The sequence below is a fragment of the Cannabis sativa genome, chromosome 5, assembly GCF_029168945.1.
Source record: "Cannabis sativa cultivar Pink pepper isolate KNU-18-1 chromosome 5, ASM2916894v1, whole genome shotgun sequence".
NCBI lineage: Eukaryota > Viridiplantae > Streptophyta > Magnoliopsida > Rosales > Cannabaceae > Cannabis > Cannabis sativa.
Window position 1 is genome coordinate 57,841,627 of NC_083605.1, and position 144,179 is coordinate 57,985,805.

General features: G+C 35.7%; 3 protein-coding genes and 1 non-coding gene across 6 annotated transcripts; 3 read left to right on the top strand and 1 right to left on the bottom strand.

The window, feature by feature from the left end:
- Positions 1-13,770: 13,770 nt before the first annotated feature.
- On the bottom strand, positions 13,771-13,878 carry LOC115724247 (small nucleolar RNA R71). The gene has a single exon (XR_004013047.2). It is a non-coding gene; the product is annotated as a small nucleolar RNA R71 (small nucleolar RNA).
- Positions 13,879-33,460: 19,582 nt separating this feature from the next.
- Positions 33,461-85,892, top strand: LOC115699950 (DNA (cytosine-5)-methyltransferase CMT2). Of its 3 annotated transcripts, XM_061115790.1 has the most exons (24): positions 34,072-34,204; positions 41,475-41,930; positions 44,534-44,568; positions 44,662-45,355; positions 46,162-46,196; positions 46,305-46,407; positions 57,920-58,024; positions 58,217-58,336; positions 66,271-66,364; positions 73,133-73,308; positions 73,519-73,584; positions 73,675-73,905; positions 74,642-74,700; positions 74,783-74,849; positions 74,944-75,273; positions 75,603-75,671; positions 75,760-75,846; positions 75,925-76,012; positions 76,514-76,632; positions 76,728-76,832; positions 84,579-84,622; positions 84,699-84,768; positions 84,850-84,953; positions 85,281-85,892. In XM_061115790.1, exons 2-24 carry the CDS (start codon positions 41,904-41,906, stop codon positions 85,450-85,452), a joined length of 3,000 nt encoding a protein of 999 aa, XP_060971773.1. In that variant the 5' UTR covers positions 34,072-34,204; positions 41,475-41,903; the 3' UTR covers positions 85,453-85,892. The 3 variants fall into 3 exon arrangements, with proteins under 3 accessions (XP_060971772.1, XP_060971774.1, XP_060971773.1); XM_061115789.1 differs by lacking the exon at positions 41,475-41,930 and having other exon boundaries at positions 33,461-34,204; XM_061115791.1 differs by lacking the exons at positions 41,475-41,930; positions 44,534-44,568 and having other exon boundaries at positions 34,069-34,204.
- On the top strand, positions 78,213-79,388 carry LOC133037958 (uncharacterized). Its single transcript, XM_061115792.1, has one exon. It carries the CDS (start codon positions 78,794-78,796, stop codon positions 79,382-79,384), a length of 591 nt encoding a protein of 196 aa, XP_060971775.1. The 5' UTR covers positions 78,213-78,793; the 3' UTR covers positions 79,385-79,388.
- A 30,168-nt stretch (positions 85,893-116,060) lies between the features above and the next one.
- LOC133038413 (uncharacterized) lies at positions 116,061-118,490 on the top strand. The gene is made up of 3 exons (XM_061116556.1): positions 116,061-116,302; positions 116,494-117,052; positions 117,381-118,490. Exons 1-3 carry the CDS (start codon positions 116,061-116,063, stop codon positions 118,488-118,490), a joined length of 1,911 nt encoding a protein of 636 aa, XP_060972539.1.
- Positions 118,491-144,179: the final 25,689 nt, after the last annotated feature.

Consider the following 144,179-nt stretch of genomic DNA (forward strand, 5'->3'; position numbering starts at 1 on the left):
TTATTTATGATGATTTATTTAAATTCAAAATGCATTTTATATGTCATATATAGAATTTCATAATTTTACATGTTTTGTGCCCGACAACATTGGAACGCGATGTTTGGCTATTAAAATCCTAGTATTTTTAGTATAGCAGGGCAATATAGTTAGACATTAGGAATGTCTGGAATAGTTGAGATTTTAGAATTTACCAAAATACCCCTGTGTGAGTTTATGACTCTTGGTTGTGGGAAGGGTAAAATGGTCATTTTGCCTAAATGACTTTTGTCCTTTAGTGAACTCTTAATTGGGTTTAATCTAATTTTATTAGTTACATTGGCTAAGTTTAATTTTAATAAAACAAGACTTTTATTTCATTTATTCAAAAATTCAAAAAAAAGAGGTTGTATACATATTTGGTACCCTGTGTTTTATTTAAATACAAGTTTGGTACCCTGTATTTTCAATAATATTAATTTGATACCCTGTATTTTAAAAACATACATATTGGTACCCTAAACTCAAAATTTTTTGATAAAATTTTATCAATATAATTAAATTATTTTCAATTTTACAAATTCTAGATTCAAATTTAATTATTTAATTACATATAATTGACAACTGTTTGGCCAAATTAATAAAATTATATTGATTAAATTTTACTTTAGGGTACCAAATATGTATTATTTCAAAATATAAGGTACTAAATAAGTTTTATTGAAAACACAAGGTACCAAATGTGTTTTAAGAGAAAAGATAGGGTACTAAATGAGTATATTCCCAAAAAAAGAAGAAAAAGTCTTTCTCTTTCGAACTCTCTCTCTCTCTCTCTCTCTCTCTCTCTCTCTCTCTCTCTCTCTCTCTCTCTCTCTCTCTCTCTCTCTCTCTCTCTCTCTCTCTCTCTCTCTCTCTCTCTCTCTCTCTCCCCCCCCCTCTCCCTCTCTCTCTCTCTCTTGAAATCCATAGAACCAGGTAGGGTTTGGGATTTTTCTTCAACAATTCAAGCTTTTCCAGCAAATTTTAGGTGATCTTAAGCTTAGGTAAGTTTCTAGTATACTTCTCTTTAGTTTCTTGAATTTTAAGAAAGTGGATTTTGCATGTTTTGTGAATTTAGTTGTTGTTGTTGTTGTTGTTGTTTGAAGTATGTTTCTAAAGTTTAAATATGTTTAGATATGTTGATTTAAGCATGTTTTGATGGCTAGTTTGTTGATTGAGTAAGCTTTGAATTTTAGAACTCAAGCTTGGCTCTTTAATGATGTTTTTTAATTCTGAGCTTGGGTAGTTTTTTTATTGCTTGGAATATGTCTATTGGGGTATAATATGCAAGTCTGGAAGGTTTGGTAAAGTTTGGAATCGATTTGGTTGAGTTTTGGATTTGTTTGGGATTCCTGGTATAAACCGGCTAACTGGTTTTATAGGACCTGTAAAACCAGTTACCCTGATTTGCTGCTGGGTTCTCTAAAAAATTTGTGTTGTTGATTCGTACTAGTTTCAGAGTTTTGGTTGGTTAATTCCCTGCTAGTTTAGGGTATTACCATGTTAAGTTACAGTAGGTAGGGTTTTGGATTAAAACCTAAGTCCCTGGTTGTGATTTAGCGTGTCGCTTATTCATGTTGTTATCGATGTGATTTAGGAGCCTATAATTCGTCGAGCAGTTGTCCCACTCAAGTTGGTCGGCACACCTAAATTCAGAATCAAGGTAAGATTAGTGTAATGTCATGCATATGTTATTACATGTTTAGCATACATGTTGTTTATGCCTGTTAGAATACATTGATAGCAGTAATAGTATACTTAGAGTTGTACTGATTACTTATAAATGTATGTTGGCTGAAATACTGATCGATGTTGTCACATCAATACGGCTAGAGTATGACTAGCATATTGAGTATAGGCTGACATTATGGTTGATAGTATTGTCAAATGAACGTTCTAGACTCAGCACCGTGTGGGACACAGAGATAGGGTTGTGGTCGGGTGTATGGGCGCCTGGTTATAACCCGGGATATTATTATGTTTTATGTTATGCTTTTCTTACTGAGTCTGTCGACTCACAGTGTTACTATCATGTATAGGTGTAAAGACCGCATATGGCTAATGCTTTGAAATGTTAATTAATTAAGGTTTTTGAATGAGATTAAATGAATAATTATGAAATTTACATTTTGGAAATATATTTAATATATCTTATATGTTTTTGTGCTATTATATGTAAATTACCTAATCTCTGTGATTGTGTTCGGAAGCTGTGGAAAGCGATGTTGGGCCTTTAGAGAGTCGTATTGTATATAATTTAGAATATTATCGGGGTATTATTGATAGGTATTAGAGGTGTTGTGAATTGGACGGGATTTGTAAATGTCTAGAATGCCCTTGGTATTGTTTAACCTTTGGCTTAAGTTAAAAGGGCAAATAAGTCATTTTTTTATGTTGACTTTTGGTTTTAGTGAGAAGTGGATGGCTGCATCTTTTGCAAAGGTTAATATTAATATTAATTCCTTATTTTAAAAAAAATAGAAAATAGAAAGAAGCTTAGAAAGGAAGAAAGGAAAAAAAAGAAAAGTTTAGTGAGAAACCTAGAAGTCTCTCTCTCCCTCTCTTTCGTGCTACCCATAAACCAGCAAGGGGAAGGAATTTCTTGCTGAAATTAGAGAGTTTCCAGCTTGTTTTGGAATCTAAATCAAGGTATATCTCTTTAGTAATTTTACTCAAGTTCTATATAAGTTTTGGAGTTATATTTTGGTGTTTTAAGTTTAATTAGGGGCTGTATGTATGAATTCAATTTGGATTCATTTGCTGAAGTTGAGTAGTGTTAATTCTTACTGTTTTAAGCTGGGATTGAGCTTTAGGTTGTGAATAATTCAAGTTAGAGCTTAGAAAACCTAAGTTAGGTCTTTAATGGTGTTTTTGGAATTTGAGTGAATTATTGTGATTTGCTGCTTGGGATTGGTTTAGAATAATGTATACAGGTATTCTGGAAGTTTTTAGAAGTTTTGGGCTTGATTTGCATTAAAGGGGATCAAATTTTTGTTCCCAGCTCAGAACCGGTCGACCGGTTCTGAGAAGCCCTTGCAACCGGTCGACCGGTTGGTACCCAGGAACTGGGGTTCCGGTTGGGAACCGGCCTGCCGGTTGGGACTTTTTCCCGAGCCCTGTTTTTTCCCGTTTTTAGGTAAATTAGGGTATTGGCATTCTATTTGTCGATAGGGTTAAGTTTAGTTTCTATTTTAATTCCCGATAAGTGTTTTAGCGAGTCTCTCATCAAAGTTTGAACATTATGGTTTAGGGCCCTGTAAAACGTCGAGCTGCATTTCCACTCAGGCTGACCGGCACACTTAAGCACGGAACGAGGTAAGATAGCGTAAGAATATATATAAGATTATATGTCTGTTTATTTGTTGCACTACTAACACTATTTTAAATATGATTTTTGGAGTGTTAGTATAGTGTTGTTATAATTGTGGTTACGGTGTTACCAACACGAGTACCAAGGGTACGTCGGGTTCGTGGTACAACACTTAGAAATTCCCGGGAGTGCAGTTAACACTCTACCGACACAAGTACAAGTTTTGGTACTTTAGTGCATTTGGTATAGTAGTCGTACTTCCTTTAAGAACGTTCTTAACCATTAGGTGAGCTTGGTTATTGAGCTCAGGGCGGCTTAATCATAAAGCCGGCATTGCAATACTTTTATATATTTCTTGCATATCTTACTGAGTATGTTGACTCATCAGTTTGCTACCTGGTGTAGGTAAAGGAAAAGCAAAGCTGGAGGAACAGTGAGGCAGAGCTCGGCAATGATTGTACATATCGCGGCAGTGCAACCCGGAGGGTTCCGGTCTTTTATTATTTGAGTCTGTATTTTGAAGATGCATGTCCGCAAATCTTTAAAAAAATATATATATGTAATAGTAAAGTACTTTTAACTTGAATTTTGATACTCGGGATCCCGATCCATATGGTTATTAATATATAAATTATTAAAGTTAATTTTCGAGTTTATTAATATAAAATACGGGCGTTACAGTTTGGTATAAGAGCAACCGGGTTGTCCACTGAAGACCGTCAAGATATGTACAATCAAGGCCAGTGTCGAGTTCAACTCACGGTTCCGTAAGCTTTATTTCTTTTTGCAAACTGTTTTAAGATATGTTGTGTTGTATATATGATTAATTGAGATGTTTTAAATCTTAATTGCGGTCTTGAAAATATTTTGACCACTGTCTGACCTACGTGCCTTGTGGGTTCGCAGGCTAAGTCCTAAATAATGGACGACCAGCGAAACGTTAGAAGGCAGGGTGAATTGGTTGAGACCGCAGGTGGTCAGGGTGGTAGAAATCCCCAAAACCCCCGTGGGCGCGGTAGAGGCCGCGGTCGTGTCCCTAGAGGTGGACAGGAGAATCCACCTCAGGCCCCGATTGATTGGGAACAAAGGTTTGCTGAGATGCAAACTAGAATTGAGCAACAAGAAGAAGAGATCCGACGACTCAGGCAACGGGATGCTCCTGTTGAGCCTCCCCCGCAACCGCCTGCTGCGGTTCCTGCAGCCCCTGCGGTGCCAGCTGAGCAACATGTTGCTGGTAACCGCATGGAGCCTTTATATGAGAGGTTCAGGAAGCAAGCACCTCCAGTATTTCTGGGAGGCCCTGATGTTTTAAAAGCAGAGCAGTGGTTGACTGTTATCGAAAGAATACTGAATTTCATGGGAGTGGTCAGAAATGATAGAGTGGCATGTGCCATGTTTCAATTTCAAGAAGATGCCCTGATATGGTGGGAGATGGTATCCCTTACCAGGGATGTGACCAGAATGACCTGGGAAGAGTTCCGGGAATTGTTCAATGCCAAGTATTATAATGAGGCGGTCCGCAGTGCAAAGCGGAAGGAATTTGTTGAGTTGGTACAAGGTGAGGGTATGTCGGTAACTGAATATACAGCCAAGTTCGATCGCTTGGCTAAGTTAGCCTCTGGGATCGTACCAACAGATTTCAGCAAGAAAGAAAAGTATTTGGCTGGGCTGAATGCCAAGATCAGGCATGACCTGGTTATTACAACAAATGATACCACAACATATGCAGAAATGGTTGATAAGGCTCTTTGAGCTGAAGGAGCAGTTAAATTTTTACAAGAAACCCGAGAGTCTTCTGGTGTTGGTGGAATCACTATTCTCCCTATGTCTGGTCCTGAAAAAGAGAGTGGGGGTTCTACCTTTGAACAGAAGAAAAGAACTTTTCCATCTTCGGGAAGTTCAGGGCAAGGTAAAAGGTTTCGAGGAAACCAGAACAAAGGAGGACGTCAGACTTATTCTTATCCTGAGTGCCCGCGCTGCAAGAAGCATCATCCCGGGACTTGTAACCGGAGAGCCTGCTTTCAGTGTGGTTCGGTGGGACATCTCAGGAAAGACTGTCCTCAATTGAAGAAAGAGGAACCGAAGCCTGAGGTCAAACCTGTGCCTGCACCTGCTCGTGTATTTGCTATAACTCAGGCAGATGCTGCTGCCAGCCCTTCAGTAGTTACAGGTCAGCTTCTAATCAATGGTTTTGCTTATACTGTTTTATTTGATTCGGGTGCTACTCGGTCCTATGTGTCATCAAGACTTCTTGATCAATTTGATAGACCTAGTGATATTCTCGAGACGGGGTTTGGAACCCTGCTGCCTAATGGAGAATTAATTATTTCAAGAAAGTGGATTAGATCTGTAATGATTAGAATTGAAGATAGAGAATTAAATGCTGATCTTGTGGAGTTACCATTGGCCGAATTCGATATCATACTTGGTATGGACTTTTTGTCCAAATACTCTGCTAGTATTGATTGTAAACGGAAAATGGTGACTTTTGAACCAGAGAATGAGGAACCTTTTGTTTTTGTTGGTTCGGTTCAAGGTTCTCGTGTTCCAAGAATTTCAGCGTTGAAAGCTAGGGATTTGTTACGAAATGGATGTGTTGGATTTCTAGCAGTGGTGGTAGATTCCAGTAAACCTGTGTTACTTGGACCTGAAGAAGTTAAAGTGGTTAAGGAATTTTTAGATGTGTTTCCTGAGGAATTACCTGGATTACCACCTCAGCGAGAAATAGATTTCATCATCGATTTAATTCCTGGAGCAGAACCTGTTTCAAAGGCACCCTACCGAATGGCACCTGCTGAATTAAAAGAACTGAAGATACAACTCCAAGGGATGTTGGATCTAGGATTCACTCGGCCTAGTGTGTCACCTTGGGGAGCCCCTGTGCTATTTGTGAAGAAGAAAGATGGAACTCTTCGGATGTGTATCGATTATCGGGAGCTAAACAAGTTAACCATTAAGAATAAATATCCTCTGCCCAGAATTGACGATTTGTTTGACCAACTTCAGGGCAAAGCAGTATTCTCTAAGATTGACTTGAGGTCTGGATATCATCAATTGAGAATTCGAGAAGAAGATATCCCGAAGACAGCTTTCCGAACCAGGTATGGTCATTATGAATTCCTGGTTATGTCTTTTGGATTAACAAATGCACCGGCAGCTTTTATGGATCTCATGAATAGGGTATTCAAGGATTTCCTCGATAATTTTGTAATTGTATTTATCGATGACATTCTTGTGTACTCTCGGTCAGAAGCAGAGCATGAGCAACATCTTCGAATGGTTCTGCAGCGACTTAGAGATCATAAACTCTACGCAAAGTTTAAAAAGTGTAAGTTCTGGCTGTCACAAGTGTCATTTCTGGGGCATATTGTTGGAAAAGACGGAATTATGGTTGATCCAGGGAAGATTGAAGCGGTGAAGAATTGGCCTAGACCTAAAACAGTCACTGAAATTCGAAGTTTTCTCGGTTTGGCGGGTTATTATCGGCGTTTTGTGGAAGGATTTTCCAAAATTGCGATGCCGTTATCCGAGTTAACTAGGAAAAATCAGCGATTTATATGGTCAGATAAGTGTGAAAAGAGTTTTCAAGAGCTGAAGCAACGATTGATTACAGCTCCTGTTCTAGCCTTGCCATCTGATCAAGAAAAGTTTGTGGTGTATTGTGACGCATCAAGGCAGGGTTTAGGCTGTGTGTTAATGCAAGCAGATAAAGTCATAGCTTATGCTTCTCGGCAATTGAAAGATTATGAACAACGTTACCCAACTCACGACCTAGAACTTGCAGCAGTGGTGTTCGCCTTGAAAATTTGGCGACATTACTTGTATGGTGAAAAGTGTGAGATATATACTGACCACAAGAGTCTCAAGTATTTCTTCACTCAGAAGGATTTGAACATGAGACAGAGAAGGTGGTTAGAATTGGTAAAAGACTATGACTGTGAAATCCTGTATCATCCTGGAAAGGCAAATGTTGTGGCTGATGCCTTAAGCAGAAAGGGACCTGATCAGATATCCAACATGGTCATGATTTCTTCTCAGTTAGCCTCGGAAATGACTAGGGCAAACATTGAGTTGGTGACTGAGAAATTATTTAATCTGACACTTCAGTCAGATTTGTTGGAAAGAATCAGAATGGCCCAGTTAGAAGATTCTGAATTGGTTAAGACTCGAGAAGATGTCTTAGCAGGCAAAGCTAAGGACTTCTCAATTTCTGACAATGGGATGTTGTTGTTTAAAGCACGGGTGTGTCCCTGATATCAGTGAACTTAAAAAGGAAATTCTAGAAGAAGCTCATACTACCCCTTACTCATTACATCCAGGAACCACCAAAATGTATCAAGAGTTGAAGCCCGATTTCTGGTGGTATGGGATGAAGAGGGATGTAGTGGACTACGTCACTAAATGCTTAACCTGTCAGCAAATCAAAGCTGAGCATCAACGACCGGCGGGGTTACTTCAGCCATTAACACTTCCAGAATGGAAGTGGGAAGACATTGCAATGGACTTTGTGGTTGGCTTGCCTAGAACCACAGGAATGTACGACTCAGTTTGGGTTGTGGTGGATCGTTTTACAAAGTCAGCACATTTCTTACCTGTTAAGGTAACCTATACAGTGGATCAGTATGTTGATTTGTATGTGAAAGAAATCGTTCGTCTTCATGGAGTACCAAAGTCAATCGTTTCAGATAGGGATCCTAAATTTACATCAAATTTTTGGGTGAGTTTGCAAAAGGCTATGGGAACTAATTTGAAATTCAGCACAGCCTTTCATCCTCAAACAGATGGGCAATCTGAACGAACTATTCAAATACTTGAAGATTTGTTACGGGCTTGTGTTATGGATTTTGGAGGGTCCTGGAGTAAGTATTTGCCTCTAATTGAATTCTCCTATAATAATAGCTATCAAAGTACCATAGGAATGGCTCCCTATGAGCTACTCTATGGCAGAAAGTGTCGTTCCCCAATTCATTGGGACGAAACAGGAGAACGGAAATACTTAGGCCACGAGCTGTCATCATGCTTACACATTACATAATATCATAAACATACAATCTTGGTACTTTATAAAGTACCCCTTTACCACTCGTTAACCACGAGCTGTATATGTCACTATCGTTGCCCGATGAAGCAAACGATAAGTAAGAAACCAAACCGCGGTTTCAAGAGTAATTACTCGTAACAGTATTAACCGTTTCCAACCCTAGGTCATAACCTAGGCTCAACAAATAACTAATCAAAGTCGTGATAATAATCAAGGCCATAACCATTCAACCATTAATATTTAACCACATACGGTGCTTACCACTTTTCTTACCTTAGTTCAAAACTCAAGCGTACGGGCCGACTTGAGTGGAAAACAAGCTAGGCGATCCCGGTCTTATGTCACAACAACCAAAACTCATTAAGAACCTTAATCAAATTTCTGATAATCGACTCTAATTCTCACAATCGAACACACCCTACTTTCCCCCGGATCAAACTAGCTTAACCATCTCTAAAACACCCTGAATTCCACTCCGAAAGACACCCCGAATCAAATCAGACTTGAGGAGAAAAACCCAAAATCCCCCCTTACTGGGAAAAACGGTCGGCTGTTTTTCTGGGTGCCTGAAAAACGGGGTACCTTTTTTTTTCAGGCAGCCATGGTGATTTCTGGTTTTTCACCCCAAAAACCAATCAAACCTCCACCAAACCTGCTCAAACCTTCCAAAACAGTATAATACAGTAAACATGACATAACCCAACAACCAATTCATTGCAATATATCAATTTGCTCAAAATCACACTTCAAAGTGAAGAAAAACTCAACTTTGGTCTCAACAAACCATATCCAATTTCAACCAGCCATGGAGACCACTTAAAACCATTCCCAACATGCTCAAAAACCTACCCCAAATACACCCCAAACCTAGTTTAAGTCCCACAGCAACAAAGAAGTAAAACCCTACTTGAAAACTAACTCAAAACTAGAATTTTCAATCCAAAAATAGTTGAGAACTTACCTAGATTGCTTCTAGGTTTGACTTAGGTTCTACAAGCTGCTTCAATTCAAGAGGAATGGTGAAATTTCGGTCCTCTTGCTGGCTGGTCTTGGTTCACACGAAGGGGAGAAGAGAAGAAACGTAGTTTCTTGCCTTGGAAGCTTTCTCTTTAAATAAGGTTTTCATGCATTTCATTTCTTTTCTTTTTCTTTTTTTTTTCTTTTTAATAATAATAGGCAGCCTAAAAAAAGTCAAAGGCACAATTGAATTTACCAAAAGACTAATCTACCCCCTTCCAATTTTTTTTCCTAAAAAAACCCTAAAGGCATTTTGATAATTTCACTAATTCCATTAAACCGACATTCTAAAATTTCTAACCTAGTTCGGAATATTCTCAAAATAATTCTTCCTTAAATGTTGTGACATTTCTAACCAAAATCGTCGAGTCCAATATTTTACTAAATAAGTTCTCAATAATTATCCCAAGTAAGATCATAATCTTACTTCGTTATCAAAATAATTATATATTTAATAAAATATGCCTATTTAAATATTATTTATTTTTCCGGGATATTACAACTATCCCCCCTTATAGGAATTTCGTCCTCGAAATTTACCTAAAAAGCTCGTGATACAACTCCCGCATTTGCGACTCTAACTCCCAAGTCGCTTCCTCAACCTTGCTGTTCCGCCACAACACTTAAACTAGCGGAATAATCTTGTTCCGCAGCACCTTTTCTTTCCTGTCCAAAATCTACACTGGTTGCTCTTCATATGACAGGTCGGTCTGAAGCTTAATGTCTTCATAACTTAGGACATGAGCTGCATCTGATACATATTTCCGAAGCATCAAGACATGGAAACGTTGTGAACCCCAGATAAAGTAGGAGGTAGAGTCAGCCGATAAGCTACGTGACCTACTTTATCAAGAATCTCAAACGGACCAATAAACCTGGGACTCAACTTTCCTTTCTTCCCGAACCTTCGAATTCCTTTCATTGGGGATACCCGAAGGAAAAAAAAATCCCCAATCTGGAATTCAACATCTATACGCTTTAGATTTCGTAGCTTTTCTGTCTACTTTGTAAAGCAAGCATGCGAGCTCGAATCATTTCAATAGCCTCACTCGTTCTTTGGACAGCCTTAGGTCCAAGATACCTACGTTCACCAGCTTCATCCCAGTGAATAGGTGATCGACATTTCCTTCCATAAAGCATCTCATACGGAGCCATGCCAATGGTACTCTGATAACTATTGTTATAAGAAAACTCAATCAGAGGTAGGTACTTGTTCCAAGAACCTTCAAAATCCATTACACATGCTCTCAGCATATCCTCAAGTATCTAGACAGTCCTTTCAGATTGACCATCGGTTTGAGGATGAAAAGCTGTACTAAATTTTAATTTAGTACCCATTGCTTGTTGTAAGCTTCCCCAGAATTTGAAGGTAAATTTTGGATCTCGATCCGAAACTATCGACTTTGGGGCACCGTGAAGCCGAACTATCTCCTTGATATACAAATCAGCATATTGATCCACTGTATACGTTGTCCTCACCGGGAGAAAGTGAGCAGACTTCATATATTGATCCATGATTAGTGGTCAAAAATATCATTAGTGGTCAAAAATATCATTTTATTGATGTTAAAGTTTAAATTAAATTAAGTTTTGATTAATATTTTCATGAAATTAATATGATATATTATATAATTGAAAATATTATTTTAAATTTAGTTTATGTTCATTTTGCAGGAAAGAAAATGATTTTTGGTAAAGTTGACAAAAGGAGAAGCCCAATAGCATAAACCCATGAGAAAATCTAAGATTGATTTTATTCTCTCTAGTTTGTACAACTCAATAGCAGTTGTAAAATTGGATCACATTCAAAGAGGATTAACAATTTTGATTGGTTCCATTTCCCTATGAGTACGACATGTGGCAAGGAAGTTGGGGATTGTAATTTAATGGCCACGTTCAAGATTATCTTCTTTCTGATTTGGCTTAATCAAATTGTATATTTTCAATTTGATTAGTTGTTGCTGACAAGGAACGTCTCAAGCATGCCTCAATTGTGCACTTTAAATTTCTAATCCCAAAATTTAAGCTATTTTCAATTTAAATTTATTCAGCTTTCCTTTTTAATTCTATGCATGGATTTTATTTCACATTTGTGTCTCCAAAAACACTATATAAAGGAGACCTCTTGTACACATTTGGTGTGTAATTTTTCATTGGCAAAAACTATAGTAAATTTTAGTTTTATTTTATCTATCTCTTCTCATATTTTCTTTTTAGATTATTGTGAGAATGACTAGCATTTTTGGCTAGTTTCCTAGATAAGGTAAAGGATGATCTTATATGTGAGGTAATATTTACTTGTGTTTTGATTCACCTAGTGCTTAAAGTTTATACATTTGAGTAGTATATTTTTCTTCTTTTTTTTTATCTCTATATTAATATATTTATCTATTTAGTATTATATAGAAATAGTCATGCTTTTTCTATGTGAATATGATTAGGATAAATATACATTAATATTATAATTTTATGATTAATCTCTTATTGCATTATTACCAAACAAAAGGTATATTGTCATTCTTAGATTTTTCATAAGATTATTTTCTACAATCTTAATGTGAGAATTCTATATTACTCAAATACATTTTTTTATTATATGTTCTTCAAGTTTTATCTTCCGATTAAATTATTGGGAAGTGAATAATTTAATTGTGTTATATGTGTGAATCAAAACCCAAATAAATGAGCCAAACATATAGGTGATTCTTGAAACCTTATCATTTTTTTTATTATAATTTTCTACCAATTTTATTTTCAAAATTTTCTCAAAAACCACCAACGATTTATTTACTTTTTGCGCTTAAAGTTCTACTAATCACTTTTTGATAAGATATCTCTCTGTGGACACGACCGCCCATGCTACACTACAACAACCGCTTTGTGAAGACAAGTTTGGGCGTAATCAAATTTTGGCGCCGTTGCCGGGGATGATTGAAATCAAAACTTAGTGGACTTTTCAGCCAAGAGGTAAGTCATTCTATAATGTGTATATATAACACTTGTATTTTTTTTTTTAATTATTAATTTTTCTCTTTGTGTCTAATAACTTAAAAAAAAATTTGTCATATTTATTATACGCTTATATATTTATATACATATATTTTTATTTTCTCTTTTCGTTCAATTATATATGTGGTATTAGTTATATATAATATATATATATTAGTCATTAATTTTTTTTTTACATATTTTTCTTTTCTTTTCTACATTTATTGTGTTCAAATTATCATTCATTGTTAATTTTGTAATTATTTGTCATTTATTATTTTTTTTTCTTTAGCTTTAAATTTATAAATTTCAAATTATTAGGTTTAGTCCCTTAATTTGTGTAACCTTAGGTTTTAGATTAGCTTTAATTTAGGTTCCACCTCTTTATTATTAAAAAAAAAAAAAAAATCATAAAATTCTAAAATAAAATTATTCATAAAACTTTATAGTATTAGGAACAAAGTGTAATGCAACAAGTGGTAAAAACTAAGAGTATTCTGTCTAGAAAGATTGGCTTTTAAGGCTTGTGATAGAGTACCCTCTACACTTTCCTGGGAACCTTGGTTCTGTCTAGGAAAGTGTGGGACGAAGCAGTACCTTGGCAACCTTCCCAATCGGCCTGGGAATATTTCTTGTGTATGCCCTTGTCTTATTACATTTTTGGACTTATTACTATTTAAAAAAAAAAAAGAACCAAGCTTGTTCCTTCAAAATAAGTAAATTATTTTACTTATTGGTTATTTGGTTAGAAATATTTGAATTGTGATTTTTCATACTCACTTAGTACCCCGGGGAGTCTGGTGAGGCATGTAAGATCATTTCAAATTGTCCAAATTTACCAAGAAACAAGTTTAACAAAAAAAAAAAAAATTAAAAAAAAAAAAATTAAGTGAATGAATCGTCATAGAGATGAACTAGGGAGATTTGTAAGGAGACCCAACACCCCTAGTGATAACTCTTCCGATACATCAAGCATTGCCTCTCCCACCTCAACAATTGCTCATAATCCATTCGCCATGGCCCATCATGATGAAATTCAGCAGAGAAGTCTTAATGACTATCTCCATCCTACTCGCACTCCTACCCCTTCTTGTATCCTCTTTCCACCTAATATGCCCAATTTTGAATTCAAACCTGGCATGATTCAACTCTTGCCAAATTTCCATGGTTTAGAAAATGAAAATCCTTATGTGCATATTAGGGAATTTGAGGATGTGGTAGCCACTTTTTATAACCAAGCTAATATCGCGGATACTGTGCGATTAAAGTTTTTTCCCTTCTCTTTGAAGGATAAAGCTAAAAGCTGGTTATACTCTCTGAGACCAAGGTCTATTGGAACATGGGAAGAAATGACATCATCATTCTTTCACAAATACTTCCCTAACCACAAGACCAATGGTTTAAAAAGGCAGATTTCTACCTTTTCCCAAAAAGACAATGAAACTCTTTATCAAGTCTGGGAAAGGTTTAAAGAACTGTTAACTCTTTGTCCCCACCATGGTTATGAAAAATGGCGCCTAGTTAGTTATTTCTATGAAGGCCTCACTAGTCGTGAACGCCAATTTATAGAAATGATGTGCAATGGTGAATTCCTCCAAAAAGATCCTGAAGAAGCCTTTGAATATCTCAATGAGCTTGCAGAAAAATCTCATACTTGGACTGGTCCAAGTGCTACTGAAAGCACTAACGAGAAATCGACCGGCGGGAATTTACCAACTAAGGGAGGAGGACCGTCTCAAAGCCCAAGTTGAGTCCTTAACAAAGCAACTTGAGGCCTTTAAAAAAAAAAGTGGGCAAGGACTGAATATGGTTGCCAAAGCAGAAATACATGAGCCATGTTTTGTGTGTGGAGAATCGGATCATTTAGCTAAGGATTGTTTAGCCTTTAGAGAAATGAAGGGGGTTTATGAAGAGCAATGCAATGCCTTAGGGACCTACAATAAGCCATTCTCTAATACGTACAACCCTGGTTGGAGAAACCACCCAAATTTCAGTTGGAAAGATCCCAACCAAGCACAATCTTCCGGAGGGCAATGGAGAAATGAGCACCAAAATCAACCATCAAAAGCTCAGCCTGCTCCTCAATACAATTCTCCACCTCAAGGGAGTTCTCTTGAGAACACCGTTCAATCATTCATGGAGGAGCAAACTAAAATAAATCGCCAAATGATGGAAGAAATCAAAGAAATGAAGAGTCAATTTTCAAAATTGACTGGGTCCTTGGCTATTTCTGAAAGAGGCAAACTTCCTTCTCAGCCTCAATTCAATGCACAAGGGCAACATATGGCTCAAACCTCCAGCTCTAACGATCAAATAGTTAAGGAGGCTAATGCCATCACAACTAGAAGTGGTAAAACTTTGGAAGATCAACCAATAACAGCTACCACTTCAAAATCTCCACATGTTGTCCATAAAAGTGTGCCATCCAATGCTTCTGCAAAAGTTCCATTTCCCCAGGCTTTGAGACCTGCTGGGAAAAATCTTGAAAATCGAGGAGAAATCCTTGAGCACTTGACACAAGTGAAGATTAATCTTCCTTCGCTTCACGTCATCAAACAAGTGCCAACCTATGCTAAAATCATCAAGGATCTTTGCATTGTAAAAAGGAAGCATCATGTCAAAAAGACTGCTTTCTTGACTGAGCAAGTTAGTGCGGTAATTGAACAAAAGACACCGCTGAAATACAAAGATCCTGGCTGTCCCACCATTTCTTGTCAAATCGGGACTCATGAATTTAGTCAAGCTTTGCTAGACTTAGGAGCGAGTGTTAATCTCATGCCTTATTCTGTCTACTCGCAACTTGGTCTTGGTGAAATCAAGCCTACTTCTGTTGTCTTACAGTTGGCTGATCGTTCTATCAAGAAGCCTCGGGGAATTGTTGAGGATGTTCTTGTTCAAGTTGACAAATTCTATTACCCCGTGGACTTTCTTATCCTGGATACTCAATCTGTGGTTAACATGGAATCCAAAATCCCTATCATACTTGGAAGACCTTTCCTCGCTACAGCTAATGCCCTTATTAACTGTAGGAATGGTCTAATGAAAATATCTTTTGGGAATATGACTCTTGAGGTCAATATTTTTCATGTTGCAAAGCAACCACATGACGATGATGAGTGTTATCAGACATTTTTGATTGACACGCTCATTTCTGAGGAGATTCAATTGCAAAAAAAATCTGATGATCTTGATGAACTCTTCTTAGTTTCTGAAAGTTCTGGTTTTAATGAGTCAATTAATGAAATTTCTTGTTATAAAGACTCACAAAACGGAAGAGCAAAGTTTTGGCAGCCTTGATTTGAAGAGCTACCTGGTGAAAGGGAAAAGCCAAAACCTTCTACTGAAGAGGTTCCCACTGTTAAGCTAGCCCAACTACCTGAGGGTTTAAAACATGTTTTCTTGGGAGATGGTGATACCTTTCCTGTTATCATCTCGTCCAAACTTGATCCTTCACAGGAAATGCAATTAGTCAAGCTACTAAAGAAGCATAAACCTGCAATAGGTTGGACGTTTGCTGATATTAAAGGTATTAGCCCTTTAATTTGCTCCCATAGAATCAAGTTGGAGGAGGGAGCAATCCCTCGAAGAGATCCTCAAAGAAGACTGAACCCCACCATGAAAGAAGTTGTGAAAACTGAAGTGTTGAAACTTTTGGATGCTAACATCGCTTATCCAGTGGCTGATAGCAAATGGGTCAGTCCAATTCAGGTAGTACCTAAGAAATCGGGTGTAACTGTTATTGAAAATGATAAAGGGGCCCTTGTTCCCACAAGGACTGTGACGGGTTGGCGCATGTGCATTGATTATCGAAAGTTGAATGCTGCCACCCGTAAGGATCATTTCCCACTTCCATTTATCGACCAAATCCTTGAACGTGTGGCTGGGCATCCTTTTTATTGCTTTCTTGATGGCTATTCAGGCTATTATCAAATCGAGATTGCATTGGAGGATCAAGATAAGACCACTTTTACATGTCCTTTCGGTACTTATGCTTTTCGGCGTATGCCATTTGGACTGTGTAATGCACCAGCCACCTTCCAAAGGTGCATGATGAGCATTTTCAGTGACATGGTTGAAAAATGTATGGAAGTATTTATGGATGATCTAACAGTCTTTGGAAGTTCTTTTGAAACATGCCTTCTTAATTTAGAAGCTGTTTTAACACGATGTATTGAGAAAGGTCTTGTACTCAATTGGGAGAAATGCCATTTCATGGTATCTTCAGGCATAGTCTTGGGACACATTGTCTCCGAAAGAGGGATTGAGGTAGATCAGTCTAAGATTGATCTCATTTCTAATTTGCCCACTCCAAAGACTGTCAAAGATGTTAGATCTTTTCTTGGGCATGCTGGTTTTTATAGGAGGTTCATCCAAAACTTTTCAATGATTTCTCGTCCACTGTGCAACCTCCTCGCCAAAGATGCTAATTTTGAGTGGACACAAAAGTGTGAGGATGCATTCCGAACACTTGTTGCAAAATTAACGTCCGCTCCCATCATACAGTCACCTGATTGGAATTTGCCTTTTGAAATCATGTGTGATGCAAGTAATTTTGCTGTTGGAGCTGTTTTGGGACAACGAAGGGAGGGGAAACCTTTTGTTGTCTATTATGCAAGTCGAACTCTTAATAGTGCTCAAATGAACTATTCCACTACTGAAAAAGAGTTGCTCGCTGTTGTCTTTGCTCTTGACAAATTTCGAGCTTACTTGATTGGTTCACCTATTACGATCTTCACAGATCATTCTGCCCTTAAGTACCTCCTTTCCAAAAAGGATACTAAGGCGCGCTTAATACGGTGGATCCTTCTATTGCAAGAATTTGACATCACAATCAAAGACAAGAAAGGTGTTGAGAATGTCGTCGCAGATCACTTGTCTCGACTTGAATTTAGTGATTCTGCTGATGATCCACCTATTCGTGATGATTTCCCCGATGAACAACTGCTTGCTGTTACTAAGTTACCGTGGTATGCACACATAGTTAACTACTTAGTAACAGGTGAACTTCCTTCTGAGTGGAGTTCACAAGATAGACGCAAGTTTCTGGTCGAGGTGCGCAATTTCTATTGGGATGATCCATACTTGTTCAAGTATTGCCCCGATCAGATCATACGAAGATGCATCCCTGATGATGAGGTGTCTAGTGTTTTGAACTTTTGTCACAATGATGCTTGTGGTGGTCACTTCTCTGTGAAGAAAACTACTGCAAAAATCTTACAGTGTGGCCTTTATTGGCCCACTTTGTTCAAAGACACCAACGAATTTTGTCGTTCATGTGTGAGGTGCCAAAAGTTAGGCTCTCTATCTCGTCGTCACATGATGCCCTTGAACCCTATTCTTGTGATTGAGATATTTGATTGTTGGGGTATAGATTTCATGGGACCATTTCCATCATCTTCTGGTTACCTTTACATTCTCCTTGCTGTGGATTATGTTTCTAAATGGGTTGAGGCTGTACCTTGTCGAACCAATGATAATGCAACAGTTACCAAGTTCTTGAAGGAAAACATTTTGTCAAGGTTCGGTACGCCTCGTGCTATCATTAGTGATCAAGGCACACACTTTTGCAACAAGTCTTTTGAGGCTCTCATGCGGAAGTACGGTGTGCTCCATAAGGTTGCTAATTCTTACCATCCGCAGACCAATGGGCAAGCGGAGTTAGCCAATAGGGAGATAAAACAAATTCTGGAAAAAACGGTAAATCCAGACAGAAAAGATTGGTCTTCTCGTCTTCTTGACGCTCTCTGGGCATACCGTACTGCTTTCAAATCCCCTCTTGGGATGTCTCCCTATCGGCTTGTTTATGGGAAAGCTTGTCATTTGCCTGTTGAACTTGAGCATAAGGCATATTGGGCTGTCAAAGCCTTTAATTTTGATCTTAATGCTGCAGGCATTAATCGCAAACTCCAGCTGTCTGAAATTGAGGAGTTGAGAAATGAGGCATATGATAATTCTAGGATCTACAAGGAAAAAATGAAAATTGCTCATGATAAACAGATCCTGCGAAAGAATTTTGAGGTGAATCAAAAGGTGCATCTTTATGATTCTCGGTTGCATTTCCACCCAGGTAAGTTGAGATCACGGTGGACTGGCCCATTTGTGGTGAAAAAGGTTTTTCCGAATGGTTCTGTTGAAGTTGAGGACCCAACTGATGGGAGAATTTTTAGAGTCAATGGCCAGAGATTGAAGCATTACATCGAGAGTGTGAGTCATGTTGAAGAGGTCCTTCTTAAGGACCCTATCTATACACTCTGAGTTGTTCATTTCTTTTACATGTTTTATTTTATTTTATATATATATATATATTTTTACTTTTCTATTAGTTTTGTGTGTTTTCGTTTTCGTTTTCGTTTGTTTTGGGTTTGTTTTGTGTTATCAGGTTGTTTCAATTACCGCCCCATGGATATTGTCATCTTCCAGGTGTTCTCTTTCCCCTATCTTTTTCATTGCATATTTATTTTGACATTGAGGACACTGTCTGATTTTCGGTTGGGGGTGGTAAGTTCTGGTGAGCTTTCATTTGGAGAATTACATTGTTGTGTTGAACTTTTAAGTCAAATTTTCTCAAAATTTTCTAAGCATGATTGAAATATTTTGTTTGAGTTGGATTTTGCTATGTTTAGCTATTAAGGAGTGATTTTCAGAGTTCTTTAATGCACTTTCCAAACATGTGGTAAGATGGTTGTTAACACAAATAGTTGAGAAAATTTTCAAGCTTAAAGTTTTCCATATTTTTTTTGTAAGTTGTGAGAGTTGAGAAAACGACTTTTTGAACTTTTATTGATCATTTGAGTTGGTCAATTTAGATTTTTAGAATTTAAACACATGACATATACTGGAGGGACAATTTCATTTGTTAAAAGAGCTTTTGTTGTAATGTTATTTTTCATATTTCTTTTTATTCATGTATTTTTATGTTGCCTCTTGTAAAAAAAAAAAACAAACAAAAAAATAAAAAAAAATATTAAGAAAAATAAGAAAAAAAAAATAGAACAAGAGCAATATTTCGTTATTGTGTTTTCTTTTTACAAAAAAAAAAAAAAAAAAAAAAAAAAAATTTGTTCCATATAAAAAATTGAATGAAAGAAACATCACTTCATGTGTTTCTTAAAAAAAAAAAGTGTTCTTTTCTAATATTTACAATTTTCTTTTAGTTGGCTCTTTATTCTTCAAGTCTCTTGTAAATCCCAAAGGTTGTTTGTCATTTAAATTCTAATTATTTGATTTTCCTATCTTATGATCAATATTTGTTCAAATTGTTTGTCCTAAAAAGTTTGTCTTCTCTCATTTGAGCGTTAATTGTTACAATTCCAACTCCAAGAGTGTCATCTCTCCCATAAAAAAAAAATACTTTCAATGCCTGTGAGGAAATTGGAGTTGAGACCTTTACGCTTTTGAGATTTTTCGATGCTATTTGTGTTATGGCTTGTGGTAAGAAATGGATATGGTTTGGTGCACACACCCACAACTCTGGGGTTACAACTAAGTAGTTTGCTTAGCAATTTCTGATTTCTTGATGATATTTTAAAATGCATGGCTGGTTTTGAATCCACTATCACCCAAATAGAATCATAATACCCTACTATTCTGGGCGATCCCACTACAAAATCCATGGTGATATCTTCCCATTTCCATTCAGGAATCTTTAGAGGTTGAAGCAAACCTACAGGCCTCTGGTGTTCTTCTTTAATTTGTCGAGAGGTTAAGCATCTTGACACATATTCAACAATATCCCTCTTCATCCCCAGCCACCAATATAAAGCTTTCACATCATGATACATCTTGGTTGTTCCTGAGTGTAAGGAGTACTGTGTAGTATGAGATTCATCAAGAATCTCCTGTCTGATTTCTTTGTCAACCGGTACACAAATCTGTTCTTGTATCGCAACAACCCATCAAATAAACACGAAAAGTCTTTTGCCAATCCGGCCTCTAACTTCTCCTTATGCCCCTGTAGCTCAAGATCACTTTGTTGAGCTACTCTAATTCTTTCAAATAAATCCGATTGCAGGGTAATATTGGCAAGTTTTCCAGTTACAAAATCAATTCCCGCTCTAGTCATATCGTCAGTGAGCTCTACTGTAATTTTCTTTAATTCACAAACTTGCCCTGGTCCTTTTCGACTTAGAGCATCCGCTACCACATTTGCTTTACTAGGGTGGTAGAGAATCTCGCAGGCATAATCTTTGACCAGTTCTAACCATCGCCGTTGCCTCATATTTAAATCTTTCTGAGTGAAAAAGTACTTGAGGCTTTTGTGATCAGTATAAATCTCACACTTCTCACCATACAGATAGTGATGCCAAACTTTCAATGCAAAAACAACTACTGCCAGTTCAATATCATGGGTAGGATACCGCTGTTCATACTCTTTCAATTGCCTGGATGCATAAGCAATCACTTTCCCTGATTGCATAAGAACACAACCTAACCCCTGTTTGGATGCATCACAGTATATCACAAACTTTTCATCACTTACCGGTAAGGTTAGTACAGGAACGGTAATCAACCTTTGTTTCAATTCCTGGAAACTACCTTCACACTTGTTAGTCCAAACAAACTTACAATTCTTTCGGGTCAATTCGGTTAAGGGCGTAGAAATCTTTGCAAAGCCCTCAACAAATCTCCGATAATACCTGCCAACCCTAGGAAACTTCTAACTTCAGTTGCTGACTTAGGTTGAGGCCAATCACTTACTGCTTCAATCTTTACTAGATCCAATAGAATACCATCTTTACTCACCACATGTCCCAAGAAACTCACCTGAGGTAACCAAAATTCACATTTCTTAAACTTGGCATACAATTTATGCTCCCTGAGACGTTGCAATACCATTCGAAGATGTCTTTCATGAGTTTCTTCTGAGTCTGAATACATTAGGATATCATCAATAAAGACAATAACAAAATCATCCAGAAAGTCTTTGAACACTCGGTTCATCAAGTCCATAAATGCTGCTGGGGCATTTGTTAATCCAAAGGACATTACCAGAAATTCATAGTGGCCATACCGAGTCCGGAAAGCTGTCTTGGGAATATCATCTTCCCGAATCCTCAGCTGGTGATAACCAGACAGAAGATCAATCTTGGAGAAGACGGTCTTTCCCTACAGCTGATCAAATAAATCATCTATCCTTGGCAAAGGGTACTTATTCTTCACTGTCAACTTGTTTAACTCCCGGTAATCAATGCACATTCGTAAAGTTCCATCCTTCTTTTTCACGAACAAAACTAGTGCACCCCAAGGTGAAGTACTCGGTCTTGTAAATTTTAAATCCATCATTCCCTATAATTGCACTTTTAATTCTTTCAGCTCTGCAGGTGCCATCCTGTAGGGAGCTTTTGATACAGGCTCTGCTCCTGGTATTAGATCAATCTCAAAATCAACGTCACGTTTCGGCGGTAACCCCGATAACTCTTCTGGAAAAACATCCAGAAATTCTCGAACCACTGGACATGCTCTGGTCCCGCTTGTGGTTCCCAGGTAGCATCCACTACATTTGCTAAGAAACCAATGCACCCCTCACACAACAAATCTCTTGCCTTAAGCACTGAAATTAAGGGAATTCGGGATCCCTGCATCTTCCCCACAAATACAAAGGGGTCCTCGCCCTCAGGCTGAAAAGTTACCATTTTTCTCTTGCAATCAATAGTGGCGTTGTATTTTGCAAGCCAATCCATACCCAAAATAACGTCAAAGTCCACCAATTTTAATTCTATCAGATCAACTAATAACTCCCTTCCTTCCACAAATACTGGAAGGGATCTCACCCACCTGCTGGAGATAACCAACTCCCTAGTAGGCAGCAAAGTCCCAAAACTTCTAGAAAGTACATCACTAGGTCTATTCAATTTCTCAATTATTCTACTTGAAATATAAGAATGCGTCGCACCAGAATCAACTAGAACAGTCAATAAAGTACCAGCAACAGAAAGCTGACCTGTCACAGTGAAAGGACCAGCATCAGCCTCAGCCTGAGTCAGGGCAAACACTCAAGCAGGAGCGGTTGTAACATCCTTCTTTTGCTCTAGTCGTAACAGCTGTGGCAAAATTTCTCTTCATGTGACCCACCACCCCACAGTGGAAACAGGTCTTGGCCTGACACTCGCCCTGGTGGCGCCTTTTACACCTCAGACATTCAAGAAAAGTTCGCCAGTTTTCGTTCCCACCAGGACGGAAACCTTGGTTACCCTGGAACCTTTTGTTTGGGCCTGTAGCTGATAATTCACTAGGTCTTTTCTTGTGGTCATCGGGATCAGTACCCCTACCAGAACCAGCACCTGATGTTTGCTTCCATGAATCTCTTCTGGCAATATTTTTCTTTCGTATCTGAGCTTCTACACCCTCAGAAACTAGGGCCAGTTCAACTATCTGAGCATAAGTTCAAGCAACCCCTGGTTGTTTAGAAGCAACAATCACATCTCGTGCGATATGTTCATCCAACCCTCAAATGAACTTTTCTTTCCTAGTAGCTTCAGTAGCCACCTCATCTGAAGCAAACTTTGCCAGTCGATCAAACTTAGTGGCATACTCTGTCACAATCATATTGCCTTGAGTCAATCATATAAACTCTTCTGCCTTTGCTGCCCAAATAGACTCATTATAATATTTCTCATAAAACAAGGCCCAGAAGGCTTCCCAGGTCATGTTATTCAGATCATGACCCTGAGATACAATCTCCCACCAAATACGGGCATCATCTCGCAACATATAGATAGCACACCTGACCCGATCATTATCTTCAACCCGCATAAAATAAAAAATAGATGTTATCATACTCATCCATTGCTCCGCCTTGAGTGGATCAGCACCACCCTCAAACACTGGCAGTTCTGCTTCCGGAACCGCTCATACAACGGTTCCAAACGGTTCCCTACATCCGGTGGCACTACCAGAGGTGCGGAGGATCAGGATTAGGGTTTAGAGCAGGCTGAGCTGACTGCTCTCTCAATTCTCTGATTTGCTCACCCTGCTGCCGAATAGTCTCTTGCATTGCAGCATATAACTCTTCCCAGTTTGGTGGTGGTGGAGGGTTCTCGCCCTCACCAGCAGCTCCGAGCCCAGCTAGCTTGCGGGTACCCATACTAGTCCGCCTCGGGTGCATAATCTATACACCTGCGGTCACATTCAAGGTAATAACAATACTGATAAGTATTTCCATATATTATAGTCCTGCCCACACCATTCCGATATCAACACAATTCAGATAATCAGGCAATCAGAAAATTAACAAACTATCTTTTAACTAAAAGCTTACTGAACCATGAGTCGATCAAGTGCTTACAGCCAATGTACATGTCAAGCCAGTCTTCAGGATTTAAAAACCTTGGCGCTCTGATACCATGTTGTAACGCCCTATCCAGCAGCGACGCCACGTGTGTGCAATTTAATAAAATTCTTATATAGATACTATATAATCATGCCAAAAGTGTGGTTAATTAAATTTTGATAATTAAAAATTTGACATATAAACTATATGATAAAAGATAAGTTGTATTAACCATGGGGTCCCCCTGTTTTCAAAATATTCACAAACTGGTTTAATAGTGTTTTTACAACATAAACTTTGTACTCCCAAAATACTTTCAAAATAGAGCATCCTGATTATTGGGCCGATACACTGCGGCTGATATGTACATTGCTGCTACGACCTCGAACTCATGGCTGCTCAACCTTTGCTTTCCCCTTACCTGCACCATAAAGCACCTGTGAGTCACAGAGACTCAGCAAGAAAAGTGAAATAGACAATAACTGAAAATGATCATCAATTTAATCCATGTCATCATGCTTACACATTACATAATATCATAAACATACAATCTTGGTACTTCATAAAGTACCCCTTTACCACTCGTTAATCACGAGCTGTATATGTCACTATCGTTGCCCGATGAAGCAAACGATAAGTAAGAAACCAAACCGCGGTTTCAAGAGTAATTACTCGTAACAGTATTAACCGTTTCCAACCCTAGGTCATAACCTAGGCTCAACAAATAACTAATCAAAGTCTTGATAATAATCAAGGCCATAACCATTCAACCATTAATATTTAACCACATACGGTGCTTACCACTTTTCTTACCTTAGTTCAAAACTCAAGCGTACGGGCCGACTTGAGTGGAAAACAAGCTAGGTGATCCCGGTCCTATGTCACAACAACCAAAACTCATTAAGAACCTTAATCAAATTTCTGATAATCGACTCTAATTCTCACAATCGAACACACCCTACTTTCCCCCGGATCAAACTAGCTTAACCATCTCTAAAACACCCTGAATTCCACTCTGAAAGACAACCCGAATCAGATCGGACTTGAGGAGAAAAACTTGAAATCCCCCCTTATTGGGAAAAACGGTCGGCTATTTTTCTGGGTGCCTGAAAAACGGCCTGGCTTTTTTTCCTGGCAGCCATGGTGATTTCTGGCTTTTCACCCTAAAAACCAATCAAACCTCCACCAAACCTGCTCAAACCTTCCAAAACAGTATAATATAGTAAACATGACATAACCCAGCAACCAATTCATTGCAATATATCAATTTGCTCAAAATCACACTTCAAAGTGAAGAAAAACTCAACTTTGGTCTCAACAAACCATATCCAATTTCAACCAACCATGGAGACCACTTAAAACCATTCCCAACATTCTCAAAAACCTACCCCAAACACACCCCAAACCTAGTTTAAGTCCCACAACAACAAAGAAGTAAAACCCTACTTCAAAACTAACTCAAAACTAGAATTTTCAATCCAAAAATGGTTGAGAACTTACCTTGATTGCTTCTAGATTGGACTTAGGTTCTACAAGCTGCTTCAATTCAAGAGGAATGGTGAAATTTTGGTCCTCTTGCTGGCTGGTCTTGGTTCACACGAAAGGGAGAAGAGAAGAAACTTAGTTTCTTGCCTTGGAAGCTTTCTCCTTAAATAAGGTTTTCATGCATTTCATTTCATTTCTTTTTCTTCTTTTTTTTTTTAATAATAATAGGCAACCTAAAAAATGTCAAAGGCACAATTAAATTTACCAAAAGACTAATCTACCCCCTTCCATAATTTTTTTAAAAAAAAAAACCTTAGGGGCATTTTGGTAATTTCACTAATTCCATTAAACCGGCTTTCTAAAATTTCTAACCTAGTTTGGAATATTCTCAAAATAATTCTTCCATAAATGTGGTGACATTTCTAACCAAAATCGCCAGGCCTAATATTTTACTCAATAAGTTCTCAATAATTATCCCAAGTAAGATCATAATATTACTTCGTTACCAAAATAATTACATATTTAATAAAATATGCCTATTTAAATATTATTTATTTTTCCAGGATATTACAGTTCCATGGCTCATCCGGATGGGAAAATTGAAGATGTGTTGGTACAAGTTGATAAGTTCAATTTTTCGGTCGATTTCATTATCCTTGATTATGAGGCTGATAGAGAAGTTCCCATTATTTTTGGGCGGCCATTCCTTGCTACTGAGAGAACCTTGATTGATGTGCAAAATGGAGAGCTCACTATGAGAGTGAATGATCAAAAAGTCACTTTTAATGTGTTCAATGCTATGAGATTTCCGGATGAGATTGAAGAATTCTCCCATTTGAGTGTAATTGATTCTATTGTGGCTGTAAGATTTCAAAAGGAAGTGGGGAAATATAAGAGGTTGATAAGTTCTCTTGAAGAGCTTAAAGCTTTGAGTGACAATGAAGAAACCCAAATTGCTTGGGTAGAGCCAATGCAGCCTTTCCCTAAATTCAAGAGACCTTTTGAGTCTTTAGAGTTGAAGGAAAGCAATTTCAAGCCTCCAAAACCTTCCATCCAAGAACCACCAAAGCTAGAGTTGAAACCCTTGCCAAGTCATCTAAAATATTCTTATTTGGGGGAGAATAAAATGCTGCCAGTAATTATATCAGCATGGTTAGAAGCTGAAGCTGAAGGTTTATTGCTAGAAGTGTTAAAGAAACATAAAACAATAATTGGGTGGACTATAGCAGACATAAAAGGCATTAGTTCAACAATTTGCACGCACAAGATACTCTTAGAAGCTGGCTTTAGTAACTCCATTGAGCATCAACGAAGATTGAATCCTGTTATGAAGGAAGTGGTGCGAAAAGAAGTGATAAAGTGGCTGGATTATGGTATTGTGTACCCAATTTTAGATAGTTCATGGGTGAGCCCTATTCAATGTGTGCCTAAGAAAGGAGGAGTCACGCTGGTGGCTAATAAGAATAATGAATTGATCCCTACTAGAACTGTGATTGGTTGGAGGGTGTGCATGGACTATCAAAAGTTGAATAATTCCACTCAGAAGGATCATTTCCTGCTGTCATTTATTGACCAAATGTTGGATCAGTTGGCGGGTAAGAAGTTCTATTGCTTTCTTGATGGTTATTCGGGCTACAATCAAATTTCTATAGTGCCAGAAGACCAAGAAAAAATAACCTTCACTTGTCCATATGGCACCTTTGCTTTTAGGAGGATGCCATTTGGACTATGCAATGCTCCCGCCACTTTCCAAAGGTGTATGATGGCAATTTTTCAAATATGGCAAAAAGCATTCTTGAGATCTTTATGGATGATTTTCCAGTATTTGGGGAATCTTTAGACATTTGTTTAGCTAACTTGGAGAAAGTGTTGAAGAGGTGTGAAGAAACAAACGTAATATTGAATTGGGAGAAAGGCCATTTTATGGTAAAAGAAGGCATAGTTTTGGGTCACAAGGTTTCTCACAACGGTATTGAGGTGGACAAGGCTAAGTTAGAAGTCATTGAAAAGCTACTGCCTCCTACCACAGTCAAGGGTATTAGAAGCTTTCTTGGACATGCAGGGTTCTATAGAAGATTCATCAAGGATTTTCAAAGATTTCAAAGCCTTTTTGTTCATTGTTGGAACAAAACTGACTATTTGAGTTCACCAAGGAATGTCATGATGCTTTTGTGACTTTGAAAAAGGCATTGGTGACAGCCCCAATCATTGTAGCTCTAGATTGGTCTTTATCATTTGAGTTGATGTGTGATGCTAGTGATTTTGCCATTGATGTGGTACTTGGGCAGCGAAGAGGAAAGATCTTTCATTCTATTTACTATGCAAGCAAGACTCTCATCGATGCTCAAATTCACTATTCAACCACCAAAAAGGAGTTGTTGGCTGTAGTATTTGCTTTTGACAAGTTCCGATCTTATCTTGTGGGAACGAAGGTGATTGTCTACACCGACCATTCAGCCATCAAATATCTAATTGCCAAGAAAGATGCAAAGCCAAGACTCATTCGTTGGGTGTTACTTCTTCAAGAGTTTGATTTAGAAATTCAAGATAGAAAAAGGATGAAGAACCAAGTGGCTGACCACTTATCTCGGTTGAAAACAGGTGGTGAAAGGCAAGCCGAAATGCAAATTCAAGAAACTTTTCCGGATGAGTAGCTGGTTGTTGTAGCTCAAGCAAACACTCCTTGGTATGCTAATTTTGTAAATTACTTAGTGAGTGGATTGCAGCCTCCTGATTTAAATAGGCAGCAACTAAAAAAAATTCTTTCATGATGTAAGATTCTACTATTGGGATGAGCCTTTCTTATACAGGTAGTGTGCAGATCGAATAATGCGGCGTTGTGTGCCGAAAGAGGAAGTCGCAAGCATCATAGAGCATTGTCATTCATCTCCTTATGGTGGACACTTTGGTGGACAAAGAACAACAACAAAAGTCTTCCAATTGAGGTACTATTGGCCTTCCATTTTCAAGGATGCTCACAATTTTGCAAGAAGTTGTGATCGTTGCCAAAGAGTTGGTAATATTTCAGTAAGGAATGAAATGCCATTGAATTGCATTCTTGAAGTGGAACTTTTTGATATTTGGGGAATCGACTTCATGGGTCCATTTCCACCATCTTATGGCAATCTCTACATTTTGTTGGTGGTGGATTATGTTTGTAAATGGGTTGAAGCAGTAGCAAGTCCCACTAATGACTCAAAGGTGGTGATAAAGTTTCTCCAAAAGCAAGTATTCACTCGCTTTGGAACACTACAGGCATTAATAAGTGATGAAGGTACTCATTTTGTGAATAAAATTCTTTACTGCCTTGTTAGCTAAATACAATGTCAAACACAAGATTGTGGCTGCTTATCATCCTCAAACCAACGGGCAAGCTGAACTTTCTAACTAGGAGATCAAGCGTGTACTTGAAAAAGTTGTTAATCCTCATCGCAAAGATTGGTCTCAAAGGCTAGATGTCTCTCTTTGGGCTTACTGGACAGCATATAAAATACCTTTGGGTATGTCCTTATATCGATTGGTGTATGGGAAGGCGTGTCATTTGCTGATAGAGCTGGAACACAAAGCCTTTTGGGCTATAAAGAATCTAAATTTTGATCTCCAAGCTACCGGAGAGGCCTAAATGCTGCAACTAAATTAGCTTGAAGAGATGAGGTTTTTCTCCTATGAAAATGTCAAGTTGTACAAGGAGAAAACCAAAAAGATGGCATGACAAGAGGATTCAACACAAAGTATTTGAAGGAGGACAGCAAGTTTTGTTATTCAATTCAAGGCTGAAGTTATTTCCTGGAAAGTTAAAATCTCGTTGGTCGGAACCATTCGTCATTGCCAAAGTGTATCCTTTCGACGCTGTGGATGTCAAGGATGAATAGTGTGGGAGGGTATTTAAAGTGAATGGGCAGCGACTAAAACACTATATCGGAGGGGAGGTCAATCGAGTAAAGACCTCCATCACATTGGAAGAGGCTTGTGGAAGAAGGACCTCAGGTTGTCATGGCTTTAGTGTATCACATTTGGGCAACCCGGGAATGGAGGAACAAGATTATATCTAGTTATATATATGTTATATAATAAGTTTGGGGGTGTGCCACCCCTTGAAAAAAAAAGGAAAAAAGAAAAAGAGTATTTAGAATTAAGTTTGGGGTGTGCCACCCCTTGTTAAAAAAAAAAAAGAGAGAAAAAAATAAATATATATACTCATATAATCACATATATATACATTTCAATTTCCTACAGTTACTAATTGTTTTGCTATGGTGTAGTGATCTTTATTGCAGGTGCAAGGCAGGGAATGGTAGAAAATAGAGTTGTTTTAATATGGTGAAAAGCAGAATTTATTTTCTGAAGCAGTAGGTCTCAGAAATTATAGCATTGCTTCAGCATTTTGAAACAAGGATACATAAGAAAATGAATTGTTAAAGCAATATTGTAACAACTGGGAGGATTGGGTTCTAAAAAAAATACTGAAAGTGGACATAAATCTCATTGATCAGAAGTTTTCCCCAAAAAAAAATCATATACATATACATATATATATACATACACATATAATAATATATATATCACAAAAAAATATTAATAGTATATAAATATCTTTAAATAGATAAATATATATAAATATAGATAAATATATATAATGATAAATAAATAATTTTTTTTTTATTTTTATTTACCTTAAAAATCTCATTAACCCAGTCGCCTCTTCTCCTGCATAAATCTAGCCGACCCACCATTCCCATCCCCACCAAATCACCATCTTCGTCCACCATTACCAGTCAACATCCGAAGTACCTCCACCAACGAGTTCCACGCACGCCAACTACCATCACTTTTCCCCAATCCACGCGACCTACCTCCGTTTCACCAGACCACCATCTCCGTCCACATCCGAACCACTACCCAGCTCCGCCCATCGTCACCACTTTCCTCTCTGCAGGAAGCACATCAGCATCCTTCTTCTACACATGAGATCAGCTGCCATTTTCGGAGGAGAATCAATGGTAGAAAAATGAAGTACAGAAGAGGAAGGAGAAAGAAGGGGGACCAAAGTACAAAAAGAGAAGGACACAAGCTCTATTTGTTTGCTTTTCTTTTACCTTTCTTTTACTTTCTTTTCTTTTCTTTAAATATTAGAAACTTGTTGAATTGTAAAAAATTGCAGCAGCCATGGATGAACAATTTCGATTTTGGATTTTATTTTCTGATTTGAACATGAGCTAAATTTCTTGAGGCTTTGAATGACTATCAACCCCTATGTTTGGTATGATTAATTTTTAAGCATATTTTAGCATATTTACCCTTGTTCATTCAAGTGAGCTTGTTATTTTCTTTGATTGTTATTTCTTGGCCATGAGTAACAATTTACTAAGCTAGATTTGGTTCTGGAAGGGCTAGATCTAGTAGTTTTAACTTGGATGAAGCAAATAAATTCCTAGATTTAAGTTTTTCTAGTAAATGGAGTAAGAATATTTTATTTACCTTGCACAACTTTAGAATTGATGTTTAAATGTTGTTCTGCAATTTGGTTTGGTATAAGAATATATTGATCTAGGTGGTAGAGCTGATATTGTGAGTTTTGGAAAATTCTCATAAATACAAGAAAATCCTATTATCTCTGTGCAAAAATGCTGAAGTAATGCTATAGCAACTGGAAAAAACCTGACTAGGGGGATTAGTTATTCAAGCCACTTTTTACCATATTACACTTCTTGCAAGTAATTTCCTAGTAACAGTAGCATTTATTTACAGTCCTTTTAAATTTGAATTATTGCTCAATCACTCTCATGTTTTTTTTTTCTTTTACTTTAAATTGTAATTAATTAGTTTTACATCATATTTTGTTTGTAATCCCTGTGGAGACGATCTTATTTACCACTTTATTACTTGTTTGACTTCGTATACATGCATATATTAATTTTCACAATAAGTTTTTATCGCTGTTGTTGGGGATCGAACCCAGGTCACCCGCGTAACAGGCGGGAATACTTACCACTATACTACAATGACCATTTCTGTAGCATTAATCCTCTACTGTGATTTTGGCATTGTTCGAGAACCTCTACTGTGTTCGAGATGCAAATCTTGCAGCATTAATCCTCGACCATTTCTGTCAATCAATGAAAATGTTAGCAATTAACCAATAATAAGTTCATCCTGATATCGGGAGAAGGAGAAAGGGGATCGAGGTTTTTTGGCTTGGAGGGAAAAAACTTGGAGTGCATTAGAGGTAGGTGTGTTGGACTTTATTTTACCAGGATCTTAGATCTACTCACAAGTATGTTGTTTAAACACCCTAAATATGAACTTTCTAAAACGATAAATTAAACACATATAAAGTTAAGAAAACCTTACATTGATGCAGCGGAATTAATGTCTCCTTCCGCTCAGATCTCTAACCCTCGTATCCTTTCTGTAGCAGAGTATAATCAAGATCTGAGCCCGAATGTCCTTCTTCTTCAAGTTTGATCCTTCACAGTCTTCCAATCTATGATTGAGTTACTACTTGCTGTGTGTGGGCACTCACTCTTTCACTAGGGTCGAAATTGATGAAGGGAAAAGAGAAGAGAGGGTTTCGGCCAGGTATAGAAAGTGGGGAAGGCTCAGTTTTTCTGAAGAGAGAAATTTCTGTCAGAAAAGGTTATTAGAAACTTATGATTTGACTGAGCCATCACTTTCTATTTATAGGCAACTACTAGGTTTAGTTTAGGAATTATTTGGCATTAAAATAATGAAAAAATCAATTTGAAACTCCACAATAAGTGGCCGACCAAGGTGTAGTAGTGGGCCCCACTTGATTTTGAAGTTTTATCAAATTTTATTTCTCTTTTCTCAAAAATGCCAATTTTTCCAATTCTAACCTTTTAAATGCCAAAACTAATTATTTAATAACTAAAATAGATTATTAAATAATATTGTCATTTAATTTAATTATTAATTAGACATATAAAGTCCATTAATAAATAAATAAACCTAGAAACTCTTTTCTTTACAATTTCACCCCTGCTTAGTGAAAATTCATAAAATTAGACATAGTCTAATTTTAGAATTATAATTGATCAATCACGAATCAATTAATGAGTCTTACAAGAAGAATATTCTCAACTAGAATGGGGACCATGGATCTATATGCTGAGCTTCCAATAAGTGAACCAAATTTACCAAGTAAATTCCTACTTATTAATTCTTCGTTGAATCCACTCTTAGAACTTAGAATTGCATTCTCAAACTTATATAGAGCATATTGTATGTTCCACGATATCAATATGCTATCTCATTTAACCATTGTTATAACCTTATTGTGATTTAAAGATCCTCTATATAGATGATCTACATCGAGATGAGATTTCTTTACCGTTCTCACCCCTCAATGTATTTTTCCCCTTAAAACACTTAGCTACCTGTAAATGGTGTTTAGTGATCTAATGATTAGTCAGTTAAACAAGAGCTCATCCATTTACTTCTATTTGCTAAGCTCGAAGGGAATCATCACTTGACTTCTATACACCAGTAGAAGCTATAGATTCCATATTTATGTTCATCACTCCCACTCAATCATACTATCATGTTCCTAAAATATATGTATCACCCTGACCTAAAAGTAGGCTTAACTAATAAATCAAAGAACATGAATAGCACTCCTGAGTTGAGCCCAAGCATATCAGGATTTAGATTCTTTTAATCTTAAGATCAACTACTGATATTGACTTGGAAAGATATATATAACGGTAAGTTTGTAATATCTTAACTTAGTTGCAATATCGGTCCAGTCCAATGTATACTCCATACATTCGAAACTAGTATACTTTACTAATGTCTTGGAAAGAACATAACACTTACTCCAAGTGTAAGTACACATCATCGCTGATTATCACATTAGTGTAAATCTAATAACACTGATGAAACAGGGACCAAAACTTTTGATTCATATGATCACAAACACATTCCACTGTGTTGACGATACTGTAATTGTGAATAAACATATGATCTAGATTTAACTGATTCTGTGTGTAATAGTAATAAACATATTAAACCACTAGCATGTAAAATTCATGCAAACATCAATCACTTCAAATTTCTTATCTTAATAACTAATCAGATTGTAAAGAGTTTTATTTAGGGCATAAAACCCAACAAGGTGTGGTCGGAGCACGATGCTTCCAGTCTAAACTCTGACACCACACAGGTGAAACCGAGAGAGAGAATGGGAAAGAAAGAGAAAGAGAATGAGATGGATTCTCAGTTTTAGAGGCTCTAGGCTTTGGGAAAACTTAAAATATACGATTTCCAACTTTTTTTTACAAAAACATAGCATAAAAAAACCCACCCGTAATCCCAAAACATTATTTATTTATACCATATAAAATTAACTCTTATAATTTTCCCTACTAATTTGTAGTTTTTTTATTTATGCCCATAATCCAATCACATGCGCACTATCATTGCAGCCTCCTTCCCCAACAAAAACGCTTTGTGATCATTGATCACTCTTGTTCTTTGAATTTTCTCGGAGAAAATCTCAAGGATGAGATCTCCGAGAAAATTGAAGTCTACCTCTAAATCCGATTCCAATTGTATGGAGTTGGTTCTCCATACGATTTCGGCGAATGTCGAGCACCCGGTTCCGTTGACCGTTTTCGACCCGAAATCCCATGGGCAGATAAGCTTGAGACTGTCCCCAAGTTTTAGTCCAAGTTCAGTAGAGACCGTGTTCAGAAAAGGGGCTCGTAATGTAGATAAGTTGTTCCATTTAGCGACTTCAACTAGCGTGAGACGATCTCCTAGGCTCTCTTCGGGCTCAAATGAGTTGAAATCGAGCAATGTGGCTCCAAGATTAGGTTCGCAACTACTGTTGGAGTCTTCAAATAGCCGGAGAAGGTCCCCAACGCTAGATCCGAGTCCGTCAGAGGTCAAAAAGCGCAATGTGGGTAAGCTACTGGGTAAGAGGGGATCTGCAAAGTGTGAGATGGAATTATTAGACGAAGTGGCTGTGAGAAGGTCTCCAAGGTTTTCACCACCTGCGGTGGCTGTGGCTGATAGTGACATTACTAAAAGTAAATCTAAATCTTCTAATGCCATGGTACGCTCTCTAAGTTTCTTTTCTTTCTTTTTTTTTCTTGCAAATTTTCACTATTCAGAATGCATGAAATAGTTTAGTGAAGTTTTTTTTTTTTTTTCAGCATAAATAGTAGCTTAATTATTTTCAAAATAAAGAAGAAAAAAAAAGTTCACTACATTAATGCTGGTTTGACAGCTTCAAACAAATTGTCTTTTTTGCTGAATCTTTAAACAAATTGTCATTAATGGAAGTAATTACTCCATAAAAGTTTTGAGAGAGTGGAAATGTATCATTTTTGAAGCGGTCCATTTAGCTGGGCTACATTTGACATTTATGTTGCTTTTTTGTGCAAGTGAAATTCAACTTTTTTGTATTATGTTGCCAGAGTGTTGAAATACAGAGCAACAGTAAATTTTGATTTTTCATTATAGAATTGGCTACTGGGTTTTCTTCTGCCATGGGCAGCTATTTTGATGTAGAATATGGTATAATATTTAACTTCTTTATTTTGTGGGAACTGGGAAGTCCTTTCTTTTTAACTTACTCCACATGTAAAAGAGAAAAGTAGAACAGTTTCTAGTTTCATTTCACATTTCTGGTCTGTGGTCGAGACTCTTACCAATCTAGAAACCGCTGAAGAAAAAAAGAACATATATATATGCATGGCATAATTCAATGGCAGGATTACACAGTGCATAAGACACTACAACGATTAAAGCTGACTTAGAAAATTCCATAAACACAGTCTCTCACTCATTTCTAATCCCAAAAAACCATATCCAATAGAAAATTTATGAGGTTGAGCAAGTGACTTCGTTTGAAACTAGGCTCCCGCCTCACCCGACAATATTTGGAGAAGTCCGATGTTGACTAGGATGGCTGCCCCAATAGCAGATGGTCACTTGTTGTGGGTATTTGTTGGAAAAAACAACAATGAAATTATAGTAATTACTATGTAGGTATCTAAAAGTGACTCGAATCTCCGACACTATGGGAGCAAACCTCATGCTTGACCATTTAAGCTACTTTTTTTTTTTGTAGGGTGAGCAGTGACTTTGAATCATAAAGATTTCATAATATTGTTCTTTCTTCTTTTTTTTTTTTTGCAAAGATGAGATTTCATAATAATTTAGTAGACACTTTATGGAGATTAAAAGAAGGTAGCTATCAAACACTACATTTCCAAGAGTTAATTGTCGTGGATGTGCTCTCTTTGGGTTGTAAAGTTTTAAGACAATAAAATGTAATTGTTGGAGTCCTCACTTCGCAGAAGATTAGGGAGGGCAGGGGCCATATATGGTGGAAGCGGGGTCATTTCTCGTCCTGCCATGCCCATGTGCATCCCTTGATTGCTCATCTCTAACATAACTTTTAACTGTTAACACATTTACACTAAAATGAGTGAATTATGCATACATGTTTGGGGTCTGAAACATATTTTTAAGAGAACTTTCTTTTTATGTAAAAAAGTAGGAAAGTTACTGCTATCAAAATTTATATAAGATTTTTAGTTGTCGATTTTCAAACACATTTTGATATAACAAATTACAAGGAAAACTTATGGCACACTTAGGCTAGATAATTAGGTATCCTGGATGGAAAAATTCCTCCACCTATTTGTAATTGTGTCCTATGCAATCTTATAATGGTAGTCTTTTTTGGAAGAAAACATATATAAATTTCATGGGATTTTTTTTTATTTTGGCATGTCAAATTGAGATTATTTTGTGGGTAATGTTAGCTTTTGAAGCTACTAGAGAAAACAAGTAACACTATGGAGGCATTGTGAAGAGATGCTGGATTGTGAAATAAGGGGTTCAAGGTTAGGACAGCTATATAAATACTCAAAGTGTGGCAGGTTGTGTTGGAGTTCGGATTGGGTCTATGATACACTCTTGTAGTGTATCTGCTCTCACAGCAGTAACAAATAGGAATCAAAAGAAATCGAAGACAGTTATAGAGGATATCAGGGTATGGAGCAAAGATACCTTTGCCAAAATCATTTGATGATTAAGAGTCCACTGGAGAAAAGATTGGCGAATCTTAGTAGGATTGAAGCAAGTAATAGGTGGAACATTTCTCTAGCTTAAGAGAGAAAGAATATTAAGAAAGAATGGCAGAAATTAGTTTTCGAAGAAGCAAGTAATAGGTGGAAACATTTCTCTATCTAAAGAGAGAAAGAATGGGAGATATTAATTTTTGAAGAAGAAAGAAGTGTGGCTGAAATCAAAGTGCAAATGGGCGAAGGAAGGAGATGCAAATTCAAGGTTTTTGCATAACCTTCTCAATTCAAGGAAGGCCTGAAATACAATTTTAAGAATCGAAAGAGAAGATGGCATGATCGTTGAGGAGGAAGAAATTGTCGAAGAGATTGTGTGATTCTTCTCCAATTTGTACACTTTTGAAAAACGAGATGGAACTTGTATTGAGGGAATCAAATGTCAAGTGATTCCAGCATCTTTAGCAAGACAAAGAGATGCCATTTGATGAAGAAGTTAAAAGAGTAGTATTTAGCTTTGAAGGCAATGAAGCCCCTGGCCCGATGGGCTCAACATGGTTGTGGTCCAAGCTTAGTGGGAAGTAATTAAGGGTGATTTAATGGAAGTCTTCAGTTCATTCGAGAGAGATGGTAGTGTCCCAGGTAGTATAAATGAGACATTCATCTGTTTAATCCCAAAAAAACTAAACAGTTGCAGAGTCAGATATTTTAGACCTATCAGTCTCATTACCACTGTGTGCATGATTATTGCTAAGGTTCCTACTGCAAGACTTAAAGGGATATTGGGGGATACTATTTTGGAAACTCAGTCGGCCTTTGTAGAAGGAAGGCAAATCTTGGACTCGGTGTTGATTGCAAATGAGATTGTTGAAATAAAGGCAAGAGTGGTTTGGTCTTTAAAATTGATTTTGAGAAAGCTTATGATCGTGTAGAATGAGATTTTTTTGATTTGGTTTTGAGGAAGAAAGGCTTTGGAGAGATATGGAGTTAACAGAAGACCAAGGGGAAAGTTTCAAGGATCCTGTGGGCTTAGACAAGGAGATCCACTATCTCCTTTCCTGTTCATGTTGGTAGCAAATGTTCTTGGTAGAATGATGAATAAAGCAGTATGCTCAAGTAACTTTTTTGGGTTCGTGACAGGAAAAGAGAAGGTTCAAGTTAGCCATTCACAATTTGCAGATGACACTCTTTTCTTTGAGAATGATGAGAACTCCCTACAAAAGTTGGTACGGATAGTGGAAGCATTCTGTGCCATTTTTGGATTAAAGTTAGTTTGAACGAAAGCCAATTGTTGGGGTTTTGTAGGATGAAGAGGTAGTGTCGAATTGCGCATCTCTAATTGGTTGTGAAGTAGGAAGTTGGCCGATGAAGTATCTTGGAATGCCTCTGGGCTCACCTAGAAAGTGGAGCTTTTGTGAATCAATTTTGGGAAAGTGTGCTAAGCGAATTGATGGGTGGAAAGGTTAACTCTCGTCCAATCGGTTCTCTCTTCCCTTCCTACTTATTTTTTGCCTCTATTCAAAGCCCCAAAGTAGTTATCAAAGCAATAGAGAAAATGATGAGACTTTTATTGGGAAGGTGGTGACTTAGGGGTGGTGATCATTTGGTGGCTTGGGAGGTGTGTCGACCATGAATTGAGGGTGGTTTACGTATACGACATTTGGAGTTGAGAAATAGAGGAATGTCAATGAAATGGTTGTAGTGATTTCTACTAGTAGCAAATTCGTTTTGGCACAAAGTGATTGTGAGTAGGCATGGTAAGGCTGACAATTTTTGGGACTCAAAGAAAGGTGCTCGCTTATCTCCGAAAGATCCTTGGAGAGATATTTCAAATTTGTACAACGATTGTCTAGAGCTGGTTTATTTTAAAGTGGGTAAAGGGGACAACATTCGTTTTTGGGAAGATGTTTGGATTGGGGATTCATCCTTGAAGAGTGCTTTTTTGGACCTAGTGTTGATTTTCAAAGCTAAGAATGAAAGCATTAGGGAGTTAGTGGTAGATGAAGGGCTGCCAGGTAGGTTTGTGATGAGCTGGAATTTCAAATTCAGGAAGAACCTTTTGGATTGGGAAGTCCTTAGCCTTATCAAATTGGTTTAGCAACTGGAACATGTTAAGTTGCTCAATGTGGATGTTGACATTAGAATTTGGAGGCCAGATTCAAAAGGAAATTTCTTTGTAAATTAGCTTTCAGCTGGTTTATGTCAGATCCAAATCATAGTGGTCTTTTCTGGACTTAGATACTGTGGAAAGTTCTACCGCTCCAAAAGTTAGTCTTTGGGTGGTTAGTGGCACTGGGCAAAGTCAATGTTCACGATAAGCTGCAGTCGAGAAGTCTTTACATTTATATCTCCCTCTGGTTGGTGTGTGTTGCAAGAGCAGTGGTTAAGATGTGGAACATCTAGTTTTAGATTGTTGTTGCGTTCATAGAATTTGGATGCTCCTAGTGAAGGAGATCGAGCCTAATTGGGTTTTGCGTGGTAATGTCCCGTTAATGATAGTAAGCAAATTATATGGCAGTAAATATAGAACCAAGCTGTGGAGAAAAACGATTTTGGCATTAATTTGGGCTGTTTGGTTGGAAAAAAACTAGAATTTTTGATGGTAGTGAAAGTTAAGGTGATTGGGAGAAAATAAAATTCTGAACAGCTACTTGTGTGTATAAAACTAAACATTTTGACGACCTTTCCTTTTTTGGATTTGAGCAAAGGGTAGAAAATAATAATGTAGGGATTATGTTGTGTGTTAGCTTTCCTTTTTATGTGCTTTGTTTTGGTTTCTTAGATTATTAGTTGTAAAAATTGTATTTAGTAGTTTTCCATGCTCCTAGCTATAAATATATACTATTCTATGAAATACAACACACAATTCTATTCACCACTCTCTACATGGTATTAGAGCCATACTTAAAATTGTGATTCGAAATTCGAAATTAAGGTTCTTAAAAAAAGAGATTAGGGTTCTTTTTCGGAAACCCTATTTGGAGTGCAAGTTTTGTCTCACCGCCTACTCAGGAGGATTGTCCAGCTGCCTATCTGCCAAACCTCAAAGTCTGGTTGTTGGATTCCTTGTGCGTGTGGCTCAAGCGCTGCCTCTTTCTTCTACGAACATCTCACGCGTCGGCGTGTGGAGATGCATGTGATGGTGTCTTCAACGGCAAATCTTCTTCAGTTCGTTTTCAGCTCCTCTTAAACCTACTCGCGTTTGTCTCAGGTTGTAGTTTTTTTTTTTTTATCCCTACTTTGTATTTGGGTGTTCTGTATTTGTTCTTTGTTGTTCAACTCTGTCTTGTCTCTTCCGATATTTGTTTTTGAAGTTATGGCAGAGACAAAATTAGATCAAAAACCACTAGTTGTTTCTAATGCGGTTCTCGTGGTGTCTAAAATTACAGACCATAAATTGGTTTGTTCGAATTATTTGGAATGGAGTAAGACGATTCAAGAAAAATATGGCTCTGTGAGGTTTCTCACTTGTGCCTTCAAATTCGAAACTCTATCGATAATGAGGTAATTAGTTTGATTTAATCATTGTAAATTGGTTAAAGAACTAATGGATTACTTGGAGTTTTTGTATTCTAACAGACAACATGTCTCGCATATATGATGTTTGCAAAGCCTTTTATCATACGGAGAAACAAGATCAGTCTCTTATGAGTTACTTTATGGCATTTAAAGAAACATATGAAAAACTTAATGTGTTACTGTCATTTAGTTCTGATGTGAAAGTTTAATAGTGCCAACGAGACCAAATGGCTATTATGAGTTTTCTTGGAGGATTCTTTGACTCTGCAAAGTCACAAGTTCTCTCTGGTTCTGATGTCTCCTCTTTATGAGATGTGTTTACTCGTGTTCTTCGTACGGAAACTAGCTCTTTAGTTCCTCTTAATAGCGTCTTGGTGAGTCGTAACAATTCTGTACCGGGAAAAAACTCTACTCCAAGTGGATTCAAAGGAAGAAATTAACAAGGCCTGATAATCAAACACCAGATTCTGGAGCATCATATGCAACTATTGTAAGAAACCAAGTCACACCAAGTTTGAGTGTCAAAAATTACAGTTCAAAAATCGACAACAATACTGTTAATATTGCAAACACTAGTGATGCATCTGACAAATTAATCATTATTATTACTGATGAATTTGTCAAGTTCTCGAGGTATCAGGAAACACTTAAGTCTTCATCTCCTTCTGTAACTGCAATTGTTGATTCAGGTAACTCTAATACATGCTTTCTTTCCAAATCTTCAAAATGGGTCATTGATTCTGGTGATACAGATCATGTGACAGGTAATTTCAGTCTCGTTTCTACTTTTCAGTCTCATAGTCTCACTTCTATTGTTACCTTTATTGATGGATCACCATCTTCTGTTCTCGATCTAGCACTGTTGTTCTTACACTTCTGCTCACTTTGTCATCAGTCTTACATTTACTTATTTTGTTCTTTCATTTGCTTTTAGTTAGTCAACTCATTCGCAATCTAAATTGTTTCATCTCATTCTTTCCCGATCATTGTTTGTTTCAAGATCTTACAACGAAGAAGATTATTGGTAAAGAACATGAATCTGGTGGCTTGTATGTTCTTAACCCACTTTCACCAACCTTTATTGCTTGTTCGAGTGTTGTTTTCGCTTTTGAGGCTCATTGCTATTTGGGTCATCTATCCCTTCCTTTGCTCAACAAACTTTGTCCCTAATATAGTAAGTTGTATTTATTAGATTGTGAGTCATGTCAGTTTGTCAAACATCATCGTGTTAGTTTGAGCCCTTGAGTGAATAAACATGCTAGTGTTCCTTTTGAGTTAAGTTTATTCTGATGTTTGGGGTCCTCCTATTTTGTCTCAACCCAGATACAAGTATTTTGTTACTTTTGTGGATGGATTTTCTTGTGTAACTTGGTTATATTTAATAAAATATCATTCTGAGTTGTTTTGTATATTCTACGCGCTGTGTTGAGATTCAAAATTAATTTGATGTGTTTGTTCGTACTTTGCGAAGTGATATTGCTAAAGAGTACACATGTTCAATTTCAATCTTACATAACTATTAATGACATGTTTCATGAAACTTTTTGTGTTGATACTGCACATTAAAATGGTGTTACAAAACGTAAAAACAGATATCTTTTTGAATCTGCACGTGCCCTCTTGTTTCAAATGAAAGTTCCTAAACCTTTCTGGGCTGATGCAGTTTCCACAAGCTATTTTCTTATTTATCGCATGCCATCCTTTGTACTTAATGTTGAGATCCCATTTAAAATTCTATTGCTTAGTAAGTCATTGTTTTCAATTGCTCCTCAGGTATTTGGCAGTGTTTGTTTTGCTCGCGATGTCCGTCCACATGTTACCAATTAGACCCTAAAGCATTAAAGTGTCTTTCTTTGTTATTCTCGTCTTCAGAAAGGGCATTGATATTATTGTCCTGATCTCAACAAATATCTTGTTTCTATTGATCCTACCTTTGTGAAAAGTACACCTTATTTTTCATCAACTACTCCTACTCGTTAGGGGCAGGATGATGATTTGTAAGTATAATCTGTCACATCTTCTGCGTTTGATACATGTTCTGAGGAATCTTTTATTCCTTCACCTGACTTGGTCATAACTCCCACAATGTCCACACCTTCACCACTCCCCGGCCTCCTATAATGTACACCAGGTGTCCCCCTCCTCCCCCTTCCGTTTTATGTCCTGCACCTGCATCTTCGTCATCAGATCCGAAACTCAAAGATGATCTTCCCATTGCACTACGTAAAGGTAAACGCCAGTGTACCTATCCTATTTCTTCTTTTGTTTCTTATAATCATTTCTCCTCTTATTTTTGCTCTTTTATTGCTTCTCTTGATTCTATCACTATTCCTAAATCTATTTGTGAATCAATGTCTCATCCTAGTTGGCTTGCAGCAATGATAGAAGAGATGAATGCTTTAGTTTTTTTTTTTTTTGAAAAAAGAGAATGAGGCCATTGTCTTTGGGGTGGCACATTTGTTTGTTGTAAGAAAACTAGTGAAGAAGTGGCACATTTGTTTTTGGGGTGCTGTATGGCCCAAAGACTTTGGATAACGTTGTTGAACGTCTTTGAGACCCAATGGGTACTGCCCGGATCAGTCCCTCTAATGATTGTGAGCAAGGGGGGGGGGGGGGGTAGATCATACCTATAGAGGACAGCTGTCCTAGCAATCATTTGGGTTATTTGGCTCGAAAGGAATAACAAAATTTTTGAAGGGATTGAAGCCTCAGTTGAAGATTTGTGGGAAAAAGTCAGATTTTGGACAGCTGTTTGGGTTTACAAGACTAAGAGATTTGAGCAGTTTTCGTTCTTAGATTTGAATAGAGATTGGAGATTGTTGTGTAATGTTGTTTAAGAGTACCTGATTTGTTTATGTCTTGTTAGATTGGTTTTGTTTTAAATTTTTGTGCTATAGTAATTGTAATCACGGTATTCCTCCGCCACAAGTGAGGTTATCTATATATAACGGGGAAGGGGTCAGTCTAAGACAAAGGCCTCTTTCTCTTTTTCAAAAAAAAAAAAGAATGAGGCCATTGTCTTAGACTAGCCCCAAACCCGATATGGATAAAAACCCTCACTTGTGGCGGAGAAAGACCATGGTTACATAAAAACCGAGGACCAATTACATGTAACCAAACAAAAACTAAATTCCTCGAAGGAGGGATGCCCATGAGGCAATAGCAAACAAGTTTACACCATAGCTTATAACAAAGCTCTCCATTCTCTAATTAAGTCTAAAAATGAAACATTTTCAAAAAGCTTTGTCTTGTACACCCATGAGGCAGTCCAAAATTTGGTTTTTTCCCATAGAGCCTCCACTGAGCATTCCGATCCTTCAAAGATTCTACTATTTCGTTCTAACCAAACAACCCAGAGAACTGCCAACACCACTGTTCTCCATAAGCAATTGCTCCGTTTACTGCCCCCCACCTTACTTACTATCATATGGGGAACTGAACACGGGATGGTCCCTTGGGTCTCAAATTCGTGTAGCAGCCTTAACCACAAGGACCACGCAAGGTGGCACCTTAAGCACAGATGTGCCATTAGTTAGTTTATGTCTTCTCTAACAATTCATCATTCGACAACATTACAACAAATTTAATATTATTGAAAGGAGCACCAGGACGAGGTATAGTTTACAAGAATCATGGATATACACAAATTGAGTATTTTTATGATGCAAATTGGATAGACTTTAAGGTAGATAGATGATCCACTTCACTTTAGGATATTGTGTATTTGTTGGGGGCACTCTGATCACTTGGAAGAGTAAAAAATAAAATGTTGTATCTAGATCCAGTGCTGAATCATAAATAGAGCTATGACACAGTCAGTGTGTGAGGTAATATAGATTTATTAGCTTTTGACTGAATTCGGCTTTAATGCTTCTATTCCAACAAAATTGTGGTGTGATAACCAAGTTGTTTTTTATATTGTCTCAAATCCCGTGTTCCACAAGCGAACTAAGCACATTGAGATTGATTATCATTTTGTTCGTGAGAAAATTCAACAAGATTTGATTTTTACAGAATATGTGAAGACTGGAGAACAATTAGGAAATATTTTTACAAAGATTTTGAATGGGGTGCGGGTTGATTATTTTTATAATAAACTGGGCATGATTAACATCTATGCTCCAGCTTGAGGGAGAGTATTAGAATATTAGTTGTAAAAATTAAAGTAAATTGTATTTAGTAGTTTTCCATTTAGTCTCCTACCTTTGTATATAAATATATACTATTCTATGGAATATAATACACAATTCTATTCACTGTTCTCTACAAGGTTGTTGTATGTTTAGTGTGTACAATGTTAAAACTATTGTAACCACAGTTTCCCTCCGCCTCGTGAGACTTTCCAACCTAAGACAAGTGGCCTCTTTCTCTTTTCAAAAAAAAAAAAAAAATGTAGACCAAAAGCAAAGCTGGAGACAATTTGCATCCAACCTGCACCACAAACCAAGAAAACAAAAATAGATAAATAAACTTTTACTAATAAAATATGAATTCTTTGGATTTAGGGTACCTAACCAAACATTTGGTTAGATCCAATATTGCATTCAGAATGAAAATAGATAAGAATTTATCTTTGCAGTTCTTGAAACTGAGGGTGTGAAAAGCATAAGACAAACCTATATTAAGACAAAACAAGTCTAAACAGGAACAAAAACAAGATTACACAGGCACACAAAGAAGTATATTAGCCTGAAATGTGCCCTAACTTTTCTTTTTTCATTTTGCATTCTAAATGTTGCCTAGTTTTCTCTTTTGCAATGTGTCATACTTTGTTATTGTAATAACCATTTTTCACCAAATTGAGCTCTTAATTTTGATTCTTTGTTATGTAGAGTGGGAGATCCAAGAGACAAAACTTGTCATCAATGTGAGTGGTGCTTCCATGACTTTGGGAGTTTACTTTTTATTGCCTTGGATTTTTAACAATGCAAGTTTAAAGCTAGCATGTTAACTATTGCAGATTCGGAATAGAAGAAATAAATTCAGATGTTGACTTCTTGAAAGGAAATTGCCTTCCGAGATCAGCAAAGGTGACCACAATTGAGTCTGAAACTAAGAGCTATTGTTTGAAAGTTGCATCAGAGAAAATCTCATCAAAATGGTTACACTCTCAAAAAAGAGGCTATTGTGAATTGGAGTCACCGAATTCATTGAAATCCAAAACGAAACTTTCAGAGGATGAGGATAGCAACAAAAGATCTATTTCCTTAAAATCTATTGATCAAGTTGTGTCTTCTGAAAAACATTTAAGATCTTCAAGGCCAGAATCAACTACTGAAGACAATATAGGTGAAGATTTTAAAAAAATAATATCTGAAATATCAAATGAAAGATCTTGTAAATATTCCTCAACATTAACTACAAAGGAATCCATCAACCTGTGTACCTCTGATAAATTGTGTACTTTGTCAGAGGATTGTACGTCTATGAGTAATTTGACATATTCTAGAGAATTGGAAGTAATGTCATTAGATGGGGAGGCAGAATGTGACTTCACTGATTTTCCTGAGCCATGTGAAAAACTTCCAAAGAAAACTAAAACGTCAAATTTTGCAAAGAGCAAACCGAAGAAATCCAATTGTTCTTTCTTTGTTGGAGATCCTATTCCTGATGATGAAGCTCGAGAACGGTGGCTCTGGCGTTATGAATTGAAGGTAATGGACCAGGACTAATTTTTCTTTTGTCTTTGCTGTTAATTTTTCAATTTTAGTTGAAGTTTTCATTTAAAAAGTTGTATGCGTAGTCATATACTCATTTTGTAGCTCTTTTGAGATATTTTAGTTGCATCTTATATGGTTACTAGGATAATATATTTAGCTTCATTTATTTTAATATACAAAATTAGCCCACTTTCTACCATTTATGTTATTGACAACTACTCATCTTGTGTGTTTGATAATGGTTATGTCCTACTTATATATGCAAAGATGTATATATTTATATATATACATACTTATATTTACACAGCTTTAGATCTTAATTCTTGTATTTTATGATCTTGATTTTGTAAATTGACTACAGTTTCTTAACAAGTTTTCTGTTACTTTCTGTTACATCATACGAACATGTATGCAATTTGATACCATGTTAAGATAAGTATGGATGGGAGATCTTTTCATTTTAATGTTCCAACCGATGTCCATTTTTATTTTGATGTTCTTGATTAATGATGAAGTATGAGGTTGATTTAATACTAAGTTGATTAGTGGGGTTTGCTTTAAAAGGCATAGATGGGGGAAAGACTGAAAGCTGGTAGGTTGTGTGTATTATCAATTCTTCTGTTTTACTTAAGTTTGTATTACTTGGATAAAGAAATCTGAATTTCGTATAATCTTCAATTTTCAGATAACCAAAAGCTTATTTGGCAAAAAATTCTCTTACAATGTTGCTTTGCTGTCTATCAACTACTTTATTTGGAGTTTTTTCATATATATTGATTGTGCTATTTTGGTACTTGCAGACACAAAGGTCCCATGATAAAAAATCGAAACAAAAGTAAGTAACAATTCTGTTAGGTAATATTGTTGTCTTCTTTGCTAGTTTAAATTCTTTTTGAAGTTAGATTTTGATACATTATGAACAAGTATGATGAGTACATTGTAGTGATGATGAAGAGGACGAGGTAGTTTTGAATGTGGAATGTCATTTTGCTCAAGCTAACATTCGGAGTCGCATATATAATCTTGGAGATTGTGCTTATATACAGGTAACTGCCTTTACAGTACATGCTTTTGCTAAAAGTAAATTTCTTTCAGGGTACATATTTCCTAGATATTTTCTTTCTTATTTTTCATTTATCATATGCATCTTAAAGCTTTGGTTTAACAAAAAGTTGTACTATGGTTGTGCTTATCTATTTGATGTTTTGTTGCGTCTCATTGTAGATGTGCTTAATCTAGAGACATATTTTCTTAGGGAAAAAGAATTGTCAGGTGACAGGGTTTGAGTCACATATGCATTTTGTTGTTGAATCAGTTTAGGAGTTTTATGATTTATGACATAATAACAGGGAAAGGAGAAAAGTATCAACAATCCCACAATCTAACCAAGTTTGGATTCTGAGATTGTTTATTATTATCTATGATCATAATTGTAGAAAATAGTGAATCGAATTATGTGTGTATTTCATAGAATAGTACATATTTATATACAAAGCTAGGAGACTAGGAAATAGGAAACTACCAACAAAATAGGAAACTACTAAATACAAGTTACCCTAATTCTTTTACACCTAATATACAGCTAATACTCTAACACTCCCCCTCAAGCTGGAGCATAGATGTTAATCATGCCCAGCTTGTTACAAAGATAGTCTATCCGCACCCCATTCAAAGCTTTTGTAAAAATATCTCCTAGTTGTTCTCCGGTTTTCACATATCCTGTGGAGATCAGACCTTGTTGAATTTTCTCACGAACAAAATGACAATCGATCTCAATGTGCTTAGTTCGCTCGTGGAATACGGGATTCGAGGCAATATGAAGAGCAGCTTGATTATCACACCATAATTTTGCTGGAATAGAAGTCTTAAACCCGAATTCAGTCAAAAGCTGATAAATCCATATTACCTCACACACGGACTGGGCCATAGCTCTATATTCTGATTCAGCACTGGATCTAGATACAACATTTTGTTTCTTACTCTTCCAAGAGACCAGATTGCCCCCAACAAATACACAATATCCTGAAGTGGATCGTCTATCTACCTTGGAGCACCTTGATCGCATCGGAAAAACACTCAATCCGGGTATGTCCATGATCCTTGTAAACTATACCTCGTCCTGTTGCTCCTTTTAAGTAACATAAAATTTGTTCTAATGCTGCCCAATGATGAATTGTTGGGGAAGACATGAACTGACTGATAACACTAACTGGAAATGCAATATCTGGACGAGTCACAGTTAAATAATTCAACTTTCCAACTAACCTGCGATATTTCTCAGGATCTTCAAATGGTTTCCCATCACGTGTAAGATGCACAGCTGGATTCATTGGAGCATTGCAAGGTTTTGATCCCAATTTCCCTGTCTCAGTTAGCAAATCAAGTACATACTTTCTTTGAGACAGAAAAATACCTTGTTTACTCCGAGTAACTTCAATCCCCAAGAAATACTTGAGTTCCCCTAAATCTTTCGTGTTAAACTGGGTGTGAATGAAAGACTTAAGGGATGAGATGCCTTCAGTATCATTTCCAGTAATAACGATGTCATCAACATACACCACTAACAAAATGATACCAACAGTTGATCTTTTATAAAACACAGAATGATCTGACTTACTTTTCAACAAACCAAACTTCTCAACAGCCTGACTAAATTTACCAAACCAAGCACGAGGGCTTTGTTTCAATCCATATAAAGATTTGCGAAGATGACAAACTCGCCCTAACTCCCCCTGAGCAACAAACCCAGGAGGTTGCTCCATATATACTTCTTCCTCAAGATCTCCATGAAGAAAAGCATTTTTAATATCAAGCTGATGCAAAGGCCAATGATGAGTAGGCGTTTGCCATGGAAATGAACGATCGAACGGATGTGAGTTTAGCAACAGGAGAAAAAGTATCACAATAGTCCACTCCATAGGTTTGAGCATAACCCTTGGCAACAAGACGGGCCTTTAAGCGAGCAACTGTGCCGTCTGGATTGAATTTAACCGTGAACACCCATTTACACCCGATGGCCTGTTTTTCGGAAGGTAAATCAACCAAGACCCAAGTACCATTCGCAACCAAAGCATTCATCTCTTCTATCATTGCAGCAAGCCAACCAGGATGAGACATCGCTTCTCGAACAATTTTAGGAATAGTGATAGAATCAAGAGAAGCAATAAAAGAACAAGAAGAAGAGGAGAGATGATTATAAGACACAAAAGAAGTAATAGGAAAAGTTCATTGACGTTTACCTTTACGTAGTGCAATGGGAAGATCATCTGAGATTTCCGGATCTGATGACGAAGATGCAGGTGCAGGACATGAAACAGGAGGTGGAGGAGGGGGGCGCCTGGTGTACACTATAGGAGGCCGAGGGAGTGGTGGAGGTGGTAGAGGTGGTGGAGGTGGTGGAGGTGTAGACATTTTGGGGGTGACGACCGAGGCAAGTGAAGGAACAAGAGACCCGCCAGAACATGGAGCAGGCGCATAGGATGTGACAGAATAAACCAACAAATCATCATCCTCCCCCTGACTAGTAGAAGTAGTGGAAGATGAAAAATAAGGTGTATTTTCTACAAAAGTAACATCAATAGACACAAGATATTTGTTGAGATCAGGACAGTAACACCTATACCCTTTCTGAAGACGAGAATAACCAAGAAAGACACACTTTAGTGCCTTAGGGTCTAATTTGGTGACAGATGGACGGACATCGCGAGCAAAACAAACACTACCAAATACTCGCGGAGCAACTGGAAATAATGACTTATTAGGAAAAAGAATTTTAAATGGAATTTCACCATTAAGAACAGAAGAGGGCATGCGATTAATAAGAAAGCATGCCGTGGAAACTGCATCGGCCCAAAAAGGTTTAGGGACTTTCATTTGAAACAAGAGAGCACGTGCAGTTTCAAGAAGATGTCTGTTTTTACGTTCTGCAACACCATTCTGAGGTGCCGTATCAACACAAGAAGTTTCATGAAGCATGCCATTAGAGGTCATATAAGATTGAAATTGAGCAGACATGTACTCTTTGGCATTATCACTTCTCAAAGTACAAATAGATACATTAAATTGAGTTTGAATCTCAGCACAAAAAGCACAGAATATAGAAAACAATTCAGAACGATTTTTCATTAAATATAACCAAGTTAAACGAGAATGATCATCCACAAAAGTAACAAAATACCTGAATCCAGGTTGAGACAAAATAGGAGAAGGACCTCAAACATCAGAATGAACTAACTCAAAAGGAACACTAGCACGTTTATTGACACGTGGACTCAAACTAACACGATGATGTTTGGCAAACTGACATGACTCACATTCTAACGAAGATAAACTACTATATTGGGGACACAGTTTCTTGAGCAAAGGAAGGGATGGATGACCTAAACGACAATGAGCCTCAAAAGCGGAAGCAACACTCGAACAAGCAATAGAGGTTGGCGGAAGTGGGTCAAGAACATACAAGCCACCAGATTCATGTCCTTTACCAATAATCTTCTTCGTCATAAGATCTTGAAACAAACAATGATCAGGAAAGAATGAGATGCAACAATTTAGATTACGAGTGAGTTGACTAACAGAAAGCAAATTAAAGGACAAATCAGGTAAATGTAAGACTGATGATAAAGATAGCATAGGTGTAGGAACAATAGTGCCAGATCCAAGAACAGAAGCTGTTGACCCATCAACTAAGGTGACAACAGAAGTGGGACTGTGAGACTGAAAAGTGGAAAAGGGACGGGAATTACCTGTCATATGATCTGTGGCACCAGAATCAATGACCCATTTTGAGGATTTGGAAAGAAGGCAGGCATTAGAGTTACCTGAATCAGCAATCGCGATGACGAGAAGAAGATGAAGACTTAAGTGTTTCACGATACCTTGAGAACTTGGCAAATTCATCGGCGAAATAAGGACCAGGTTGTCAGATGCATCACTAGTGCTTGCAATATTGGCAGAGTGTTGTTGTCGATTCTTAAATTGTAACTTCCTACACTCAAACTTGGTGTGGCCTGGTTTCTTACAATAATTGCACATGATGCTCCCAGAATTTGGTGTGCGGTTATCAGGTCCTTGTGAATTACCTCCTTTAAATCCACTTGGAGTAGAGTTTCTTTCCGGTGCAGAATTATTACGACTCACCAAGGCGCTATTCAGAGGAGTTGAAGAGGTAGTCTCTGTGCGAAGAACACGAGTAAACACATCTTGTAAAGAGGAGACATCAGAACCAGGGAGAACTTGTGACTTTGCAGAGTCAAATTCAGATGAGAGTCCTGCAAGAAAACTCATAATAGCCATCTGTTCTCGTTGGCGCTGTTGAACTTTTACATCAGGACTAAACGGTAATAGCACATTAAGTTCTTCATATGTTTTCTTGAAAGCCATAAAATAATTCATAAGAGACTTATCTTGTTTCTCCGCGCGATAAAAAGCTTTGCAAACATCATATATGCGAGATATGTTGTCTTTGCCAGAATACAAAAACTCCAAGTAACCCATTAGTTCTTTAACCAATTCACAATGATTAATCAAACTAATTACCTCATTATCGATAGAATTTCGAATTTGAAGGAACAAGCGAGCATCCTCACGGAGCCATATTTTCCTTGAATCGTTTGTTTCTTCAGGAGGATCGTCAGTCAAGTGATCATCTTTGTCAATACTCTTCAAATACAGTCGAATCGTCTTACTCCATTCCAAATAATTCGAACCAATCAACTTATGATCCGTGATTTTAGACATTACGGGAACAACATCAGAAACAACAACTGATTTTGAATCTGATCTTATCTCTGCCATAATCTCAAAAGCAAACACAAAGACAGAGAAAAAGAACAAAAGAACACCAAAGAATGAACACCCAAACACGAAGAAGACAAACAAATACCGAATTACAACCTAGAACAGATGCGAGTGGGCTTAGAAGAACCCAGTGAAGAATCGGCAACAGAACGCCGTCGAAGGCGCCGTCACACGCGCCTCCACGCGCCGGCGCGTGAGCCCCACGCGCAGAAGCTTCAGGCGGCGCGTGAGCCCCACGCGCGAGGAATCCGGCGACCGGACTTCGGGGGTTCGTAGATCGGCGGCTGGGCAGTCCTCCTATGTGGGCGGTGAGAAACAATGTTCACTCCAAATAGGATTTTCGAAAAAACAACCCTAAACTCAAACCCTCATTTTTTTTTTTTTTTTTTATTTTTTTTTTTTTCAGAACCCTAATTTCGAATTTCGAATTTTGAATCACAATGCTCTGATACCATGTAGAAAATAGTGAATCGAATTATGTGTGTATTTCATAGAATAGTACATATTTATATACAAAGCTAGGAGACTAGGAAATAGGAAACTACCAACAAAATAGGAAACTACTAAATACAAGTTACCCTAATTCTTTTACACCTAATATACAACTAATACTCTAACAATAATATTTGGGAAAGATTGCAGGAGAGAACAAAACAAAAGATTAAGGTTACATGTGTAGGGTCTAAGTTTTGTTTTCTGGCATTTTTGTATAACTCTTGTATTGGATGTTTTGCTTTGTTACCACGGTTTTCCTCCGCCTTAAGTGAGGCTCCCTAATAAACTTGGGGAGAGGCCAGTCTAAGACACATGACCTTTGTCTCTTTTTTTTGAAAAAGAGAAAGAGGCCAAAGACTAAGCTTGACCCCTCCCTCGACATATATAGAAAGCCTCACTTGTGGCGGAGGAATACCATGATTACAAGTGTTCTATCACAAACATATAAAACATTTAAAACAAATTATGTACTGTTATACCACATTACACAACAGTCTCCAGTCGCTACTCAAATCTAAGAACGAAAACTGCTCAAAACTTTTAGTTTTATAAACCCAAACAGCTGTCCAAAATCTGACTTTTTCCCACAAGTCTTCAACTGAGGCTTCAATCCCTTCAAAAATTCTGTTATTTCTTTCGAGCCAAATAACCCACATAATTGCTAGAACAGCTGTCCTCCATAGGTATGATCTACCCTTTCTACCCCCCACCTTGCTCACCATCATTAATGAAACTGATTGGGGAAATACCCATTGTATTCCAAAGTCATTCAGGAGCTTTATCCAAAGTTTTTGAGCAAGACAACACCCCAAGAACAAATGAGCCACTTCTTCACTACTTTTCTTACAACAAACACACCACCCCGGGGACAAGCAAATAAAAGGTCGCCTCTTTTGCATCATAGGATGCACGTTGATTTTTCCTAATGCGACCAACCAACCAAAAACTTTCACTTTAAAGGGACACCTGCTTTTCCATAAGGTCTTCGTCCAAAACAGATCACCAAGATCCCGATCTGAAGTAAACCAGTTGAAAGCTGACTTACAAGAGAAAATTCCACTAGGATCTGGTTTCCATACTCTAATATCTTCTGATATGTTGAGCAGCCTAATATGTTCCAGTAGTTGCAGTAATACAATAAGATTAGGCATTTCTCTCTCCATCAAATTCCTTCTAAACTTAAAATTCCAACTTGCAACACAATTTCCTACCTCTCCTTCAATGGCAACAAGATCTTTTATAGTCGAGTTTTTCGCTTTTGATAACACTGCCAGATCCGGAAACCGACTCTTTAGTGTTGTATCTCCAATCCATATATCTTCCCAAAACCGAATAGTTGTGCCATTGCCCACTTTGAACTTTACCAACTCCAAAAATTCACCATAAAGTTCTGAAATATCTTTCCAAGGACCTCTTGGGGAGAGCCTATGACCTGATTTAGTATCCCAACAATTTTCTGCTCTCCCATACCGGCTTTTGATTACTTTATGCCAAAGTGAATTTGATTCTAACGGAAATCGCCACAGCCACTTCATAAGGAACCCTTTATTTCTCATGTCTAACCTTCCAATAGCGAGACCTCCCTCATGCTTAGGTCTACACACCTCCTCCCACGCCACCAAATGATCCCCACCCATTGAATCTCCTCCTTCCCAAAGAAAATCTCTCATCATTTTTTCTAACGAGAGTAAAACCACTTTTGGAGCTTTAAAGAGGGAGAGATAATAAATCGGAAGAGATGAAAGAACTGATTGAACCAAGGTAAGTCTACCACCCCTAGATAAAAATGAAGATTTCCATCCATCAAGCCTTTTAGCACATTTTTCCAAAATCGGTGCCCAAAACAACTTTTTCCTGGGCGAGCCACCTAAAGGCATTCCAAGATATGACATAGGCCAATTCCCTACTTCACATCCAATCTGATTAGCACACAAGGCCACCACACTTTCTTGCATAGCGATCCCCAACACTTGGCTTTTACTCATATTTACTTTTAATCCAGAAATAGCACAAAAAGCCTCTACAATTCTTACTAGTGTATGGAGTGAGGCCTCATCATCTGCAAAAAGAAGTGTATCGTCCGCAAATTGCAAATGACTTACTTGAATCTTATCCTTGCCCACTAAAAATCCCGAGAATTTGCTTGAAGTTACAGCTTGGTCAATCATCCTTCCAAGGACATCTACCACTAATGTAAAGAGAAAAGGTGATAGTGGGTCACCTTGTCTAAGGCCACGAGATCCTTTGAATTTTCCCCTTGTTCTTCCATTCACAAATAAGGAAAACGATGTTGACGAGATACATCCCCTAATCCACTTCCTCCAAGTTTCCCCAAACCCCTTCCTTGACATAACCATATCTAAGAAATCCCATTCCACTCGATCGTAAGCTTTCTCGAAATCAATCTTGAGTACCAACCCACTCTTTCCGCGGCACCGGTAATCTTCCACTGCCTCATTAGCCACTAAAACAGAGTCCAAAATTTGCCGCCCTTCTACAAATGCCGATTGTGTTACCGAAATCGTTTCCCCCATTATACCTCGAAGCCTTGCGGACAGAACTTTAGCTATGATCTTGTACACACTTGTTGTAAGACTGATAGGCCTGAAGTCTTTTACCAAACAACTATTAAGTTTTTTTGGTATAAGACAAATGAAAGTCTCATTAATACTTCCCTCAATTCTGCCCTCTCTTTCAAACGCCTTGAAAACTTCCAACAGCTCATTCTTAATAAGTTCCCAATTTGACTGAAAAAAAGCCAAACTAAATCCATCCGGCCCAAGTGCTTTGTTACCTTCACAACTAAAAATGGCTTCTTTTATTTCATCTTCTTCAAAGGGTCTTTCTAAATCTGTAGCTAATGATTCTGATAACTGTTTCCATTCAATACCTTCAACTCCCCAACCCGGTCTCCTCTCGGATGTATATAATTTGGAGAAGAATTCTACTAGTTCAGTTACTATTTCATCCTCCTTATCAACTATCGAACCATCCATTCTTTCAATTCTTGAGATAGTATTCCTTGCCTTCCTTGCATTTAATAAATTATGGAACATTCTTGTATTTGCATCCCCTTCTTTTGCCCATTTACATTTCGATTTCAGCCATAAACTCCTTTCTTCTTCAACTATGTATTGTTGCCACTCCCTTTTAAGCTTTCTCCTCTCCTCTGCAAGAGATTGATTCCACACAATACTCCCCTCTTTTTTATCCAGCTCCACTATTCTCCTTTCTACAGCATTCTTGGCCACCTTGTTATTTCCATAAACCCCTTTACTCCATTCCTTTATATTTTTTTGCACTTTCTTTAGCTTGCACATAATTTTCGTTCCTGGCCAGCCGTCAACACTAGCATTTCTCCACCAACCTTCGATTAACTTAGGAAAAGATTTGTGTTCCAGCCAAAGATTGTCAAACCGAAACGGTCCAGGCCCCCATTTAGGCGGATTCGAGTCAATAACAATAGGATTATGATCTGAAACTAATCTCACCAACATTTCTTGACGCACAAATGGAAACAATCCATTCCATTTGCAAGTATAAAGAAATCTATCCAACCTACTGCAGATTGGTGTAGCTCTAAAATTAGACCATGTGAACCGCCCATTATTTAGATTAGGATCAATCAATCTCATTTCCCGAATCAACTCATCGAAAATCTTCATACTCTTAGTACATGAGTTGCTATTCAACTTCTCCCCCACTCTTTTGCACAACATTAAAATCCCCCCCCAAACACCATGAATCTCCACAAATAGAATAAAGGCCAGCCAACTCATCCCAAAATTCTGACCTTAAATTGTATGAACAAGGTCCATATAATCCCGAAAACCACCATGGATCTAATCCCTCAGCTTGGATCAAGATTGAAATAGAAAAATTACCAATCAATGAATCCAAAACCTTAATATTTCTCGTATCCCATATTAGCAATGTTCCTCCAGATCTTCCGATGGATGGGCTCAAAATCCATGCCTTAAACCGTGACCTCCAAACACTACCAATAAACCTTCTATCTACAACTTCCTTCTTCACCTCTTGTAAAATCACCACATCCGGACTAGCCTTACATATTGTCGCTTTAATTGCCCTTCTCTTCTCCTTGTCCCCACTCCCTCTTATATTCCATGAAAGGATCTTCATTAAGCTTTCTTGACCACCCTTGATTTTTTGCAGCTTCTATCATAATTGACATTGAATGTCAGATTATTCAATTCTTTGCTTAACTTTCTCATTGGCTTCCTTTCTCCTTTGATCACATTGTTGTCATCATTATTCTGCATGATCTCCATTCCCATCTCCGCCATGGATTGAACGATGTTAGACCACGAGTGATCCTCATGATAGTGTTGTCTTGTATTCTGTCCCATCCCGAGATACTCAGTAGTTGACTGCTTTTCCTGTTCATTCTGTCTCCACAGTTCCTTGATATCACCAATAATATCTTCTAGCTCTTCACTATCCTCGGCCTCAGAATCTATTCCTTCCCCCTCCGAACAATCACTCTCTGAACTTAGTCCCAACATTTCTTCTTCAAATGACCCTACATCAGCCTCCTCCCCTTCAAAATAAAATTCTTCTTCTGCTGACACTGCTGTTTCAATTCTGGTATGTCCCATAGACTTTCTTTTTCTGATATAGACCTTCCCAAACGGAACAAACCCCTTTTCCTCTTCTTGTTCTACCTCTGCCATTTTTTCCAGAATAGGAGACTTTACTGATTTTTTTATTATTTCAAAATCTGCCCAAAACCATATAGTTGCAGCTCTGAATTCTTCTCGAGACTTTGGTTTGAGTGATTTTAATCTCCCTTCAAAAAAGTCCTTAATAATCTGCTCTGGATTCTTTTTTACACAAATAGCCCTCTTTTCTTTTCCTTTGCTAGCCCACGGATCCAATCCCTTACACTTGGGGTTATAAAATGACTTTATCTCAGGCCTTATTTCAACTCTTTTATGGGCCAAAAAAATACTAAAAGGCCCATTATGATAATAAATCAAAGGCCTCAACTCCCTATTATCCCCAGCCGAAACATTTGTCTCTTAAAAACAAAAGATTGCCAAGCATCTTCATATGTTTCTTATAGTAGAACGATGGTTGGAGTTCTACATGAAAGTAAATGTTTTTTGCATAAAACAATTTATTTCTCCAGTAGCTATAATTAAATCGTTATTGTAAAGACTTGCAGTAACAGATTGGTGATTTGCGATTGCAGAATCTAGACTTGCAATAACATAAATAAAGTATGCAGAATTTAAAACTTAACACAAGAGAATTTATACGTGGTATTAGTATTCTTTCGAATACTACTTGTCCACGGGGTCACGCACAAAGAATGAAATCTCAAAAATTACAAATACAATTGACTAAAATATTTTAGACTTCCTCTAAAGCTTTGCCGCAATCTTTTGTATCCAATTTGCTAATATAATTTTTGAACCACACCAAACAGTAAACTCCCTTTAGCTTTTGATGCGTATGCGCTCACTTCCTCCCGAAGTGAGTCTTTGTCAAGTTTTCTCCTAAAGACCTTTCTCTTGTTCAATGAAAACTCTTCAACCTAATCTAAGAACAGTAAGAGAACAATATCACAAAATCAAAACCTAGTTGAACACTCTCGGTTTTTACATAGAATACTCTTCTCACAAAGATGAAATATAAAATAATAAGACTGGAAGAGATAAAATGTATGGCTGCTATCTAGGTTTTATTTATAGATCATATAAACACAGCCACAAATATGTTTTTACAGCTGTTAGAAGCATTCCTTGAATAAAAGCCAATCATTCTTGAAATCTGCCAGATCTGCCGTAGCAGAATCGCAAGCTGCAGTGGCAGATCAGACAAGATCTTCCTTTATTTGCATATAAATCTAAGGCCAGGATTTTAGCTCTAATTCATGCCTTAAAAAGACTAATTTGTCAAACTTTAGAGAGATACCAATTTGTCAAACCTTCTGAGGCCACATGGTCAAATTTTAGAAAGATATCAATTTGTACCAGATTGGATAGATTCTTATTTACCAATGAGTGAAATATGACATTCCCTTTCGTGAGACAAGAAACGATGATGAGATTGGTGTAAGAACATACCTTCACTTCTTGGATATCAATGCTCACTATGGCATCGAATCAGAATGGATGCATTTGTGGAATAACATACCTTCACTTCTTGCTGCATTTTTCGGAGTTTTAATTTTGTTCATCTCTTTCAATATATTACAAGTGTATCATTACTTTATTCAATCTTATGCTTTTGTTTCAGGGTGATGGTAAAAAGAAACATATTGGCAGAATTGTGGAGTTTTTCAAAACTACAGATGGTGAGAAGTACTTCAGAGTCCAATGGTTTTATCGTGTTGAAGATACAGTGAGTTAATTAGTATTTTTTTTATAATTTGAATTGGGCATGTCATAATGCATTTCTAGTAATTGTTATTTTCCAATTTATTGTATTGAAGATGCAATGAGTAAATTTGTCTTTTTTGTCCTTTATTTGTCCTGGTCGTGTCATAGTGCTTTTTCCACTAATATTTATTTCCTTTTTGCGTATTCTTGTCAGGTTATCAAAGAAGTGGGTGCTTTCCATGACAAAAGGCGTTTATTCTATTCTACCATAATGAATGATAACATATTAGACTGCATTATTTCAAAAGTGCTAGTTACGAAAGTAACACCTAGGGTATGGTCTCAATTATTTTTAGTTTGTAGCTGTTTGAATCATGTATCTTTTCTTGTTCTCTTGCATGGCTTGATTGATGTTTTTAGTAGGCTGATAAGGACCGATACTCTAAACTCAAGAAAAGCAATAGAACAATAGCCAAACAGTAGGAGAATAGAAGAGTGATATTGAATTCAGTAAAGCTAGTTACTATTGGAGTCCTTAGGCTCTTGTGATGCAAAGAGTGACTACTCAATTCTTGCATACCCTCTCTATTTCCTTACTCAGATATTTATACTATCATATTCTCTACTCAAACTCCCCTGAATACAATTGTAGACATATTTTGTATTGGAAATCAAATCAGAATAAAATCAAATCAAAATGATTTGATAATAGTTGCATGATCAGTGTGTAAATGTATACTTTCCTAGTTTGTAGGATTTAATTTGTTTTGTATTTATTAGCTTTATTTGTACAACCCTCTTATTTGTACATCTCCCCAAAGAACACCAGGAATGTTCCAAAGTATCTTTGGGAAGATGTTATCTTAATGGCAATATATCTTACTAATTGTGTACCTAGTTGTCCCCTTCGGTTTCAAACATCATTCTCGATACTTCATATTTCTCATCCCCATGTTTCCACCAACACCTCTTCTAGTAAAGACCTTTGGTTGTGTCGCTTTTGTCCATATCCATGCTCATGATTGCAGTAAACTTGACCCTAGGGCTATCAAGACAATTTTTGTTGGCTATTCTCCTCCTCAAAAAGGCTATTGGTGTTACTTTCCTCTCACCAAAAAGAACTATGTTTCATGTGATGTGAGGTTTTTTGAAGACACTCCATATCATCCTCCCCCCTTGCTTCATGAGGAGCACACTCATTCAGAGCAAGAAGCTCAGTGGTTGTCCCTAGAGTTAGAGTTACCACTAGATTTCCTACTCCAACTTCTTCCCATTCTCTTCTTCCTAATGTTTTAGTCTGTAGACTCGACAAGTCACCCTATGGAGAAATCTCCTTGAGCTTGGTTCGATCGTTTTTCAAAGGTGGTCGAGAATCTTGGGTACACTCAAGGACATACTTTTGTTTGTCAAGCATCCAGAGAAAGGGAAAGTAATTGTCCTAATAGTTTATGTTGATGATACTATTAAAATTGGTGCCTCACTTGTGGCGGAGGAAAACCGTGGTAACAAGGGATAAAGCACAAACACTGTAAAACAAAGCAGTTACAAAGAAACTATATCAATGTTTTCCACACTCTACACAAATTAAGGAAGGAAAACTCCTTAAAATGTTTAGTCTTAAAGACCGAAGTAGCTGTCCAGATTCCAGAACCTAATTTTCTCCCATAAATGCTCTGCTGAACTTTCAATACTTTCAAAGGAAGGAGATCTAGTCGACAAAGGAAGATACCAACAGCTGGTTGGCAAGCTTATCTATCTCTCACACACTCGACCAAACATTGCCTTTTTCGTAGTTGTGTGAGTTAGTATATGCATAGTCCTTGTCAAGGACATCTAAATGCTGTCTATAGAATTTTGAGGTACTTAAAGCAATCACCAAGGAAAGGGCTATATTTCGAAAAAGCTAGGGATTTTAAAGTCAAAATTTTCACAGATGCTGGTTGGGCTGGATCAATTGTTGCAAGGAATAGCGCAGAAGCAGGGTACAAAGCTATGGCCCATGGAGTGTGTGAAACCATCTGGTTAGAAAGGTTACTTGACGAATTGAAGATTAAGTATAAAAATCCCATTCAACTCTATTGTGACAACAAATCCACCATCAATATGGCTCATAATCCTGTTTACCACGATAGGACCAAGCATGTAGAAGTGGATTGTCACTTTATTAAAGAGAAGATTGATGGAGGAATTATATGTATTAAGTATGTGCCTACTAATCAACAGTTGGCTGACATATGTACAAAGGGATGGATAGAGCTAGTGTTTGATTTCCTATTAGACAAGCTTGGACTCATCAATATCTACAGTCAAGCTTGAGGGGGTGTGTAAATAGATTTGGTATAGGAATCAAATCAGAACAAAATCAGATCTAAATGATTTGATAATAGTTGCATGATCAGTGTGTAAATGTATACTTTTGTTGTTTGTAGGATTTAATTTATTTTGTATTTATTAGCTTTGTTTGTACAACCCTAGATATATGTATCCCTTTTTTTTACTCGAAATAATATCCAAGAATGATTTTCATAACTTTTTCACAACAATGAGTCATACTGATACACCACCAATTAGGTTTACTTATTCTAGGAGACCTAAGAAATAAGCTGTAAATAATAGCAGTAAAAATAGCATAGAGAATAGAAATATTAGCTGAGGTGGCAGTTTTATGCATGAGCTGTCAAAATAATTAGTTAATGGTTTGGATAGTGTTGTCTACAAATATTACTGAGGATTGTAATTGGATGGAAGGAAAAAGAGTCACGTTGTAACAAAGTCTTGAACTTAGGGAGACCCCAGGCTTCTCGAATTGCCTAGCACCATTGTTGCTTGTTGAAATTCAATAAAACTTCAATTCTTTCTACTCCATTCTTGTACCTGTCCTAGTGTGTATCAAAGTGGTATCAGAGCAGTTCTTCTGGGAAGGAAAGAATGCTGAAGAAACTAGAAAAACCAGACCAAGAACGAGCGGAGGAGTTTTCGGAGATGGAGGAGGTTGTCGACTCCAAGATTGGTGAAGTTAAAGCGGATGTTGGCTCTGTTCGAGCAGAAATCGGGGATTTCAGGGAAGAGATGCGACAACTCAAGGAATTGGTCGAACGTCTTTTGGAAAACAAACGGAAGAGTCGGGTTCTATCGGAAATCAAGAACACGACGCTGATAACCCGACCTCTCAGACGCCAGAAGGAATGGCGAGGATGGGACAGCGACTGGGTCATAAGAAATCTTCGATGCCAGAGAGGGAAACTAGTAGTGCCACCTTCGAACATCGTCGGGATGTTGGATTACGCCGTTTGGCGTTGCCACTTTTTGAAGGAGTTGATCCCGATGGGTGGTTGATGCAGGCTGAGAAGTACTTTGCACTCCAAAGATTTAACAATGAAGAAATGGGAGGCAGCCACCATTAGCTTCGAAGGAAAGGCGCTAACTTGGTTTCGATGGGAGCTACGTCAGAGACCAATCTTACTTTGGGAAGATCTTAAGTTATTTCTCTTGAATAAATTCCGAACAACTTCAAAAGGATCCTTACATGAACAATTTCTTGATTTTCGGCAAACTGGCACGGTTGAGGAATATTATGAGGGATTCTTAGAGTTGTTGGCACCCTTAGATGGGGTATCTGACGCTGTGGCTTTGGGTCAATTTCTTTCCGGTCTCAAACGGGGTTGGAAAGAGGAATTGCGATTGTTTGAACCTAGTACGTTGAATAAAGCAATGGAGATGGCAGCCAAGATCGAGAGCAAGAACCAGTCTTTATTTGGAAATCGTTCTCCTTGGGGCGATTCCAAATACACGAGCCACCACGAAGATCGCAAGGGCACCGAATTTTCACCCAAGGATCGGAAACCCATGGGCCAATATCGGAGGATGACCGACTCAAAATTGCAAGAGAAGCGACGAAAGGGTATTTGTTATCGGTGTGACAACAAATGGTCGCCGGGACATCGATGTGAAAAGAAAGAGCTCAGTGTTATTGTGATCCATGACGATGAGAGTGATCGAGGTTGCGAGGAGGACTCAAATTCTATGCAAGAGGAGGATCTCAACCTAGATAATGCGAAGCTGACCGGTGCTGCAGAAGTCTCTTTAAATTCAGTCACAGGTGTGACTGCTCCCAAGACCATGAAGATTAAAGGAACCATCGGCAGCCAAGAGGTAATTGTGCTTATTGATTTAGGAGCAACACATAATTTTATTTCCAAGAACTTAGTTGAGCAACACAACTTGCCTTTGACGAAAACTGGGGTTTATGGAGTGACTCTTGGTTCGGGTAAATCAATTAAAGGTGAAGGAATTTGCCGGGAAGTAGTTTTGGAGCTACAAGGGTTGACCATTGTAGATGATTTTTTACCTTTTGGGTTGGGTTGCACTGATGTGATACTTGGAATCCAGCGGCTGGCAACTTTAGGGACCACCCATTTTAATTGGAATCAACAAACAATAAAGTTTCAGATTGGGGATCAACCAGTAACAATTAAGGGGGATACTTCCTTGGGCAAAAGTGTGGGAACTTTGAAGTCCTTAGTGCAAAATTGTCAAAGGAAGCAGCCCCAGCCAAATGGCGGGCACAACCCAATATATCCAGCATTGAAAACAGTGGAGGAGACAGAACAACCAATTTTGTTGGAAGAGCTTTTGGTGAAATTTGACCCTGTGTTTCAATCGCCAAAGGGTTACCCCCAATACGTGGTCATGAGCATGCAATAAACCTCAAAGAAGGGACTCCACCAGTGAGTGTTCGGCCTTATCGGTACCCCCAATTCCAGAAAACTGAGATTGAAAAGAAGACAGCAGAAATGCTACAAGGGGGAATCATACAGGACAGCCAAAGTCCTTTCTCTAGTCCGGTCTTGTTAGTGAAAAAGAAAGATGGGACTTGGAGATTTTGTGTCAACTACCGGGCACTAAATAGGGCTACCATTCCTGACAAATTTTCTATACCAATCATCGACGAGCTCTTGGATGAACTCCACGGTGCACAAGTATTCTCTAAGCTCGATCTTAAGTCCGGAAACCATCAAATTCGGCTTAGGGAAGAGGATGTGCCGAAAACTGCTTTTAGAACTCATGAAGGACACTATGAGTTTAAGGTAATGCCGTTCGGTCTCACCAATGCTCCAGCCACCTTTCAATCCCTAATGAATGCTATTTTTCGCTCTTATTTGAGGAAATTTGTGCTGGTTTTTTTCGATGACATTTTGGTTTATAGCCCGAGTAACGAAGACCACATTGGACATCTCACCATAGTACTACAACTACTCCAACAGCACCAGCTTTTCGCAAACAGGAAAAAATGTGAGTTTGGGCAGCGCCAAATGGCTTATTTGGGCCACATCATCTCGGGTCAAGGAGTGGCAGCTGACCCAAGCAAGGTGGATGCTATGACAGATTGGCCGGTTCCCCGAAACATCCGCGAGCTTAGAGGATTTTTGGGTCTCACAGGGTATTACCGTAAATTTGTGGTTGTGTATGCGCAAATAACTTGGCCATCCTAGGAGAATTTCACACCACTCCTATGGGAGTTCATTCGGGAGAAATGAAGACATACCAACGGTTGAAATCTGAGATTTTTTGGGTAGGGATGCGAAAAGATGTGCCGAAATTCATCCAAGAGTGCGCCATTTGTCAACAGCATAAGTATGCAGCCACTACCCCAGCTGGTTTACTGCAGCCCATTGCCCTGCCCGCTCAAGTTTGGGATGATATCTCTGTAGATTTCATCGAAGGTTTGCCGAGATCGGAAGGCTGGGATACCATCATGGTAGTAGTGGATAGATTGAGCAAGTACACCCATTTTGTCACCCTAAAACATCCATTCACAGCCACAACAATTGCGCAAGTCTTCCTTAAAGAGGTAGTCCGCCTCCACGGTTTACCCTTGTCCATTATTTCAGACCGTGATCGGATCTTTACTAGCCACTTTTGGAGTGAGTTACACAAATGGCAAGGTACATCCCTCAAGCGCAGCACCGCTTATTACCCACAAACTGACGGTCAAACAGAAGTGGTGAATCGGACTCTTGAGACATACCTCCGTTGTTTTGCTAACGAGAAACCCAAGCAATTGGCTAAATGGTTGGCTTGGGCAGAATATTGGTATAATACTTCCACCCATTCGAGCACCAATCTTACTCCATTCCAGGCATTGTATGGGAGAGATCCCCCACCATTGATTCGCTATCATGCTAGATTTTATGGAAAAGCAGGTGTCCTTCTAAAGTTAAAGTCTTCGGATGGCTGGTGGCATTAGGAAAAATTAATGTGCATCCTATGATGCAAAAAAGGCGACCATTTATTTGCTTGTCCCCGGGTTGGTGTGTTTGTTGTAAGAAAAGTAGTGAAGAAGTGATGCATTTGTTTTTGGGGTGTTGTCTTGCGCAAAGACTTGGATAAAGTTGCTGAACGCCTTTGAGATCCAATGGGTAATCCCCGGATCAGTCCCTCTAATGATGGTGAGCAAGGTGGGGGGTAGTAAGGGTAGATCATGCCTATGGAGGACAGCTGTTCTAGCAATCATTTGGGTTATTTGGCTTGAAAGGAATAACATAATTTTTGATGGAATTGAAGCTTCAGCTGAAGACTTATGGGAAAAGGACAGATTCTGGACAGCTGTTTGGGTTTACAAAACTAAGAGTTTTGAGCAGTTTTCGTTCTTAGATTTGAATAGAGATTGGAGACTGTTGTGCAATGTTGTTTAATAGGTCCTAATGTGTCTTATGAATTGTTGGACTGACTTTATTTTAAATATTTTCTGATGTAGCACTTGTAATCATGGTATTCCTCCGCCATAAGTGAGGTTATCTATATATAACGAGGGAGTCAGTCTTAGACAAAGGCCTCTTTCTCTTTTTCAAAAAAAAAAATCTTCGCATGTGTCCGCAGTTGATACCTTGTTGGCTGATTGAGATGCCACCATTGATGACCTATGGATGCATCTCCTTCGAGCCCAGCAGCGAATGAAGCATCAAGCTGATAAGCACAGGTACCATGAGGAATTTCAAGTTGGTAACTTGGTTTATCTCAAGCTTCGCCCCTACCGACAGCAATCCTTAGCCAGGCGTCGCTTCGAGAAGCTCGCTGCAAAGTTTTATGGCCCTTTTAAGGTGACAGAGAAGGTAGGCGCAGTAGCCTATCGACTAGAGTTACCAGCTTCCTCATCTATCCACCCGGTTTCCCACATCTCGCAGCTGAAAAGAGCACATGGCTCGACCCTTTCATCGGCAACTCTGCCTCCTTTGACACTTGAGTTAAAGCTCCAAGTTGCACCAGAAGCAGTTCTTCAAGTGCAGCAGCAAGCTACACATGGCCTGGATGATGTAGAGGTCCTCATTAAGTGGAAGTCCCTGCCTGAATTTGAAGCTACTTGGGAGAGCTTTGACAAGATCAACACAACCTTTCCTGAATTTCACCTTGAGGACAAGGTGAAAGTGCACCCCCGGGTATTGATACACCACCAATTAGGTTTACTTATTCTAGGAGACCTAAGAAATAAGCTGTAAATAATAGCAGTAATAATAGCATAAAGAAAAGAAATATTAGCTGAGGTGGCAGTTTTATGCATGTGCTATCAAAATAATTAGTTAATGGTTTTGATAGTGTTGTCTATAAATATTAGTGAGGATTGTAATTGGACGGAAGGAAAAAGAGTCACGTTGTAACAAAGTCTTGAACTCAGGGAGACCCCAGGCTTCTCGAATTGCCTGGCACCATTGTTGCTTGTTGAAATTCAATAAAACTTCAATTGTTTCTACTCCATTCTTTTACCTGTCCTAGTGTGTATCACATACCCCTTTTTATTTGCTATACTCCACTCTTTAATCCTAGGGTCTAACGTAGGCTAGGCTCTTTGAAAACTATAAGAATTCTTGTATTGCGACAGTCGACCTCCTACACTTTTATTTAGTTTTGCACTGTCCCTAAATGTGTTGAAACTACCGTTTTGCTTCCAATATATATAGATAGATTATATGTATATATTTCAATAGAAAGTTAGCTATTTAATTTTACATTGTTTGCTTACTGAATTATGTTTTGATATTAGTTTTTCATAAATTAGATAATTTGACAGTTAATTATAATGGTCATTTTGGTTCTCATCCTATTTATCAGTTGAGCTACTCTGGTAATAAATAATTTATCAGGGAGGCAATATGATAGTTTCTATAAGTTAGGGAAAGAAGCAAAAAGAGAAGCATTTGAAAGCAGTAACATATATTGTCCCTTTTAGTTATTGTTGCATCTTCAAGAGCTAAATTCCTGGTATTTATGCAGGTAGGACTGAAGATGAGCTCTATTGCTCCATCTGATTTTTATTATGATATGGAATACTGCGTTGACTATTCAACTTTTCGCTCCATTGAGATCGGTAAGTTATTTCATGCACATGATGTATATATATGTATGTATATAAAGTTTGAGGAACATTCTATTGTTTCAATGATATCTTTTTATTATTATTATTATTATGAAGTAAAACCTGGAATATATACGGAAAAGATATGACGATATGATGTCAGTAAATCTCCTGCATACCGGCAAAATAATCCCTTAGAATAATAAACATACACGTTCAAAATAGGAGAGTGAGAGATATCAGGGTAGGAATGTCAGTCGGGCCGGGCCCGGCCCGGCCCGCCACAAACCCGGCCCGGCCCGACATCACTTTGGCCCGGCCCGGCCCGGCCCGACTCCTTCTTTTGGCCTAGCGGGTCAAGCCCGGCCCGAGATAATTGGGCCGGGTTAGGCCCGACCCGGTTTTTTTTTTTTTTTTTTTTTTTTTTTTTTTAAGAATACTTACTCAGTTCACAAACCATTATATCCATTCTATAAAACCCTATTCCCCAGTTATGACATGTACTCACTCAACTCAACTCAACGATTCTTAATTCTTAATTCTTATTTGCCTTTCTCATATCGAGTTTTCTTTTATTCGAATATAATGTCAGATATTGAGAAACCAACCACCGATGAAAATGGGCCGGAGTCTGATGAGCCCAAAGTTCGAAAAGCCTTGATTTTGAAGATCGTAGCAGCCGTGGTTGTCGTCATTGGACTCACCATACTATTCTTCTGGATCGCAGTCAATCCCAGAAAGATGAAATTCCACGTCACCGAAGCCTCCTTCACTCAGTTCAGTCTCTCTAATGACAACACAAATCTTCTGTACAACCTTCGCCTTTCAGTCACCGTACGTAACCCTAACAAGAGGATAGGCTTCCAGTACGACCTAGTCGAGACAGAAGCTTATTACTACGGCGAGAAATTCGACTCGGGGAATCTTGTGTCGTTTTACCAACCCCCGAAGACCACGCGGGTTGTCGACACGTGGCTTTCGGGACAGGGAAAGGTGAGGTTAGAGTCGGAGGAGGTTGTGGAGTTTAAGGAGAGGAATGGTAATTCTGGGGTTTACCCTGTTGATTTGAAGATTCATTTCTATACTAGTGTGAGATTGGGAAGCATGAATATGGTATTAAAGGTCTGTTCTATAGGAGAATACACAGTCATAACATTTGTAGACCTGGGATAAATGGTGGAGTAGTACTGAATAACAGATATGCTTCTCCTGAAACTCATAACATTTTTTTTTAGGGTTTTTAGGTTTTTTTTTTTAATATTTAAAACCGGGCCGGGCCGGGCCCGACCCGAAATAATATATACCGGGCCGGGCCGGGCCAGAAGCCCGATAAGAGCCCGAATAATTCGGGCCACGGTCGGCCCGTCGGGCCGGGGGCCCGGCCCGGCCCGCGAAAATAGCCCAGATTGACATTCCTATATCAGGGTATATCAAAACTGTTTTCAGAGCAGAGTAAAACATATGAATAAAATAATATCTATTCCCTTTAAATCAAGAATCATATGAAAACTCCCCCTTAAGTTTGGGATAGATGTTAATTATTCCAAATGCTGAATATACAATTAATTGTAATATCCTAACTAGAAAGTAAATAAGCAAGAAATTTGTCAGCTTTATCATACGGTGATCCTATGATTTCTTAGCTGTCAATACTCCCCCTCAAGCTTGACTATAAATATTGATGGGTCCAAGCTTGGTTTTAAGGAGATCAAATACTTTTTCAATTTTTATAAACCCTCCATCGATTTTTTCCTTAATAAAGTGATAGTCTACTTCCACGTTCTTTGTTCTGTCACGATGAACTGTTGGGAGCAATACTAATAGTAAATTGGTGGTCACAATAAAGTTCGACTAGAGCTTCATTGTGATACAAAATACCTCTTTTGCTCCAAGCAATTTCCATACCCAGGAAGTATCTCAGTGTTCCATGATCCTTGACTTCAAACTCTTTTTTCAATAATCCTTTGAGTGACATTTGTCTCCTTAGTATTTTAGCCAGTGACTATTATATCATTCACATATACAATCACGATAGTCATTTTTCCATTTCTTGTGTGTTTAATAAACAGTGTGGTCTGTTGTGTGTAGCCGAGACCCTTGATTACTTTTGAAAAACAATTGAAATGCCCAAGGAGATTGTCTTAGACCATAGATTGTCTTGGTTGGCTGCTAATGAAAGTAGGGTTCTGATAGTGTTGAGTTTAGCAACAGGAGTGTGATGAGAACCTGTTACAGATTAATAAGCAAGTTTCCAAACCACAAAAATAGTAGCAACAATTGTTAGGAAAAACAATGAAACAATAGCTTGAGTATCATGAAAATGGGGAGTTGTTATTGAATTAATCGAAAACTTGAGACTAGTGTCTCTTACAGTGGTAGAGAGCAAAAGCTCTCCATGATGCAAAGAGATTTTACTCCAAACTTTGCATAACCAAAAAAAATGATAGTTGACGAGGGGTTACCAGGTGGATGAGTGGAGAGTTGGAATTTCAAATTCAGAAGGAACTTAATGGATAGAGAGTTATCAAGCCTTATTTCATTGATGCAAAAGGAAGCCTTTTCTTTACATTTCCCCTGGGTGGTGCGTTTGCTGCAAAGGCAGCGGAGAAGATGTTGGCCACCTGTTTGTGGATTGCAAATATATTCGACGATTATGGAGATATGTGTTGGCAGAGTTTGAATTGTCCGGGGTTATGCCAAGGTCTGCTTCACAATTGATAGCGTCCAAGCTAACCGGAATCAAACGCAGATTAAAGCTTTGGAAAACAGTGATCTTAGCAACAATCTGGGCCGTATGGTTAGAAAGAAATGCCAAAATCTTTGAAGGGACTACTAAATTAGAAGCGGATGTGTGGGAGCAAGTTAAATTTTGAACAGCTACTTGGGTCTTTAGAACCAAACATTTTGAGGATTTATCATTTTTAGATTTATGTAGAGAATGGAAGACAATTGTATAGGGGCTGCAGGTGGTTTTGTTTAGCTTTTCCCTCTTCTGGGGCAAAGCAGGGGAGTACTCTTGCCTTAGAATTTCTATTTTGTTATTAATCGTAACCATGGTTTTCCTCCACCACAAGTGAGGCTTTTAATATATAACGGGGAGGATCCTGTCTAAGACAAGAGGATCTCTCCTCTTTTTCAAAAGGTGGAACATGTAAAAGTATTGAGTATCTCAGATGATAGCTGTATTTGGAAACCAGATCCATCTGGAGTTTTCTCTTGTAAATCAGCTTTTTCTTGGCTGACATCAAATCCATCAACTAGGGGCTTGGATTGGACAAAGACCCTATGGAAAAGTTGTGTTCCATCAATAGTTAAAGTGTTTGGCTGGCTTGTGGCTTTGGACAAAATAAATGTCCACGACAAAGTGCAAAAAAGGAAGCCTTTTCTTTATATTTCCCCTGGTTGGTGCGTTTGCTGCAAAGGTAGCGGAGAAGATGTTGGACATCTGTTTTTGGAATGCAAATATATTCGACAATTATGGAGAAATGTGTTGGGAGAGTTTGAATTGTCTTGGGTTATGCCAAGGTCTGTATCACAATTGATATCGTCCAAGTTAACCGGAAGTAAACGCAGAACAAAGCTTTGGAAAACAGCGATCCTAGCAACAATTTGAGCCGTATGGCTAGAAAGAAATGCCAGAATTTTTGAAGGGACTACTAAATCAGAAGCGGATGTGTGGGAGCATGTTAAGTTTTGAATAGCTACTTGGGTCTTTAGAACCAAACATTTTGAGGATCTATCTTTTCTAGATTTATGTAGAGAATGGAAAACAATTGTAGAGGGGCAGCAGGTAGTTTTGTTTAGTTTTTTTTAGTTCTCTTCTGGGGCAGAGTGGGAGAGTGCTCTTGTCTTAGAATTTATGTTTTGTTATTAATTGTAACCATAGTTTTCCCTCCACCACAAGCAAGGCTTTTGATATATAACGGGGAGGATCCTGTCTAAGACTTGAGGATCTCTTCTCTTTTTCAAAAAAAAAAAGGCACTGACTCACCCTACAAAAGGCAGCTCACCCTAATAATTTTTTTTATTTTTTCATTTTGGCCCCAGAAAAATTTGGGCCCTAGGCACGGGCCTAGCCCGCCTATGCCTAGGGCCGGCCCTGCTAAGATCCTATGGAAAGTAGTGTCCCTTTAAAGTATTAGGACTAAGATCCTATGGAAAGTAGTGTCCCTTTAAAGTATTAGTATTGGGTTGGTTAGTGGCATTGGGAGAAGTGAGTGTTCATGATAGGATGCAAAAGAGACGTCTTTTTCTTTCCATATCTCCTGGGGTGTTTGCTGCAAGAGAAGTGAGGAAGATTGTTGGTTTACTCGCAAATTATGGTGTAAACTGTTAGAGGAATTTGAGCTGGTTTGGGTTTTCTCAGGTTACTGTTCCAAATATGATAGTTAGTTGAGCGGTTGCAGGCGGAGGAGAATACTTTGGAGGACTGCGATTTTGGCTACACTTTGGGTTGTGTGGTTAGAAAGAAATTCGAGGGTATTCGAAGGCTCTGAAAATTCAGAAGCACAGTCATGGGATAAGATCAAGTTTTGGACAAGTCCCAAAGATTTCGACCAAAGATTTCGAAGAAAAAAAGACAAGTGGCATCTTCTTCTTTTTCAAAGAAAAAAAGTATTGAGCCCAAAGATTTCGACCCACTTTTTCTTACTAAATAAGGCCCAAGTCCCAAATAAGGAATAGCCCAATCCGACTGTGTAAGCTGCGAAAGAGTTCGCATCGCACACACTGAGATTCTCCTTGTCTTGATGGAAGCATGAACATATTTCAGTTGATGTCATCGACCTTCTAAAACGGGAAATGTATGTTGCTAACGTCATCGATCTACGCACCTAAATCAGCTAGGGCGCAAGCGGAAAGATCAGGACCCAAAATTCAAATTAATTCTTAGTTAGCTACATTTAGCAAGTTCATTGATCTTCCTGCCTTCTGTAGAGCTCTACTATAAGGAGTGAAAACAATAAGTAATGGGGTTGGTTAAATAATTGGATTCTCTCTCACTAAATTCAAATTTTAGTTTTCATGTGCTTTCTCTCTCTAAACTATGAATCTCTTGTGACAAGAATCTGGTGGGATGCAAGTGGTTATTCACAGTCAAATACAAAACTGATGGCACTATAGAAAGATACAAGGCAAGACTGTTTGCTAAAGGGTTCACTTAAACTTATGGGGTGGACTTCAGAGAGATGTTTGCAGCAGTGGCGGAAGTAAACATAGTAAGAATTCTACTATCAATAGTTGCTAATATTGTTTTGCCATTGCAACAATTTGATATCAAGAACGCCTTCCTAAACGAAACCCTAGAGGAGGAGGTCTATATGAAGGTTCCTCTTGGCTTCGAAGGAAAATTTGGTAAAGAAAGTGTCACTAAATGAAATCTCTCTATGGCTTGAAGCAATTACCACGAGCTTGGTTTGATAGGTTTACTCTATTCTTCACGCACTCAGGTAAGATTGTAATTCTTATTATCTATATTGATGATATGATTCTCACTGGAATGATCTTAATGGAATGGAGGAGCTAAAAAGGTTTCTTGCCAAAAAATTTGAGATAAAAGTTCTTGGTCTGATAAAATACCTTATGGGCATGGAGTTTGCAAGAACAAAACAGGGAATTTCAGTCTCTCAACATAAGTATGTTATTGATCTGCTCAAAGGGACTGGTATGCTCAGATGTAAACTAGCAGGAACACCAGTGAAATTTAAAGGAAAGTACAAGAAGAAAGAAAAGGAGAAACTTGTAGACAAAGGGATGTATCAATGACTAGTGGGAAGATTGATCTATTTGTCTCACACCAGACCTGACATTGCTTTTGTAGTTAGCTTGGTTAGTCAATATATGCTCAACCCTTTAGAAACCTAAAGAAGACCCCAGGGAAAGGTTTGTTAATCAGGAAAAATGAAAGCATTCACAAATATAGACTGGGTAAGTTCGATTGAGGACAGAAGATGGACATTAAGGTATGGGGAAACCTTGTTACTTGGAGAAGTAAGAAACAATCTGTTGTCGGAAGAAGTAGTGCTGAAGTTGAGCTTAGAGCTCTTGCTCAAGGAGTGTGTGAACTAATTTGGATCAAACGAGTTCTTGAAGAACTACAACTTTAAAAGTGCGACAATAAATCAGCTATTAATATAGCACACATTCCAGTTTATCATGATAGAACTAAACATGTGAAGGTGGACCGTCAGAACTGTGTTGTTTTTGTGCCAAGCCAACAAGAAGCTGCTCATTTGTTGACAAAAGGATTATAAATGTATGCACCTGCTTGAGGGAGGGTGTAGAAATAATTAGTATTTATTAGATTAGTTGAGGTGTTAGTAGCTTATAGTTTAGATGTAATTAATGTCTAAGATTGTACTCAGGCTATTTAAAGGCTTTTCCAATAGTAATAAAAGATAACTCAAGAGTATTCTTTTAACATTTCTACACACTTAACATGAAACAAAACAATTAGTGATGATTTGAATTTAACTATAAACTAAGCAGGAGAGTAAATATTGTATTTCTTAGCTTCAGCTTGTATTGGCTATTCTTGAGGAAACCTTATGTCCTTATCTTTATTGTAATTTTTGTTAGTCAATCTTTATTCTTTAAGAAAAGAAATAAATAAAATGGTGGAATGCTACTAAAAAATCGCATTCTGAGACTGAGACGGGTGCCATATTTTTTGGTTGAGTTCTATGTGGATGTCAAAGCTCCAATAAAATGCAACTAACGATTTTCCTTTTTCTGCTGAATGCTCTAGGTAATTGATATTCGGAATTGTTTATTTTGCTTCAGATAACTCGGTAAAAAACCATCACTTTGCATCACCTTGTGGAAGCGAATCAGTCCCTACAGTAGCAACAAAAACTTACCAAGCGGAGTTGACTCTTTTAGATCTTTATAGTGGTTGTGGTGGAATGTCGACTGGATTGTGCCTTGGTGCCAAAGCTTCTAATGTTAACATTGTGACGGTATTTCAATAATTATGTATTTACACAATACCGTCTCAATTCATCATATTTCATCATATCCAGGATGTGAATTGTTCTGGATGATGAACTAGATATAAGATTTCATTGTTGAACAAAAATCTATTTTTTTTTAACAACTTAGACTTTTCTACACATTCACTGCCTCAAATATTATACCTTAGATTTTTTTCTTTCTATAATTTGTAACAGAGGTGGGCTGTCGACTGTCATAAGCCTGCATGTGAAAGCATAGAGTTAAACCATCCGGAGACAAATGTGTGTATACCTTATTTCCAATTTGATCAATCATGAAGTTCCAAAACTTTGAAGATTCTACTAAGCACCTCTAGAAAAAAAAAATTGTAGGTCAGAAATGAAGCTGCGGAGGATTTCCTTGACTTATTGAGGGAATGGGAGAAGTTGTGCAAACGATATAGGTCCCATAATGCTGGAAGAACACATTCATCAAGGTCAAAGGCCTCAACAGAAGTTGAGGATGATCATGAGAGTTCAACTGAGGAATTTGAAGTTTCAAATTTTGTTGATATTTGTTATGGTGATCCCAATAAAACAGGCAAGCGTGGTCTGAACTTTAAGGTAAAGAATAAACTTTTTATCTTTCATTTGGAATGGTATTGTGCATGATATCTCTGATATAAATCTATGTGTTGTAGTCTTAGTAATAATAATAAAATAAAAAACACTACTGCATGTGGCTATTCTTTCACTTTAATAAGTAGTCTTTGCTTGCAAAGTAAATACCCGGTTCAGTAAATAGTTGTACTACATTTTAAAAGCAACTAAACTAGATAACACAAGCTTTTGTACTGCATGTGCAATACTCTATCCCTATGCTTCTTAGAGATTGGTGGTTGTATTAGTTTATGTGTTGGTGCTTATGTTTTATGCTTCATGCTTAATATGATGCCTTAAAATGAGCAACCACTATGGCTATCTAGGCTGTAATAAGATGATATCCTATCATCTTTTATTTATATAAAGATGTGATGGCTTACTTCATCTCATGCCACTAAGTTTCTCCGCACGCAGTGCAGTAACCTGTATTAAATTGGTGATAGACTCTCCTCAATCTGGATATGAAACCCTTACCATGTGACATTTAAATAATTTAGAATTCTTTATGCAACTTATCATCTTTCATAAATTGACTCACAAAACTTTCAGCAAAGCCATTGTTGGGCTTGGTGTGAGAGAGGTAAATAGGCTTGTTCCAGAATTTTTCCCTGCTAAGTAATCGCGATGCTAAATTCTCAAATTATATTAATTAAATATTGTCATTGCGAATTCTTTCTACTTATAGTTGTTTCTTTAGGTGCATTGGAAGGGGTATAGTACCAGTGAAGATACATGGGAACCAGCTGAAGACTTAAGGTAGTGTCACTATATGTCCTGCTATGATTAAAGATTTGTGTTTAACTTAAACGCATCATTATTATCTTGTGTATATTTTCAGTAACTGCCAAGAAAGCTTAGAGGAATTTGTAAAAGATGGGATGAAAAGGAAGATCTTGCCACTTCCGGTATTTTTTTCCTGACTGATTTGACAAGCTGGGATTGTACAATATATATTGCTTTTTGTTCCTTCATACTAATCCTGACTATCAACTATTTCAGGCTGGTGTTGATGTTATTTGTGGTGGCCCACCATGCCAGGGAATTAGTGGTTATAATCGCTTTAGAAATGTTGATTCCCCTTTGGATGATGAAAGAAACCGCCAAATAATAGTATTCATGGACATTGTAAAATTCTTAAAACCAAAATATGTGCTGATGGAAAATGTTGTAGACATTTTGAGATTTGACAAGGCTTCTCTTGGAAGATATGCATTGAGTCGTTTGGTACACATGAATTACCAAGCAAGGCTTGGAATAATTGCTGCAGGCTGTTATGGTCTTCCACAATTTCGGCTGCGTGTCTTCCTGTGGGGTGCTCTTCCTCATGAGGTTAATTATTTCCATTCAATTATATCTTTGGACTTGGGAAATATAGTAGCTTTTTATGTAATAATTTTAAAAGTTAATTTTCTCTTTTATTGTATTGATTTATTGGTAAAAGTTAAAAGATTTGTATGGTAAATCCTAGTTACAGATCATTAAAGAATAAGATTTTGCATATTATAAATTAAAAGTCAGCTGTAAGTCCATGTCATAGAAATCAAGCTCCATCAAATCCTTCTTAGCTGTATGAGTAATTTCATCTCCAGGGCAGGGAGTGACAAGAAATATGATTATGTGTTTCTCTTCTCTTATTTATTTCTCTTTTATTCTTACAGAACCTACCTCAGTTTCCACTTCCAACACATGATGTCATTATCAGATATTGGCCTCCGTCTGAGTTTGAGGTACTGATTATGAGTTCCCATGGAATATTTACTTTCCCTTGGTATTGTCATTTCACTTTTTTAACATATCTTCAACCTTTATGTGCAGCGTAATACTGTTGCTTACGATGAAGACCAACCTCGTGAGCTACAAAAGGCTCTTGTTCTTCAAGATGCCATCTCTGACCTTCCTCCTGTAAAATCTTATACCTTGGTTTGACTGGGCTCTTTATCACAATCATAACTCAATTCCTAACAAATTTAAATGTTGTAGGTTACGAACGATGAAACTCGTGAAAAAATTGAATATCATATGCCTCCTGAAACAGAATTCCAAAGATACATAAGATCGACAAAACTAGGTAATGTCAGCATTTTTTTTTACTGTTCAGTGTGGAGATACTTTGTTTCTGGCGTGGCTTTTTTTACTTGCTAATTTCTAGGATTTTAAATACTAGTGATAGACCTGATTGAGAATGTAATGTATTTTCTGGAGACAAATCTTTTTGGATTTTATCTACTCTTTATATATTATATTTTGGCAAGCACTCCTCTGGACAATACCATGACAAGCATGGTTTTCTTGAAATTCTAACCATTTCTTTGTTAATGTAGTTTATATGTTTGTTTTGTCAGCAGTGAATAATGCAAATACAAACGAGAGTTCAAATTATTTTGATGTCATAGATCTGATTTACATGCTTGCTTTGTACATTTACATTATTTTGTAGAAGCATCTGAATTTGATTATTTTAAATTTTTTGAGTGTTATATATGATAATGAGCATCTAAACTTTTTGAGCCTACACATGCACATTTGTTCAGATGATTTCTGTTTTCATGTGTTGCTTTTCTTCCTATAGAGATGGATGGCTCTGCATTAGATGCCACCAGAGAAACAAAATGTTCGCTTTATGATCATCGACCTTACCCCTTATCTGAAGATGATTACATTCGAGTTTGTAAGATTCCAAAGAAAAAGGTGGGCTGAATACGCACTTGTATGGATGGATTTATTCTTCATCAGTTCTAAGCTTTTTACCTTTTTGTTTGCTCCCAATTTGTATAAATTATCAGGGGGCAAATTTTCGAGACCTTCCAGGTGTAGTTGTTGGAGGGAACAATGTTGCTCGACGTGATCCAAAGGAAAAGATTTTATTGCTGCCATCTGGAAAGCCATTGGTTAGTGTTTGTCACATTTTTCTCCAAAATGGATATTCGAATTCTGTTGCTCTAGTCAAGTCTCACTTTAAAATACAAGTTTTAGAAGATACTTTGTGTTATAAAGGAAGTAATACAACGAAAGTGCCAGTAAATCACACCAAAAACACACGGTAAAACTAGAAAAAATTACCACAAAAAAAAGCTTCATGACCTAACCAAATCAGAAAACGAAAGCCAGTGAAATATTCTAGGTATCAAAATCAAAATGCAATCGAAAATATCCCTTTCTCTCATAATCAGCATGTTTTGCTGAACTTCTAAAGTAATATACAATACATGAGATATCAGTGGATACATATTACACTTAAAATGGGAATAAAAAGTTGACATTTGTTTGAGGAACTAGTCCACCTGATATGAGTTAACCAGCTACTGTCATTTTTCTATTGGGTAAGTTTATGAGGTACAATACAATAAAAATCATTGAAAGATGTATGGACATCTAAAAGTATCTGCTAAATTTCTGATGGTTTGTATCCTACGACAAAACCCCTCTTTCAAGAGTTAATCTCTATATTATTAGGTCATGTAAAGTAGTATTAGTACAATGTGCCAAGAGTATCCACAACATTTTACTATTTAAAATGCATATTCTTGTAAAGTCAAACGGGGTCGACTCTGTAACAGTATGAATTGGTCCACTCATTGGCAATTGATTTCGAGATAAAACCTTAGGTTTCTTATCATACACTCCATTCATACTTTCCATGATTCCTTTCTAAACTTCCATTCCTCCAAGTATTCAATCAAACTCATATTAGAAAGGAGAAAAATAATTTTAAAAAGTCACTTGTGATCTAGTAAGCTAAAATAGCTACTTGGGATTAAAATGTTCAAGATTGGTAAGCAAAATAGCTACCATCTTGAGAGGATGTCATAACTCATAAAAATAATATAAAACATTTCTCTCATTAAATCACAGAAAAATTACAACAGAAAGGTCCAATGTTGCAACCAAACAGAGAAACGAACATCCATAAAATTCTTATCATTGATTCATTATGCAGCATAAAGCAACTTTTAACATCCTGTTAATCCCAGTCTCTCCACCTCACCTCAAAAATTATTTTGTTCCTTTCCTGCTGCAAGACAGTAAGACCTACAAAACAGCAGCTACTGTAATTTGCCAAAGCTTCTGTTTGTTCTGAGCTCCTTCGACTTTAAATGGCATAACTTCCTTCCTCACAGGGAACTGGAATGCACCAAAGAGACTTTGACTCCTTCAGAAGCTTATACTAAATCTGCCGCAAAGATGGAACAATACAGACAAAGATGATTGACAGACTCATTATCTCTTTCATTAAGTTGTGTTTGGTTGGTGTTAGATATTAGGTGTATATTAGCTGTAAGAGAGTTAGATATTTAGTAGATATTTAGTAGATATTTAGTAGATATTTAGTCTCCTAACTCTGTATATAAATATGTATTATTCTATGAAATCAACACACAATTCGAATCACTATTTTCTACATGGTATCAGAGCATTGTGATTCAAAATTCGAAATTCGAAATTAGGGTTCTGAAAAAAAAAAAAAAAAAAAAATAATTAGGGTTTGAGTTTAGGGTTGTTTTCGAAAATCCTATTTGGAGTGAACATCTTTTCTCACCGCCCACATAGGAGGACTGCCCAGCCGCCGATCTACAAACCCCCGAAGTCCGGTCGCCGGATTCCTCGCGCGTGGGGCTCACGCGCCGCCTGAAGCTTCTGCGCGTGGGGCTCACGCGCCGGCGCGTGGAGGCGCGTGCGACGGCGCCTTCGACGGCGTTCTGTTGCCGATTCTTCACTGGGTTCTTCTAAGCCCACTCGCATCTGTTCTAGGTTGTAATTCGGTATTTGTTTGTCTTCTTCGTGTTTGGGTGTTCATTCCTTGGTGTTCTTTTGTTCTTTTTCTCTGTCCTTTGTGTTTGTTTTTGAGATTATGGCAGAGATAAGATTAGATTCAAAATCAGTTGTTGTTTCTGATGTTGTTCCCGTGATGTCTAAAATCACGGATCATAAGTTGATTGGTTCGAATTATTTGGAATGGAGTAAGACGATTCGACTGTATTTGAGGAGTATTGACAAAGATGATCACTTGACTGACGATCCTCCTGAAGAAACAAACGATTCAAGGAAAATATGGCTCCGTGAGGATGCTCGCTTGTTCCTTCAAATTCGAAATTCTATCGATAATGAGGTAATTAGTTTGATTAATCATTGTGAATTGGTTAAAGAACTAATGGGTTACTTGGAGTTTTTGTATTCTGGCAAAGACAACATATCTCGCATATATGATGTTTGCAAAGCTTTTTATCGCGCGGAGAAACAAGATAAGTCTCTTATGAATTATTTTATGGCTTTCAAGAAAACATATGAAGAACTTAATGTGCTATTACCGTTTAGTCCTGATGTAAAAGTTCAACAGCGCCAACGAGAACAGATGGCTATTATGAGTTTTCTTGCAGGACTCTCATCTGAATTTGACTCGCAAAGTCACAAGTTCTCTCTGGTTCTGATGTCTCCTCTTTAAAAGATGTGTTTACTCGTGTTCTTCGCACGAGACTACCTCTTCCAACTCCTCCGAATAGCGCCTTGGTGAGTCGTAATAATTACGCACCGGAAAGAAACTCTACTCCCAGTGGATTTAAAGGAGGTAATTCACAAGGACCACGATAACCGCACACCAAATTCCGGGGAGCATCATGTGCAATTATTGTAAGAAACCAGGCCACACCAAGTTTGAGTGTAGGAAGTTACAATTTAAGAATCGACAACAACACTCTGCCAATATTGCAAGCACTAGTGATGCATCTGACAAATCGGTCCTTATTTCTGCTGATGAATTTGCCAAGTTCTCAAGGTATCAGGAAACACTTAAGTCTTCATCTTCTTCTGTCACTGCGATTGCTGAATCAGGTAACTCTAATGCATGCCTTCTTTCCAAATCCTCAAAATGGGTCATTGATTCTGGTGCCACAGATCATATGACAGGTAATTCCCGTCTCTTTTCCACTTTTCAGTCTCATAGTCCCACTTCTGTTGTCACCTTAGCTGATGGGTCAACAGCTTCTGTTCTTGGATCTGGCACTATTGTTCCTACACCTATGCTATCTTTGTCATCAGTCTTACATTTACCTGATTTGTCCTTTAATTTGCTTTCTGTTAGTCAACTCACTCGTAATCTAAATTGTTGCATCTCATTCTTTCCTGATCATTGTTTGTTTCAGGATCTTGTGACGAAGAAGATTATTGGTAAAGGACATGAATCTGGTGGCTTGTATGTTCTTGACCCACTTCCGCCAACCTCTATTGCTTGTTCGAGTGTTGCTTCCGCTTTTGAGGCTCATTGTCGTTTAGGTCATCCATCCCTTCCTTTGCTCAAGAAACTGTGTCCCCAATATAGTAGTTTATCTTCGTTAGATTGTGAGTCATGTCAGTTTGCCAAACATCATCGTGTTAGTTTGAGTCCACGTGTCAATAAACGTGCTAGTGTTCCTTTTGAGTTAGTTCATTCTGATGTTTGGGGTCCTTCTCCTATTTTGTCTCAACCTGGATTCAGGTATTTTGTTACTTTTGTGGATGATTATTCTCGTGTAACTTGGTTATATTTAATGAAAAATCGTTCTGAGTTGTTTTCTATATTCTGTGCTTTTTGTGCTGGGATTCAAACTCAATTTAATGTATCTATTCGTACTTTGAGAAGTGATAATGCCAAAGAGTACATGTCTGCTCAATTTCAATCTTATATGACCTCTAATGGCATGCTTCATGAAACTTCTTGTGTTGATACGGCACCTCAGAATGGTGTTGCAGAACGTAAAAACAGACATCTTCTTGAAACTGCACGTGCTCTCTTGTTTCAAATGAAAGTCCCTAAACCTTTTTGGGCCGATGCAGTTTCCACGGCATGCTTTCTTATTAATCGCATGCCATCCTCTGTTCTTAATGGTGCAATTCCATTTAAAATTCTTTTTCCTCATAAGTCATTATTTCCAGTTGCTCCGCGAGTGTTTGGTAGTGTTTGTTTTGCTCGCGATGTCCGTCCATCTGTCACCAAATTAGACCCTAAGGCACTAAAGTGTGTCTTTCTTGGTTATTCTCGTCTTCAGAAAGGGTATAGGTGTTATTGTCCTGATCTCAACAAATATCTTGTTTCTATTGATGTTACTTTTGTAGAAAATACACCTTATTTTTCATCTTCCACTACTTCTACTAGTCAGGGGGAGGATGATGATTTGTTGGTTTATTCTGTCACATCCTATGCGCCTGCTACATGTTCTGGCGGGTCTCTAGTTCCTTCACCTGCCTCGGTCGTCACCCCCACAGTGTCTACACCTCCACCACCTCCACCACCTCTACCACCTCCACCACTCCCTCGGCCTCCTATAGTGTACACCAGGCGCCCCCCTCCTCCACCTCCTGTTTCATGTCCTGCACCTGCATCTTCGTCATCAGATCCGGAAATCTCAGATGATCTTCCCATTGCACTACGTAAAGGTAAACGCCAATGTACTTTTCCTATTACTTCTTTTGTGTCTTATAATCATCTCTCATCTTCTTCTTGTTCTTTTATTGCTTCTCTTGATTCTATCACTATTCCTAAAACTGTTCGAGAAGCGATGTCTCATCCTGGTTGGCTTGCTGCAATGATAGAAGAGATGAATGCTTTGGTTGCGAATGGTACTTGGGTCTTGGTTGATTTACCTTCCGGAAAACAGGCCATCGGGTGTAAATGGGTGTTCACGGTTAAATTCAATCCAGACGGCACAGTTGCTCGCTTAAAGGCCCGTCTTGTTGCCAAGGGTTATGCTCAAACCTATGGAGTGGACTATTGTGATACTTTTTCTCCTGTTGCTAAACTCACATCTGTTCGACTGTTCATTTCCATGGCAGCTACTCATCATTGGCCTTTGCATCAGCTTGATATTAAAAATGCTTTTCTTCATGGAGATCTTGAGGAAGAAGTATAGATGGAGCAACCTCCTGGGTTTGTTGCTCAGGGGGAGTTAGGGCGAGTTTGTCATCTTCGCAAATCTTTATATGGATTGAAACAAAGCCCTCGTGCTTGGTTTGGTAAATTTAGTCAGGCTGTTGAGAAGTTTGGTTTGTTGAAAAGTAAGTCAGATCATTCTGTGTTTTATAAAAGATCAACTGTTGGTATCATTTTGTTAGTGGTGTATGTTGATGACATCGTTATTACTGGAAGTGATACTGAAGGCATCTCATCCCTTAAGTCTTTCATTCACACCCAGTTTAACACGAAAGATTTAGGGGAGCTCAAGTATTTCTTGGGGATTGAAGTTACTCGGAGTAAACAAGGTATTTTTCTGTCTCAAAGAAAGTATGTACTTGATTTGCTAACTGAGACAGGGAAATTGGGATCAAAACCCTGCAATGCTCCAATGAATCCAGCTGTGCATCTTACACGTGATGGGAAACCATTTGAAGATCCTGAGAAATATCGCAGGTTAGTTGGAAAGTTGAATTATTTAACTGTGACTCGTCCAGATATTGCATTCCCGGTTAGTGTTATCAGTCAGTTCATGTCTTCTCCAACAATTCATCATTGGGCAGCATTAGAACAAATTTTATGTTATTTAAAAGGAGCACCAGGACGAGGTATAGTTTACAAGGATCATGGACATACCCAGATTGAGTGTTTTTCTGATGCAGATTGGGCAGGCTCCAAGGTAGATAGACGATCCACTTCAGGATATTGTGTATTTGTTGGGGGCAATCTGGTCTCTTGGAAGAGTAAGAAACAAAATGTTGTATCTAGATCCAGTGCTGAATCAGAATATAGAGCTATGGCCCAGTCTGTGTGTGAGGTAATATGGATTTATCAGCTTTTGACTGAATTTGGGTTTAAGACTTCTATTCCAGCAAAATTATGGTGTGATAATCAAGCTGCTCTTCATATTGCCTCGAATCCCGTATTCCACGAGCGAACTAAGCACATTGAGATTGATTGTCATTTTGTTCGTGAGAAAATTCAACAAGGTCTGATCTCCACAGGATATGTGAAGACCGGAGAACAACTAGGAGATATTTTTACAAAGGCTTTGAATGGGGTGCGGGTTGATTATCTTTGTAACAAGCTGGGCATGATTAACATTTATGCTCCAGCTTGAGGGGGAGTGTTAGATATTAGGTGTATATTAGCTGTAAGAGAGTTAGATATTTAGTAGATATTTAGTAGATATTTAGTCTCCTAACTCTGTATATAAATATGTATTATTCTATGAAATCAACACACAATTCGAATCACTATTTTCTACAGTTGGGAAGAATGAAAACATAAGAATAGGATTGAGCATGCGAACAGGAATAAGAATTCAATGAAATAAAATTTAAAATGTATAAGAAAAAAATAGTAAAGAATTATTAAAAAAAATTTCATCTTGCATGAGAATGGTATTTTCTTCCATTTCAAAATGGAAAGATCATTCTATTAAAATAATAGAAAACTCATTTCAATACTTTAAAATACAACCTAACAAAGAAATAGAATAAAAATTATTTTCTTTTCATTTCATTACCTCTAACCAACCGCACAACAATCTAGAGACAAAAGGCTATGTATAGTCTGCCCCTTTGTAACACCTCGTGAACGTTCACCTTACCTTACTTAAGACCTGCCATAAAAATACTGACTTTGGGAGGTCAAAGGATTCTCCTATGAGAATAAGCTCACTGTGATGTTCCATCTCTAACAATTATTCGAAGAGAGTATCAAATTAGACAAGCTTCTACATCTACTACCCCCTTTGTAATAACAAATTAACCTCATCCATCTTCCTGCCATTTAAAGTCCTGAAAAAGTGAAAGTTTCAGCTGACATGCTCACCAGATCTTTCATGAAATCTCAGATTACAGTCCACCACCAAAGACTTTAAACCAAACCCAAACATTTTCCCAAAACCTTGTATTCCTACCATTTCCCCCTTTGAACTCCACCAAACTCGAAAAATTTTCATATGAAAATAGTATTCCCTTCTACGGACTTTTATAAATCTCATTATTGCTTGAGTTTTATCACTCGTTAGCTTGTATAGCCCATATATACTCTTTATCACGTATGTTAGTGATAAGAACAAAAAATTATAACTTTATACCCAACTTCTTTTCTCATAATTTATTGTTGGAAAATGATTAATCACTCATATATATAAACATGAAATATATTTATATTTATATTTGCTTTATGTTTCTTAATCCAATCCAATATTACATTCCAAACATGACTCTACGGTTATTAAAGCTCTTTTACATGTAGATTTACGATTGTCTATGCAAATACCTTGGCAAGTCATAAATTCATTACTTTGAAATTATCAGAATTTTATTCACTCTATTATTTCCATTTCCTTGTCTTTTTTTCTTGCTTCGCATAAGACCTGTCCTATATTGAAAGACTTAGCTAGTTGGATGACTAGTATTGGAGGAAAGATTATTTCCTTGAGCCTGCCAAGATGTAACAGCTGTGACCTTTCTCTTTTCTTTTCTTTTTTGGGGTTCTTTTAGTGTGAATATGTTCCCCTTTTAATACTTTTATAATACCTTGTGTATATCATATATCCTATATTTAGATCCTTGCTGTTGCATCTTTTTTTGGGAGATATACTGCTGAATCCTGCTCTAGCTTAATCTGATTTCATATGCTTTCCTATGTCCTAAGGGATTCAACTGACTTGTTCTAGTTCTTTTCTTTTTCCATAAATTAGGTACCTGATTATGCTTTTACATTTGAACAAGGCAAGTCAAAAAGGTAAGCTCCCTTCCTTCATTTCTTTATTCATATTCACGTCTTCTGTTTTTCTCTACCTGATTCTAGTCGTGTATAGACCCTTTGCAAGATTATGGTGGGATGAGACTGTGCCAACTGTAGTGACTTTCCCCACTTGTCATAACCAGGTCTGCTTCTGCTTTCTTGTTCAATTTACTGTGGGATGAATTTCTCCAGGATATTATGATGAGCTTTTTGAACTTCTGTAGGTAGCATTACATCCTGAACAAGATAGAATCCTCACAGTACGAGAATATGCAAGGTTGCAAGGCTTTCCTGATTATTACAGATTCTGTGGGACTGTTAAAGCAAGGTATGTTCTTCCATGATTTGAGTGAGACATACTGATTATAAATTTTTGTTTGTGGCCTTCATCAGTAAAGTATTTCCATTTCATTTCCTTTGCCTCTTATTGCTTTCTTTCTTTCTTTGATTTTTTTTAAGTATATTTCTGAAGGTCTTGTGATTACTTGCGAGATTTGATGTGTATAAATACACATAATGTGAGAGACTATATTCAAAACTAAATTAATTGTAGTATGAACTATTATTTTTGTAGAATTGTCAAAGTTTGGGAATGTTTAGACGATTTAAAATATAGAAACTTATTTGTGGATTGTTGATTGTGTCATTTGTGCAGGTATCGCCAGATTGGAAATGCGGTGCCCGTTAATGTCACGCGAGCCTTAGGATATGCCTTAGGTTTGGCCATTCAAAAGCGTAGTAGCAATGAACCACTGTTGACACTCCCCCAGAAATTCTCTCTTTCTACTACATATGAATTGGCTAATATTCATGCTTCACAAGACTGATCAATATTAGGCTGTTGATTGTTCATTGTCTCATTTTTGGCGAAAATGTTAGCCTTGTACTTGACATGAGTGCAAATGGTTCGGCAAAACTTATATCGTATGGTTGATTAGGAACTAACAAGGTTGGAAGAATTATCTCTGATTTTCCAGCAGCCATTTATTTGTGCTTTATGAAGCCTCATCTTTCCCCATAAAACATTTTTTTAGGGAATAGACTACATTCTAGGCTGTAACAGTATCCCTGAATTCCGGCAATTGGCCAGAAAGTTTCCAGTTGAACCTTCTCTGTCCATCTATATCGTGCACATTTGCTTGTAAAATTTGACAATAATCCTTTCTGTACTAGGTCACTGTCAACTATCTGTAGTAATAAACAAGAGTAAATAATTATTTGGTACTCTATCTTCTTATCTTAGTATATAGAAGAATTGTTACTTTTAGGGGTGTTCTTAAAATAACTAATTTAATTAAATCCGTACGATTCAATCTAATCCAATCTATAAATTGCAGATATTCGCATTTATGTGGATTGGATTAGATTGGAAAATTTGAAATTTGTACTTGTACGGATTTGATGTTGATTAACATGTAAAAGTAACAGATTTAATTCGATCCATACATATTTATATATTTTTTAAAAAATTATATATACAATTAATATTTCAATGTAAGAAATAGTAATTTAAAAATCTAATATATATGATATATATATTTCAAAATTCAAATATATATTCCATTCTTATTGACATCTTAGTACTAGGAAGTTTAGATATGCCAATGATAATTGTCGATACAAATTACGTACTGACATGCATTCACATTCCTTGCCAGATCTTAACAGACGAACTCGAACAAATGCTTCCAACTTCATGGATCACCAATTATGAAAAGACCCAAAGGCCACTACCGGTAGTCCACTCAACAGAGAATATGCTAGCCCAAAATAAGACCCACCAATAGATAGACGAGAAACTTTCTATGGTCACTCACAAAGTTACAAAGATCAACGAAGAATTTTTAAAAGTCGACACCATTATGACCAAACTCGTCTACAAAATTTTGCATGTACACGAAGAACTACTACAGGTGGTCAAATCTAGGCAAGCTTCCCAAAAGATTTTTCTTGCAAAGGAAGTAGAGCTAAAGGGTCTGAAGAGCCAGTACGTCTATGCAAACTCAAACTCAATCTAAAAAAAGATCACATCTCACTCCTAACTTAGGCTCTACACCATGGATAGTTTTAACATTACCAAAATTTGCGCAACCATTAGTATCTACCAAAAATAAGAGATTAAATTATTCGTCTAAAAAGAACCCTAGATGAAGAAGATGAACTTAAAAGAAAAAAGAAACAAGGAAATCAAGGCCAATGCAGTACTCAACTCATGGTCAAAAAGAGCAATGACATTACAGACATCATCCATCAGCACTGTCTGAATAATCTCCCAGAGATCAATCTCAATGAAGAATTAGAAAACTCAGACGACGACGATCTGTCATCATCGTCCAGCCAATCTGATGACTGGGAAACTGATGACTAAAGCAACAGTGATGATGAAGCAATTCTGTCTCAATTCATGACAACTAATCATACAATAACAACCTCGAGAGTAGAAAGAGAACAGAATTCTGACCTAACAGAACTAATCGTAGAAGAAGTGTCTTCAGAAGAGTTGTTTACATCCACTAAACACCAATTTAGTGGCAAACTCAACACATTCATACTTGGCGATCTTCCCCCAAATCAATGGAGATCTCATTTCTAAGAATCCAAAGCATGGACCCTTTTAGAAGCACAAAACTGAGGGTAAAAATACGAGACATCTTGCTATAGTTTGTATCAAGATTCATCAAAATCTTACAAGATTGGTGGCAAAGCCTTGGAGAACACAAGCAGCTTCTATTTCTACAAGCAGAATCCATTGAAGTAGCACTAAATCACTTGTACGTCAAATTTTGTGGTCAAGACTCTCAAGTAGTTGAATGTTTCAGGGCTGAATTTTTCAAAATAAAGTGTTGTTCGATGAAAAAAGAGGATTTGGAATTACACTTTCAAAGAATGACTAAGCAGTTTTATCAAATTAATGGTGTCAACAATCCAAACCTCAAACAGGCATTCCTAGCTGTTGGAAATTATTTTACCAGGATCTTAGATCTACTCACAAGTATGTTTATTAACATCCTAAATAAGAACTTTCTAAAACGATAAATTAAACACATATAAAGTTTAAGAAACCTTACATTGGGTGCAGCGGAATTAAATGACTCCTTCCGTTCAGATCTCTAACCCTTGAATCCTTTACGTAGCGAGTATTATCAAGATCTGAACCTGGATCTCTTTCTCTGAATCCTTGATGCTGAATCTCCTTTGCTGATGATCTTTCTTCACGATCTTCCTCACTATGATTGAGGTATTGCTTGATGTGTGTGGGCACTACTCTAATCACTAAAGTAATTTCGAAATTCAAAGGAAGAAGCAAGAGAGAGAGTGGCGGCTAGAGAAGAGAGAGTGAAGGCTTAGGTTTTTCTGATTCAGAAAGTGTGTTTTTCCTGAAGCCTTCACTATCTATTTATAGCATTCCACTAGCGTTAGATTTGAATTATATGGCATTAAAATAATGAAAAAATCAACTTAAAATACCTATAAAGGTGGCCGGCCATGGCTAGGTGGATTGGGCCTTGATTTTTGCAATTTTGCAATTTTAACACCTTTTGTATCTGATTTTCTCAAAAATGCCAATTTCCTAATTCAATCATTTAAATGCCAATTCTAACTATTTAATAACTATAAATAATTATTAAATAATATTGTCATTTATCATATTTATCAATTGAACCATACAAAGTATCATAATTAACAAATATGCCCCTATTAACTCTTTCTTTACAATTTCGCCCTTACTTAGTGAAAATTTCACAAATAGACATAGTCTAATTCGTGAATTATAATTGATTAATCAAAACCAATTACATGAGTCTTACAAACAATATTATCTCAACTAGTGGGGGGACCATGGGTCTATATAACCGAGCTTCCAATAAGTAGATCAAGAATTTAGCACTAAAATTCACTAACTTATTAATTATTCGTTGAATCCACGCATAGAACTTAGAATTGCACTCTCAGTATATAGAATGCTCTATATGTTCCACCATATAGACACATCATTAGTTATCCATTGTTATAATCCTAATGTGATCAATGATCCTCTATATGAATGATCTACACAGTAAAGGGATTAAATTACCGTAACACCCTACTATGTATTTTATCCTTAAAACACTTGACCCCGTATAAATGATATTTCAGCATATGTGAAATGAGATCTCCACCATTTATTTTCGTTTGGTCAAGCTCGAAGGAAATCATCCTTTGCTTACTATTCGCCAGGTAGAAGCTATAGATTCCATGTTTATGCTAGCGCTCCCACTCAATTGCACTACCGTGTTCTCAAAAAGTATGTATCACCCTGACCTAAAAGTAGGCTTAACTAACAATTCAAAGGAACACGAATAGCCTTTCAAGATTGAGCCTAATCATAACAGGATTAAGATCATTTGATCTAGGATCAACTTGGCGATATTGACTTGAATAGATTTTACGGTAAGTTTAATCAAATCTAAGTCAAAGTTCAATATCGGTCCCTTCCGATGCATACTCCATGCATCCAACCTGAGCTTTACTTTAACCAATGTTCTGGAAAGAACATAGTATTTGTCCAAATATAAGTAAACTCTTGTTGTAGATTATCATATCAGTAAAACCCTGTGTTTGATAAATCTAGGAAACTTTATTCACATAGTCATGTTTACTTTCCAATGTGATGACAGCACAATAAACATGATCAAGTATGTGAAAAGGGTTTAAGATGAATTTATAAATCAATTAGACAAGCAATTGATAAAGTGAGCCAAAACATACACAAATGAATGAAAAATACTTCTGTTTCTTTATTGATGTTGAATAAAATAGATTACATTGAAATGGAGTTTTATTTAGGGCATAAAACCTAACAAACTCCCACTTGCACTAATATAAAACTAATTAGTACATATCAATTAATCCTAAATTCTGACGGTGCTTTTCAAATGCTGTCACGGCCAAGACTTTGGTAAATGGATCAGCCAGGTTGTCCTCTGTGTCAACTTTCTCAACTAGTACATCCCCTCTTGCCACGTATTCTCTGATAATGTGATACTTCCTTTCAATGTGTTTGCTTCTCTTGTGGCTTCGAGGTTCTTTACTGTTTGCTATTGCTCCATTGTTATCACATAGTAGTACCAGAGGCTTTTCCATTCCAGGAACAACTCCTATGCTGGTGAAGAACTTTCTTAGCCAGACAAGTTCTTTAGCAGCTTCGGCTGCTGCTATGTATTCAGCTTCCATAGTTGAGTCCGATATCGAGGTTTTGTTTAGCACTTCTCCAAACCACTGCTCCACCCCCAAGAGTAAACACCATCCCAGATGTAGATTTCCTGTCTTCAAGACTTGCCTAGAAATCTGAATCAGTGTAGCCTATGGGATTTAAAGCACCACCCTTGTAGACTAACACAAGATTCCTTGTACTCTTTAAGTATTTCAGAATATACTTAACTGCATTCCAATGTTCCCGTCCTGGATTAGACCGATACCGCTCACGATTCCAACAGCATAACAGATGTCAGGTCTAGTGCACAACATTGCATACATTAGACTTCCAACTGCAGAGGCATAGGGAATATTTGCCATGTCCTCTATCTCTTGAGGATCAGTCGGTGACTGTTCCTTAGATAGACGAATACCAAATCTAGAGGGCATGTTTGCCCCATTGATATTGTTCATGAAGAATCTCTCTAAGACTTTGTCTATGTAGGCTGTTTGAGAGAGAGCAAGAGATCTGTTCTTCCGGTTTCTGATGATCTGAATACCAAGAACATAGGCTGCTTCACCCAAATCTTTCATTTCGAATTGAGTGTTGAGCCATTCCTTAATGTGAGTCATTTTCTTGACATTGTTTCCAATGATCAAAATGCCATCAACATAAAGGACCAGGAATACTACTATTTGGTCTTCCTTGAGTTGGTAAACACAAGGTTCATCTTCATTCTGAAGAAAGCCGTAGGTCTTGATGATTTCATCAAACCTTTTGTTCCATGAGCGAGAAGCTTGCTTAAGTCCATAGATAGACCTGTTTAACTTGCAAACTTTCTTTTCTTGCCCAGGAAGAACATAACCTTCTGGTTGCTCCATATAGATGGTTTCTTCAAGTACCCCATTAAGGCAGGCAGTCTTGACATCCATTTGCCAGATTTCATAATCGAAAGCAGCAGCTATGGAGAGAAGAATTCGGATGGATTTGAGCATGGCAACAGGACTAAAAGTTTCCTCATAGTCCACGCCTTCTCTTTGGGTATAACCCTTGGCTACAAGTCTAGCTTTAAAAGTTTCGACTTCGCCTCCAGCTCCTCTTTTCTTCTTGTAAACCCACTTGCATCCTATCGGATGATAGTCGTTGTTAGGTTTTATGCCCTAAATAAAACTCCATTTCAATTTAATCTATTTTATTCAACATCAATAAAGAAACAGAAGTATTTTTCATTCATTTGTGTATGTTTTGGCTCACTTTATCAATTGCTTGTCTAATTGATTTATAAATTCATCTTAAACCCTTTTCACATACTTGATCATGTTTATTGTGCTGTCATCACATTGGAAAGTAAACATGACTATGTGAATAAAGTTTCCTAGATTTATCAGACACAGGGTTTTTACTGATATGATAATCTACAACAAGAGTTTACTTGTATTTGGAGAAATTCTATGTTCTTTTCAGAACATTGGTTAAAGTAAAGCTCAGGTTGGATGCATGGAGTATGCATCGGAAGGGACCGATATTGAACTTTGAATTAGATTTAATTAAAGTTACCGTAAAATCTATTCAAGTCAATATCGCCAAGTTGATCCTAGATCAAATGATCTTAATCCTGTTATGATTAGGCTCAATCTTGAAAGGCTATTCGTGTTCTTTGATTTGTTAGTTAAGCCTACTTTTACGTCAGGGTGATACGTACATTTTGGGAACACGGTAGTGCAATTGAGTGGGAGCGCTAGCATAAACATGGAATCTGTAGCTTCTATCTGGCAAATAGTAAGCAAAGGATGATTTCCTTCGAGCTTGGCCAAACGAAAATAAATGGTGGAGATCTCATTTCACATAAGCTGAAATATCATTTATACGGGGTCAAGTGTTTTAAGGATAAAATAAATGGTAGGGTGTTACGATAATTCAATCCCTTTACTATGTAGATCATTCATATAGAGGATCATTGATCAAATTAGGATTATAACAATGGATAACTAATGATGTGTCTATATGGTGGAACATATAGAGCATTCTATATACTGAGAGTGCAATTCTAAGTTCTATGCGTGGATTCAACGAAGAATTAATAAGTTAGTGAATTTTAGTGCTAAATTCTTGATCTACTTATTGGAAGCTCGGTTATATAGACCCATGGTCCCCCCACTAGTTGAGATAATATTGTTTGTAAGACTCATGTAATTGGTTTTGATTAATCAATTATAATTCACAAATTAGACTATGTCTATTTGTGAAATTTTCACTAAGTAAGGGCGAAATTGTAAAGAAAGAGTTAACAGGGGCATATTTGTTAATTATGATACTTTGTAGGGTGCAATTAATAAATATGATAAATGACAATATTATTTAATAATTATTTATAGTTATTAAATAGTTAGAATTGGCATTTAAATGATTGAATTAGGAAATTGGCATTTTTGAGAAAATCAGATACAAAAGTGGTAAAATTGCAAAATTGCAAAAATCAAGGCCCAGTCCACCTAGCCTAGGGCCGGCCACTTATGTTATTTTTTAAATGATTTTTTTCATTATTTTAATGCCATATAATTCAAATCAAACCCTAGAGGAATGCTATAAATAGATAGTGAAGGCTTCAGGAAAATTACACTTTCTGAATCAGAAAAACCTGAGCCTCCACTCTCTTCTCTAGCCGCCACTCTCTCTCTCTTTTCTTTCTCAATATTTCGAACCTCTCTTAGTGATTAGAGTAGTGCCCACACACATCAAGCAATACCTCAATCATAGTGAGGAAGATTGTGAAGAAAGATCAACAGCAAAGGAGATTCAGCATCAAGGATTCAGAGAAGAAGATCCAGGTTCAGATCTTGATAATACTCTGCTACAGAAAGGAATCAAGGGTTAGAGATCTGAACGGAAGGAGTCATTATAATTCCGCTGCACCCAATGTAAGGTTTCTTAAACTTTATATGTGTTTAATTTATCGTTTTAGAAAGTTCATATTTAGGATGTTAATAAACATACTTGTGAGTAGATCTAAGATCCTGGTAAAATAATATCCAACAACTGGCCTCAGAGCCATGGTAATTGATTTACTTACATGAAATTTGGACTTTAAAACGATTGTTTGTATGTTCTTTGGATGGTATCATGTTGTATTGAGTGTTATTTGATGAATGATTGATGTTTGTGAAATTTTCGTGATAAATAATTGTGATTTCGATTCTGTAATTATTTTTATTGGATAGTATGGAAAAAATTAAGCAAGTTAGCCTTTTACAGAACTCAATTTGGATTTTATTTGAATTAGTTATGATTTTTTGAAGATTTGACAAAATCGAAATTTTGTCTTGATATTTTCTGCGATCGCAGAACTGTCCGTACAGTTTCGGTTTTTTTCCCTTTTCTTCAATTTTTCATACCTTTTCATGGAATTAACTTCCAAATTTTTGTATGGTTTTGTATATATACTAATACTATTCCTAATTCAATTCTAATTATCATTTTGAATTAATTTAATTTTTTTTAAATTAATTCAAGATATTAGTGTAATTTGAATTCGAATAGAATTAGTAATTATCTTTTTGCTTAAAAACCTATCTTATTTTTAAATTTGATTATATTTTTTTTTAAATTTAAGGTCAGATTTTTTAAATATTTATAATATCTTTTGAGATATTTATAATATCTTTTAAGATATTTATAATATCTTTTAAGATATTTTTAAAAATATCTTTTAAGATATTTATAAAATCTTTTAAGATATTTTAAAATATCTTATCTTTTAAGATTTTTTTTTAAATCTTTTTAGATATTTTGGCATTATTTAAAATAAGATATTTATAATCATGTAATTTTAAATAGATATAAGATAAAAAGTAGGTTTAATTTTAATTTTTTTTTTAAATTTTCGAAATTTTTTTTTTTAATTCCGAATTTTTTTTTAAATATTAATTTTTTTTATTTAATTATTTATTTATTCGAAATTTATTTAAATAAAAAAAAAAAATTAAATAAATCCTACTTCCAACTATCCAGCTAACCCTGTTGCAGGAGTATGTGTTTTTAACTTATGTGTAAGTTTTCAAAACCTATTATTACTTGATTGCAAATAGCCATGGTTACCTTTTGCCAGATCTAATGATCTGATGGCTCCCTTGTTCAAGATAATAATTTGTAACAGGTATAATTTACAATCTTCTTTCATCTGTGTATGACCTAGCAACATGATAGGACCCATCCAAAGTGTGCCTGTGTGAGCCTATGTGTTTAATTTTATTATAGATGCATATAGGTTAATGTTGCTAAAATAAATTATCATAATTCTTGATAGGATTTATTTAGGCCCATTTAGTTTTTGGGCCTATTCAATTAATAACGATTGTTCTTATTAAGGTTAAATTCCTCTCTTTTGGGCCTTGTGTGAGAGTTGGGAGCCATAGAAGTGGGTACGACATACTGAACCCAGCACCCCCTCACACAAACTACCCCAATTGTGAAGGCCCATTTGCCTGATTTGAATGACTGTACTAGGTTAATTACACTAGTTTAACCTAATTAAAATTGAATTAGCAACATAATTAATTTCATTTATTTTGAAATTAATTTAGAAAATCATAGTTTAAAGAATTTAATATTCTAAGCTAAACTATATGTATTTTCTTGTATTTAATTAAATATGAATTATAACCATCTAGATTCTTTCTGGAACTTATTTTAAAATTTTCATTAAATATTCCTATTTAAGTTGATATTTAGTTATCCATAACTAACCAACTTAAATTTGAATATCTTTTGAATTCAAAATTTTAAAATTAAGTTGAGGAATTTTAGGAATTGGTTATTAAGATTCTTTAGATATTTTTTAAGTTGATATTTTTAAATATTAACTTAAAATGGAATATCTTAGATATTTTTAGGTTAATATCTTTTTTGAATATTAACTTAAAATATCTACAAAATTAAGTGGTTACAACTTAATTTTGAATTTAATTAAATCTGATTTGAAAGATATTTAAGTTGATTTTTTAGATTCTTTCTAAAACAACTTAAACAAGATATTTTCAAATTTGTTCCATTTAAAATTCAATTTTTTTTTGAATTTAATTAATAATTGAAAATTAATTAAAGTTGATTTTTTATTTAAATCAATTTTGATTTTTAATTTTTCATTATTATATTATGGAACTTATTCGATATTTATTTGAATTTATTTTTTCAAATTTAAATAATAATTGAAAATTAATTAAAGTTGATTTTATTTAAACCAACTTTAGTTTGTAATTTTTCATTATTATAATATCGAATTTAAATGATTATACAAAATACATATATTATTTTTAAATAATGAGCTTTTAATCAAGAGACATTCGATCTCCATTGTGGGTTTTACACCGCGTTTGTTTTAGTGAGTAATCCTCCCTAATGGAGGAACGTTCATTAGCAATTTCGCACCGTTTAACCTCGCATGATAAGTAGTTTGTAAGTGTTTTGTATGGTATAGATCACCCTAATGGTGGCGACCATACTTGACTTGCAAGTTATGAAACAATGGTGGAAGCTCATAAGATAGAATTGCCTTGACTCTCGCCTAAACGGGACAACGCTGAATTCAAATCTTGATCGAATAAAAGGTTGCTAGAATGTTTATCATTTTAGATGAGCTGACAACTCTATTCAATGAATGATGCTTTGACTCTCGCCTAAACGGGACACTGTATCAGTTTGTTGAAATACCTTGGAAAATAAACTATGTTAGATTTAGTATTTCTATAACATATGTAATTACTTGTTATTTTCTAAATTGTGTATGAATTTATGAGCCAAAACCTTACTTCTGTTTTATTGATGTGTTGTAGTGTCATTATGAATAACCCACCCCCCGATCCTCTCTTAGTTACTATCTTAGCAAAAGAACTCTATAGTGTGAAAATGCATCCTGGTAGTTGCATTAACTCGCACCTGTTGATGATGAATCTGAAGTTCCAAAAGGCAAATCTACTGGGAATTGATTTATCAAGAGAACAATGGGTCCAACTTATCCTTAATAGTCTTCCTCCGGAGTATAATGAATTTGTTATCTCTTATATGATCAACAATTCTAACTCCTCCGACATGGACAAGCTCGAAACAGAATTACGAGCCCATGAATGGAACTTGATTGCAATGGGTCCCCCTGGGTTTGCAATCAATAATCGAAGGAAAAGGACTAGGTATGAAGGATCTAGCAAAACTGCTTCTTCAAGTACAATTATCAGACATAATCTTCTATGTTCGAATTGTAATGGAAAGGGTCATCATGAAGAACGATGTCCCAGGCTTCTAAACAATTCAAACGAAGGTAATGCTTTTATCTTTGAATCATGTGTTTTAGAGAACGACAAATCCATCTGGATTGTTGATTCTGGGTCTACTAACCATGTATGTTCTTCACTCGGTTGCTTGAAACACAGGAAAATCTACTTCCAGGAGAGTTACAGCTTAAAGTTGGCAATGGCGAATTAGTATCGGTCAAAGCTAGAGGAAAAGCCCGCATCAAGTTTCAACAAAGATTTTTAATTTTAGAAAATGTTTTATTTATTCCAAACTTTAGTAGAAACTTGATTAGCGTCTCATGTTTGCAAACACAATCTTATATATTGAATTTTTCGAGTACAAATTGTTCAATTTCTCGTAATGGATTTCAAATATGTGTTGCTATAATGGAACAAGGGCTTTATGTTTTAAGACCGAGTACTCAAATCTCACTAAATAGTGAACTTTTCAGTGTAGCTAGACCTAGAAACCTAAAAAGAAAAGAGATTGATAATGATGATCAAACTTATCTATGGCATTTACGTTTAGGTCATATAGGCTTTGATAGACTCAATAGGCTCACCAAAGACGGTCCATTGAAAAATGTCGTCCTAGGTGAACTGCCAGTATGCGAGTCCTGCCTAGAAGGAAAAATGACTAAACGTTCTTTCTCTGCAAAGGGAGAGCGTGCCAAAATCCCTATAGGGTTAGTGCATTCCGATGTCTGCGGACCTTTGAATGTCAAAGCCCGAGGTGGTTATGAGTATTTTGTCACTTTCATTGACGATTTCTCTAGATATAGTTTTCTTTACCTAATGCAAAAGAAATCTGAAACGCTTGAAAAGTTTCAAGAATTTAATGCTTTGGCCCAAAACCAATTAGGTAAATCATTAAAGATCTTGCGAACTGATAGGGGTGGAGAATATATGGATATGCAGTTCAAAGATCATTTAATTGAACTTGGAATTGAATCCCAATACACCGCTACTCCACAACAAAATGGAGTTGCAGAAAGAAGAAATCGCACTCTTTTGGAAATGGTTAGGTCTATGCTGAGTTATTCAACTCTGTCTACGTCCTTCTGGGGATATGCTATACAGATGGCAAATGACATTTTAAATGTTGTTCCATCTAAAGCAGTCCCTAAGACACCCGTCGAACTTTGGAATGGTCGAACACCTAGTTTGCGCCATTACAGAATTTGGGGGTGCCCTGCTCATGTCTTAAGAAAGAAAGAAGGAAAACTTGAATCACGTACCGAAGTATGCATGTTTGTTGGAAATTCTAAAGAGACTAGGGGTGGACTATTTTATAGTCACAAGGATAATAAAGTGTTTGTTTCTACAAATGCTACTTTCCTTGAAGAGAACTATATTAAAGACTACAAACCGAAAAGTAAAGTTGTTCTAGAGGAATTGCTATCAGATATAAGTCCTTCCAATGTTCCGTCCTCTTCCATTCGTGAAGAAGACGATCCCACTCCCTCAGTTGAACAAACTGAGAAATCTACTACTAAAGTTTCTGTTCAGAAGACAACCATACCTCGTCGTAGTGGGAGAGTTTCAACAAAACCTGCTCGTTATGGCTTGGATGGTGAAATCAATATGGTCGTAGGTGACGGTATTGATGACGATCCATTAACCAATAAACAGGCAATGGCTAGTCCGCAACGGAAACGATGGTCAGCCGGAATGGATTCAGAAATGGATTCCATGAAAAAGAACAAAGTCTGGGAATATGTATACGCACCTGACGACTATCATCCGATAGGATGCAAGTGGGTTTACAAGAAGAAAAGAGGAGCTGGAGGCGAAGTCGAAACTTTCAAAGCTAGACTTGTAGCCAAGGGTTATACCCAAAGAGAAGGCGTGGACTATGAGGAAACTTTTAGTCCTGTTGCCATGCTCAAATCCATCCGAATTCTTCTCTCCATAGCTGCTGCTTTCGATTATGAAATCTGGCAAATGGATGTCAAGACTGCCTTCCTTAATGGGGTACTTGAAGAAACCATCTATATGGAGCAACCAGAAGGTTATGTTCTTCCTGGGCAAGAAAAGAAAGTTTGCAAGTTAAACAGGTCTATCTATGGACTTAAGCAAGCTTCTCGCTCATGGAACAAGAGGTTTGATGAAATCATCAAAACCTACGGCTTTCTTCAGAATGAAGATGAACCTTGTGTTTACCAACTCAAGGAAGACCAAATAGTAGTATTCCTGGTCCTTTATGTTGATGACATTTTGATCATTGGAAACAATGTCAAGAAAATGACTCACATTAAGGAATGGCTCAACACTCAATTCGATATGAAAGATTTGGGTGAAGCAGCCTATGTTCTTGGTATTCAGATTATAAGAAACCGGAAGAACAGATCTCTTGCTCTCTCTCAAACGACCTACATAGACAAAGTCTTAGAGAGATTCTCCATGAGCAACACCAATGGGGCAAACATGCCTTCTAGATATGGTATTCGTCTATCTAAGGAACGATCCGATCGATCCTCAAGAGATAGAGGACATGGCGAAAATTCCCTATGCCTCTGCCGGTTGGAAGTCTAATGTATGCAATGTTATGCACTAGACACGACATCGGTTATGCTTTGTTGGAATCGTGAGCAGGTATCAGTCTAATCCAGGACAAGAACATTGGAACGCAGTTAAGTATATTCTGAAATACTTAAAGAGTACAAGGAATCTTGTGTTAGTCTACAAGGGTGGTGCTTTAAATCCCATAGGCTACACTGATTCAGATTTCCAGGCAAGTCTTGAAGACGGAAATCAACATCCAGGATGGTGTTTACTCTTGGGGGTGGAGCTGTGGTTTGGAGAAGTGCTAAACAAACCGCAATATCGGACTCAACTATGGAAGCCGAATACATAGCGACGGGAAGCCGCAAAAGAACTTGTACGGCTAAGAAAGTTCTTCACCGACATTGGAGTTGTTCTGGAATGGAAAAGCCTCTGGTACTACTCTGTGATAACAATGGAGCAATAGCAAACAGCAAAGAACCTCGAAGCCACAAGAGAAGCAAACACATTGAAAGGAAGTATCACATTATCAGAGAATACGTGGCAAGAGGGGACGTACTAGTTGAGAAAGTTGACACAGAGGACAACCTAGCTGATCCATTTACCAAAGTCTTGGCCGTGACAGCCTTTGAAAAGCACCGTCAGAATTTAGGATTAATTGATATGTACTAATTAGTTTTATATTAGTGCAAGTGGGAGTTTGTTAGGTTTTATGCCCTAAATAAAACTCCATTTCAATGTAATCTATTTTATTCAACATCAATAAAGAAACAGAAGTATTTTTCATTCATTTGTGTATGTTTTGGCTCACTTTATCAATTGCTTGTCTAATTGATTTATAAATTCATCTTAAACCCTTTTCACATACTTGATCATGTTTATTATGCTGTCATCACATTGGAAAGTAAACATGACTATGTGAATAAAGTTTCCTAGATTTATCAGACACAGGGTTTTTACTGATATGATAATCTACAACAAGAGTTTACTTGTATTTGGAGAAATACTATGTTCTTTCCAGAACATTGGTTAAAGTAAAGCTCAGGTTGGATGCATGGAGTATGCATCGGAAGGGACCGATATTGAACTTTGAATTAGATTTAATTAAAGTTACCGTAAAATCTATTCAAGTCAATATCGCCAAGTTGATCCTAGATCAAATGATCTTAATCCTGTTATGATTAGGCTCAATCTTGAAAGGCTATTCGTGTTCTTTGATTTGTTAGTTAAGCCTACTTTTTGGTCAGGGTGATACGTACATTTTGGGAACACGGTAGTGCAATTGAGTGGGAGCGCTAGCATAAACATGGAATCTGTAGCTTCTATCTGGCAAATAGTAAGCAAAGGATGATTTCCTTCGAGCTTGGCCAAATGAAAATAAATGGTGGAGATCTCATTTCACATAAGCTGAAATATCATTTATACGGGGTCAAGTGTTTTAAGGATAAAATACATGGTAGGGTGTTACGGTAATTCAATCCCTTTACTATGTAGATCATTCATATAGAGGATCATTGATCAAATTAGGATTATAACAATGGATAACTAATGATGTGTCTATATGGTGGAACATATAGAGCATTCTATATGCGAGAGTGCAATTCTAAGTTCTATGCGTGGATTCAACGAAGAATTAATAAGTTAGTGAATTTTAGTGCTAAATTCTTGATCTACTTATTGGAAGCTCAGTTATATAGACCCATGGTCCCCCCACTAGTTGAGATAATATTGTTTGTAAGACTCATGTAATTGGTTTTGATTAATCAATTATAATTCACAAATTAGACTATGTCTATTTGTGAAATTTTCACTAAGTAAGGGCGAAATTGTAAAGAAAGAGTTAACAGGGGCATATTTGTTAATTATGATACTTTGTATGGTGCAATTAATAAATGTGATAAATGACAATATTATTTAATAATTATTTATAGTTATTAAATAGTTAGAATTGGCATTTAAATGATTGAATTAGGAAATTGGCATTTTTGAGAAAATCAGATACAAAAGTGGTAAAATTGCAAAATTGCAAAAATCAAGGCCCAGTCCACCTAGCCTAGGGCCGGCCACTTATGTTATCTTTTTTAAATGATTTTTTCATTATTTTAATGCCATATAATTCAAATCAAACCCTAGAGGAATGCTATAAATAGATAGTGAAGGCTTCAGGAAAATTACACTTTCTGAATCAGAAAAACCTGAGCCTCCACTCTCTTCTCTAGCCGCCACTCTCTCTCTCTTTTCTTTCTCAATATTTCGAACCTCTCTTAGTGATTAGAGTAGTGCCCACACACATCAAGCAATACCTCAATCATAGTGAGGAAGATTGTGAAGAAAGATCAACAGCAAAGGAGATTCAGCATCAAGGATTCAGAGAAGAAGATCCAGGTTCAGATCTTGATAATACTCTGCTACAGAAAGGAATCAAGGGTTAGAGATCTGAACGGAAGGAGTCATTATAATTCCGCTGCACCCAATGTAAGGTTTCTTAAACTTTATATGTGTTTAATTTATCGTTTTAGAAAGTTCATATTTAGGATGTTAATAAACATACTTGTGAGTAGATCTAAGATCCTGGTAAAATAATATCCAACAGTCGTCAGGTGCGTATACATATTCCCAGACTTTGTTCTTTTTCATGGAATCCATTTCTGAATCCATTCCGGCTGACCATCGTTTCCGTTGCGGACTAGCCATTGCCTGTTTATAGGTTAATGGATCGTCATCAATACCGTCACCTACGACCATATTGATTTCACCATCCAAGCCATAACGAGCAGGTTTTGTTGAAACCCTCCCACTACGACGAGGTACGGTTGTCTTCTGAACAGAAACTTTAGTAGTAGATTTCTCAGTTTGTTCAACTGAGGGAGTGGGATCGTCTTCTTCACGAGTGGAAGAGGACGGAACATTGGAAGGACTTATATCTGATAGCAATTCCTCTAGAACAACTTTACTTTTCGGTTTGTAGTCTTTAATATAGTTCTCTTCAAGGAAAGTAGCATTTGTAGAAACAAACACTTTATTATCCTTGTGACTATAAAATAGTCCACCCCTAGTCTCTTTAGAATTTCCGACAAACATGCATACTTCGGTACGTGATTCAAGTTTGCCTTCTTTCTTTCTTAAGACATGAGCAGGGCACCCCCAAATTCTGTAATGGCGTAAACTAGGTGTTCGACCATTCCAAAGTTCGACGGGTGTCTTAGGGACTGCTTTAGATGGAACAACATTTAGAATGTCATTTGCCATCTGTATAGCATATCCCCAGAAGGACGTAGACAGAGTTGAATAACTCAGCATAGACCTAACCATTTCCAAAAGAGTGCGATTTCTTCTTTCTGCAACTCCATTTTGTTGTGGAGTTGCTGGGGCAGTGTATTGGGATTCAATTCCAAGTTCAATTAAATGATCTTTGAACTGCATATCCATATATTCTCCACCCCTATCAGTTCGCAAGATCTTTAATGATTTACCTAATTGGTTTTGGGCCAAAGCATGAAACTCCTGAAACTTTTCAAACGTTTCAGATTTCTTTTGCATTAGGTAAAGAAAACTATATCTAGAGAAATCGTCAATGAAAGTGACAAAATACTCATAACCACCTCGGGCTTTGACATTCAAAGGTCCGCAGACATCGGAATGTACTAACCCTAGAGGGGTTTTGGCACGCTCTCCCTTTGCAGAGAAAGAACGTTTAGTCATTTTTCCTTCTAGGCAGGACTCGCATACTGGCAGTTCACCTAAGACGACATTTTTCAATGGACCGTCTTTGGTGAGCCTATTGAGTCTATCAAAGCCTATATGACCTAAACGTAAATGCCATAGATAAGTTTGATCATCATTATCAATCTCTTTTCTTTTTAGGTTTCTAGGTCTAGCTACACTGAAAAGTTCACTATTTAGTGAGATTTGAGTACTCGGTCTTAAAACATAAAGCCCTTGTTCCATTATAGCAACACATATTTGAAATCCATTACGAGAAATTGAACAATTTGTACTCGAAAAATTCAAAATATAAGATTGTGTTTGCAAACATGAGACACTAGTCAAGTTTCTACTAAAGTTTGGAATAAATAAAACATTTTCTAAAATTAAAAATCTTTGTTGAAACTTGATGCGGGCTTTTCCTCTAGCTTTGACCGATACTAATTCGCCATTGCCAACTTTAAGCTGTAACTCTCCTGGAAGCAGATTTTCCCAAGTTTCAAGCAACTGCAGTGAAGAACATACATGGTTAGTAGACCCAGAATCAACAATCCAGATGGATTTGTCGTTCTCTAAAACACATGATTCAAAGACAAAAGCATTACCTTCGTTTGAATTGTTTAGAAGCCTGGGACATCGTTCTTCATGATGACCCTTTCCATTACAATTCGAACATAGAAGATTATGTCTGATAATTGTACTTGAAGAAGCAGTTTTGCTAGATCCTTCATACCTAGTCCTTTTCCTTCGATTATTGATTGCAAACCCAGGGGACCCATTGCAATCAAGTTCCGTTCATGGGCTCGTAATTCTGCTTCGAGCTTGTCCATGTCGGAGGAGTTAGAATTGTTGATCATATAAGAGATAACAAATTCATTATACTGTGGAGGAAGACTATTAAGGATAAGTTGGACCCATTGTTCTCTTGATAAATCAATTCCTAGTAGATTTGCCTTTTGAAACTTCAGATTCATCATCAACAGGTGCGAGTTAATGCAGCTACCAGGATGCATTTTCAGACTATAGAGTTCTTTTGCTAAGATAGTAACTAAGAGAGGATCGGGGTGAGGGTTATTCATAATGACACTACAACACATCAATAAAACAGAAGTAAGGTTTTGGCTCATAAATTCATACACAATTTAGAAAATAACAAGTAATGACATATGTTATAGAAATACTAAAATCTAACATAGTTTATTTTCCAAGGTATTTCAACAAACTGATACAGTGTCCCGTTTAGGCGAGAGTCAAAGCATCATCCATTGAATAGAGTTGTCAGCTCATCTAAAATGATAACCATTCTAGCAACCTTTTATTCGATCAAGATTGGAATTCAGCGTTGTCCCGTTTAGGCGAGAGTCAAGGCAATTCTATCTTATGAGCTTCCACCATTGTTTCATAACTTGCAAGTCAAGTATGGTCGCCACCATTAGGGTGATCTATACCATACAAAACACTTACAAATTACTTATCATGCGAGGTTAAACGGTGCGAAATTGCTAATGAACGTTCCTCCATTAGGGAGGATTACTCACTAAAACAAACGCGGTGTAAAACCCACAATGGAGATCGAATGTCTCTTGATTAAAAGCTCATTATTTAAAAATAATATATGTATTTTGTATAATCATTTAAATTCGATATTATAATAATGAAAAATTACAAACTAAAGTTGGTTTAAATAAAAAATCAAATTTAATTAATTTTCAATTATTATTTAAATTTGAAAAATAAATTCAAATAAATATCGAACAAGTTCCATAATATAATAATGAAAAATTACAAATCAAAATTGATTTAAATAAAAAATCAACTTTAATTAATTTTCAATTATTAATTAAATTCAAAAAATAAATTTGAATATAAAAATAGAACAAATTTGAAAATATCTTGTTTAAGTTGTTTTAGAAGAATCTAAAAAATCAACTTAAATATCTTTCAAATCAGATTTAATTAAATTTAAAATTAAGTTGTAACCACTTAATTTTGAAGATATTCCATTTTAAGTTAATATTCGAAAAGATATTAACCTAAAAAATATCTAAAGAATCTTAATAACCAATGCCTAAAATTCCTCAACTTAATTTTGAAATTTTGAATTCAAAAGATATTCAGATTTAAGTTGGTTAGTTGTAGATAACTAAATATCAACTTAAATAGGAATATTTAATGAAAAATTTAAATTAAGTTCCAGAAAGAATCTAGATGATTATTATTCTATATTTAATTAAATACAAGAAAATACATATAGTTTAGCTTAGAATATAAAATTCTTTAAACTATGATTTTCTAAATTAATTTCAAAATAAATGAAATTAATTATGTTGCTAATCAATTTTAATTAGGTTAAACTAGTGTAATTAACCTAGTACAGTCATTCAAATCAGGCAAATGGGCCTTCACAATTGGGGTGGTTCCTGTGAGGGGGTGCTGGGTTCAGTATGTCGTACCCACTTCTATGGCTCCCAACTCTCACACAAGGCCCAAAAGAGAGGAATTTAACCTTAATAAGAACAACTGTTATTAATTGAATAGGCCCAAAAACTAAATGGGCCTAAATAAATTCTATCAAGAACTATGATAATTTATTTTAGCAACATTAACCTATATGCATCTATAATAAAATTAAACACATAGGCTCACACAGGCAAACTTTGGATGGGTCCTATCATGTTGCTAGGTCATACACAGATGAAAGAAGATTGTAAATATACCTGTTACAAATTATTATCTTGACCAAGGGAGCCATCAGATCATTAGATCTGGCAAAAAGTAACCATGGCTATTTGCAATCAAGTAATAATAGGTTTTAAAAACTTACATACAAGCTAAAACCACATACTCCTGCAACAAGGTTAGCTGGATAGTTGGAAGTAGGATTTATTTAATTTTAAATAAATAATTTCAAAAAATAATTAAAAAATATTTTAATATTCGAAAAATAAAATAAAATTAAAAAAAATTAATTTCGGAAATAAAATTTAAATTTCGAAAATTAAAAAAAATTTAAAATTAAACCTATTATTATCTTACATCTATTTAAAATTACATGATTATAAATATCTTATTTTAAATTTAAATAAGGTCAAAATATCTAAAAAGATTTAAAAAAAATCTTAAAAGATAATTAAAAATATCTTAAAAGATAAGATATCTTAAAAATATCTTAAAAGATTTTATAAATATCTTATAAAATCTTACCTTAAATTTAAAAAAAATAAGATATAATCAAATTTAAAAATAAGATAGATTTTTAAGCAAGAAGATAGATACTAATTCTATTCAAATTCAAATTACATTAATATCTTGAATTAAATTTAAAAAATATTAAATTAATTCAAAATGATAATTAGAATTGAATTAGGAATAGTAATAGTATAAATACAAAACTATACAAAAAATTGGAAGTTAATTCCATGAAAAAGCATGAAAAATTGAAGAAAAACAAAAAAATTCGAAACTGTACGGACAGATTTGCAATCGCAGGAAAATATCAAGACAAAATTCGATTTTTTCAAATCTTCAAAAAATCATAACTAATTCAAATAAAATCCAAATTAAGTTCTGTAAAAGGCTAACTTGCTTAATTTTTTCCATACTATCCAATAAAAATAATTCCAGAGATAAAATCGCAATTATTTTTCACGAAAATTTCACAAACATCAATCAATCATCAAATAACACTCAATACAACATGATACCATCCAAAGAACATACAAACAATCGTTTTAAAGTCCAAATTTCTTGCAAGTAAATCAATTACCATGGCTCTGAGGCCAGTTGTTGGAAATTATTTTACCAGGATCTTAGATCTACTCACAAGTATGTTTATTAACATCCTAAATAAAAACTTTCTAAAACGATAAATTAAACACATATAAAGTTTAAGAAACCTTACATTGGGTGCAGCGGAATTAAATGACTCCTTCCGTTCAGATCTCTAACCCTTGAATCCTTTCTGTAGCAGAGTATTATCAAGATTTGAACCTTGATCTCTTTCTCTGAATCCTTGATGCTGAATCTCCTTTGCTGATGATCTTTCTTCACGATCTTCCTCACTATGATTGAGGTATTGCTTGATGTGTGTGGGCACTACTCTAATCACTAAAGTAATTTCGAAATTCAAAGGAAGAAGCAAGAGAGAGAGTGGCGGCTAGAGAAGAGAGAGTGAAGGCTTAGGTTTTTCTGATTCAGAAAGTGTGTTTTTCCTGAAGCCTTCACTATCTATTTATAGCATTCCACTAGGGTTAGATTTGAATTATATGGCATTAAAATAATGAAAAAATCAACTTAAAATACCTATAAAGGTGGCCGGCCATGGCTAGGTGGACTGGGCCTTGATTTTTGCAATTTTGTAATTTTAACACCTTTTGTATCTGATTTTCTCAAAAATGCCAATTTCCTAATTCAATCATTTAAATGCCAATTCTAACTATTTAATAACTATAAATAATTATTAAATAATATTGTCATTTATCATATTTATTAATTGAACCATACAAAGTATCATAATTAACAAATATGCCCCTATTAACTCTTTCATTACAATTTCGCCCTTACTTAGTGAAAATTTCACAAATAGACATAGTCTAATTCGTGAATTATAATTGATTAATCAAAACCAATTGCATGAGTCTTACAAACAATATTATCTCAACTAGTGGGGGGACCATGGGTCTATATAACCGAGCTTCCAATAAGTAGATCAAGAATTTAGCACTAAAATTCACTAACTTATTAATTCTTCGTTGAATCCACACATAGAACTTAGAATTGCACTCTCAGTATATAGAATGCTCTATATGTTCCACCATATAGACACATCATTAGTTATCCATTGTTATAATCCTAATGTGATCAATGATCCTCTATATGAATGATCTACACAGTAAAGGGATTAAATTACCGTAACACCCTACTATGTATTTTATCCTTAAAACACTTGACCCCGTATAAATGATATTTCAGCTTATGTGAAATGAGATCTCCACCATTTATTTTCGTTTGGTCAAGCTCGAAGGAAATCATCCTTTGCTTACTATTCGCCAGGTAGAAGCTATAGATTCCATGTTTATGCTAGCGCTCCCACTCAATTGCACTACCGTGTTCCCAAAAAGTATGTATCACCCTGACCTAAAAGTAGGCTTAACTAACAATTCAAAGGAACACGAATGGCCTTTCAAGATTGAGCCTAATCATAACAGGATTAAGATCATTTGATCTAGGATCAACTTGGCGATATTGACTTGAATAGATTTTACGGTAAGTTTAATCAAATCTAAGTCGAAGTTCAATATCGGTCCCTTCCGATGCATACTCCATGCATCCAACCTGAGCTTTACTTTAACCAATGTTCTGGAAAGAACATAGTATTTGTCCAAATATAAGTAAACTCTTGTTGTAGATTATCATATCAGTAAAACCCTGTGTCTGATAAATCTAGGAAACTTTATTCACATAGTCATGTTTACTTTCCAATGTGATGACAGCACAATAAACATGATCAAGTATGTGAAAAGGGTTTAAGATGAATTTATAAATCAATTAGACAAGCAATTGATAAAGTGAGCCAAAACATACACAAATGAATGAAAAATACTTCTGTTTCTTTATTGATGTTGAATAAAATAGATTACATTGAAATGGAGTTTTATTTAGGGCATAAAACCTAACACTAGCGTCAACACCAAAACTATTAGGAGAAGAAACATTCAGACTCTTTTCTGCAAACAACAGGACGCTGTAGAACACAATTTTTGGAGAATTATTCCAAATGGTGATGAGAGCCTTAGAAAAGATATGCTCTCAAAACAAATATTTACAAGAATAGATGAAGTAAACAAAACAACTCGACAAAGCATGCAGCCAAAAGGTCTTACAATCAAATGTTCAACCAAAGACACATGCTCATGCTCAAAACAGAAGGGCAAGAAGAGAAAAAGCTTCAAGTATAGATCTCCAAAGAATAGGACTCCTTGGAAATTCCTTTGAAAAAATAAAAATCCTAGAAAATCCTCAAACCGATGTTTCTTGTGTGGAAAAAGGGCCACTTTGCAAATTAATGCCCAAAAGGTAAAACTGCCAAAATGATAACACACATAGAGGATGACGCGGGGGTATCACTCCCCGATGATGATGTTGAGTCAGTCTTTTCAATCGAAGACGAAATATCCCCACTACTATGTGCGTATTATAGCTGAGTTCCAATTCCGACGATGAAATATATGCCAGACTTTTCAACATGGATACAATCACTGTTGGGTTTTGTGCCCTAAATAAAACCCTTTACAATCTGATTAGTTATCAATATAAGAAATTTGAAGTGATTTATGTTTGCATGAATTTTTCATGCTTATGGTTTAATATGTTTATTATATTTATGCACAAAATCTGTTAAGTCCAGAACATATATTTATTCACAATTACAGTATTGTCAACACAGTGGAATGTGATTGTGATTATATGATTCAAAAGACTAAGTCCCTGTTTTATCAGTGTTTTAGATTTACACTGATGTGATAATCAGCGATGATGTGTACTTACAATTGGAGTAAGTGTTATGTTCTTTCCAGGACATTGGTAAAGTATACTAGTTTCGAATGTATGGAGCATACATTGGACTAGACCGATATTGAACTTAGTTAAGATATTATAAACTTACCGTTGTATCTTTCGAAGTCAATATCAGTAGTTGATCTTAGATTAAAAGAATCTAAATCCTGATATGCTTAGGCTCAACTCAGGAGTGCTATTCATGTTCTTTGATTTATTAGTTAAGCCTACTTTTGGGTCAGGGTGATACGTATATTTTGGGAACATGATAGTATGATTGAGTGGGAGCGCTGAACATAAATATGGAATCTATGGCTTCTACTGGTGTATAGAAGTCAAGTGATGATTCCCTTCGAGCTTAGTTAAATAGAAGTAAATGGATGAGCTCTTGTTTCAGTGACTAATTAATAGACCACTAAAACATCATTTACAGGTAGCTAAGTGTTTTAAGGGGCCAAATACATTGAGGGGTGAAAACGGTAAATTTATCCCATCTCGATGTAAATAATCTATATAGAGGATCTTTGATCACATTAAGATTATAACAAAGCATATCTATATCGTGAAACATATAGAATGCTCTATATAAGTCTGAGAGTGCAATTCTAAGTTCTAAGAGTGGATTCAACGAGGAATTAATAAGTAGGGATTTACTTAGTAAATTCGGTTCACTTATTGGAAGCTCAGCATATAGAATCATGGTCCCCATTCTAGTTGAGACCATACTGCTTGTAAGACTCAATAATTGATTTGTAATTAATCAATTATAATTCTAAAGTTAGACTATGTCTAATTTATGAATTTTCACTAAGCAGGGGTGAAATTGTAAAGAAAAGAGATTCTAGGTTTATTTATTAATTAAGAGACTCTATATGTCTAATTCATAATTATATTAAATGACGATATTATTTAATAATCTATTTTAGTTATTAAATAATTAGTTTTGGCATTTAAATGGTTAGAATTGGAAAATTAGCGTTTTTAAGAAAATAGAAATAAAAATTGTGAAAACTGCAAAATCCAAGTAAGGCCCATTAACACCTATGGCCGGCCACTTGGGTGAGGTTTTCCAATTAATATTTTCATTATTTTAATGCCAAATAATTACTAACCTAAACCTAGTAGTTGCCTATAAATAGAAAGTGATGGCTCAGTCAAAAATAAGCTTTTTGTCAAAAAATCAAAGATTGCCTTTTTCAGAAAAACTGAGCCTTCCACTTTCTCTCTGTATAGCCGACCCTACCTCTCTCTCTTTTCCTCTTCACAATTTCGAAACCTTAGTGATAGAGTAGTGCCCACACACATCAAGTGGTACCTCAATCATATATTGGAAGACTGTGAAGGATCACATACAAAGAGAAGGACATTCGGGCTCAGATTTTGATAATACTCTGCGACAGAAAGGATACAAGGGTTAGAGATTTGAGTGGAAGGAGACATTATTCCGCTGCCACCAATGTAAGGTTTTCTTAACTTTATATGTGTTTAATTATCGTTTTAGAAAGTTCATATTTAGGGTGTTAAACAACATACTTGTGAGTAGATTTAAGATCCTGGTAAAATAAATTCCAACAATCACCACTGGTCAACCGATCCCGATAGCAAAAAAATGCATGTCATCCTAAAAAAATACTCAAGGCCAATATAAGTAGCTGTATTTTTTTATACTTGAGCATCATACACAATCATGAACCCCAACATCTTATCCCTAGAACTTTAGAAGAAAAGGAAGTAGTATTTCCAAGTCGCAAATCACCAAGTACTCCACACCGAATTAATCAGCAAGCCAATAAAGCTACGATTCTTCCCTGGATGTTCCGTTGTTCACAGAGTCATTGGATCAAAACTTCTAGGAAAGGACCTCATAGTGGGATTCAACTTTACACAAAAAATAAAGGGCTTAGAATACTGCCACAAGGGTTGGGCTATAAGAATTTCTTCACCCAATGAGAGCAAATTCTGAATTACTTTCACATGGTGCAAGACTTATTTTCACTAATCAAAGAAAAGCTAATTCAAAGGTCATGTACAAATTCTCATTTAGAATTCTCAACGAATTGCAATCTCTCATTATGGAAAAATAAAGAATTCTACTTCTCTCTACCATTCAAACCAAATGAGGATGTTAATCCAACCAAAGAAAGCAACCCCATAATGAATCTGGAATATCGACGAATGTCGAGCGAAGAATGTCAGCAACTTCAATCAGAAGGGCTAATTGAAGACACTAAATCGCCATGGGCGTGTCACACCTTTTATGTCAACAACAGGACAGGGAAAACTAGAGGAAAACAAAGGTAGGTAAATCAATTATCAACCACGAAACCATTTTTTGGCAGACGATAAATTTCCTCTGCCAAACAGGAATTCTCTTATCTCTAGCATCTCTAAAGTAAATATATTTTTAAAGTTTGATCTAAAAGTGGGTTTTTGGCAACTGGGCATCTAAAAAGAAGACAGACTCAGTACGACATTTTGCATCCGAAATCATCATTTTCAATGGACAGTAATGCCCTTTGGACTCAAAATTATGCCATCCCTGTTCAAGAGAGTAAAATTTATAGTTCAATACTAAACCAAGCCTTAAACTACATCAACGATATACTGTTGTTCTCTCCCAATAACAAGGCCCATACAATCCTCCTGGCCCAATTCGCAGATATCACTAAAAAATATGAGATCATGCTCTCTGAAAAGAAGATGGTTATTGGTCGATTAGAAATTGAATTCCTTGGAATAAAACTTCACAATGGAAAATATGAGGCCCAAGAACACATAACTCAAGAGCTGTTAAAATTTCTAAATGAAGGCCTCACAAAAACCCAAATCCAACAATTACTCAAAATCGTAAATCACCCAAGGGATTTTGTACCCCACTTATCCAAGATCACAAGCCCATTATCAAAAATGCTCAAAAAAGAATATTTTCCTTGGGGACAAGAACAAACAGCTGCAATCAAAACTGCAAGATCCTGGTAAAATAATTTCCAACACTTTTAGTGTGATTAAAGGTGTAAAAGAAAAATACAAAGCAAAGAAAAGACAAATGAAAAAAAAAATGGGCTTGATTATTGTTTTGTTTTGTAAAAGGGCTTGCATTGCATTCAAGGATTTCATTATCATTGCATATATATGCATAGATGTGAATTGACAAAAGAGGGAGGCGTGAAAGAGAAGATTGAAGTAGGCGGCGGGGTTTCGTGCTATTCCTACTGACGCCTACAGCAACCAAAGAGAAAAAAATGAAGAAAAAGAAAAATAAAAGAGAGAGAGAGAGAGAGAGAGAGAGAGAGAGAGAGAGAGAGAGAGAGAGAGAGAGAGAGAGAGAGAGAGAGAGAGAGAGAGAGAGAGTTTTATTTGAGTGTTATTTAGGGTTTTAGTTTAGCATTTTTAAATTTGAGATTGGCAAAAATCAAGAGGAAGAAGAAGAGGATTTTGGCAAAGAAAGCTTGGAGTATTGTGACAACTCCAATATGAGTTTTTCTTTTCATCCTTCTCTTATTTGGAATTTTGTAATTTTTTCACAATTAAGTATGAGCTTTTTTTTTTTTTTTGCTAGAATTATTTTGTTGGCTAAAAATTGTGATTTAATATTTTGTTGCTATGTTTAGTGAATTGGTTTTGTTCATTCAAGAGTATTTATTGTGCAAATTGCTTACTTTTGCTTGATCACCATTAGTAAGTAGTAGCTAATCTTGATTTTTTGGAAAAAATACGGTTAGTGAAATTGCTTGAATGATGCATGAATACCACTTTGGAAAAATGTGGTTTGTAAATGGCATAGGAATATGTTATTTACCTTGTATGACTTGAAGGAATTATGCTTAAATTGGTATTCTTAAAATTAATTGGGCATAAGAATATGTTAATTAATTAGAGAATCAAATCATAAACACTTTGGAAAAATGATTATGACATTTTAAATTACTAGTTGACATTATCAATTCACAACAATACTCATTTGCACCATTATATCAACTTTGTATTTTTAGGCCAATTTAATAATTCTAGCCTGTTTTCTTCATAATTTGTGTTGTTAATTTTTTTTACTTATTCTCATTACTTTATTTTATTTTGTTGAAACCAATTTATGAGTAATTAGTTTTATAAATTAATTTCCAATTTTCAATCCCTGTAGAGACAATACTCGATTTATCACTTTATTACTTGTTACGATTGCGTGCACTTGCGTATACGAATTTTCACAACGAGTTTTGGCGCCGTTGCCGGGGATTGATTTAGTGAAATTTTATTTTGGAACTTAATTACTATTAATTTGGTTTTTTTTTTAGTTTTTCATTTGTTCATTCTATTTTCCTTGTTCTATTTTACGCTTTGTTTGTCTTGTTTTGGTTTCTTTTGCAAGGTCTTGAGATGTCTCATCCACAAGTCCTTGTGAATTTTGTTCAACATGACTTGGAGCCCTTGTATGAAGCATGATGGAGTTCATGGCTAAAAATGATGCCTTAATTCAAAGCCAAGCTTCATCATTGAGGAAATTGGAGAACCGACTTGAGCTTATGGTCAATGAGTTGTGTGTTAAACCCCATGAAACTTTGGGTATTGATATGGAAAATCCAAGGGAGGAAGAAGAAAGTGAAAATATCATTTTGAGGAGTGGTGATGAGTTGAAGATACTTGAGGAAAATTTTGAGCAATTACAAGAGCTCACTTCAATCCAAAGTAGTGAAGAAAAGGATGAGGAAGCAAGCATTTCAAGTTTGTCAACATTTGTTGCTGCTCATAATGCTATAGCATTTTCACAGTAAAACTGCCCAGTTGTTGAAAAAATTCAGCAAGAGTATTTTTGCATTCCTCAAGTCAAAGAGCTCATGGTAATAGAATATTATGTTTATGAAGATCCGTTTTGGCCACCACCATCTCCCCCACCATTGGCATGGTACCTTGGCATCCATCATGCCAATTCTTCGAAGTCAAGAAAAGTTGAACATTTGCGCTCATCAATTCCATATCTCGCCAAGCTTGAGGGCGACCACAACAAAGATCCATTTGTGAGGGCATTTGCCACTCTCCATGGGCGGAAGCCGCTCTTTGACGAGTGCTTCTCAAAAAGTTAAGCCGACGACTTTAAATTAACCGCTTCTTGGGAGGCAACCCAAGCTTTCTAAACTTTGTCTTTGTTTTGTTTTAAATTCAATAAACATGCAATGTTAAATGGTTTTGACAATTGCATTGTAGTTTTTGTTTTTCTCTCTTTCTTTTCTTTTTCTCTCTTGTAGGTGCAAGCATAAAGTCAAATAGAATTGGGCGAACTTATGGAGGTTGACTCTAACAAGTTTGCACATCATTGAAAGGGGAGTTCGTCTTTAACTCTTCTTTATTTATTTTAAACTTGCTCACACATATTTGAGAATTTTGTGCATACAATGTTTTGGGAAACTAAATTTTTTCTTTTTATTTTATTTTGTTGGGTCAATTTTTTTTTTTTTTGAGGCATATGTGCTTTGGTTTGGTGAATTTCTACATTTGAATACATGATTGGTAGTGTGCATAGCTTGTTGAAAAATGTAAATATTACTTGAGCTTGTGACTAATTCTTGTGCTAGTTTCATTTTGATTGAGATATGTCGAATTTTGAGCACGACTGCCTTGATCATTTAATTGTGTGTGATTTGGTGAAAGTTTGTGTAAATATGTGATTTTGTGATCTCGCAAGTCTTAGAATTTATTTGATTCTCTCTTAAGGCAAAATCCTAGTCGACACTAAACCAAGGATATGATTTAGGCCATCTTTAGACCGTTTGAGCCTTTTGAACCAACCATGATATTATTCTATCCCTAGTCATCCTCTTTGAGCATAATCGATCCCTTTATTTTTTTACCACATGTAAGCTTAGCCAAATAGAAAATTTTCCCCCATATACCATTTGAGCACCTTATTATTCTAGGATATTTGTTTGTTGTGTTATGAAGGGGATGGGAGTAGGGACGGATGTACACTATAATTGGAGGGGGCCATGGCCCCCCTTAATTTTTTTAACAAAAAAATATTATATGTGAATTTTATATTATTTTATAGAGTAGCCCCTAAATATAGATAAAATTAGTGATTTAAGAGTTTTTTATTATTATTGTTTTGTAAAAAAATGTGAATAGACTTCTCACTTCTCTCTGACAGCAATGCATTAATTGTAGAAAAGACAACATATTTACTATACATTACTATTATAATATATATATTATTAAAAATTTTCAATAGAATACCAACCATCGAAGAGAATAGGAAAAGTAAAATTTAAAAATTTAACTAAATTATTTTAATATTTATTTATATCACTTTTTACAAAAAACTAATCAATTATATCAATTACTTTCCACAATATAAAAAAAATTAAAAAATACTATCTTTCTAAAACTATAAAACACTACTTAGTTTACTCTGCTGTATTCTTTATAAAGAAAAAAAATTATTGCATTCTTACTACCAGCTAAGCAAGCACGAGCTGGACAAACCACTGACCAAGACTCGCCATTTTTGTCCCTACAAAGTACAATCTACAATTTGCACATCAGGTTTTATATTTAAATTATTCAATTTTTTTTTTTTGCTTGACATTACTTTAGTTTTATACTTTTTAAGTATTCATATTTTATCATAAAATGAATGATGATTTTTTTCTTATTTATTCTATTATTTCTGGTAATTTTTTATTTATACTAATGCAAAACGATACTATATTACACATTTAGACTTAAATTTTTACATTATTTTTTTATATAATAGTGATGAGAAAGTATTTTATTATTCTTTTGTTTTCTTCCTAAGAGATTGAAAATTTAAAATTCTTCATCTAGTCTTAATAAAATGATTATTGTTATTGATTAGAGTCGTAAAGTTTATAATTTATATGAAACCAACTATATTTTATACTATTATCTAATATATGAATTAAAAAAATAATTTTCTTCAGAATAATAATATTAATTAATTGTTTATGTTTTATATTTACATATATAATATGTATTGAAATGAGTTTGTGAATTTGAGTACACATTTAAATATATTCAGTATTAGGAGTTATTCTTATATGATGGTACAATTTTGTTCGTCATAGATTATGTTAATTATTTACAGTGAGTGGTTATCAAATATATTTGTGTATGATTGATTTGGGGCTTATTCATATTTAGTGACACTCAAATACATTGCTTATGAATATTAAAGTTTGATTAGTCTATTTTTCTTTAGATGAAAAAGCCATCTACAATCGACGCATTCTTTAAAAGGAAGAGCACAGAAGTTCCAATATCTAATGACTCATCCAATCAACCAGCAGATCTTGATAACTTACATCCAGAATATCGTATTGAAAAGTCTGTAAAAATTCAAATTATAGAAGGGTTTGATATCAATTCATTAGAGCGAGATCCAGGATTACGACCACAAATATGGGAGTATCCAATTGAGAAGCAAGATGAAGTTCGCAGAGCGTACATTAAAGCCGGTCCATATCAATGTATACTTTCTGAGTACCGTAGAACTGGAGAGACGCATAAGCGTTGTTTTCAGTCATCATGGTTTTACTTGTTTCCATCTTGGTTGGAATATTCTCCTAGTAAGGATGCAGCATTTTGTCTACTATGCTTTATATTTAATTCAAAAAATGGATCTCGTGGTTCAGATGCATTTACTATCAAAGGATTTCGGTCATGGAAAAAAGTGAGGGATGGCGTAATTGCTCATTTTTGGCACATATCGGAAAAGATCTCACTTCACCACATAGGAATGCTGAGAAAGCTTGTGCAGATCTTATGAACCAATCAACGCATGTTGCAAGAAAGTTTGCAAACTTTACATCGAAAGAAATTGTTGAAAATAGACTTCGCTTGAAGCTTTCAATTGAGTCAATTAGGTGGCTCGCATTTCAAGGGTGCTCTTTTAGAGGTCGCGATGAGTCCAAAACATCAAGCAATCGAGGGAACTTTCTTGAATTATTGAGTTTTATAGCTTCTTATAATGATAAAGCAGCTGAAGTTTTAGATAAAGCTCCACGAAATGCATCATATACATCACCAACAACGCAAAAACAAATTTTGCACGTTTTGACATCTAAAGTGAGGAACGCAATTCGTGAAGAAATTGGCGATGCAAAATTTTGTATAATAGTTGATGAGGCACGAGATGAATCTAAAAAGGAGCAAATGTCAATTGTTTTGAGATTTGTTAACAAGGATGGTTATGTGCAAGAGCATTTTTTTTTGGACTTATTCATGTCAAAGATACTACTGCTTTAACATTGAAACAAGGTATATTTTCTATCCTCACTAATCATACTCTTGATGTTCAATCTATCCGAGGACAAGGTTATGATGGTGCAAGTAATATGTGTGGACAATGGAATGGTTTACAAGCTTTAATTTCAAGTGAATGTCCTTATGCTTATTATGTTCATTGTTTTGCACATCGTTTGTGACTAGCATTAGTTGCTACATCTAGGGAAGTTATTCCTGTCCATAAATTTCTTACCAAGTTGAACTTCATTGTTAATATTGTGGTGCATCATGTAAGCGTAATGACCAATTAAAAGCTGCTCAAGCAGTAAATATTGCTCATTTACTTGAGATTAATGAGCTTGAGAGCGGAACAGGACTCAATCAAATTGGTGCTTTGCAAAGGACAGGTGACACTCGTTGGAGCTCTCACTTGAAATCTATTTCTACCTTGATAAAAATGTTTAGTGCAACATGTGAAGTCTTATTGAATATTATTGAAGATGGCACTACACATTCTCAACGAGGAGATGCAGATACAGCTTATGAGGCGGTAACTTCTTATGAATTTGTTTTCATTCTTCATCTTATGAAAAACATTCTAGAGATTTCTAATATGCTTTGTCAAGCTTTGCAACTTCAATCTCAAGATATTTTAAATGCAATGCATCTTGTTTCATCCACCAAGATTCTCATTCAAAAACTAAGAGAAGATGGATGGGATAAATTAGTTGATGAGGTGAAAACATTTTGTGAAGCTATTAATATACCTGTGCCAGATTTTGATACTCATTACACTGCAAGAGGAAAGGCCCGTCGCCAACAAGATGGCATGACATTGAAGCATTATTACAAAGTTGATATTTACAATGCAGTGATAGACTCTCAATTGCAAGAAATAAGCAACAAATTTGATGATAATGCAATGGAATTACTCATTCTTAGTTCAACTTTAGATCCAAGAGAGATGTGTGTATCATTCAAAATTGATGACATATGTAAGTTGGTACAAAAGTATTACTCACAAGACTTTGAAGAATATGACATGATACAATTAAGGATGCAATTTCAACATTTTGATCATGTGCGGAAACTTCCTGATTTTGCGAATTTGGAAACTATTTCTGATTTATGCCAATGGATGGTAAAGACAAAACGAGAAAAAGCCTATCCACTTGTATATCGAGTGGTAACTCTTATTCCTACAATTCCAGTTTCTACAGCTACTACAGAACGATCTTTTTCGGCTATGAATATAGTGAAGACTACACTTCGCAACAAGATGGAAGATGAATTTTTGACTGATTGTTTGCTAATGTATATTGAAAAGAAAATTGCTGAAACATTTAGTGTAGATTCACTTATAGATGATTTTCGTGACATGCAAGAGAGATGTTCTGCATTTTAATAAATTATGAACAATTTTTGTTTTTGAAATATTTGTTTGATATTTAAATTTAAAAGTCAGCCCCCTGTAACACCCTAACTAGACTAGGCGTGTTACGTGATTTTTAAAACGTACTGTGCATCTCGTTGCTAATCAACGAGATTTATGGAAATCGTGATTAATTAAAATTTTGCTTTTTAATTAAAACTTATATATTATATACAAAATATTCGGGATCCCGATTACAAAATACATTACAAAAGTTAACTGTCTATTACAAAATACTTGTCGCCCAGCGACTAACTACAAAAGCGTTGTTGTTCCGAGGACCGTACGCTCCAGGCCTAACCGCCCCGACATGTACAATCTTCATCGGCTCGTCCTCACGGTTCCTCAGCCTTAGCCTTGCCCTTACCTACACATAAACATAACAATGTGAGTCGATAGACTCAGTAAGAAAAGCATAAATCATAAAACATACATAAATCCCGGGTTATGGTCAGACGCTCATACCCCTGACCACAACCCTAATCCCCGTGTCCCACACGGTACTGAGTCTCGAACGTTCGTACGACAGTACTTTTGACAGAGTAATAGCCTATACTAAGTACACTGGTCATACTCCAGCTGCTAGTCATACTCTAGCCTTACCGATGTGTTACAGTATCAGCCTATACTCGGTACACGGTCATACTCTAGCTGCTAGTCATACTCTAGCCTTACCGATGTGATACAGTCAAACAGTACAGTATCATCGACCATAATATCAGCCTATACTCGGTACACTAGTCATACTCCAGCCGCTTCCTAACATGCACGCTAAACATGTAAATACATATGCATACTGTTATACTAATCTTACCTCGATTCTGAATTCAGGTGTGTCGGTCAACCTGAGTGGAACGAACTGCTCGGCGAATTACAGGCTCCTAATCACAACGATATCATCACACATAAGTGACTCACTAAATCACAACCGGGACAAATGTTTTAAAACCAAACTTAACCTACTGTAACTAAATACAAAAATACCCCAAACAAGCAGGGAACAAACTGCCTGAAAGTCTGAAACTAGCACGAAACGACAAGCTGAGAAAAATCGGTTTTCAGCCCTGCTGCAAAATCAGGGTAACCGGTTTTACAAGCAGTGTAAAACCGGTTAGCCGGTTTTACCCAGAAAACTCACAAAAATCAAACCCCTAATCAAAACGTTTCCAAACTCAACCAAACTTTCCAGACCTGCTAATTACACCCCAATGAACATATTTCAAGTGATAAAACAAAGCTTCATGCACAAATACAAAAAATGCCATTAAAGCTCCAAGCTTTGAGTTCAAAACTCAAGCTTGGATAAACCCCAATCACATGCATCAAAACCTGCTAGAACCTACTCAAATATGCATAAATAAGCCTCTGAAGATAGCAGCAAACAACTACAGCAAGCAGAGTAACAAAATTCATCATATTACCATAAAAACCATAGTTTTGAGTTAAAACTCCACACTTGCTTAAAATCAACTAATCATGCATCAAAAGCTATTCTATTTCATTCCATTAAACATTTTTAAACTATAGAAAACAACAACAACAACAACCAACAGCAGCTATCAACATTAAATCACCAAGCATGCACTTATTTTTCTTTAAAAAAATCAAGAACACCAAGAAGGCTTCAAGAACCTTACCTTCTTAGCTTGAGATCACTACCAACAAGATGAAATAATCAAGAATTACAGAGCAAAATCCCAGCCCTAGCAGCCCCAATAAAATGACATAAAAGGGTACTAAGGGGTATTTTGGGAAATTCTAAATTCCCGACTAATCCCGACATTCCCAATGTCTAAATAAACTGCCCCAACATACTAAAATACTAAACTGTGATTCTACTGAGCCATACACCGCGTTCCATGTTGCCGGGCACCGAAAATGTAAAATTAAAATTTCACTATATGACATAAAAATGCATTCAGAATTCAAATATAACAACATAAATAATTATTTAAATATCTATAAATAATTTTCATAATTAATTCTTAATTAATTGCTAATTTCCAAATTAAACTAAGCGGTCTTTACAACTATCCCCCCCTTAAAAGGATTTCGTCCCCAAAATCTAACCTGAATAACTCTGGATATTGAGCTCTCATGTCTGATTCTAGCTCCCAGGTGGCTTCCTCCACCTTGGTGTTCCTCCAGAGTACCTTGACCAACGCTATGGTCTTATTTCGAAGGACTTTATCCTTTCTATCCAGGATCTGCACTGGCTGTTCTTCGTATGTCATGTCTGGCTGTAGCTCAAGACTCTCATAACTAAGTATATGAGTAGGATCTAAAACGTATTTTCTCAACATAGAGACATGGAATACGTTGTGAACCGCTGAAAGAGCTGGAGGCAATCCTAACCGATATGCCACTTGACCAACCTTCTCGAGAATCTCGAAAGGTCCTGTAAACCTAGGGCATAACTTGCCTATTTTCCCGAAACGTTTGATCCCCTTCATTGGAGACACCCAAAAAAACACATGGTCCCCTACTTGGAACTCAATATCTCTGCATTTCGGATCTGCATAACTTTTCTGTCTACTCTGAGAGGCAAGCATTCTAGCTTTAATTTTCTCAATTGCCTCATTGGTCCGCTGTACTGACTCTGGACCTAGGTATTTTCTCTCCCCTGTCTCATCCCAGTGGATGGGAGACCTACACTTCCTACCATATAAAAACTCATAGGGAGCCATCCCTATCGTACTCTGATAACTGTTATTGTACGAAAATTCTATTAACGGTAGATATTTACTCCAAGAGCCTTCAAAATCCATAACACAGGCTCGTAACATGTCCTCCAATATCCGAATCGTCCTTTCGTACTGTCCATCTGTCTGAGGATGGAATGCTGTACTGAATTTTAGTTTTGTACCCATTGCCCGTTGCAAACTCTGCCAAAACTTGGAGGTGAACTTCGGATCTCTATCCGAAACTATAGACTTCGGTACCCCGTGAAGCCTTACTATCTCTTTAACATACAATTCTGCCAACTGGTCCACTGAGTAGGTTGTTCTAACAGGCAGAAAATGAGCAGACTTCGTGAATTGATCCACCACAACCCAGATGGAGTCGAACAAACCCGTGGTTCTAGGTAACCCAACCATGAAGTCCATCGTGATATCCTCCCACTTCCATTCAGGTAAGGTTAAAGGCTGTAATAACCCTGCTGGTCTCTGATATTCAGCCTTAATCTGCTGACAGGTTAGGCATCTCGATACGAATTCTACCAAATTCTTCTTCGTACCGCTCCACCAGAAGTAGGGTTTAAGATCCTGATACATTTTGGTGGTGTCGGGATGTAGGGAATAAGGGGTAGAATGAGCCTCTTCGAAGATTTCCTTCCTAAGTTCCACACTATCCGGAACACAAACCCTAGCTTTATACAATAGCATCCCGTTGTCTGACACTGAAAAATCCCTAGCTTGACCAGCTGAAACTTCTTCTCTGACTTTTACTAACTCTGGATCAGTCATCTGAGCGACTTTAATTCTCTCTAACAGATCAGATTGCAACGTCAAGTTATTAAGCTTGCCTACCACAAACTCAATGCTAGATCTGACCATGTCCTCTGCTAACTGAGGTGAGATCTGAATCATGCTAGCTACTTGCCCGGGACCCTTCCTGCTCAGGGAATCAGCCACTACATTGGCCTTCCCGAGGTGATAAAGAATCTCACAATCATAATCTTTCACTAACTCCAACCAACGTCTCTGTCTCATGTTCAAATCTTTCTGAGTAAAGAAGCATTTAAGACTTTTGTGATCGGTAAAAATTTCACACCTTTCTCCATAAAGGTAATGCCGTCAGATCTTCAACGCAAAAACTACCGCAGCCAATTCTAGGTCATGAGTCGGGTATCGCTGTTCATAATCCTTTAACTAACGGGAGGCATAAGCGATAACCCGGTCGGCTTGCATCAACACACACCCCAGACCATGTCTGGATGCATCGCAATAAACCACAAACTTTTCCTTGTCAGAAGGCAAAGCTAGTACTGGAGTCGTAATCAACCTCTGTTTCAGCTCCTGGAAACTAGCTTCGCATTTATCTGACCACACAAACCGCTAATTCTTCTTCGTAAGTTCGGTTAAGGGTGTTGAGATCTTAGAAAACCCTTCCACAAACCGACGATAATAACCGGCTAAACCCAAGAAGCTTCTAATTTTGCTCACTGTCTTCGGTCTAGGCCAATCCCTGACGGATTCTATTTTCCCTGGATCCACTTTAATCCCATCCTTGCTAACAATGTGCCCTAAGAAAGACACCTGAGATAGCCAAAATTCACATTTCTTGAATTTGGCATAAAGCTTGTGTTCCCGAAGCCGTTGCAGAACCATCTGAAGATGTAACTTGTACTCCTCTTCTAATTGAGAGTACACAAGGATATCATCGATAAACACAATTACACAGATATCGAGGAAATCCTTGAATACTCTATTCATCAAATCCATAAATGCTGCAGGAGCATTGGTTAGTCCAAACGACATAACCAAGAATTCGTAATGTCCATACCTAGTTTAGAAAGTCGTCTTCGGAATGTCCTCCTCTCGTATTTTCAACTGATGATAACCCGATCGGAGATCAATCTTGGAGAAGACCGTCTTCCCCTGAAGTTGATCGAAAAGGTCATCGATTCTAGGTAATGGATATTTATTCTTCACTATTAGCTTGTTCAATTCCCGATAGTCCATACACATTCTCATAGACCCATTCTTTTTCTTGACAAATAACACCGGGGCTCCCCAGGGTGACACACTAGGCCGAATAAACCCTATGTTTAGTAACACTTGAAGCTGAATCTTCAATTCTTTAAGCTCAGCTGGAGCCATTCTATACGGAGCCTTGGAAAACGGTTCAACTCCGGGTGCAAAATCAATAACAAAATCAATCTCCCGCTGAGGTAGGAAACCCAGAAGTTCTTCGAGAAAAACATCTAGAAATTCCCGAACCACCTTGATTGTTGGGTTTTATGCCCTAAATAAAACTCATTTCAATATAATCAGATTTACTTATTAATATAGATCAGAAATAACATTTAATGATGCATGGTTCACATGATTTATTTCATGATTATATGTACATAATGTATAAATTCATTTGAAACCCTTTTCACATACTTGATCCTGTTTATTGTGCCGTCAACACATTGGAAAGTAAACATGACTATGTGAATAAAGTTTCCTAGATTTATCAGACATAGGGTTTTACTGATATGATAATCTACAACAGAGTTTACTTGCATTTGGAGAAGTGCTATGTTCTTTCCAGAGCATTGGTTAAAGTAAAGCTCAGGTTGGATGCATGGAGTATGCATCGGAAGGGACTGATATTGAACTTTGACTTAGATTTAATTAAACTTACCGTAAAATCTATTCAAGTCAATATCGCCTAGTTGATCCTAGATCAAATGATCTTAATCCTGTTATGATTAGGCTCAATCTTGAAAGGCTATTCGCGTTCTTTGATTTGTTAGTTAAGCCTACTTTTAGGTCAGGGTGATACGTACATTTTGGGAACACGGTAGTGCAATTGAGTGGGAGCGCTAGCATAAACATGGAATCTATAGCTTCTATCTGGCGAATAGTAAGCAAAGGATGATCTCCTTCGAGCTTGACCAAACGAACATAAATGGTGGAGTACTCATTTCACATAAGCTGAAATCTCATTTATACGGGGTCAAGTGTTTTAAGGAATAAATACATTGTAGGGTTTAACGGTAATTTAATCCCTTTACAGTGTAGATCATTCATATAGAGGATCATTGATCAAATTAGGATTATAACAATGGATAACTAATGATGTGTCTATATGGTGGAACATATAGAGCATTCTATATACTGAGAGTGCAATTCTAAGTTCTATGCGTGGATTCAACGAAGAATTAATAAGTTAGTGAATTTTAGTGCTAAATTCTTGATCTCCTTATTGGAAGCTCGGTTATATAGACCCATGGTCCCCCCACTAGTTGAGATAATATTGCTTGTAAGACTCATGTAATTGGTTTTGATTAATCAATTATAATTCTCAAATTAGACTATGTCTATTTGTGAATTTTTCACTAAGTAAGGGCGAAATTGTAAAGAAAGAGTTTATAGGGGCATATTTGTTAATTATGATACTTTGTATGGTTCAATTAATAAATATGATAAATGACAATATTATTTAATAATTATTTATAGTTATTAAATAGTTAGAATTGGCATTTAAATGGTTGAATTAGAAAATTGGCGTTTTTGAGAAAATCAGATGCAGAAAAGATAAAACTGCAAAATTGCAAAAAGTGAGGCCCAAATCCACTGTGTAGGGCCGGCCACTATTGTAGGGTTTTTCCCTCTGATATTTTCATTATTTTAATGCCAAATAATTCAAACCTAACCCTAGTGGAATGCTATAAATAGATAGTGAAGGCTTCAGGAAAATTACACTTAAATTTTCTATTTTTCCTTCAGAGAAAAACCTGAGCCTCTCTCTCTCCCTATCTTTGGTCGAACCCACTCTCCCTTTCTTCTTCTCAAATTTCGAAATTCTTAGTGTATGAGTAGTGCCCACACACAGCAAGCAATACCTCAATCATAGTGAGGAAGATCGTGAAGAAAGATCATCAGCAAAGGAGATTCAGCATCAAAGATTCAGAGAAAGAGATCCAGGTTCAGATATTGATAATGCTCTGCTACAGAAAGGAATCAAGGGCTAGATATCTGAATGGAAGGAGTCATTATATTCCGCTGCACCCAATGTAAGGTTTCTTAAACTTTATATGTGTTTAATTTATCGTTTTAGAAAGTTCTTATTTAGGATGTTAATAAACATACTTGTGAGTAGATCTAAGGTCCTGGTAAAATAATATCCAACAACTGGCCTCAGAGCCATGGTAATTGATTTACTTGCAAGATATTTGGACTTTAAAACGATTGTTTGTATGTTCTTTGGATGGTATCATGTTGTATTGAGTGTTATTTGATGATTGATTGATGTTTGTGAAATTTTCGTGAAAAATAATTGCGATTTCATCTCTGGAATTATTTTTATTGGATAGTATGGAAAAAATTAAGCAAGTTAGCCTTTTACAGAACTTAATTTGGATTTTATTTGAATTAGTTATGATTTTTTGAAGATTTGAAAAAATCGGGGCTGTGCTGATATTTTCCTGCGATCGCAAATCTGTCCGTACAGTTTCGAATTTTTTTGTTTTTCTTCGATTTTTCATGCTTTTTCATGGAATTAACTTCCGATTTTTGGTATAGTTTTGTATTTATACTATCACTATTCCTAATTCAATTCTAATTATCATTTTGAATTAATTTAATATTTTTTAAATTTAATTCAAGATATTAGTGTAATTTGAATTTGAATAGAATTAGTATCTATCTTCTTGCTTAAATATCTATCTTATTTTAAAATTTGATTATATCTTATCTTATTTTAAATTTAAAAATAAGATATTTATAATCATGTAATTTTTAAATGATATAAGATATTTTGCTAATTTTTTAAATTTTGTTATTTTATTTATTTAAATTACATTTAAAATTTGAAAAAGATATTTATTTATCTTTTCTAATTTTTTATTTAATTTTTATTTATAAAATAACATTTAAAATTTAAAAGTAGTTAGCAAATTTTTGAAATGATATTTAGGTTGGTTGAAACCTAATTTTTCAAAAATTGTAGGTTTAATTTTTAAATTTTTATTTAAAATTTCGAATTTTTTCAAATTTTTTTAAAATTTTCGAAATTTTTTTTATTTAATTAATTATTTTCGAAATTAAATAAATCCTACATCCAACTATCCAACTAACCTTGTTGCAGGAGTATGTGTTTTAGCTTATGTGTAAGTTTTCAAAACCTATTATTACTTGATTGCAAATAGCCATGGTTACTTTTGCCAGATCTAATGATCTGATGGCTCCCTTGGTCAAGATAATAATTTGTAACAGGTATATTTACAATCTTCTTTCATCTGTGTATGACCTAGCAACATGATAGGACCCATCCAAAGTGTGCCTGTGTGAGCCTATGTGTTTAATTTTATTATAGATGCATATAGGTTGTTGTTGCTAAAATAAATTATCATAGTTTTTGATAGAATTTATTTAGGCCCATTTAGTTATTGGGCTTATTCAATTAATAACAGTTGTTCTTATTAAGGTTAAATTCCTCTCTTTTGGGCCTTGTGTGAGAGTTGGGAGCCATAGAAGTGGGTACGACATACTGAACCCAGCACCCCCTCACATGAACCACCCCAATTGTGAAGGCCCATTTGCCTGATTTGAATAACTGTACTAGGTTAATTAAACTAGTTTAACCTAATAAAATTGATTAGCAACATAATTAATTTCATTTATTTTGAAATTAATTTAAGAAAATTATAGTTTAAAGAATTTTTATTCTAAGCTAAACTATATGTATTTTCTTGTATTTAATTAAATATAGAATTATAACCATCTAGATTCTTTCTGGAACTTAATTTAAATTTTTCATTAAATATTCTTATTTAAGTTGATATTTAGTTATCTACAACTAACCAACTTAAATCTGAATATCTTTTGAATTTCAAATTTCAAAATTAAGTTGAGTAATTTTAGGCATTGGTTATTAAGATTCTTTAGATATTTTTTAAGTTAATATCTTTTCGAATATTAACTTAAAATGGAATATTTTCAAATTAAGTGGTTACAACTTAATTTTTGATATTTAATTAAATTTAAATTTGAAAAATATTTAAGTTCTAGATTTTTTTTCTAATACAACTTAAATTAGATATTTTTTCAAATTTTGTGGAAAAGATACTTAGTCAAATAAGATATTTTCTAGATAGTTATTTCTAGACTACTTATTATTTCTAATATTAAATAGGAAAATATTATACATTGTGAAATTAATTATTTTAAATAATTAATTTTGGTACAATTTATTTTTTCCTAGTATTAAACTAGAGATTAATAATTAAGCCTTCTCTACACTTAATTATTTATTTCTTGAATTTAATACATTTAATTAATTTGAAAATTAAATATCTAAGTTGATTTTCATCATGATACTTAATATTTCTTTTTCATGACACTTAATTAAATAGAAAATTATTTTTAGTTGAAATTTATTTTTTCAACTAAATTTAAATAATTTTCAAAGTATATTTTTCTTTATTTTATTAATCAAATTTCGAAATTGCATTTCTTAAATACTGGAATTTCGAATTTTATTGAAAAATAGATTAAAGTTGTTAATTATTTATTTTAATTAATTCTTGGATCAACTTAAATCAACGATTTTTTCATTTATTGATTAATTTAAAATAAATTGAATTAAAGTATATTATTAGAAATTGAATTAATTAGTCAAAGGAAAATCTAGATAGATGATATTTTTGCTTGAAGTATTTTTCTAGTGTATTTAATGAAATAGAAAATTAATATTTAAGTTGATTTTCATCATCATACTTAAATATTTGAAATTTTTCTTATATATTTAATTAAATAGGAAAATTATATTTTTTGTTGTAAATTAATTTTATTAATTAATTTTGGGCCAACATTAAATTAGAATATTTTTTCCAGGATTAATTTTTTTATTTTAACATGCATTTTCGAAAATTGTATTCTTAAATACTTTAATTTTTCGAAATGCAACATATATTTATAGAAAATTAAATTTGAGTTGTAAATTAATTTAAATTAATTTTGTAACAACTTAAATTGAATATTTTTCTAAATATTTATTGGAAATTATTACTAAGATGGAAATAATTCATGTTATTTTCATATCCATCTAAGTAAAATTTATAAATATTAAATTAAAATTTATATTTGGAATTTTTCATTCTAAATTGGAAATTTTAATTAAATAAATATATATTTTAAATAAATAGAATAAATAAAGAGAATCAAAGAAAATACAACTCACTTTAAATAATGAGCTTGATTATTATTAAGATATTCGATCTCCATTGTTGGTCTTACAAAAGTTAAATGTTTTCAATATAACCTCGAGACGCTAGACTTAGTCCCCCTATGGATGGTTATTCGTTGAACGCATTTAACACCGTAAGATTTCATTTGATAAGTGTTTTGTAAGTTTTCGTCTCTATTAGACTCTCCCCTACGGTGACTACTTAGAGATAAACTTATGAAACATGAAACAATGGTGGAAGCTCATAAAATGAGAATAACCTTGACTCTCGCCTACCGGGACAACGTTGGATTCTTATTTTGATCGAATAAAAGGTTGCTAGAATGGTTTCTATTTTAGATGAGCTGACAACTCTATTCAATAAATGATACTTTGACTCTCGCCTACCGGGACACTGTATCAGTTTGTTGAAAACCTTGGAAATTATTTAGGATTGTATGTTTTAGTATTTTCACTAGTCATTCCTACTTGCTATATGTTTATAATTTCTGAATTGTGTATGAATTTATATTGAACCATGTTATTTTCTGTTATTAAGTTGTAGTTTAATTTCGAATCTTCATTGTTGGTCTAACATGTTTGTTTATCTAATGAGATAAATCCCTAATGGATTTTCACCATTAGACATACATAATAGTGTAAGATCTCGAAAGATAAATATTGTATATGCAACATCTAGCTGTTCATCAATTGATGACACCTTAGACTAGTATTTTTACAATATGAAACAAGAAGATTACATAAATAAGATTACTTTGTCTTTCACTAATCGAAGCATCGTTGGATTCTTATTTATAAACGAAATTATCCTAATTCCTCTTAGCTTATTCATTTCGAATTAGCTTCAAAACATATCATTGGATGAATGGTCTATAAATCATTTCATGTCATTCTATATTTTCTCTTAAGAAATTAAATGACGCATATGATTATAATCCCGAAATTCTATTCCCAATTGATATAAATCCTCAATCCTAGAAATCTCCTACTTGTATTGGCAATCAGACTTAGAGTTAAATTAGTAGTGCTGGTCCAAGATAGAATTACTCATTATATTTGGTATAAATTTAAGTCTTTGACTTTAATTTTAGAATACAAACAGAAATTTTCTTATATTTCTAATTCCAGAATACAATATAGTTACACTTTCTCAAGTGTTTAATATCTATCTTCTATTAATGGATTAAAACTGTATGGAATATGAGTTAGGTATTCTGTGACCAGGATCCACTTGCAGTATTCTAAGAATTCTTTGATGTAACTAAACCTGTGTCATCATAGACAATACCACATTTTTTTAATCTATGGCATTTGTATCTTGTTCATGATTTGACAAGATCAATCTCTGCAAAGAGTTAATATGCCTATATCCACTGAAAGTAGTTCATCTCATTCGCAGATGGATGTACATTCAGGGGTGGATATGAATTTTTCGTCGTATTCTTAAAACGATAACTCTAGATTATACCTTTTAGCAAAGAAATTTAAAATGTTTAAAAATTTCATTAATTTCTAGCAATGGTTAAAAACCATTAAGGTAAGTGGTTAAAGATCTTGCGAACTGATAGGGGTGGAGAAATAGTTAGTAGATATGCAGTTCAAAGATCATTAAATTGATTTTTGAATTATATCCAAACTTACCTCCCCAAAAATTTCGAGTTGCATATTGATGATTAGTTACTAGTCGTTGCCTAATTCCTTCTATGGTAATACAATTTCAGAATGATGTAATGGTTGTATACTTAATGTAAATCATTACAAGATTCATGGATGACCTAATCAGAATCTTAAGAAAAGCTAGAACTATTAACCATGGTTTGTTAGCTATTCTAAGTGATTAGGGGTGGACCATCCCATTGTCAATAGATAAGAAAGTGTTTGTTCAAACAAATACTACTTTTCTAGGATAATAACTAAGTCTGAAAACAAGTAGCAAATAAAGGAGATATTTATTTCTTGATTCCAAAAGTGTTCTATCATCATATATAACATATGATGATCCCACTGCCTCTGTTGTCTTGTCACAACCAAAGAGGTTAATACCATTTAGTTTTCTTCGACATAATTCACGGTACCTTGTCGTAGTGGGAGAGTTTCTAGGAACTCACCTTCTTATGACTTGGGAGACACTAGTGATTAAAATCCATTGTGAGTTTAAACAAGTAATGGATTGTCAAGATAAGAAACTAAGAAGAAAGCCAATAGAACTATGGTTTAATCCATTCACATGGAGTAACCTTAAGTTTTCTATTACAAGGACATAAAAGGAAATTTACGTTTATAAGTCTATTCAATGGACTTAACAAAACTTCCTGTTCCTAGTATTATAGGTTTGAGTTTATCTAAACCTATGGCTTGTGGTATACCTGGTAATTACTTACTCTAATGCAAGCAACTTACTTTAGTAAGATGCTGAAGCATTTTCTTTCTAATGGCAATCTATAGAAGCTTCACCACTTCTTAGGCATAGATTTTATTTATCTAAGGAAAAGTCTCAACTATTCCAGAAAAGATAAAGCCATGAAAGAATTTCTTAAATCAACAGTGAGAGGTCTTAGATATGCTTTTGTATGCCTTAGACCAGACACCTGCTGTTGAGTGGGAGTAATGAGTAGGTATCAGATTAATCCAGGAGAAGAACATTGGAAGACAATCAAGTAAATCTTAAGATTAAGAAGAGGAACTATATGTTAGTCTATAAGGGTGTGTTTAAAACTCTTAGACTACACCATATCAGATTTCGAAATTTGCCTTTGTGCTAGTAAATCTTTCTGATAAGATGGTGGTTACTCTGGGGGTGGAATAGTGATTTTGGAGAAGTGTAAAAACCTATCTGAAGTTTCTAGGTCTACCAGAGAGAGACTGAATGTTAAAGCTGCAGGAAAGGTACTTATTCAGTCTAAGGAAAGTTCTATACATCTTTGGCACCATTCCAAATTGCCTTAAACTACTAGTGTTAATTTCCTGATTAACCAAAAGTAGTTGCCAAAGGTATAGAATCCAGTATCCCAAGAGAGTAGACATATAGAGAGGAATTTCACATTATCAATGATTTTGTGATTAAGGAAGAGTAATGGTGGAGAAAAGGTTGTGTTTAATTCAACCTTTCAGATCCTATTACGAGGAGTTTACTACTACTACACTTGATTTGTATATCGAGGTGTTGAGAATATTTGAAACGCACTTTTTGTTTTATATTAGTGCAAGTGGGAGTTTGTTGGGTTTTATGCCCTAAATAAAACTCATTTCAATATAATCAGATTTACTTATTAATATAGATCAGAAATAACATTTAATGTTGCATGGTTCACATGATTTATTTCATGATTATATGTACATAATGTATAAATTCATTTGAAACCCTTTTCACATACTTGATCCTGTTTATTGTGTCGTCAACACATTGGAAAGTAAACATGACTATGTGAATAAAGTTTCCTAGATTTATCAGACATAGGGTTTTACTGATATGATAATCTACAACAGAGTTTACTTGCATTTGGAGAAGTGCTATGTTCTTTCCAGAGCATTGGTTAAAGTAAAGCTCAGGTTGGATGCATGGAGTATGCATCGGAAGGGACCGATATTGAACTTTGACTTAGATTTAATTAAACTTACCGTAAAATCTATTCAAGTCAATATCGCCTAGTTGATCCTAGATCAAATGATCTTAATCCTGTTATGATTAGGCTCAATCTTGAAAGGCTATTCGCGTTCTTTGATTTGTTAGTTAAGCCTACTTTTAGGTCAGGGTGATACGTACATTTTGGGAACACGGTAGTGCAATTGAGTGGGAGCGCTAGCATAAACATGGAATCTATAGCTTCTATCTGGCGAATAGTAAGCAAAGGATGATCTCCTTCGAGTTTGACCAAACGAACATAAATGGTGGAGTACTCATTTCACATAAGCTGAAATCTCATTTATACGGGGTCAAGTGTTTTAAGGAATAAATACATTGTAGGGTGTAACGATAATTTAATCCCTTTACAGTGTAGATCATTCATATAGAGGATCATTGATCAAATTAGGATTATAACAATGGATAACTAATGATGTGTCTATATGGTGGAACATATAGAGCATTCTATATACTGAGAGTGCAATTCTAAGTTCTATGCGTGGATTCAACGAAGAATTAATAAGTTAGTGAATTTTAGTGCTAAATTCTTGATCTACTTATTGGAAGCTCGGTTATATAGACCCATGGTCCCCCCACTAGTTGAGATAATATTGCTTGTAAGACTCATGTAATTGGTTTTGATTAATCAATTATAATTCTCAAATTAGACTATGTCTATTTGTGAATTTTTCACTAAGTAAGGGCGAAATTGTAAAGAAAGAGTTTATAGGGGCATATTTGTTAATTATGATACTTTGTATGGTTCAATTAATAAATATGATAAATGACAATATTATTTAATAATTATTTATAGTTATTAAATAGTTAGAATTGGCATTTAAATGGTTGAATTATTAAATTGACGTTTTTGAGAAAATCAGATGCAGAAAAGATAAAACTGCAAAATTGCAAAAAGTGAGGCCCAAATCCACTGTGTAGGGCCGGCCACTATTGTAGGGTTTTTCCCTCTGATATTTTCATTATTTTAATGCCAAATAATTCAAACCTAACCCTAGTGGAATGCTATAAATAGATAGTGAAGGCTTCAGGAAAATTACACTTAAATTTTCTATTTTTCCTTCAGAGAAAAACCTGAGCCTCTCTCTCTCCCTATCTTTGGCCGAACCCACTCTCCCTTTCTTCTTCTCAAATTTCGAAATTCTTAGTGTATGAGTAGTGCCCACACACAGCAAGCAATACCTCAATCATAGTGAGGAAGATCGTGAAGAAAGATCATCAGCAAAGGAGATTCAGCATCAAAGATTCAGAGAAAGAGATCCAGGTTCAGATATTGATAATGCTCTGCTACAGGAAGGAATCAAGGGCTAGATATCTGAACGGAAGGAGTCATTATATTCCGCTGTACCCAATGTAAGGTTTCTTAAACTTTATATGTGTTTAATTTATCGTTTTAGAAAGTTCTTATTTAGGATGTTAATAAACATACTTGTGAGTAGATCTAAGATCCTGGTAAAATGATATCCAACATTGATGTCCTCTGGCCGAATGGTATCTGGCCGAGTGGTATCCACCACCACGGCCAGAAACCCTAAACAACCACCACGCAGTAATTCCCTAGCTGACAGGGCCGAAATCACCGGGATCTGAGATCCCCGAACTTAACCGACAAAAACAAACGGTTCTTCACTTTCTGGTTGGAAGATTACTATCTTCCTCTTGCAGTCAATACTGGCTGAGTATTTAGATAGGAAATCCATTCCTAGAATAATATCAAAATCTACTAAGCTCATTTCTATTAGGTCAGCACTTAACTCTCTACCGTCTATTCTGATTGGCATAGACCTAATCCACCTTTTGGAGATAACTAACTCTCTGCCAGGTAATAGGGTTCCAAACCCTGATTCATAACTATCATACGGTCTTTCCAATTTACTAAAGATTCTGGCTGCCACATAAGAATGTGTGGCCCCATAATCAAACAATACTGAGTAAAAAGAGTTGTTAAATGAGAGCTGACCTGTTACCACTGATGGGCTGGCTTCTGCATCAAGCTGCGTAATGGCGAACACCCTAGCTAGAGTGGGTCTCGCCGGAGCCCTTGGTGCTTCTATTCTGAGTTGAGGGCAATCCCTCTTATAGTGTCCGGGCATGCCGCACAGGAAGCACCCCTGCCCTCTACACTCACCCAGATGGTGCCTTTTACAACTGGGGCACTCTGGGTAAGAAAAACGGGTCTCTGAACCACCCTGAAGACTGGCTCGGTTCTGGTTCCCTCGGAACCTCTTGTTCTAACCCGAGCCACCGATTGCAGTGGATGTTTTCCTTTTCCGGTCCATGGCCGAACCACTACCTCCCCTGCTAAAGCCTGATGCAAGAGGGGTAGGATGTTGGGTTTTATGCCATAAATAAAACTCTTTACAATCTGATTAGTAATCAATATAAGAAATTTGAAGTGATTAATGTTTGCATGAATTTTACATGCTAATGGTTTAATAAGTTTATTACATTTACACACAAAATCAGTTAAATCCAGATCATATGTTTATTCACAATTACAGTATCATCAACACAGTGGAATGTGATTGTGATCATATGAATCAAAAGACTAAGTCCCTGTTTCATCAATGTTTTGGATTTACACTAATGTGATAATCAGCGATGATGTGTACTTACACTTGGAGTAAGTGTTATGTTCTTTCCTAAACATTAGTAAAGTATACTAGTTTCGAATGTATGGAGTATACATTGGACTGGACCGATATTGCAACTTAGTTAAGATATTACAAACTTACTGTGATATCTTTCCAAGTCAATATCACTAGTTGATCTTAAGATTAAAAGAATCTAAATCCTCATATGCTTAGGCTCAACTCAGGAAGACTATTCATGTTCTTTGATTTATTAGTTAAGCCTACTTTTGGGTCAGGGTGATACGTATATTTTGGGAACATGATAGTATGATTGAGTGGGAGTGCTGAACATAAATATGGAATCTATAGCTTCTACAGGTGTATAGAAGTCAAGTGATGATTCCCTTCGAGCTTAGCAAATAGAAGTAAATGGATGAGCTCTTGTTTAAACTGACTAATTCTTAGATCACTAAACACCATTTACAGGTAGCTAAGTGTTTTAAGGGGCAAAATACATTGAGGGGTGAGAACGGTAAAATTATCCCATCTCGATGTAAATCATCTATATAGAGGATCTTTGATCACAATAAGATTATAACAATGGTTAAATGAGATAGCATATCTATATCGTGGAGCATATAATATGCTCTATATAAGTCTGAGAGTGCAATTCTAAGTTCTAAGAGTGGATTCAACGAAGCTCAGCATATAGATCCATGGTCCCCATTCTAGTTGAGAACATACTGCTTGTAAGACTCAATAATTGATTCGTGATTAATCAATTATAATTCTAAAGTTAGACTATGTCTAATTTGTGAATTTTCACTAAGCAGGGGCGAAATTGTAAAGAAAAGAGATTCTAGGTTTATTTATTTATTAATGGACTTTATATGTCTAGTTAATAATTAAATTAAATGACAATATTATTTAATAATCTATTTTAGTTATTAAATAATTAGTTTTGGCATTTAAATGGTTAGAATTGGAAAATTTGCGTTTTTTCGAGAAAATAGAAATAAAATTTGTGAAAACTGCAAAATCAAGTGGGGCCCATACTATACACCTTGGCCGGCCACTTTATGTGGAATTTCAAATTAATATTTTCATTATTTTAATGCCAAATAATTACTAACCAAAACCTAGTAGTTGCCTATAAATAGAAAGTGATGACTCAGTCGAATCATAAGTTTTTCAATAAGTTTTCATTATTCTTCTGACAGAAAATTCTCTCTTCAGAAAAACTGAGCCTTCCCTTTTCTATACCTTGGCCGAATCTCTCTCTCTTTTCCTCTTCTAAATTTCAAACCTTAGTGATAGAGTAAGTGCCCACACACAGCAAGTGGTAACTCAATCATAGATTGGAAGACTGTGAAGGATCAAACACAAAGAGAAGGACATTCGGGCTCAGATCTTGACTATACTCTGCGACAGAAAGGATACAAGGGTTAGAGATCTGAGTGGAAGGAGACATTAATTCCGCTGCATCAATGTATGGTTTTCTTAACTTTATATGTGTTTAATTTATCGTTTTAGAAAGTTCATATTTAGGGTGTTAAACAACATACTTGTGAGTAGATCTAAGATCCTGGTAAAATAATTCCAACAACTGGCCTCAGAGCCATGTTAATTGATTTGCTTGCAAGAAATTTGGACTTTAAAACGATTGTTTGTTATTTGGATGGTTTCATGTTGTATTGAGTGTTATTTGATGATTGATTGGTGTTTGTGAATTTTTGTGAAAAATAATTGAAATTTTGTTTCTGGAATTATTTATATTGGATAGTATGGAAAAAATTAAGCAAGTTACGTTTTTACAGAACTCAATTTCGATTTAATTTGAATTAGTTATGATTTTTTGAAGATTCGAAAAAAATCATGGATGCTGCAATTACATACGCGCGCGAACGAGGGTGTCACGCTCGGACAGCACGCGTTCAGACAAGTGCACGTCCGAGCGCCTATCTGAACACACCCCTTACGCGCGCGGAAATCATGCACATTCCCCCTTGCGCCGAGTTTGCTCGGCAGGCAACTGTTGGGTTTTATGCCCTAAATAAAACTCATTTCATATAATCAGATTTACTTATTAATAAAGATCAGAAATAACATTTGATGTTGCATGGTTCACATGATTTATTTCATGATTATAGGTATATAATGTATGAATTCTTTTTAAGTCCAGAACATATGAGTTGGTTAAAGATTATAGTGTTGTCAGCACAGTGGAATATAATCTTTATTATATGTTCAAAAGTTGATTCCCTGATTTGTCAGAACACTGGATTTAGACTGACATGGTATAATCAGCGATAGGTATTCTTACACCTTGGAAAAGTGTTATGTCCTCTCCAGGACATTGGCAAAGTTTACCAGTATCGGATGCATGGAGTATGCATTGGAATGGACCGATATTGAACTTTGAATTAGATTTTGAAACTTACCGTAAACATCTATTCAATTCAATATCATAAGTTGATCCTAGGTCACATGATCGAAATCGTGATATGGTTAGGCTCAATTTCAAGAGTATTATTCATGTTCTTTGATTTGTTAGTTAAGCCTAGTTTTGTATCAGGGTGATACGTACATTTTGGGAACACGGTAATGCAATTGAGTGGGAGCGCTAACATAAATATGGAATCTATAGCTTCTATTTGGCAAATAGAAGTAAAGGATGATTTCCTTCGAGCTTAACCAAACGAAGATAAATGGTGGAGATCTCATTTCACTTAGGTGAAATATCATTTATACAGGGTTAAGTGTTTTAAGGATAAAATACATTGTAGGGTGTTACGGTAATTTAATCCTGTACAGTGTAAATCATCTATATAGAGGATCATTGATCACATTAGGGTTATAACAATGGATAACTAATGACGTGTCTATATCGTGGAACATATAGAGCGTTTCTATATGACTGAGAGTGCAATTCCAAGTTCTAAGTGTGGATTCAATGAGGAATTAATAAGTTAGGGAATTTACTTGGTAAATTCGGTTCGACTTATTGGAAGCTCGGTTATATAGACCCATGGTCCCCATACTAGTTGAGGCCATACTGCTTGTAAGACTCAGTTAATTGATTTTAATTAATCAATTATAATTCTAAAAGTTAGACTATGTCTACTTTATGAATTCTCACAGTTTAAGGATGAAATCGTAAAGAAAAGGGTTTCTAGGTTTAATTATTAATTAAGAGACTTTGTATGTCTAATTAATAATTATTTTAAATGACAATATTATTTAATAATCTATTTTAGTTATTAAATAATTAGTTTTGGCATTTAAATGATTAGAATTGGAAAAGTGGCATTTTTGGAGAAATAGAAATAAAATTGAGGAAACTGCAAAATCCAAGTGAGGCCCATTTCCCTCTATGGCCGAGCACTCCCTTTGTGTTTCCCAATTATTATTTTTATTTTTTAATTGCCATGTAATTGCTAATCAAAGCCTAGCTATAATAGGAAAGTGGTGGATCACACTAAATAAGGCAGTTAATTGATTACACAGTAAAAGAGGAAACTGTTTTATTTGGAAAGTTGTGCTCTCCCTTCTCCCTATATAAAGCAACCTTTGTGTCTCTTCTCTTGCATGCTATCAGCCACGAAATTAAGAGAGAAAAGAGAGAGAATTTTCGAAATCCTTGTGAGATGAGTAGTGCCCACACACATCAAGTGGTATCTCAATCATAGTATGGAAGACTATGGAATTTCTGCATCAAAGAAGGAGAAAAGAAGATCCAGGTTCAGATCTTGGTGATGCTCTGCTACAGAAAGGAATTAAGGGCTAGAGATCTGAACGGAAGGAGTCATATTATTCCGCTGCATCCACTGTAATATTTTCTAACTTTATATGTGTTTATTTTCATTGTTTTAGAATTCATATTAGGTTGTTAATCCAACATACTTGTTAGTAAATCTAGATCCTGGTAAAATAATTTCCAACAACTGGTATCAGAGCCATGGTAATGATTTACTTTCATGTAATATGAATTAAAACGATGAATGCATGTTTCTGTGTTGATTTGGATGGTTTCATGTTGGTTTATGTGTTGTTTGATGAATGTTGATGTTGTACAGTTTCGTTTTCCATGAAAAATATTTTTTCAATTTTTGAAAATATTTTATTTGGATTCCTTGTGAAAAATTAAGCAATTTTGTTTTTTGCGGAATTCGATTCCGATAAAAATTGAGAAAGATATGAATTTTGGAAGATTGGAAATCATGGTTGCTGCATGCAGCCTTTCCTGGCAGTTCCCACAAATTGCGAATTTTTGAGGTTTTTTCCCCAAAAAATCCAATTTTTTCATGGGATTGTTTCCCAAAATTCATTTTTCCTATTTTAAATATTTCTAAATTGAAATGTTTCTAATTTTAAATATTTTTAATTTGGAATTCTTTCTAATTTTAAATATTTCTATTTTGGATTGTTTCCAATTTTTAAATATTTCCTATTATGGTTAGATTTAAAAATTTGTTAACTTCTTTAATATTTATTTATTATTTAATTATAAGATTAGATATTTTGATATTTAAGATATTTTAAATTAAAAGATAACTTTGTCTTTTTATTTAAAATATTATATTAAAATTATCTTATATGGCAAAATAAATAATTAATAAATTTGAAATTAACATAGATATTTTTATAGATATACTTACCATAATGTTTTTCAAATTCAAAAATTTGTTATTTTGTTAAATATTTAATTATTTATAAATTATAAGTTTAAAAATGATATTTTTTCTATATATATCATTTTTTCCTTATTAGAAATTTATAAATCATATCTTAAATATTTAAATAACATAGATATTTTTGTAGAGATTTGAATATTGCTTAATTTGAGATATTTTGACATATAATTATGGTAATTATTATTTAACCAAATCTATTTTAAAATTGGTTTATTTTATTAAATTATAAGATCTGAAAGTGATATTGGAGATTCTTTCCTTTTAAATCATTGATCTTATTAGATATTTAATTTAATTTGATTCAAATAAACCTAGATATTTTAAAATTAGTTTCCTTTATTTGGTTAGTTTAAGAATAATAATTTAATTATATTAATATCTTGATTCACATCTGTTACATGGACAATGTTTGTTTATTTAAATTGTTTATTCAAAAACCTTTTTTTAACAAACCTATTATTTATCTGATCTAAATTGCTATGATTAACTTGTTGACAGATCATGATCCAATGATCTGATTTTAATCATAGTCCAATTGACGATAGATCTTATAAATAATTTGTAACAGGTAAATTTTGTACTTCTTTCATCTGTGTAAACCTAGTAACATGATAGGGTCCATCCAAATCATTTGACCTGTGTGAGCCTATATGTTTGCTTTTGGGCTTAGATACATATAGGGAGCCCATTTAAGTTTTTACTAAGTAAATGGACTAGGTTGCTAAAATAAATTTTGACATAAGGAAATTTATTTAGGCCCAATTAGATTTGGGCTTATTCAATGAATAACAATTGTTTATTTTAAGGTTAAATTCCTCTCTTTTGGGCCTTGTGTGAGAGTTGGGGGCCATAGAAGTGGGTACGACATACTGAACCTAGCTCCCCCTCACATGAACTACCCCAATTGTGAAGGTCCATTTGCCTTATTTAAATAATTGTATTATGTTAATTATATTAGTCTAACCTAATTAAAATTGAATTAGCAACATAATTAACTTTTAAAATATATGAAATTTATTTTTCATTGTAATATTTTAAAGTTAATTTTAGAAAAACACTTAGTCAATGATATAATCTAGATAGTTATTTCTAGTACTAGTTATTATTTCTAATATTAAATAGGAAAATATCATAGATTGTGAAATTAATTGTTTCCTAATTAATTTTGGTACAATCTAAGTTTAGTATATTTTCCTAGTATTAAACTAGAATTAATAATTAAGTTTCCTCTTTACTTAATTATTTATTTCTTGAATTTAATACATTTAATTAAATTGAAAATTTCAATATCTAAGTTGATTTTCATCATGATACTTTAATATTGTTATTTTCATGTTATTTAATTAAAGTTGAAAATTATTTTAAGTTTGGAATCTTATTTCAGAATAACTTAAGTTTGCATAATTTTCAAAATATATTTTATTTTATTTTATTAATCATTTCCCAAAATTTCGAAATTGCATCACCTTGATGCAAAAATTTCGAGTTTTATTTGAAAAATAGATTAAAGTTGAAAATTATTTATTTAATTTTGGACCAACTTAAATCAGTGATTTTTTCATTTAATGGTTAATTAAAATAAATGAACTAAAATATATTATAATTAGAAATTAGATTAATTAGTCTATGAAAGTCTAGATAGATATTATCTGTTTTGCTTGAAGTATTTTTCTAGTGTATTTAATTAAATAGAAAATTAATATTTAAGTTGATTTTTAATCATGATACTTAAATATTTGAAATTTTTTTTAGATATTTAATTAAATGGGAAAATTATATTTTTTGTTGAAAATTAATTTTTATTAATTTTGGGCCAACATAAAATTAGAGTAATTTTCCAGGATTTATTTTATTTTATTTTAAAGCATTTTCGAAAATGCAATATATATTTATAGAAAATTAAATTTGAGTTGTAAATTAATTCAAATTAATTTTGAAACAACTTAAATTGAATAATTTTCTAAATATTTATGGAAATTATTACTAAGATGGGAATAATTCACGTTATTTATCTATCTAAGTATAATTTATAAATATTAAATTAAAATTTATATTTAGAATTTTTCATTCTAAATTGGAAATTTTAATTAAATAAATATATATTTAAAATAAATGGATTAAAATAAATATTAGAAGAAAATACAACCCTTCATTAAATAATGAGCTTTATAATCATAAGGATATTCGATCTCCATTGTTGGTTTTACATAGCTATTGTTTTAGTGAGTAATCCTCCCTAATGGAGGAACGTTCATTAGCAAGTTAGCAACGTTTAATCTCGAAAGATAAGTAATCTTGTAAGTTTTTTTATATATAGTTTATGACCACCCTAATGGTGGCGACTGTATAAGACTTGCAAGAATATGAAACAATGGTGGAAGCTCATAAGATAGAATAGCCTTGACTCTCGCCTAAACGGGACAACGCAGATTCACATCTTGATCGAATAAAAGGTTGCTAGAATGTTTGACATTTTAGATGAGCTGACAACTCTATTCAATGAATGATAGCTTTGACTCTCGCCTAAACGGGACACTGATATCAGTTTGTTGAAAACCTTGGAAATTATTTAGGATTGTATGTTTTAGTATTTTCACTTGTCATTCCTACTTGCTATGTGCTTCATAATTTCTGAATTGTGTATGAATTTGTATTGAACCATGTTATTTTCTGTTATTAAATTAGTTTAATTTCGAATCTTCATTGTTGGTCTAACTTGATTTGTTTTTCTAATGAGATAAATCCCTAATGGATTTTCACCATTAGACTAACATAATAGTGTTAGATCTCGAAAGATAAATATTGTATACGCAAGGTCTAGCTGTTCATCAATTGATGACACTTTAGACTAGTATTTTACAATATAAAACAAGAAGATTGTATAAATAAGATTACTTTGACTCTCGCTAATCGGAGCATCGTTGGATTCTTATTTAAAACGAAATTATCCTAATTCCTCTTAGCTTATTCATTTCGAATCAGCTTAATGACATATCATTGGATGAATGGTCTATAAATCATATAAAGTCTTATTTTCTCTTAAGAAATTAGATGACGCATATGATTATATTCCCGGAATTCTATCCCTAAATGATATAAATCCTCAATCTTAGATATCTCCTACTTGTATAGGCAAATCATAGAGTTAGATTAGTAGTGGTGGTCCAAGAAAGAATGACTAATTATACAGTTACACTTTCACAAGTGTTTAATAACCATTTTCTTTCAATGGATTTAAACTGTATGAGTTTAGTATTCTGTGACCAGAATCCACTTGCATTATTCTAAGAACTCTTTGATGTAACTAAACTTAAGTCATCAAAAGATACAACCACATATTTTATAAATCTAAGGCATTTGTATCTTGTTCATAGTGGTTTTGACAAGATCATTCTCTGCAAAGAGTTCATATGCCTATATCCACTGAAAGTAATTTCATCTCATTCGCAGATGGATGTACATTCAGGGGTGGATATGAGTTTTCGTTGTATTCTTAAAACGATCACTCTAGATCTTACCTTATGCAAAAGAAATTTGAAATGTTTGAAAAATTTCATGAATTTCTAGCAATGGTGAAGGTAAGTGGTTAAAGATCTTGGCGAATCGATAGGGGTGGAGAAAACGTTAGTAGATATGCAGTTCAAAGATCATTAATTTGATTTTGAATAATATCCAAACTTACCTCCCCAGAAATTCGAGTTGCATATTGATGATTAGTTACTAGTCGTTGCCTAAATCCTTCTATGGAAATAAAATTTCAGAATGATGCAATGGTTGTATACTTAATGTAAATCATTACTAGATTCATGGATGACCTAATCGAAATCTTAAGAAAAGCTAGAACTGCTAACCCTGGTTTGCATGTTTGTTAGCTATTCTAAGTGATTAGGGGTGGAGCATCCCATAGTCATTAGATAAGAAAGTGTTTGTTTAAATAAATACTACTTTTCTAAGAAAATGACTAAATCTGAAAATAAAGTAGCAAATAAAGGAGATATTTTTTCTTGATTCCAAAAGTGTTCTATCATCTTATTTCACAAGATGATCCCACTGCCTCTGTTGTCTTAACACAACTGAAGAGGTCTATGCCATTTAGTTTTCTTTGACATAGTTCACAGTACCTTGTTGTAGTGGGAGAGTTTCTAGGAGCTCATCTTCTTATAACTTGGAAGACACTAGTGATTAAAATCCATTGTGAGTTTAAACAAGTAATGGATTGTCAAGATAAGAAACTAAGAAGAAAGCCAATAGAACTATGGTTTGATCCATTCACATGGAGTAACCTAAAGTTTTCTATTACAAGGACATGAAAGGAAATTTTCGTTAATGAGTCTATTCAATGGACTTAACAAAACTTCCTATTCCTAGTATTATAGGTTTGAGTTTATCTAAACCTATGGCTTGTGGTATACCTGGTAATTACTTACTCTAATGCAAGCAACTTACTTTAGTAAGATGCTGATGCATTTTCTTTCCAATGGAAATCTATAGAAGCTTCACAACTTCTTAGACATAGATTTTATTTATCTAAGGAAAAGTTTCAACTATTCCAGAGAAGATAAAGCCATGAAAGAATTTCTTAAATCAACAGTGAGAGGTCTCAGATATGCTTTAGTATGCCTTAGACCAGACACCTGCTGTTGAGTGGGAGTAATGAGTAGGTATCAGATTAATCCAGGAGAGGAACATTGGAAGACAATCAAGTAAATCTTAAGATTAAGAAGAGGAACTATATGTTTGTCAATAAGGGTGTTTTTTGAAACTCTTAGACTACACCACATCAGATTTCGAGACTTGCCTGTGTGCTAGAAAGTCTGCTGATGAGATGGTGATCACTTTGGGGGTGGAGTAG

What these genes read in the sequence shown, in the direction of transcription:
- LOC133038413 (XM_061116556.1), top strand. Translation starts at nt 116,061, where the DNA reads ATGAAAAAGCCATCTACAATCGACGCATTCTTTAAAAGGAAGAGCACA. An exon ending in CAAGATGAAGTTCGCAGAGC is followed by an intron (nt 116,303 to 116,493) that starts GTACATTAAAGC and finishes CTCGTGGTTCAG; the next exon opens with ATGCATTTACTATCAAAGGA. An exon ending in TTGTTAACAAGGATGGTTAT is followed by an intron (nt 117,053 to 117,380) that starts GTGCAAGAGCAT and finishes GCATCATGTAAG; the next exon opens with CGTAATGACCAATTAAAAGC.
- LOC115699950 (XM_061115789.1), top strand. Translation starts at nt 33,650, where the DNA reads ATGAGATCTCCGAGAAAATTGAAGTCTACCTCTAAATCCGATTCCAAT. An exon ending in AGACAAAACTTGTCATCAAT is followed by an intron (nt 44,569 to 44,661) that starts GTGAGTGGTGCT and finishes TAACTATTGCAG; the next exon opens with ATTCGGAATAGAAGAAATAA. An exon ending in TGTGGGACTGTTAAAGCAAG is followed by an intron (nt 84,954 to 85,280) that starts GTATGTTCTTCC and finishes TCATTTGTGCAG; the next exon opens with GTATCGCCAGATTGGAAATG.
- LOC133037958 (XM_061115792.1), top strand. Translation starts at nt 78,794, where the DNA reads ATGGCAGAGATAAGATTAGATTCAAAATCAGTTGTTGTTTCTGATGTT.